General features: G+C 36.2%; 14 protein-coding genes, 1 long non-coding RNA gene and 1 pseudogene across 29 annotated transcripts in view; 9 read left to right on the forward strand and 7 right to left on the reverse strand.

Moving 5' to 3' along the window:
- Positions 1 to 4,831, forward strand: part of LOC111486644 (uncharacterized membrane protein At3g27390-like) — an 8,167-nt gene extending 3,336 nt beyond the window's left edge. For both annotated transcript variants that reach the window (XM_023133838.1, XM_023133839.1), the window contains 6 exons: positions 1,524 to 1,812; positions 2,621 to 2,727; positions 2,821 to 2,965; positions 3,109 to 3,304; positions 4,024 to 4,267; positions 4,362 to 4,831. In XM_023133838.1, coding sequence (XP_022989606.1) covers positions 1,524 to 1,812; positions 2,621 to 2,727; positions 2,821 to 2,965; positions 3,109 to 3,304; positions 4,024 to 4,267; positions 4,362 to 4,623 — 1,243 coding nt within the window. In that variant the 3' untranslated portion in view covers positions 4,624 to 4,831. The remainder of the gene's footprint in view (positions 1 to 1,523; positions 1,813 to 2,620; positions 2,728 to 2,820; positions 2,966 to 3,108; positions 3,305 to 4,023; positions 4,268 to 4,361) is intronic.
- A 4,089-nt stretch (positions 4,832 to 8,920) lies between these two features.
- On the forward strand, positions 8,921 to 11,746 carry LOC111486619 (succinate dehydrogenase [ubiquinone] iron-sulfur subunit 2, mitochondrial-like). The gene is made up of 2 exons (XM_023133791.1): positions 8,921 to 9,662; positions 11,362 to 11,746. Exons 1-2 carry the CDS (start codon positions 9,001 to 9,003, stop codon positions 11,531 to 11,533), a joined length of 834 nt encoding a protein of 277 aa, XP_022989559.1. The 5' UTR covers positions 8,921 to 9,000; the 3' UTR covers positions 11,534 to 11,746.
- Positions 11,747 to 13,177: 1,431 nt separating this feature from the next.
- Positions 13,178 to 21,070, forward strand: LOC111486620 (annotated as a pseudogene).
- A 1,204-nt stretch (positions 21,071 to 22,274) lies between these two features.
- Positions 22,275 to 29,172, forward strand: LOC111486616 (peptidyl serine alpha-galactosyltransferase-like). 2 transcript variants are annotated; one of them, XM_023133785.1, is made up of 9 exons: positions 22,275 to 22,428; positions 22,564 to 22,917; positions 24,704 to 24,874; positions 25,010 to 25,253; positions 25,330 to 25,530; positions 26,413 to 26,981; positions 27,056 to 27,220; positions 27,311 to 27,554; positions 28,351 to 29,172. In XM_023133785.1, the coding sequence occupies exons 2-9, from the start codon at positions 22,613 to 22,615 to the stop codon at positions 29,020 to 29,022; spliced, it is 2,571 nt and encodes an 856-aa protein (XP_022989553.1). In that variant the 5' UTR covers positions 22,275 to 22,428; positions 22,564 to 22,612; the 3' UTR covers positions 29,023 to 29,172. The 2 variants fall into 2 exon arrangements, with proteins under 2 accessions (XP_022989553.1, XP_022989552.1); XM_023133784.1 differs by having other exon boundaries at positions 22,275 to 22,917.
- Positions 29,173 to 30,045: 873 nt separating this feature from the next.
- LOC111486617 (protein SIEVE ELEMENT OCCLUSION B) lies at positions 30,046 to 32,919 on the reverse strand. Its single transcript, XM_023133786.1, has 7 exons — positions 32,713 to 32,919; positions 32,494 to 32,598; positions 31,939 to 32,387; positions 31,723 to 31,835; positions 31,510 to 31,652; positions 30,919 to 31,410; positions 30,046 to 30,802 (listed from the first exon to the last, which is right to left on the reverse strand). Exons 1-7 carry the CDS (start codon positions 32,917 to 32,919, stop codon positions 30,170 to 30,172), a joined length of 2,142 nt encoding a protein of 713 aa, XP_022989554.1. The 3' UTR covers positions 30,046 to 30,169.
- On the forward strand, positions 30,505 to 34,142 carry LOC111486621. Of its 3 annotated transcripts, none has more exons than XR_002718909.1 (4): positions 30,505 to 30,593; positions 32,689 to 33,008; positions 33,120 to 33,179; positions 33,651 to 34,142. It is a non-coding gene; the product is annotated as an uncharacterized LOC111486621 (long non-coding RNA). The 3 variants fall into 3 exon arrangements; XR_002718908.1 differs by lacking the exon at positions 33,651 to 34,142 and adding an exon at positions 32,522 to 32,560 and having other exon boundaries at positions 33,120 to 33,558; XR_002718907.1 differs by lacking the exon at positions 33,651 to 34,142 and having other exon boundaries at positions 33,120 to 33,558.
- Positions 34,143 to 35,410: 1,268 nt separating this feature from the next.
- LOC111486618 (bromodomain-containing protein 4A-like) lies at positions 35,411 to 40,359 on the forward strand. 3 transcript variants are annotated; one of them, XM_023133789.1, is made up of 7 exons: positions 35,411 to 35,529; positions 35,827 to 37,128; positions 37,355 to 37,543; positions 38,405 to 38,494; positions 38,914 to 38,972; positions 39,318 to 39,465; positions 40,078 to 40,357. In XM_023133789.1, exons 2-7 carry the CDS (start codon positions 36,868 to 36,870, stop codon positions 40,150 to 40,152), a joined length of 822 nt encoding a protein of 273 aa, XP_022989557.1. In that variant the 5' UTR covers positions 35,411 to 35,529; positions 35,827 to 36,867; the 3' UTR covers positions 40,153 to 40,357. The 3 variants fall into 3 exon arrangements, with proteins under 3 accessions (XP_022989557.1, XP_022989556.1, XP_022989555.1); XM_023133788.1 differs by having other exon boundaries at positions 36,839 to 37,128; positions 40,078 to 40,356; XM_023133787.1 differs by lacking the exon at positions 35,411 to 35,529 and adding an exon at positions 35,541 to 35,712 and having other exon boundaries at positions 36,839 to 37,128; positions 40,078 to 40,359.
- Positions 40,360 to 41,487: 1,128 nt separating this feature from the next.
- Positions 41,488 to 44,403, forward strand: LOC111486383 (proteasome subunit beta type-7-A). Its single transcript, XM_023133486.1, has 9 exons — positions 41,488 to 41,610; positions 42,057 to 42,219; positions 42,892 to 43,033; positions 43,123 to 43,219; positions 43,313 to 43,382; positions 43,459 to 43,563; positions 43,670 to 43,768; positions 43,854 to 43,941; positions 44,051 to 44,403. The coding sequence occupies exons 2-9, from the start codon at positions 42,076 to 42,078 to the stop codon at positions 44,125 to 44,127; spliced, it is 822 nt and encodes a 273-aa protein (XP_022989254.1). The 5' UTR covers positions 41,488 to 41,610; positions 42,057 to 42,075; the 3' UTR covers positions 44,128 to 44,403.
- Positions 44,404 to 45,685: 1,282 nt separating this feature from the next.
- LOC111486377 (ras-related protein RABB1b) lies at positions 45,686 to 50,033 on the forward strand. Its single transcript, XM_023133469.1, has 6 exons — positions 45,686 to 45,948; positions 46,035 to 46,174; positions 47,919 to 48,001; positions 48,212 to 48,416; positions 48,489 to 48,557; positions 49,722 to 50,033. The coding sequence occupies exons 1-6, from the start codon at positions 45,903 to 45,905 to the stop codon at positions 49,812 to 49,814; spliced, it is 636 nt and encodes a 211-aa protein (XP_022989237.1). The 5' UTR covers positions 45,686 to 45,902; the 3' UTR covers positions 49,815 to 50,033.
- A 637-nt stretch (positions 50,034 to 50,670) lies between these two features.
- On the reverse strand, positions 50,671 to 55,587 carry LOC111486622 (pentatricopeptide repeat-containing protein At4g35850, mitochondrial). Its single transcript, XM_023133792.1, has 13 exons — positions 55,453 to 55,587; positions 55,222 to 55,360; positions 54,954 to 55,116; positions 54,762 to 54,827; positions 54,549 to 54,646; positions 54,178 to 54,295; positions 53,882 to 54,091; positions 53,497 to 53,573; positions 52,576 to 52,669; positions 52,206 to 52,271; positions 52,046 to 52,123; positions 51,804 to 51,905; positions 50,671 to 51,153 (listed from the first exon to the last, which is right to left on the reverse strand). The coding sequence occupies exons 1-13, from the start codon at positions 55,475 to 55,477 to the stop codon at positions 51,052 to 51,054; spliced, it is 1,338 nt and encodes a 445-aa protein (XP_022989560.1). The 5' UTR covers positions 55,478 to 55,587; the 3' UTR covers positions 50,671 to 51,051.
- Positions 55,588 to 57,011: 1,424 nt separating this feature from the next.
- LOC111486624 lies at positions 57,012 to 65,132 on the reverse strand. Its single transcript, XM_023133795.1, has 9 exons — positions 64,811 to 65,132; positions 63,552 to 63,645; positions 63,311 to 63,387; positions 62,378 to 62,472; positions 62,152 to 62,237; positions 59,138 to 59,191; positions 58,895 to 59,048; positions 58,691 to 58,704; positions 57,012 to 57,330 (listed from the first exon to the last, which is right to left on the reverse strand). The coding sequence occupies exons 1-9, from the start codon at positions 64,926 to 64,928 to the stop codon at positions 57,222 to 57,224; spliced, it is 801 nt and encodes a 266-aa protein (XP_022989563.1). The 5' UTR covers positions 64,929 to 65,132; the 3' UTR covers positions 57,012 to 57,221.
- A 1,896-nt stretch (positions 65,133 to 67,028) lies between these two features.
- LOC111486625 lies at positions 67,029 to 69,207 on the forward strand. Of its 3 annotated transcripts, none has more exons than XR_002718910.1 (4): positions 67,029 to 67,569; positions 68,368 to 68,572; positions 68,971 to 69,065; positions 69,133 to 69,207. XR_002718910.1 is itself a non-coding variant. In XM_023133797.1 (2 exons), exons 1-2 carry the CDS (start codon positions 67,150 to 67,152, stop codon positions 68,524 to 68,526), a joined length of 579 nt encoding a protein of 192 aa, XP_022989565.1. In that variant the 5' UTR covers positions 67,029 to 67,149; the 3' UTR covers positions 68,527 to 68,837. The 3 variants fall into 3 exon arrangements, 1 of the variants encoding a protein (XP_022989565.1); XR_002718911.1 differs by having other exon boundaries at positions 68,980 to 69,065; XM_023133797.1 differs by lacking the exons at positions 68,971 to 69,065; positions 69,133 to 69,207 and having other exon boundaries at positions 68,368 to 68,837.
- LOC111486623 (serine/threonine-protein kinase HT1-like) lies at positions 69,073 to 73,730 on the reverse strand. Of its 2 annotated transcripts, none has more exons than XM_023133793.1 (6): positions 73,055 to 73,728; positions 72,825 to 72,957; positions 72,484 to 72,679; positions 71,365 to 71,489; positions 71,123 to 71,281; positions 69,073 to 69,655 (listed from the first exon to the last, which is right to left on the reverse strand). In XM_023133793.1, the coding sequence occupies exons 1-6, from the start codon at positions 73,183 to 73,185 to the stop codon at positions 69,344 to 69,346; spliced, it is 1,056 nt and encodes a 351-aa protein (XP_022989561.1). In that variant the 5' UTR covers positions 73,186 to 73,728; the 3' UTR covers positions 69,073 to 69,343. The 2 variants fall into 2 exon arrangements, with proteins under 2 accessions (XP_022989561.1, XP_022989562.1); XM_023133794.1 differs by having other exon boundaries at positions 69,519 to 69,824; positions 73,055 to 73,730.
- Positions 73,731 to 77,988: 4,258 nt separating this feature from the next.
- On the reverse strand, positions 77,989 to 87,934 carry LOC111486373 (altered inheritance of mitochondria protein 32-like). Of its 6 annotated transcripts, XR_002718859.1 has the most exons (7): positions 87,470 to 87,934; positions 87,213 to 87,298; positions 83,058 to 83,363; positions 82,878 to 82,961; positions 81,226 to 81,418; positions 80,203 to 80,273; positions 77,989 to 80,119 (listed from the first exon to the last, which is right to left on the reverse strand). XR_002718859.1 is itself a non-coding variant. In XM_023133465.1 (5 exons), the coding sequence occupies exons 1-5, from the start codon at positions 87,836 to 87,838 to the stop codon at positions 81,292 to 81,294; spliced, it is 972 nt and encodes a 323-aa protein (XP_022989233.1). In that variant the 5' UTR covers positions 87,839 to 87,934; the 3' UTR covers positions 80,940 to 81,291. The 6 variants fall into 6 exon arrangements, 1 of the variants encoding a protein (XP_022989233.1); XR_002718860.1 differs by lacking the exon at positions 77,989 to 80,119 and having other exon boundaries at positions 80,194 to 80,273; XR_002718858.1 differs by lacking the exon at positions 77,989 to 80,119 and having other exon boundaries at positions 80,214 to 80,273; positions 81,177 to 81,418.
- Positions 87,935 to 89,032: 1,098 nt separating this feature from the next.
- On the reverse strand, positions 89,033 to 92,789 carry LOC111486355 (protein kinase PVPK-1-like). The gene is made up of 3 exons (XM_023133447.1): positions 92,414 to 92,789; positions 90,559 to 91,855; positions 89,033 to 90,161 (listed from the first exon to the last, which is right to left on the reverse strand). Exons 2-3 carry the CDS (start codon positions 91,692 to 91,694, stop codon positions 89,291 to 89,293), a joined length of 2,007 nt encoding a protein of 668 aa, XP_022989215.1. The 5' UTR covers positions 91,695 to 91,855; positions 92,414 to 92,789; the 3' UTR covers positions 89,033 to 89,290.
- An 8,224-nt stretch (positions 92,790 to 101,013) lies between these two features.
- Positions 101,014 to 103,941, reverse strand: LOC111486284 (heterogeneous nuclear ribonucleoprotein 1-like). Its single transcript, XM_023133352.1, has 6 exons — positions 103,646 to 103,941; positions 103,454 to 103,494; positions 103,201 to 103,364; positions 103,021 to 103,120; positions 102,772 to 102,941; positions 101,014 to 101,784 (listed from the first exon to the last, which is right to left on the reverse strand). The coding sequence occupies exons 1-6, from the start codon at positions 103,780 to 103,782 to the stop codon at positions 101,245 to 101,247; spliced, it is 1,152 nt and encodes a 383-aa protein (XP_022989120.1). The 5' UTR covers positions 103,783 to 103,941; the 3' UTR covers positions 101,014 to 101,244.
- Between the last annotated feature and the right edge of the window lie 1,947 nt (positions 103,942 to 105,888).

The raw sequence follows: 105,888 nt of genomic DNA on the forward strand, positions 1-105,888 counted from the left end.
TTTTTTTTTTTTTTTTTTTTTTTTTTTTTTTTTTTTTTTTTTTTTTTTTTTTTTTTTTGGCCCTATATCTGGCTATTGTATCTTTTGAGGCAACTAGAATGAATTACACCACAACGTAATGATCTACCTGACAAAAGACATATTCATTAATATTAATTAAGGTAATAGCTCTTTTCCTAAAGCGCTTATTCTGCTAGGGCCCTGGAGGAGCTTTGTCCTGGTAGGGGCTGGCTATTGGATGGGGCCTCCCACTGAAGCCCGCTATGCCATAAGTGAGAGAAACCCCATCCCGAAGCTTGGCTGACAAGCTAATAGATAACAGGGTGACCCTTGGAAATTCTGTTTCGAGCAATATAATTGAAGGAAGCTAAAAAAATAATTGATATCTTTCATTTAGACCCTTTGCTTTAAGGGAGTCAATACTACCACAACCATGGATAAAATTTTTAAAAAGTGTTCTAGTTCTTTTGTCAACCCATCGTGGCCATCATGGTGTGTACTTAGTAAAAATTTAGAGGCGGAGGCAGAGCCAGAAATTTGTAGAGAGAGTGAGAGGCCAAATATTTGTCTTTTCTTTTTTTCAATAGAAGGTGATGGGGGTTTTTCTACAACAAAGTGTCAATCTGCAGTGGGTCTTCTTTGGATCTTCAAATTGTGTGGGCATAATTTTAAGAAAAAAAAGCCAAGATCATCTGGGTAAATGGGTGGAGACAATCCTTTGAGGTTCATGGAAAGAAAGAAATGAAGAGATTTTAATGGCAAGTTTAGGGATTGGTAGGATTCTTTAGAATTTAGAAATAGATGAATTCAATTTTTCACTTTGAACTTCTTTTGTGAGATCCCACGTCAGTTGGAGAGGGGAACAAAGTATTCCTTATAAGGGTGTGGAAACATCTCCTTACCAGACGCGTTTTAAAACTGTGAGGCTTATGGCAATACGTAACGGGTCAAAATGGATAATATGTGTTAGCGGTGAGCTTGAGCTGTTACAAATGGAATTAGAGTCAAACACCAAGCGGTGTGCCAGTAAGGACATTGGGTAAAGGGGGTGGATTGTGAAATCCCGCATTGGTTGGAGATAGAAACGAAACATTTCTTATAAAGGTGTGGAAACCTCTCCCTAATAGACGTATTTTAAAACCATGAGGCTGATGGCGATACGTACCGACCAAAGTGGACAATATCTGTTAGCGGTGGACTTGGGCTTGGGCTGTTACATCTTTAATCATTTTTTTAACTGTTCCCCAAATGTAACTAATATGAATTTGGAGGCCTTTTCTTTCTCTAAAGATTAGTGGTTGGCCTAGCTTCAGCCTAGTGGGATTCTCTTTGAGGCTTTCTTTTTTAGCTGAAAGATAACCTTATTTCAGGTCCCTTTGATGTACTTTTCTCTAAACTAATGAAACTATTCTTTTTGCCAAAAAAGTTAATAAAGCTTATGTTTGTTAATGAGAAATGGCTGCCTTGGTGATGATATTGATAACCCATTGTTGGCCATACTTTTTCTGTTAACTTTTATGCAGGTTGCTCTATCTCCCTGGAGCTTTAATAGCTGGGGTTCTCGGTATTGTCGTCGATGTATTCATCATCTCGTTTATAGCCATATGCAAAAGTCCTATTATGCTTTTCAAGGGGTGGCATCGTTTGTTTCATGATCTTATAGGTCGAGAAGGCCCCTTTTTAGAGACGATATGCGTTCCGTTTGCTGGTCTTATCATTCTACTTTGGCCATTGGCTGTTGTGGGTTCAGTTTTGGGCTCCATTGCCTCCAGTATCTTCTTAGGTGCCTACGCAGGGATTGTTGCATATCAGGTTAACTTCTTAAATGCAATTTTCTTTTATAGTATTTGATAATTCCCTGTACTTGGATAATCTGACCGTAATCGTACACATTGGGAAGTAAGACAAACTTATGTTACCGTGGAGCAAAGAATTTGGATTTTCCTTTTATTTTTTGGCTCAACATGGTGTGTGATGGGAGAATCGAACCTCTTCTCTCTTGTTGAAGATAATGTCTTAATTTGTTGAACTATGTTTAAGTTAATTGGATTTTCCTTTCGTTATAGTTAAATATGGTTTTTTTTATAGAAGTATCATGTTTTGCTTTTTCGTTTGCATTTTGGTTTTTAAGAGCTAATAAATGGATTCATTGAGATCCCACATCAGTTGGAGAGGAGAACGAAGCATTCTATAAGGGTGTGGAAACCTCTCCCTAGCAGAAGCGTTTTAAAATCGTGAGGCTAATGGTAATACGTAACGGACCAAAACGGACAATATCGACTAGCGGTGGGGTTGGGCTGTTACAAATGATATCAGAGCTAGTCACCGGATGGTGTGCCAACGAGAACGCTGGCCCCTAAGGGAGGTGGATTGTGAGATCCCACATCGGTTGGAGAAGGGACGAAGCATTCCTTATAAGGGTATGGAAACCTCCCCCTAACAGACGCGTTTTGAAACCGTGAGGCTGACGGCGATACGTAACGAGCCAAAATGGACAATATTTGCTAGTGGTAGGCTTGGGCTATTACAATGAAATTCATTTCCACAGTAGATTATGTATAATGTATGCATCTTGCCAATATCATCGGGTTATGTCAAACATTGGTGCTTTTGTTCGCAGGAGTCTTCTTTTTTATTGGGACTTCGATATATTGTTGCATCCTTGTCGATTTATGATGAATACAGCAACGACGTTCTTGACATGCAAGAGGGATCGTGCTTTCCCAGGTCTTTTACTTAAACACTTAAATAAGTCGTGTGCTATTTGTTCTCTCCCTATACTCGGTTGTTCTCATAATACAATGACTTGTCATAATGAAGGCTGACTTATCGAAGAGGGGATGGCCAATCATCAACAGCTGGTTTGCATTCATCCAACTCGATCTCGAGACCAAGCTCTTTCCACGGTCAACCTTCGCGCATGAATTCACTCAAGGAACCTATGATTGATCTGAAGCCGCTCGAGGTACTTTTGCTTGTTTTATACCTTCTTTATGAGCGTTTTCTTTGATATTTCTCTGAATGGAAGTGTGAAGTTCTGTCTTGTTTACATCCACTTATGTTCTTTTGCTGTGATAGTGAATGGATTTATATTTATCATTTCTATAGCTGCTGGATAGCTTGTTTAAGGAGTGTCAACGCCATGGGGAAGCCATGGTTTGTGAAGGAACCATAACGTCAAGTGATATTGAAGATGCAAAGTCGAGCAAAGGAAACAAAGTTATTAGCATTGGTTTACCAGCTTTTTGCATTCTTGAAACACTATTACGCTCTGCTAAAGCAAATTCAGTTGGACTTCTGTTAGGTAAGTATCTGATTTGCCATTAACCTCTCCCCTATTCCTCTTTAAGCGTGAGATCCCATATTGGTTCGAGAGGAGAACGAAACATTTCTTATAAGGGTATAGAAACCTCCCCTAACTGACGCGTTTAAAAATCTTGAGGGAAAGTCGGAAAGGAAAAATCTGAGGAGGGCAATATCTGCTAGTAGTGGGTTTAGGCTGTTACAAATGGTATCAAAGCCAAACACCATCAGGCAGTGTGCTAGCGAGAACGCTTAGCCTTCGAGAGGGGTAGATTGTGAGATCTACATTGGTTGGAGATGAGATCGAAACATTCCTTATAAAGGTGTGGAAACCTCTCCCTAGCAGATGCGTTTTAAAAACTTTGAGGGAAAGTCCGAAAGGGAAAGTCCAAAGAGGATAATATCAACTAACAGTGGGCTTTGACTGTTACAAATGGTATCAAATCCAAACACCGGGTGGTGTGCTAGCGAGGATGCCCCCTCGAGGGGGTTGGATGGTGAGATCCCACCTTGATTGGACTAGAGAATGAAACATTTATTATAAGAGTATGGAAACCTTTTCCTAATAGACGTGTTTTAAAACTGAGGCTAATGTCAATACTAACATGCCAAAGAGGTGGACTTGGACCATTACAATTAGGCATGAATCTGGATGATTTCTCTCTCTCTTAGTTCTTTCAAATGGAATTGAGAGTTCTTTCTTCGTACTGATGAGTGCAGGTGACAATATTACTGAAGTTTCGAGCACAAACAGGCCCAAAGATACCTTCTTTGATTGGTTTTTTAATCCACTTATAATCATCAAAGACCAAATTAGAGCAGAAAACCTTTCTGAATCAGAGGAGGAATACTTATATAAACTAGTTCTGTTAAGTGGTGATCCTGAAAGGTTGAAGAATCTAACCACTGTAACGCCTCCACAATCGGAACGAAGACAAGCTGAAATCGAAGCGCTAGCTCGAAGGTCTGGAGTTCAAATTTCAATAATGTTCAGTGAATCTTTATCCTGTTAGCGTTATTTAACACGGTTAGTCTGATTCGTGTTTCCTCTTCTAAAGGCTTCGAGGAATCACTAAATCCATCTCGAGGTATCCAACTTTCAGGCGACGTTTCGATTGTCTCGTAAAGAGGTTATCGGAAGAACTTTCAAAGAAGAAGGGCTCTTGCCAGTCAAGTAACGGAAGTAGGTCGTTATCAAGGTCGAGAAGTGCATTTGGCCGATTGTTCAGTCAGAAATCATCTTCAAACGGCAAAACAAGCTACAGAGGTGGTGAGAGAGAAGAATTTCAAGCAGATGAAAGAGATTTAGAGATTTCTTAGGGAGCATGGGATCAAACTTCTTCTGTAATTTTTAGTTCTAATAATAAATTAACGCTTTTGGTTTGCAATATATATGTATATCTATATAGTTTTGATGATTCTACGATAAAGGGTCTAGGAATGCAACGTTAGCTCGGATCTTTACGATTTAGTTCAGGTCGCATTGGTTTGAGTGTCTTTGTTTCAAGATTTTACATATTTACCACCACTCTACTCTACTTCACTCGTTTTCATCCCAATAAATTCTAAAAATTCCAAACAAAATAAAGTCCGAGAACACAAATCCCATTATGGTTCTAAAGAGGGAGTGTTATGTTCAACATATTGGATAGGAACGGAGAATACCAACCCCATTATGGCTCTCCCAATTCTCTCGTTTTTAAACGACCCCATTATGGCTCTAAAGAGGGAGTGTTGTGTTCAACATATTGGGCAGGAACGGAGAATACCGACCCTATTATGGCTCTCTCCAGTCTCTCTCGTTTTTAAATGAAGCTTACTCAACCAAATTTAGATGTGGCCGTTGTGGTATAGTTCAATAGTTAAAATATCTCTACTTCCCTCTCGGAAGAAGATCATAAAGGCTACAATAATGATTGTATAGTTTGTTTTTGACAGACAATATGTGCAGTTACTTTAGTTAGAAGATGAAAAATACATAATAGTTTAGAAATCTTGTGAATGGTGAAGTTGCAACCAACAACATCCATGACATGAGATGAACAAACTGAAGTTTCTATTAGAGCGAAACTTACAAAGAGAAAGGAAAGTAAACCATCACATCCCTACTTGATTCTGCATTTCCCTCACAAATCAGGAAAATCTTTACCCTTCTTTCACCATGTCTGTTGTCACCACCACCATCGCTCCCTATCAGTTTCAGAGACAGCAAAACCATTTTTTCTGCATCCAAAACAGAATTTGGAGTAAATTCGAACCAGAATATGAGAAGAAACATTTCGTTAATCATACTTTCTTAAAGTTCAAAAAGGTGGGAATGGTTTAATTTGTTGAGTTAGTTCGTGGTATTGCTTACCGTAGTAGACTACTTTCTGCATCCAAAGCACAAAAATTTGCAGTAAATTCCAACCGGAATATGAGAAGAAACATCTAGTTAACCATATTTTTTTAAAGTTCAAAGAGGTGGGGATGATTTAATTCATTGAGGTGGCTCAGATTCACAATTTAGTTTGTGATATTGCTTACTATAGGAGACTACTTTCTGCATCCAAAACACAAGTAGAATTTGCAGTAAATTTCACCCAGAATATGAGAAGAAAGATCTGATTAACGACATTTACTTCAGTTCAAAGAGGAGGCTCAGATTTGGAAAATTAGTTCATGATATTGCTTACCATGGGAGAATACTTTCTGCATCCAAAACACAAGAATTTGCAGTAAATTCCAACTAGAATATGAGAAGAAAGATCTAATTAACGATATTTCCTTAAGTTCAAAGAGGTGGGATGATTTAATTGGTTGAGTTATGCTCAGATTCACAATTTAATTCGTGATATTGCTTACCATAGGAGAAAATTTTATGCATCCTAAACACAAGAATTTGCAGTAAATTCCAACCAAAATATGAGAAGAAAGATCTGATTAACGATATTTATTTAAGTTCAAAAAGGTGGGAAGGGTTTAATTAGTTGAGCTAGGCTTAAATTAACAAATTATATTGCTTACCATGGGAGAATACTGATAATTCTCTTCTGGTTCGGGTGCATTGTTTTTAGCTGCTGTGTTCCCAGAAGCCTCATTTGACTTCTTCTCATTTCTAGCTTTGCTAAATATTACTGTGAAGCCTTCGGCTGAAGCTGGATTGTTGACATCCCACTCGCCGAACTTCGGCAAGGGGCGACCTTTATCCTGCTATAGACGTTAGAAACATATATATATCAGGGTTCAGAACTTCTTCGTTGATAACAAGATTTATGAATTCCATCACGAATCGATAGTTTTCTACGGTAGGATACAACTTACATTCATTCAATACAGGTAAATACCAATCCCAACAATTTGAAATCCCTAACGCCGATTCTTAAACGATTCAAGCAAATGCTATTTTCTAAAACCAAAACTAGTTAGCTACGCCTGAACATCGATTAGTAAATTTACCATTTCTTACCATAGCCACATTATTTTCCCTTTGGTACAGGTAAAATTATGATTTATTACAATAATTCTCAATGAAAATTGCAGAATCTCGAGAAGAAGAGGGGAGACATGTGTTCAATGGATTGGATCAAACAGGATTGCAAATATAAAAAAAAAAAAAAAAAAAAGATGCAAACAGAACATCAATACCTAAATTTACCATTTATTACCGTAGCCACATTGTTTTCCCTTCGTTACAGCTAAGATTATGATTTATATCAACAATTCCCAATGAAAATTGTAAAATCTCGAGAAGAAGAAAAGAGACATATGTTCAATGAACTAGATCAAAACACATAAAGATGCAAACAGAATATCGATATGTGAATTTACCATCTCTTACCATAACCACATTGGATTTACAATGACAATTCCAACGAAAATTGCAAAATCTCGAGAAGAAGAGGAGAGACATATGTTCAATGAACTAGATCAAACAGGATTCAAAATAAATAAAGATGCAAACAGAACATCAGTCTGTAAATTCACCATTTCTTACCATAGCCACATTGTTTTCCCTTCGTTACAGATGAAATTATGATTTACCACAACAATTCCAATGAAAATTGCAAAATCTCGAGAAGAAGAGGAGAGACATATGTTCAATGAACTAGATCAAACAGGATTCAAAATAAATAAAGATGCAAACAGAACATCAATCTGTAAATTCACCATTGCTTACCATAGCCACATTGTTTTCCCTTCGTTACAGATGAAATTATGATTTACCACAACAATTCCAATGAAAAATGAAAAATCTCGGGAAGAAGAGGCGAGGCATATGTTCAATGAACTAGATCAAACAGGATTCAAAATACATAAAGATTCCAACAGAACATCAATCTGTAAATTCACCATTTCTTACCATAGCCACATTGTTTTCCCTTCGTTACAGATGAAATTATGATTTACCACAACAATTCCAATGAAAAATGCAAAATCTCGGGAAGAAGAGGCGAGGCATATGTTCAATGAACTAGATCAAACAGGATTCAAAATACATAAAGATTCCAACAGAACATCAATCTGTAAATTCACCATTTCTTACCATAGCCCCATTGTTTTCCCTTCGTTACAGATGAAATTACGATTTACAACAACAATTCCCAATGAAAATTGCAAATTCTCAAGAAGAATAAGAGAGGCATGTGTTCAATGAATTGGATCAAACAGGATAAAAAATACAGAAAGATGCAAACAAAACAGAGACAAATCGATTACAAAAAGAGAGAAGAGTCAGAGAAAAACTTACCGATGCCATTAAAATACATTAACAAAGCTTTCTGCACAGAGAACGAAACTGAGAGAGCGAGAGAGAAGGAAGAAGGAAGAAGGAGAATTGGGCGTTGGAAGCTAAAATGGGAATAACAGAAACCGAGTATTTTGGCGACTCCAATTTAACCCGCCAATGCCTCTTATGCAAATTTTCAATTTAGTCCTCCAACTTTTACGTTTTTACTGATTTTTATTCTAAAATTTTAAAATTACAATTTTAATTTTTTAATGTTTTATTAAACAAAAATTTTAAATTTTAAAAATTTATTAAATATAATAGATTTCGGGAATTGAGTTTTCCACGTATAATTTTTTTATTTTTTCTTTTGTATATTTTACAAATGATTAATTTTAAAGAATTTTTAGAAAATAATTTTCATTTTTTCATATAGATTTTATTAAAAAATATATATATATAAAACATCTTCATAAATTCAATAATATTTTATAAATAAAAATATAATATATTGTTCTAACATAATTTAAATACTTAATTCTTTTTTTAAAAAAATTTAAAAAATACTTATACCGATAATAATATGGATGAAACTGTTAGTACTATTTTTAAAAAATAATCATAAATTTTCATAAGTAATATTAATACTTCTAAATTTAAAATAAAAAATTTTAAATCATTTTTTCAATAAATACCTTAAAATTGAAGACGAGAGGATTTCTGAGCTATAAATAGCTCATATATTGATAATAAAAAGTTTTTTTAATTTTTTTATTTATAACAAATAAAATTATAGGATAATTTTAAAAAATTAAAAGTTAAAAATTAATTATATTTAAAATTAATGATAAAAGTTTAATTGTATTTTTTTTTTACATTTTAAAAATTTATTATATTCATATTGGTAAAGCCACTCTTCCTTCTTCCTACATCTGATAGGTTCTTTGTTTCTCTCTCTGTCTCTCCATTTCTCTTTCTTCGAGGCAACAATGGCGACTGGAATCCTGAGGAGGGCAATATCTAGGGTTTCTGCAACTTCACCTTCAAGATTCCTTCGAATTCGAGCTCACGCTTCCGAAGCCGGAGCGCAGAAAGTGGAGCAAAAAGCAGCCGTCTCTTCAACGCTTAAGACGTTCGCTATCTACCGATGGAACCCCGATAGCCCTTCCAAACCAGAGCTTAAGGAGTACAAGATCGATCTAAAAGACTGTGGTCCTATGGTGCTCGATGCTCTAATCAAAATCAAGAATGAGATCGATCCGACTCTGACCTTCCGCCGCTCGTGCCGAGAGGGGATCTGCGGGTCCTGTGCGATGAACATCGATGGATGTAATGGTTTGGCTTGCTTGACGAAGATTCCATCCGATGCTTCGTCGACGATTACGCCGCTGCCTCATATGTTCGTGATCAAGGATCTGGTGGTGGATATGACGAATTTTTATAACCAGTATAAGAGTATTGAGCCGTGGTTGAAGAGGAAGAGCGAGCCGTCTGTGCCGGGGAAGGAGATTCTTCAGAGTAAGCAAGATAGGGCTAAGTTGGATGGGATGTATGAATGTATTTTGTGTGCATGCTGTAGTACATCGTGCCCCAGCTATTGGTGGAACCCGGAGTCATATCTTGGACCAGCTGCCTTGCTCCATGCCAATAGGTAATTTCCCCACTTTTGTTCTTCGTTTATTCTTTGATTCTCTGTTTGCTAGAAATGAATAGAAAACAGGGTCTGTATAGAGGAATTAAGAAGCTACTTTTGAAGGATGTATATGGGTGTTCATGCTTATTCCTGAACTTTTGGAAGATTCAGAATCGTATTTATTAAGTTTCATTTTGTTGGATTGAAAGTTGGCAGCAATAGTTTGGTAATTTAGGTACTCTATTTGAGGGCTTAAGTGCGTTTTGAGGAGCTAGAAAACGTGTAAATCCAAAGCATTAAAATGGTCTTTTATTGAAGATTTCCAAGGGAAAGAAAAGTTAACAACGAATGAAGAGAGCTTATCAAAAGAAGGGAAATTTTATATATGGAAATGAGAGGAGGAAGAACAGTCATGGGGGTATCAAAAGGAATTGAAGAAACTGGAGAACTTATTGAGGTGTGTTCAGATCCCATTTGTAGGCCTGGAGGTTGGGCACAGCATCTGTCGAGGTGTGTGTAGGTCGGGGATCGTTCTTAGTACGGTCCTACAATTATCATATTTAAAAGCCCTTACGGTACTAACAAATCAGTAGTTTCTTATTTCACACAACTCTTGCCTCATCAAGGATTAGTCTGGTTATGTCCTCTCAGTTCCTAGAAGGTGCTTTCGGTCTCCTGCTTGGAAAATAAGCCCTTGCGTGGTAGGACATTTATGATTTGATCGGGTGTCTATTGTATAGAGAATCAAGTAATTTCATTTGGTTGCTTTATCTATGTTCGACAAAGGCTTGGATGCCTTGGTAGACTTAATCTGAAACTCATTTGTTTGCCTTAGTTTCTTGGTGGGTTTGAATCTTAGTTGTGAGATCCCTCATCGGTTGGAGAGGGGAACAAAGCATTCCTTATAAGAGTGTGGAAACCTCTCTCTAGCATATGCGTTTTAAAACCTTGAGAGGAAGCCCAAAGAGGACAATATCTGCTAGCATTACATTAGTCCTTACGTTTTAGTAGTTCAATTAGTGGAGTGTGGAGGATGTCTGAAAAGTTTTGCTGATATTGCATAAAAGAGTTTTTGATCCACAACAATTACTCAAGAACATGATAGTAAGCTTTATTCGTGACGTTTGGAAGCCAAAATTTGAATATGATATTGTAACGGTCCAGATCCATCACTAGTAGATATTGTCATTTTTGGGTGTTCCCTTTCGGGCTTCCCCTCAAGGCTTTAAAACGCGTCTGCTAGGGAAAGGTTTCCACACTTATAAAGGGTGATCGTTCTCCTCCCCAACCAATGTGAGATATCAAAGATATGCTTCCTACGACAATCAAAGAGCTCAACCTTTTATAGATGACTGCTCAGGAAACTTTTCTTCATCATTTTACTGACCTCCTACATCAGGGAGAAAGTCGTACATGTTCTATGTGGTATTAGTTTGTTGAATGCATTGTAATCATATGAGAACTTAGAATCAATAACCGCCTAGAGTTGGCTTATAGTAAGGACCCATATAAATAATATAAATAATGTAGATCTTAGAGGCAATGGTTCAAACCATGATGGCCAATGGCCATTTACTTAGAATTTAATTTCTACAAATTTCATCCCTTGGAATTTACTTAGAAGCAAAGGTAATTGCATGATTTATTTGTTCCGTTCTTTCACCTCACAGTGTTCTAATTACAAAACTGTCCCTTTCATTCCCCTTTGTACATGCAGGTGGATAAGTGATAGTCGTGACGAATTCACCAAGGAGCGGCTCGAGGCAATAAATGACGAATTCAAGCTCTATCGTTGTCATACCATACTGAACTGTGCCCGTGCCTGTCCGAAGGGTTTGAATCCTGGAAAACAGATTCAACATATCAAACGCCTTCAGCTCGTGGGCTGAGCCTAAGTTTCAAGGTACACGAAACACAATAATGTTCTTTTCATTCAGTTATGGAATGAATATCTTGTGAGAACTCATGAGCAATGTGATTTTGATCTAATAACTTGTGGATCATTGACTTTCCACACTTTCTGTACTTAAGATTTGATCTTTAGTATTTATCTGTCTCCAAATAAATGTTGACAGAAACCTCCTGGCTTCTCGAGTTGTCGTTCTGCGATCATCCTTTATTCTTTTTATTTGATAAAAAAATTATGCTCCGTTTTCATTTCCCAGTTCGATCACCTTCCTGTGTCGAAACTGCCATAGTTTAAGCATCCATCTTGTAACGGCCTAGGCCCACCGCTAGCAGATATTGTTCTCTTTGGACTTTTCCTTTTAGGCTTCTCTTCTATGTTTTTAAAATGCATCTTCCAGTGAGAAGTTTCTACACCCTTATAATGAGTGTTTTGTTCTCCTTCCCAACCAATGTGGGATCTCACAATCTACCTCTCTTCAGGGCCTAACGTCTTCATTGACACTCGTTCCTTTCTCCAATCGATGTGGGACCCCCACCAAATCCACCCTCTTTGAGGTCATGCGTCCTTGCTGGCACATCGCCTCGTGTCTACTCCCCTTCGAGTGACAGCTTCCTCTCTAGCACATCGCTCAGTGTCTGACTTTGATACCAATTGTAACGGCTCAGGCCCACTGCTAGCATAGAGAAGTTTTCACACCCTTATAAAGGTCGAATAGTTCGGTTTTAAACCGAAACCTAAGAGCCCATTGGTTGTTTTTGTTCAAAACATCCGAAAGCATGATCTTGTGCACACCCTGGTTGCCATCATGAACTTCAAATTCTAGTGTAATTTTTTTTTTAACTGAATGTTCGAATTATAAATGAACACTTCGGATGCTATCGTTTTTTTACCTTAGGTGGTTTGGATGCTATCATTTTTTAACCACTCGAATTTTTTCTCTTTAAATATGAAATTATAAATGAACAATTATAAATTATAAATCTAACTTCAAAATGTTAAATTATAAATGACTCAATTTTTCTAGTTAGATTAACTCAGTCGTTAATTGGATTGTTTTAGAAATAAGAAATAAAAAATAAAAAATAAAAAATAATGAAAGGTTATTTATTTATTTTTAAACATTTAATTAAATTTTGTAAAACTTATAACTCAAATTTTAATAAAATCTTTTAAGCTAACCTTTCATTTTTATTTTTTTAAAACAATTAAATAAATGATCGATAAAGTTTAAAACAATTAAATTAACTAAAATCAATGATTATTAAATGAATATAATTTTTTAAGCGTTTAAACAAGTATTAATTTATCCTTTTGTAGCAATAATTATAATAATATTGTTATTAGTAATTTAAATATTAATGGAAAAAGGCGTAGGAGTGGAATATTACGTTAATAGAGCATTATTGATTTTGAAAGCGAATCGAGACTGCCATGTCATCACATACGTCGGCCATCATGAACGGTCCAGATTCAACGAGGTTGAAAAGACAGGAAATCCTTAAGGGGACCATGTCATCACATACGTCGGCCATCATGAACGGTCTAGATTCAACGAGGTTGAAAGGACAGGAAATCCTTAAGGGGACCTTCGCAGTCTCATTCCGCTTCATTGTTTCCGAGAGAAATGGCTTCATGAAATTCAGTTCCTATGGAGATCATCTACCCGCTATTAGGATGGAGTGCTCTCATATGCTAGGCGCTCGCCTCATATCCGCAAATCATTCTGAATTTCTGGCGAAAAAGGTACGAAATCAGGTCTTGTTTATCGTCGTTCCTGCGCCAGCATCGGAATCGTCGTCGTCGTCTTCTTTGGCGGAGAGATTATTGAGGACTGATGTTTGGATTCTGGCTTGGTAGTGTTGTAGGATTGAGCTTTGATTATGTGATGCTGAATTTCACGAAGCAATCGTCGTATTTGATTTACAACGCGAGTTTGTTCAAAGGCAGTACTTCGAGAAATACGGCTTCGATCAGGTTTTCTTCTTCTTCTTCCAGTTCTTCGAATTTTAGTTTCAATACTCTGGCAATTTATTAACTATTCTTGAACTATGAACAACCATTTTTAAGCATAAGCTCTCATAGAGATAGTATTCCTAGTTTATAAACCCACGATTTTTTTGGAGTCCTCGAACAAAATACACCCTTTGACACTTTAGTCACTTTTGACTATACGTTCAGACTCACAATTCTTTGTTCAATATTTGAGAATTCTATTGACATGGTTAATTGTAGGGCATGACTATGATACCATGTTAGCAAATCACGACCATCTACCATGATATGATATTGTCCCCTTTGAGCATAAGCGCTCATTGCTTTGCTCGGGTTTCCCCAAAAGGTGTCATGCACCCAAAATGTTTCGTACCAATAGGATAGTTACTCACTTAAAAAAACTCATAGTCTTCCACTAAATTAAAACATGTGACTCAGCCACCAATAATCCTCAACACTTTGAACTCTCAACCTTCATTAAAAGTGTTATAATTTTTAAACTAAATTAATAAAATACCCTTTTAACTTCCCATTTAATCTAAAAAATAATTTTAATTTTTTTTTAAAAAATCTAAAAAAATAATATTGATTTTTTAAATTTTTATTAATAAGCTTCAAACTTTTTTTATAAACTTAGAAAAATATATTTTTTTTAAGGGAAACTAGGAAATATATTCCATTGATATTTTTTTTTTAATTAAGGTAATAAATGTCAATCCTACTTTTAATTTTTTTAATATAATACTAATAATAATGATATTTTTAATTTTTTTTTAGATGGAAAGATAGTAATAAAATTGGTTAAAGCTTGATAATTAAAAATTAAAAGTTTAATAATATTTTATATTAAAAATATATATAATGCCCGTAGGATTTAATATCTATAAACTTTTTTAAAAATTTTAAAAAATACCTCATATAAATAATATTTTTTTTATTAATATCGTGAAATTTAATAATATTTTTAAAGTTTCTTAATTTTTTTTTTAATTTTATTATTATTATTTTTTTTTTGTTTTTTTTTTTGTTTTATGGAAGAGCTATTTTTTGCTGGCAATTTTTGCGAAGGGCAAGGTTTGTGCCACTGCTGAGTAAGGATAGGTTTGTTGATATGATAATCACTATAAGGGGAGTAAGATTCTGATTACCTTGTTGATCGAACATCTTTAGGCAAGAACATTGTTTGAGATTCGAATCACTCCACAAGTAAGATCGATCATGTCTAGCTTGAATGATTTCTTGTTGATCAAATATATCAATGCAAGAACACTTGTTTGAGATTCGAATCATTCCACAAGCAAAATTGATCATGTCGAGCTTGAATAATTCTACATGCAACCTAAACTATATAGAATTTGAAAGAAACTTAGTCATTGGCTAAAGAAGAGCACAAATGCTTCTTTTACTATATTTTCCAAGTTACTCACAAATACAACATACATGGCTTTATATAGTCTCAAAATTAAACTATTAAAGGCATTCCAAGAGTTGTAACATTCATACTTAATGGGCATACATAATTAGCCATTATGTAATTTTACACCGTAAATAAAGAGTCTCAAAATACAATAACTTTAAATTATTCTAAACTGTAACCCACCCAAAATTTATAACAATCAAACTTCATTCTCCTTCAATGTGGCATGAATTGAAACATCTTTTAATAATTTTGACAACGTTTTCTTCCCATCTTCATTTAAGTATATTGTATGATTGATGTCTTTTAGTTCATATCATTTGTTATTTAGATATGTGAAATCAAATAATAACCATCTAGTCAGCAAATATTTCTCTTCCCTTTGTTTTCCGTTATTATTTTTTTGTTCGAAGAATTTTCATAGGCCGATTTTTATTCTGTGTGAAGTTTTCCTCTCAATTGACAGAAGTCAACAATATGCTTATGGAAGCTTGAATAAACCACTTGAAAATTCATCTAGAAAAGATTAAACCTACAAAAATTCATAATTATCTTTGTTATTATCTTTGTTAGTTTATTGAATAATTCTAATAATAATTGTTAAGAATGAGAAATAGGAGTGAGATTGGTATCCGTATGAATTTCATACCTAATTATCATAATATATTATCTAAATATTATATTAAGATTGCACTTAGGTTTGAGAAATTTTGAGCTTGATGTAACAAACAGTCGTCTTGTTTAGTGCAATGCATCTTTGCTTGGATGCATTTCTTGGAGAAATGTAGCCATGGACAAGGTTCGTTTCTTGAATTCTATTTGGGTTCAGTTTTAATACTTATAGGTTATCATTATCACAGCGATTTTACTCTTTCAATCCTGAAATGAACCCATCTGAGATCGATGATTTGAATATCTAAAAGTAACACGAAGGAGAAACCCGTAGTTTATACAGATTTGCTGAAAATCGAAGGATTCGCACTCTTATTTTTACTTACATTTCTGCAAATCCGTGTTGATTTTCGAGAAATTTTAGCATGATAGCAATGTGTAATCGAAGATTAATAATCCTAATCTTATGAATGTGCTATTGAATCTGAACAGTTTTCATTGATTGCTGCAGATGATACCGGTGGCTTTGAGCGATGTGTTCTTCCCCTCGCACTCGATTTTATTGATCTTCATCGTTTCAGTTCAGATCTTTTTATTTGAAGTCAGTGGTTTATTCTCTTTGTGTTTGATCCTGTTTTGGTTTAATTTGGGTTACCATTTCGCATTCTATTGATTGAATTTTGGTGCAGTGTGGCGACCAGAAGGTCTCGAACTCAGCCGTCGCCATCTTCGCTGCAGTATGGGTTTTTGCAGCTGCTTGCTTTTTTATAGCTCTGCCTACTCATTCATGGCTTTGGCTCGTTTCCTTTCCATGTTCAAGTAACCATTTCTTCATCTCTTAAAATTTTTTTGGAGTTATATTTTGATTGATTTGCTTATAATTCAGCAAGGTTGATTGGCAATGTGTTGCAGTTCAATTCAAGTTCTTATGACAGTCATCAAATACTCCCCTCAGGTTAGGCTAAACTACACAGTTAATTCTTATTTATTCGTCTTTTTGTTCTTAGTCTTTTTTATGATTCAACTTAACATCTGAACAAATTCACAATTCACATGTGTTCATCATAGCTTTTGAATTAATTTTTTTTAATGAGTTCTTCGATTTTGGTCCATTTTCTACAATTTCAGTAACAACCAATGCACTAATATATTAAAAAGTAGTAGCACAAGGCTAAAAGTTTTATGAGATGGCTACAAAAACTTACCGCTAGTAGATATTGTCCGCTTGGCCCGTTACGTATCGTCATCAACCTTATGATTTTAAAATGTGTCTGCTAGGGAGAGGTTTCCACACCCTTATAAGGAATGCTTTGTTCCCCTCTTCCATCGATGTACGATCTCACAATCCACTCCTTGGGAGCCCAGTGTCCTCGCTAGGCAACCGCCTGGTATCTGGCTCTGATATCATTTGTAACAACCCAAACCCACTGCTAGCAAATATTGTCTATTTTGGTCCATTACATATCACTGTCAGCGTCACGGTTTTAAAATGCTTCTACTAGGAAAAGGTTCCACATCCTTATAAAAAATATTTCGTTCCACTCTCCAACCAATGTGAGATCTCACAATCCACCCCCTTTGGGAGCACTGCGTTCTTGCTGGCACACTGCTCGGTAACTGGCTCCGATACCATTTGTAACAGACCAAACCTAATAATAGCAAATATTGTCCGCTTCAACCGATGTGGGATCTCACAAGAAAAAAATTTCTCATATAGTTTGAAACCTTCGAGAATTAGTCCGACCCCAAGTGTGGTAATGTTTCCTAAAGTTATCATGGAATTGTTTAGCTACTCCAAATGTTTGCAATATGACCATGTGGCTGTTAAGAAGTGTAAATCCATTTGAGAGTAAAATAAATTTGTGCTTACGTTTGCTTCTGATATAAACTTGCAAGCAAAGAACAAGGAAGCTTGCATTTCACGAAGTCCCATTGTTTACATTCAGGCATTTTTAAACTTTACCCGAAAGAGCACGATGGGATTCAGCATTCATACTGTAGTTCAAGACTTCATTGGAGGAGTGGCCACTTTGACTCAAATGAGCGTGCAATCAATTTACCAAGGTCATCTAATGTTTTCTTAACCAAACAATTGCCTAATACTTCTGTTGTGATTTATATCTGCGGTTAGCTTGGTATTGATAGCCATATTTTATTTGAACCGTATAATTTAAGGGTCAATATGGAAAACATATGACTTTAATTTACGAGAAAAATGCACTCGTGGTCTCTGAGGTTTGAGTTTGGAAGCATTTAGGTCTCTTTCAAACCCAACAATTTAGCCCCTAAATTTTAGATTTAGTTTCATTTTGGTCCCTCGATCCAAATTTCCGTTAATTACTAATGACATGGTCACATGACATTTGTTTTCCCTTCTCCCTCCTCCTCCCATTCTTCTTCTTCCTCCATCCATGGCTGCCACTAGCTACCATGGTCGCCTCATCATTTATAATGACATAAATGAAACTAAATCCAAAACTCGGGGCTAAATTGTTAAGTTTGAAAACTCAGGGACCTAAGTGTTACCGAGCTCAAACCTGAAGGACCAAAAGTTTTTCCATAATTTGTAATGACATTGTGATGTCCCACATTGGTTGGGGAGAAGAACAAACCACCATTTATAAGGCGGAAACCTTCCTCTAGCGGACGCGTTTTAAAGCTTTGAGGGAAAACCCAAAAGGGAAAGCCCAAAAAGAACATTATCTGCCAGAGGTGGATCTGGACCGTTACAGATGGTATCAGAGCCGGACATCGGAAAATGTGTCAGCCTTCTCGTTGTTCCCCGAAGGGGGGTAGACACGAGGAGGTGTGCCAGTAAGGATGTTGGGCCCCAAAGGGGGGTGGATTTAGGGGCGGTCCCACATCAATTGGAGGAAGGAAAGAGTGCCACCGAGGATGTTGGGCCCCGAAGGGGGGTGGATTGTGATGTCTCACATTGGTTGGGGAGGAGAACAAACCACCATTTATAAGGGTGTGGAAACCTTCCCCTAGCAGACGCGTTTTAAAGCTTTGAGGGAAGACCTGAAAGGGAAAGTCCGAAGAAAGCCCAAAGAGGACAATATCTACTAGCAGTGGATCTAGGCCGTTACAGACATATGTGAAAAATACATCAAACGTATAATTTTGATATGGTTGTTCATCCTAGGGTTAGGACGAATTTACAAGAATATATTTTGAAAGTACTCTCATTATATGCAATATTCATATTTATCTATGTATTTTTTAAAATTGTATCGTGGATGCTTTTATCTAAACATCAAGTTTGATGATTGCTCTAGTTTTTGTTGTTTTTTTATGCTGAAACGGTTTTTCTTTATCCATGGGCAATGAATTTTGATGTAATGGAGGTATCTGTCTTTATAGAAGCTTTAATTTGCGTGTTTATCCTAATTGTCGGTTTAGTTTATGCATTGGGAAAAGGAGATTGGAATGGTATTAATTTTTGAATATTTAGACAATTAAAAAAATATTTGAGTTTCTGAACAACCCATACTCAGTATTATCATCCTAAATTCCATCTAAATTTTGACTTCTGATTCTTTCCAGGTTCTTGGGTGAACTTCTTTGGAAATATAGGGAAGCCATTGTTAGCTTCAATACGATATTTCTCTCTCTCTCTCTCTAACAGTACTTGTCGAAGTCAATTACCTTTTAGTCCCTGATGATTTGATTCGAGAGCCAACTATGGCTTTCAAAAGTGTTAAGAGTAATTTGAGTTAGCAATATTTGCTCACTACAGTTATATTGCGCTGCAGGTCTCTATAGTGTTTGATCTGATTTTCTTCTATCAACATTTTGTATTATATCGTGTCAAGGCATCAAAGGTTTCATCTCAACGTGACCCTGAAAGCACTGAGGCATTGCTTGAGAACTCTGATCACTTGCAAGGGATTACCACAACCAATTGATATTTGATGGTATTGTTTCCACCTCTTAGCTTGTTTTCGTGCCAAGAGGTGCAACAACCTAGCCCGGTAAATTAGGTAAATTCTAGCAAACTTTTACATTGTGAAACAAATATTGTCCTCTCTAGGCTTTCTCTTTTGGGATTCCTCTCAAGGTTTTTAAAACACGTCTACTAGAGAGAAGTTTCCACACCCTTATAAAGAATGCTTCGTTCCCCTCTCCAACCGATGTGGGATCTCATAATCCACCCCCTTTTGGGGCTCAACGTCCCCACTGGCATACCTCCTGGTGTTTGGCTTTGATACCATTTGTAACAGCCCAAGGCCACCACTAGCAAATATTGTCCTTTTTGGGTTTTCCCTTTCGAGCTTCCCCTCTAGGTTTTTAAAACGCGTTTGCTAGGGAGAGGTTTCCACACCCTTATAAAGAATACTTCGTTCCCCTCTCCAACCGATGTGGGATCTCATAATCCATCCCCTTTCGGAGCTCAGCATCCCCACTGGCACACCTCTTGGTGTCTGGCTTTGATACCATTTGTAATAGGCCAAGGCCACTGATAGCAGATATTGTCCTTTCTAGGTTTTCCCTCTCGGGCTTCCCCTCTAGGTTTTTAAAATGCATCCGCTAGGGAGAGGTTTCCACACCCCTATAAAGAATGTTTCGTTTCTCTCTTCAATCTCGTGGGATCTCACAAATATCTTCCTTTAGATTGGTGGCTAAGATTGAGCATTCTGGTGCTTGGTTTGTCGCTGACATTCTTGTGCGTGATGATTGGTGTTTATTTTAGTTGGATTCAAGTATTTTGATGTTGAATTGAGTCTTTTTTGGCTGCTGGAGTTTAAGAATGTAAAAATATATTATTCTCGACTCAAAAGCACTGTTAAGAATGTAAAAATAGATATCGACGTAATTCTTTATCGACTTTTGAAGTACTTATAATTAAAGCATTTTACATAAAAGCACTTTTTGTAGCATTATCGAACAAGTACGAAACCGACGTTCGATTTTTCACTTTGAACAACCTATCTTCACAGTCCACATGCCATTTTTTTTCGGTTCTTCAGGAAAATTATATGATTTTACTGTGGAGTTGGTAACCTCTATAATTTCTCCTTGATGATTGATGATGAAATTGTCTGTTTGTATGAAGTTCATAATACCTGCTTGTTCTTAGTTGAGATCTTGCGCCTTTGTTGACCTGTAATTGATTTTTCTTTTGTTCTTTTGTTCTTTTGTTCTTTTGTAGAGATCGTGTCTATTAGGAGTTTTTTCATTTGGTCGTTTGACTGGCTCGGGTCTTATAGAAATGATTTTGAAGATGGCTTAACTAAAGTTGGTTTCGAGACGCCATCATTTGTGCATTAGTGATGGAAGTTTTGTTGTATAGTTGTTCGATGAAATTGTCGGATTTTTACAATGGTTATTTACGACCAGGAGCGAGGCGATGTCGAGAAAGAAGCCTTCGAGATTCTTGACGATTGATATATGTTATTATGGTCATGCATATATTTAGAGATGTATTTGCTTGAAGTTTGAGCATACATGACTAACCGTGTAGTTGTGTTGTACAAAAAGTTTCTCCTATCGGTTTCCATATGTTCGAATATTTTAGTTCACGAACCCAAAAAAGAATCTTACACTCCAAGAAGACTCGAATAGTCTCTTTGGATCAGATGACAATCCTAAAAACAATCCAATGAGAACAAATCTTAATGCTATGAGTGAAATTGGATACGAGTATGTACGGGTATGTGCAACATGTCTCGAGTTATGTGATACTCATCTAGCTTTATCCAATCCTCTTCTAACCTAATCAAGTCAACAAAATACCCGAGATCATATAAATTATCTTCTTCAACTTAAAGAAGTAAGTTATTCATAATTCCAAAACTCGTGAAACACTAGAATTTGCGAAGTAAACACCAAGCTTAAAGATTAGAGTTTGTGCAACAAGCACAACATCAGTATGTTGTTGTGCAAGTCTCTCTTATTTTTTAGGTCATGAACTCTTAAATAAATTTTACGGTTATTATCATGTAAAAATCAGGTGCATTACCCCATCAAGACCACCTTCAATTAAGTCAACCAATTTAAGTATTGTTAAATATTTTATTACTATACGTAACACCATTGAATTTTTACTACGATTATAGTAAAATAATGGCATGCAATTATTACTATTTTTAATTTTATTGATTCCCTTACGTTTTGCAGATGAACTTACATTAATTATCTCTAATCATATTGCCATGAATACAATTTGTTCTTTGAGAAATGTGCCTAAATATATATCAAAAGTCGAAAAAAAAAAAAAAAATACTCTGACAATAATATTGAGTGAATTGTTGTAATTTCAAAAAACACGGTATGCTCATAACTCAAAATAAGTGACCTAATGATTGTCGTTACAACCGTCACCAGATTCATATGAGCTATTGACGAGTAAACTATGATCTTAAAATCGATATGCCTTGAAGCGATCTTTTTCTCCGGAGGAAACAAAAAAGAACGAAAGGAAAGTAAAAAGACCAATTTCTTAATGGAAGAGATTAGAGATAGACCCTCTTTTCGTTCGTTCCATGGACTTTCTTCATGCAATGGACCATCTTAAACTCGGGTGACATGCCTAGACGGTCGAAGATTTGATATTGCTTGAACATATATTTCCTCCCAAATGTTTTTTTTTTGGGAAGTTTCTATATAAAAATAGAAAGTTAATGAAAATATAAAACATATATTTAGCGTGAAATAAACAAAATTTCAACGAAAATTAACGCTTAAACTAAATTTTTATTGAAATTCGTAGTGGGTCTTGGCCATAATTACCCCGGAAGAGAAGCGCTTCCTGGAAATGGTAGTTGGATTAAAAGAACCATTCCCAAGAGCCCCCATGTTCCGATCAGAGAAGCAAATTCATAAACCAGTCGAAATTGAAGAACAAAAAACAGGTTGTATTGTATAGATTTTTGTTCTAAATTATTTTATTACATCGTTCCCTCTACTCCATGTCGAAGAAATCCAAAAAAAGAGTTAGAAAATTTTGAAGTTTGACCTGATGCTGTGATCCGCGAAATGCAATCCAGATCTCTAAAACCGATACTTAATTGAAATCCGGGATTGGATTGAGCCAAAATGAGGGAGTTCTTGGTGTTTGTGGCGATTTTTTTGGCGGGGTTTGTTGCTGGCGATGGGCGGAGTAATAGCTCCGGCGTGGCGGCGTCGTGGCGGATTCATACTCTGTTCTCGGTGGAGTGTCAGGATTACTTTGATTGGCAAACTGTTGGGTTGATGAATAGCTTCAGGAAGTCGAAGCAACCGGGGCCGATCACCCGGTTGCTTAGTTGCACAGATGAGGAGAAGAAGGATTATAAGGGGATGGATTTGGCTCCAACTTTTGAGGTTCCATCCATGAGTAGGCACCCCAAAACAGGGGATTGGTGAGAGTTTCTTCATATTTTCCCTTTGATTTTATGAACTTTTGGGCTTTTGTGTTGCTTTTTCTGTGGTTTTGGTTATTGATTTGATGGTTTTTGAATTTGATTGATATCTGTGATGGTTTTGTTTTGATTTTAGTTGTGAGATTGTTCATCTGTTGGCTGGATTAGTTTCTTGGTTTTGTAGGAGTAGAGATGATATCCCAAAAGTGGGGATGGGTTAGATTTTGTTCGTCCTTTTCTATTTTGTTTTGAGAACGTTGGAGCTGATGTGATATCGTACATCGGTTGGAGAGGGGAATGAAACATTCTTTATAAGGGTGTGGAAAACTTTCCCTAGTAGACGCGTTTTAAAAACCTTGGGGAAGCCCGAAAGGGAAAGCTTGAAGAGGACAATATTTGCTAGCGATGGGTTGGGCTGTTACAAATGATATTAGAGCCAGATATCAGGCGGTGTGCCAGCGAGGATGCTGGACCCCGAAAGGGGGTGGATTGTGAGATCCACATCGGTTGGAGAGGGGATCGAAGTATTCCTCACAAGGGTGTGGAAACCTCCCTCTAGCAGATGCGTTTTAAAAACCTTGAGGGGAAGCCTGAAAGGGAAAGCCTAAAGAGGACAATATTTGCTAGCGTTGGGCTTGGTTTGTTGCAAATGATATTAAAGTCAGACACTGGGCGGTGCGCTAGCGAGGACGCTAGGCCTCGAAGGGGGGTGGATTGTGAGATCCCACATCGGTTAGAGAAGGGAACGAAACATTCTTTATAAAAGTGTGGAAACCTCTCCCTAGGAGACGTGTTTTAAAAACTTTGAGGGGAAACTTGAAAGGGAAAGTTCAAAGAGGACAATATCTACTAGCGGTGGGCTTGGGCTGTTACAAATGATGTCAGAGCCAGATATCGGGCGGTGTGCTAGGGAGGACGCTGGATCCCGAAAGGGGGTTGATTGTGAGATCAATATCGGTTGGAGAGGGGAACGAAACACTCCTTACAAAGGTGTGAAAACCTCCCTCTAATAAACGAAAAACCTTGAGGGAAAGCCCAAAAGGAAAAGTCTGAAGATAACAGTATCTGCTTAGCAGTGGGCTTCAACGGTTACACCCGAGGACTTGGATTTTGTTTTACTTTTGGTGTGCTTATGGTTAGTCATTTAGATGTGATTTGATTGTTATCTTCCTTGGTTTTGTTTGATTTTAGCTCTACATTTGTTTATCTGTTGAATAGATCGATTGGTTTGTATATCGTTTTTTCGTCCCTGACCTGTTGGATTAGGAGCACATAATGATGATATTGTGGTCCCATTTTGTGCTCCGTTCAACTGTTTAACGATGCTAACTCAATGCTCCAAGTGTAGCTCGTTTAGCAATCGATACCGCAAACCCGGTGCGGTGAAGGAGGCTTCTTGTTTAGGAAATATATCTCAATTCTAAAGGGTAGTGGGATGATGCAATATTCTTGTTCGAAATGGCACGTAAAATTCGAACTGGAAAAGTGGGAACGAAACGGGAGAAACGGGTTCGGGAAGGGCTTGAATTTTGACCTTGTGCAAAAAGATGGCTAGTTTAGGTGCAAAGAGAAGAATATTTGTGTACGTTGCATGCTCGAGAGGCTTCACAATTCCTTAAGACTGACTATATATTACTCACTCGTGAAACTCGACCTATTTTACATCAATAAACGAAGACGTTTTCTGTCGATCTATCTTTCTTCGAACTTGAAACTCGTTTGTTTTTCGTTTCCCTCCTCTCGAAACACGCCTACAAATTAAACAAAAAATGACTTGTTTTTGCAGGTATCCTGCAATAAATAAGCCTGCAGGGGTTGTCCATTGGCTTAAACACAGTAAAGAAGCAGAGAATGTTGATTGGGTTGTGATTTTGGATGCAGACATGATCATAAGAGGCCCCATAATACCATGGCAGCTTGGTGCTGAAAAGGGCAGACCTGTTGCAGCATATTATGGGTTACGATTTTTTCTCTTCTCTCGTTTCGGTCTTTTTAAGCATCAAAGCTCATATTCTCCTTAAACGGAGACGTTATCGACGTTACTTGGATCGATGCTGTTGAGTTTAAATGATATAAACACTATTTCTTTCAGATACTTGGTTGGATGTGACAACATTCTTGCTAAATTGCACACGAAGCACCCCGAACTCTGTGACAAAGTCGGTGGCTTGTTAGCAATGCATATAGATGATCTTCGAGTGTTCGCACCGATGTGGCTTTCGAAGACGGAGGAAGTACGTGAAGATAGAGATCACTGGGCGACCAACATAACGGGGGATATTTATGGGAAAGGGTGGATAAGTGAGATGTACGGTTACTCGTTTGCAGCAGCGGAAGTAAGCTTTGTTTTTCCTCTTACCCGTTATTCTCGAGATTTATGTTTTGATTATCTGACTTCTTTGCTTAATGTAGGTTGGTCTCCGCCACAAAATTAATGATAATTTGATGATATACCCGGGTTATATTCCTCGTCCCGGTGTTGAGCCTATACTTCTTCACTATGGGTTGCCATTTAGTGTGGGAAATTGGTCGTTTAATAAATTAAATCACCATGAAGATGGTATCGTCTATGACTGTAACCGGCTTTTCCCCGAACCTCCTTATCCTCGAGAGGTATGTATCTAAATGAATGGTTCCTTTGATATTGTGAGATCCTACGTATATTGGAGAGGGGAACGAAGCATTCCTCATAAGGGTGTGGAAACCTCTCCCTAGTAGACTTGTTTTAAAATCGTGAGGCTGACGGCGATACGTAACGGGCCAAAGCGGATAATATTTGCTAACGGTGGGTCTGGGTTGTTACAAATAGTATCAGAGCCAGTCATCGAGCGGTGTGCCAGTGAAGACGCTGCCCCCCAAGGAGAGTAGATTGTGAGATCACACATCGGTTAGAGAGGGGAACGAAGCATTCCTCATAAGGTTGTGGAAACCTCTCCCTAGTAAATTGACAGCGTTACGTAATGGGTGAAAATGGACAATATTTGCTAGTGGTGGGCTTGGGCTGTTACAAATGGTATTAGAGTCAGTCGCCTTGCGTGTGCCAGTGAGGATGCTTGCCCCCAAGGAGGGTAGATTGTGAGATCCCACATCGGTTGGAGAGGTGAACGAAGCATTCCTTTTAAGGGTGTGGAAACCTCTCCCTAGTAGACGCGTTTTAAAACTGTGAGGCTGACGGCGGTACGTAACGGGCCAAAACAGACAATATCTACAAGCAGTGGGTTTGAGTTGTTACAAATAGTATCAGACACCGAGTGGTGTGTCAGTGAGGATGCTGGGCCCCCAAAGGGGATGGATTGTGAGATCCCACGTCCGTTAGAGAGGGGAACGAAGCATTCCTTATAAGGGTGTGGAAATCTCTCCCTAGCATACGCGTATTAAAACCTTGAGAGGAAGCCCAGAGACCTCTTCCTACAAAGAGGACAATATCTGTTAGCGGTGGGCTTAAATTTTAGTTTATAAGTGGTTGCTTGTTGCTAAAAAATGAACTTGGTGCAGGTACAACAAATGGAATCCGATTCAAATAAGAAGCGAGGGCTACTTATAAATATAGAGTGTATGAACGTGTTGAACGAGGGCTTGCTGTTGCAACATAAACGAAACGGATGCCCGAAGCCACAATGGTCAAAATATTTAAGCTTTTTAAAGAGTAAAATTTTTACAGATCTAACTAAACCGAAGTATCCAACCCCTGCTACCTTGGTAATGAGGGAAGATCATGTTCAGAAACAACCGGTTAAAAAAGAACATGTTCCGAAACGACGAGCGAAGAAAGAACATGTTCCAAAACCACCGGTGAAGGAAGATCTTGTTCAGAAACAACCCGAGCTCGATGAACTGCAGGAACCATATCCAAAGATCCACACCCTTTTCTCGACCGAGTGCTCTACTTATTTCGATTGGCAAACTGTAGGCCTTATGCATAGTTTCCGCATGAGTGGCCAACCTGGAAACATTACTCGACTTCTCAGCTGTACCAACGAGGACTTGAAGGAATACAAAGGTCACAATCTGGCTCCGACCCATTACGTTCCTTCCATGAGCCGACATCCATTAACAGGCGACTGGTAATCTCTTTTTATCTTCCTTCACGAGCCCGCTTTTAAGCAAAGTTATAATGTAGACACTGATGTCGTCTTAGGTATCCGGCGATAAACAAGCCAGCTGCAGTGCTTCATTGGCTCAATCATGTCGACACCGATGCCGAATTCATAGTAATTCTTGATGCTGATATGATTATGAGAGGATCTATTACGCCGTGGGAGTTCAAAGCAGCTCGGGGACGTCCTGTTTCGACTCCCTACGAGTAAGAAGTTATTTCAATGTCTCTCTCGGCATATAAACGACATAAAACTATACTTATTTCGACTCGTTTTGCATATATGCTTGCTGGTAGTTACCTCATTGGCTGTGACAATGTGCTTGCCAAACTCCATACAAGCCATCCTGAAGCTTGTGACAAGGTTGGTGGTGTTATTATCATGCACATTGATGATCTCAGGAAATTTGCCTTGCTATGGCTGCATAAAACCGAGGAGGTCCGAGCGGACCGAGCTCATTATGCAACAAATATCACGGGAGATATATACCAATCTGGCTGGATCAGTGAAATGTATGGCTACTCGTTCGGTGCTGCCGAGGTACTTATTTTGATCCATGGTGCTATTTTTGTTCCTTTACTGAGATCCTACGTCGGTTGGGGAGGAGAACGAAACACTCTTTATAAGGGTGTGGAAACCTCTCCCTAGTAGACGCATTTTAAAAACCTTGAGAGAAAGCCCGAAAGGAAAAACCTAAAAAGAACAATATCTGCTAGCGGTGGGCTTGGGCCATTACAAATAGTATTCGAGCCAGACACCGAGCGATGTGCCAACGAGAAGGCTGAGCCCTGAAGGGGGGTAGACACAAGGCGGTGTGCTAGTAAGGTCGCTGGGTCCCGAAGGGGGGTGGATTTAGTGGGGGTTCCACATCGATTGGAGAAAGAAACGAGTGCTAGCAAGGACGCTGGACCTTAAAGGGGGGTGGATTGTGAGATCCCACATTGGTTGGGGAGGAGAACGAAACACCCTTTATTAAGGGTGTGAAAACCTCTCCCTAGTAGACCCGTTTTAAAAACCTTGAGGGAAAACCCCAAAAGGACAATATTGGTTAGCGGTGGGCCTAGGCAGTTACATTTACTTTCGATTGTTTTGTTTTAGTCCTTAAATTTTGCTACGAGATTTATGAGACCTACTCCACGAGGCTTTAAATGCTCGTCTATGGAGACATAAGGCTTACCTATCTCAAAACGAAACGCTATGAAAGTTGTGGGTATTGTTCTAGGTTGCATGTTAGCGGTATACGATCATTTCAATGTCTTCATTGTAAATCAGGTTGAAACAAGCATCGAATATTCTCGAATGAAACTGAAAATATCTCTTTTTCGTGTTCAAACAGTTGCAATTACATCATATTCGGAGCTCGGAAATACTGTTATACCCGGGATACGCTCCTGATCCCGGAGTTCATTACAGAGTTTTTCACTATGGACTTGAATTTAAAGTTGGGAATTGGAGCTTTGACAAAGCAAATTGGAGGGAAACTGATATGATCAACAAATGTTGGGCCAAATTTCCATCCCCACCAGATCCTTCCACACTTGATCAAACTGACAAGGATTCATTTGCAAGGGACTTGCTCAGCATAGAGTGTATAAGAACACTCAATGAAGCTCTCAATCTGCATCACATGAAGATGAACTGCCCGGATCCTAGCTCGTCGACCAACTTGAACTCGGGAGATGAAAGCGGAGCTGTGGTTTCGAGGAAACTCGGAAAGCTTGACGATATCGGAAAAGGCGACACTTTGTCAACAGAGAATTCTCGGGAATCGTCGGAGGAGGCGAAAGAGGACGGGATGTTTAGTTCTCTGAGGATGTGGATTATTGCTCTGTGGGCGATATCTGGTTTCATGTTCATGGTAATGATCGTGTCGAGGTTTTCAGGTCGGAAAGGGAAGGGGGTGAAGGAAAAACATCATAAGAACAAGAGGAGAACTGCTTCCTATATGAGTTTCGTGGATCGGAACAGGCAGCAGAAGTATGCTCGAGATCTCGATGCCTCCTTGTAACATTTTCTTACAAAGTGAATTCAGAAGTTCGTTGTAAACATAAACCACAGTGGCAGTAGAACACAACTCCTCTCGAGCTGGACGTCGCGGGTTCTTGATTTCGGATGTTCGTGTCCAGTTAAGTTCCATTGATTTTTCAAGAGTTGAACGGGAAACGGAGTTTCCTCCAATTTTCTGCAACTGATAGAGATCTTCCGACATTAGATGAGAAAAGTATTTTAAAGATTAAATCTTTTGACATTTCTCCCTTTGAAATTGTATTTTTTTATTTATTATTTGCTTAAGCTCGATAATTTTAGGGATCGAACCATTCCCGTCTGAGATAGTAACGTAATTAAGAACTGAGTTATTATATTTAAGTTATTAAACAATACACTTTACATTAAATATAATAATGAAATTAAACAAGGTCGAGATGCGAGAGTTACCTTCAATACTCCAAAAGCTAACCTAAGCGGCCTAATCGTGGGGCAAAAGAAAGGTGCTAGATGGGCATGATAAGCTAGATGTCGAGTGTGTAGTTAATAGTTCAGTCGAACAATGTAACGAGTCTAGGGGCATAATCAAACTTGAAAGGAATGAGCGTTGGCTTAATAGTGATTACATAATGCTTCTCGATATGAAATCAATGACTTAAAACAGATATTGAGAAAAAAAAAATGTTGACTTTTATGTTGTGTTGTGAATAGAGATCGAAGACGAAGATTTTCTGATGCAACGTTGACACTGAATGAAAAAGACAAAGAAGAGAACGATCTACGTGAAAGGGAGACCTCAGGAGCACTCCCAAGCAAATATCGAGATGCCTGTGAGAACCCACATCGGTTGGAGAAGGGAATGAAACATTTCTTAATAGTGTGAGATCCCACATCGATTGGAGAAGAGAACGAAACATTCCTTATTAATGGTGTGGAAATATCTCTCTAGTAGATGCATTTTAAAACCGTTATACTAGCGATGATAAGTAACCGGTTAAAACGAATCATATCAATGGTGAAAAATAAATTATAAATATTTATCATGAGAATTTAAATTCATGATTCTTGAATATTCATCGATCAACGAAAGAATCTTCTTAGAATTCGAGATTCAGAGCCATGGTTGAAGAATTTCAGTTTGTTTTACGTCAATAAGGTATTCCCTTGGTTCATTCATCTAGTTTTTCGTCATGGCAGCAGAGGAAAGTGGTGAGTTTCTCCATGTGCCGATCGCATTCAGGGCACTTGAAATTCTCCGGAATTCTCCCAGTGGTGTGTGGAAATTCGAAGCGGCAACAAGGATGAGTAATGCCTTGAAGTTCGTCGTGATGATTCTTGAAGGCTACGTCGAAACCCTCATCGGCGGCCTGTTGCTTCCATGAATCGAAGTTTACGAGGGTGGGCAAGACGGTGGTGCTATGGCCATTGACAATCACGGTTGATCCTTTGCTCAGAACCGCCCATCCTCCTTCTTTGTCGTAGCTGAGGAGCTTTTTGATTTCTTGCATCAGGGGATCGCGATCGTCGGCTTTTCCTAATTGGATCTTGGAGAACAGCATGCTCTCGATTCGAGTCCAGAAGAACCAAATCATGGTAAGATCTGACCAGCAATAGCCTAGTTTATCTGTTGTGATTGTTGTAATGATTTGCCTTACGCGTTCTCTTTTGCTGCTCTTTCCTACATACACCATTTCTAAAGGTATGCGTGCTGCTTGTGCCACCATTTTTGCTGTGATTGTGAATTTTCTTATCCATTCTATGTCGTCTCCTCCATATAAGAACACGTACTTCTCTTCCTTAATCTGTGTTTTGAAAACAGAATAAGAAGATCATTGATGGTTTCTAAGAAAGATTTAAGATTAGAATATGGAGATTTTAGTAATGAATCATAGCATTAGCTTTATGATGGCTGAATTACCCAGTTCAGAACGGCGGGGTCGATGCCATCCACGAGCAGCTCGGGCCGCCAGGTCTCTTCCCTCCATAGAGCTTCCTCTTTCAAGCTGGTGAATGGGAAGGCAAGACTTCCCCAAATCCACATCATGTGGATTGCATTTGGGCTTACTACTTTACCTTGAGGGTCTAAAACCACAAGGATAGGCTTGTTTCTGAATTGCCATACTTCCCTGATGAATCTAGCAACTGCCTTAGAGATCAATGTAGGATGGTGCACTATGTGCCATGGCATTATGGATAGGAGATACTCGAACCGTTTTTGCATCAAATCATCCCACTTGATGGAATGGTCCACAATCGGGATCCAAACTACCTCGAACTGGCTCTCGACCTGCATTCCTTGGGCCCTTGACTCATTATAAAGCTGATCGAGAATTGAAAGTTCGTCATGGGAGATATTCAAGTCTGAGATGAGCAGTAGCACATTTCTCCTTTTTAGAACGTCGAGGTTAACCTGTTTTAATAGAGAATCAAGAGATAGTTAGAAGAATGTTGAGAGGTAAGAATTGGAAATGTTAACTGAGTTTTGTTAGCAGTAGTGAGATGTCCAGACCCTTTTCCCTGTAGAGCCATCAACTATAGGCTGCAGATCATCTTTAGCATAAATCAGAGCCTTGAGAACCTTCATGTTATCCAGGTGGGTCATTTCAAAAAGACGAACGAGCATTTGAAATGATTCAACGTCTCTCTTTTCCTCTGCATTGAAGGATGGCGACTTATCAGTATTGTGGAGAGAGGGCGAAAAGAAACTATCTATGTAATCTACCTATATATTGGTGGCAGAGAACCAGCTGCTTTTTGAGATGATCATGAATGTTTTTAAGCTTGTGGGCTAGAGTAGATAGCTCCCACGATTCGGTACTGGTTGATAAGGCTAACCTGAATCGAGACAACCACAATGGTTATCGGCTCATGGTACGATATGGCTGTGAAAAGAAAAAAATCGAAGATGGATGACTAGAAAGAGAGGAGGAGAACATACTCATATCCCATGCTAGTTAAGCTCGTAGTCTGAGTTGCGCAGGTAACAATACTTCTAATTGTCCAGTAGACCGCAGTCGGGATATGGGCTACTGCTGTGGACATTGCTGGAACCTCTTGTGAGATATATTCTGATGGAAGTTCCTTCAAGTCAATGATGCACCAAGTTACCTCCAATATAGCTGTCACAAGATCTTTTAGCGCATCGAACTTAGGCTTTAATGCAGTCGAATGTTCGAGGATTCCTGGAAGTTGCTTAAAAATTGCCATTGCTTTCGCTAGTTGGTTTTGGGAGTGAATCTGGGCAAGAAGCCAGAATTCTCCATAGTTCATAGCAAAAGCAGCTAATGTTAGAACCAGCTTAGCATCCCATTGGTAGTTTGCCAACATGTTAAAGATTGCCAATGATGTTGCATGTGGATCTATCCCTTCCAAAGCCTTGTATGATATCTGATAATGTTCATCACAATAACATGTCAATATTCAATATCATATATCACTCATGTGTAGGGCTAGTTGAAACTTGAGTAGTTAAAAATAATCAATTTTCAATCACCTCACTCGAAATCCTATCAATTGTGTAGGACAACGCTTCCAATATGGTCGTGAAGCCTGCTTGATTGGTGTCTGTTTTCTCCAAACTCTCTAGTTCGTGTGAACCCTGTTCTACCATTCATAATTAGTTGAGCAACCATTTTCAACAATTTACTCTATCGTCTGCATTAAGTGTTTGATAATTTTATACGTGCAGAAGCAGAATGGACTAGTTTCATACCATGGGATCTGCAGCTAATGTAGCACGTTTCAGAATGTTTTCGACAAGATGTAGAAGGGATCTTGTATCGACATCTCGATCGTCAGGATCATGGGTGGCTGTTATTTGCTTCATCATCGCATTGTCGTCAGAAATGGCGAACATGAACTTGTTACCCTTGGCCAATTGATGTCTAGAGGCTAGTGAGAACTTATTACTGCCCGCCATTGTTGTACAATGCAAAGGTAGAGAAGAAGAAGCTTATGGAATGTCTGCAAGATGGGTCGCCAAATTTATAGGCTTGAGAAAGAGTAAAGGTTCTGTTGAATCAACTTCTTTTCTTCCTCTTTAGTAAATGCCTTCCATGTCACAACGCTTTTTGTTGTGGACCCTTCACTTATCATTAACGTTTCATTGTGATTCTGCAGGATCAGAATATTTGTCTGCGGATCACTTGCTCTGTTTGGTTTATCACAAATGAAGAAACGGTAAGATTCAAAGCAAAAATTCTATGGAACATTCAGAATTTCAAATTCTTATGCCTAATAGTTTCGATATTGATATTTATAATGTGCTGATATAGAAAGTAAATCGAGTCGATATTATTAATATTCATCTTTGTTGAGGTTTTGTGAGGTAAAGAAGATTGATTGATAATCTTTGTTTTGAATAAGGATGTATGCATGGTTTGCTTACATTAACTCCCGGTTTTGAGCTAAACTGGATTGTTCGGGTTGTAAATATCTTTGATGATTATCGGGATTTGATATTTAGGTTGGGGTTAATATTTTAGGATCTATCGTGATATGTGTAATTGAAAACAATATTCTCAATATTTGTTTGGTTCTCTTTAGGATGAAAGTTTTAGAAATGTCTTATTTATTACTAGTTTTTAGATTCTACATGCGATTTAGAGTTTGGAGGTTCATATCCTTTGTTTCATTTATTGTTGACGTCAGAGGTTGTTGCCTCGTGGCCAACTCTTAGGGGCTGAAGTTCGACGCAGTGCTTTTTGGTTCTTCAGTTAGGCGGCCACTTCGCGATATTGTGTCAATTCCAGTTTTGAACTACCTTCACATCGTTATTTTCAATCAAGTTGGTTGTCATCACACCACTCGCTGATGCTCGCGGTCATAAAGGGACGTTAAACGTAATTAGTTACTCAAAGGAAAAAAGGATATCGGGTGTCATTTACTCAAAATAAGCCCGTGTGTCATCGTACATTAGTGTCATTATGATACTAATTTTGGTGGTAGCTTGTTGATTGAATGCAACTCTTTACCGTTGCTTTTCTTGACTTGCAAATATAGGTGAGAATTTTGGTACATTTTATTGCATAAACCTTCGAACAGCAAAGTTTCTTCCTTTCTTTACTTGCAAATGTTGCTCAGAATGTTCATATTTTATGTTAAATTAGCAATCTGTTGAAGGGGATGCATGAGGAAAAGCTTTGATCCCTTGCTTTTGTGTATGCTTTACAAGTTATTATGTTTTTAAACTCGAAAATAGTATCGAGCTCTACCTTGCTTAATTGTTTGGAACTTTATGACATCGACCAGTATCGAAAAGTTTGAATGAAAAAATGATCAAAAGTTTGGATATGAAGTTAAAAAACATTTTTTATCTTTTTAAAAGCGTCAAATGAGATATGTACTTTTGCCGGCTTTAATTGTGAGGGTTGGTTCTTTCTAAGCCGGAGTTTTTTTTGTAAAGTTATGACGACTTATTACAATCGCACTTTGATGGCAGCGGACTTACGATTGTACGACATTCACTTCTAAGTAACAAATGAGTTAAGCTTATTCGTTCTTGCGTCGCCTACGGCCAAGCGACATATGCTCGAGCCTTTGGCCTCAGTTCAAGAAGAAAGTTTTAGAAAACAGGGTAGAGAGATTTCAAAAGAGAATTTTGAAAATAAAATTTGAGAAATTGAAATTTGTGCTACATGAAAATGTATGCAAAAGACAACGACTACTTATTGCATATAACTATCACGAAAGGAGACCAATAAATTTTTGAATCTTATTTGGATCTTATTTATTTTAAATATTTAAGAGCGTTAAAATTGCAACATTTAATTAATTTTAGTCCAAAATAAATATAAATTTGAAAAGAATGAATTCATTTAAAAACATAATTACAATTCATGTTTTTCAATATTTTCATAATCTAAAAAACATGAATTCAATGTATTTTCATATTTAAGGATTTTTAAATTATAATTTGGTAGCATATTTAGAATCTTGATTTTTATTCATAAAACAATACTAATAATTTTGTAGTTAAAATGTTATTTTAATTTTTGTTTTTTACCCTTTTTTTTTAATGTTGAATTTTAATTTATATACTTTTAAATTGATTATTCTAAAATTAAATTGGGTTGAATTGAATTAATCTAAATTTATTATTAATTTTAAAATATATATTTTTGTTATGAATTAATTATAAGTCCATATTTTTTTTAATTTTATTATTTATTCACCCTTAAAAATAAATTTTATTTATTTTGTTACATGAGTTTTCAAAATATATTAAAATTAAGTTATAAATTTTAATTAAATAGATATTTTATGAATTAATATTTTATTTTTATTATAAATAAAATTTTAAATTAAAAAAAATACAATTATAAAAAATTATGGATTAAATTAGATTGATTTCATTATTTAATAAATCTTATATTCTTCAACATAAAAAAACCAATCCAATCCAACTCAAATCGGAACACCTTAAACATTCGAAATTCATAAATCATTAGAATTAAGTTGCGAGATATTCATTTCCACTCCCACTGAATCATTAGAAGTTTCAATCTCTACGATCATCTCGCGTTTCTCTGTAACGTTATCTTCTCTATACTCTCCCTCCCTCTTGTTTTTTCTTTTCCCATTTTTCGAATCATTTTTTAACTGGTTGATTGAATTTACTTGTACTGTATTGTTTGGTTCCCGAGAATGGAAATTTTCCTCTTCGTTTATGAGTTTAAGTTGGTTTGTATCGTTCTATTTCTGCGAAGCAATGGTTTGGAGAGATTTGCTTCAGTTTTCTGTTTCTGTTTCTGTGTTATTTGGGGAATTTATGTTGATATTTATTAGCTGCCTGTTTCTGGTTAACTTCCTGAAGAAATTATTGCAGATTAAGTACTCGATAGATTGTTTTGCTGGAGATTTTTGCTCAATGAGTAGTAGTTTTCGTTTCTGAAATGTTTCTATGATTGTACGTATTAATGCTCGGGGATGGCGATGACGCACTTAGAGATACGGGATTTTATTGCCTTTAATCGAACACTTTTTACTAGTTTTGGCTTTTGATACTAAGATCATCGCGATGCTGATTTTCCATTATGTGAGATTTTGATGATTATTTGCATTTTCTTGTACTTGGTGAGAATGTGGATTGAAAAGTGCATTTACTTCTTTATCCCCTTGGGGGTTTTCAAAGAAGGGGAGCGCTGAGACTCCTCTGTGTTCTATTTTCTTCCCAGTTATCACGGGAAGAGATGCAAGTTATCCGTTGTACCCTAATGCCATGACCAAAAATGTTCTAATACCCTATTGTTATAGCGGAAATGGAAGCAAGATCAATCGTACTCACACACTCACAAACAGAAATTAAACTAAGAGACACAAAGATTTATGTGGTTCGGAGAGAAGAAATTCCCTATAATCAAAGTGTTTACGGGTGGTAGCCAATCACTATAACCAAAGTGTTTATAAATGTATCTCTCACACTCTCCCACTACAAAATTTCTCAACAAAATTCCTCCCAATTGCCAATAACTCAACCTCTCAAAACAATGTTAGACAGACCTTTATATAGGCCTAGCAATACTAATTCTCATACATGAACCAAAAGGGTTATGAATAAATGAGAATTAATAACCAAAATAAACGAGAATATGAACCAAAATGGTTATGAACTAAATGAGAGTTGATAACCAAAATAAATGAAAATATGAATGAAAGGTTACGAGAGTTATGAAAATACAACTTCATCACAACTTACAACATTATCTTCATGTTATGCTCTTGGGCTGTCAAGATATATTTACCGATCCTTCTTGGAATTTAATATGCTTGTGGATTCCTTCCATGACGGAAGGCTAGTTCAGTTCTCTGATTTTAACTCTTTAGCAAATTTAACGCAGTGTGCGGTCTTCTCTGGTTTTGCTTTGTTATGTCAAAGCATCAATCTGATGCAGCTGGCCAAGATAAACTCGGTCCTGATTACTTCAGTTACTTCAGACGGGAAGTTATAGATTTGTTATCTCAAGAGGATAATCTGCTTTCTACTTCTTCTTCACATGATTCACGGATATCTGAAGCTTCATCTTCATTTGGTAATAGCATGGGACCTAAGCTCTCTCATTTTAAGAAAGAAAAACTGAAGGCATTGCTCAGGCAGAGTGCTGTTATTCTTTCAGAAGAAGTAAATGAGGTATTTAGTGGCAAAGAAATTGGGTTACTACATTTCAGGCTGTTGAGCTTAACCTGACATGGGGCTTGTTGTTTGCTTAATAATTTAATAACTATGTTTTCTTTCTTTCTTTCTTTCTCTGTTTTTCTTTGTTTCTTCTCTTAAATTCAGTTCAATCTCAAGATGACAATTAGTTGATTGAATTTATGGTTTTCCACTTACAATTCTAAATATCGTGCTGCTGCAGATGCTCGGGCCTGCTCTATCTATCCAACAATTGAAGTCAGATTTGAGATCCAAAAAGAATTTGGAAAATGTAGACAAAATAGTTATGAATGATGCAGAGCAAGCTCCTTGTAAGAAACTCAAATCCTCATCCTCTTCAACCAGCCTATCTGCGCACAAGAATTGTGGTGGTCTTGGAAGTAGTAGAGTGGTAAAGTTCTATTTTAATTCCCATCCTCTCTCTCTCTCTGAATGGTCGTTATGCTCACTTGCATTTTGATTTACAGTAGAAGTTAATAGTATGGTGGAAAGTTAACTGATGTATTTCCCTCAACAGCTTCTGATTTGTACTACTTGGGTGAATAGAATCTTTCTGGATGACCCTAAATAGCTTTTCACTCAATAAGCGAAATCTAGATTCAGGTTGAAACCTGTACAATTTGTTTGAGTTTGAGTCATATGCTGATCATGATATTTTGAGCTTTACGGCATAAATATTCTTATTTACGAGCATTGAGCTGTTTGTTTGGGAGAAGCCAAGAGATAGTTGTTCATTGGGCATGCAATTGATTAATGCTTAACTTGTTTTTTTCTCCCTCAAATGCCGATTTCGTAGTTCCTCTCTAACCTCTTCAGCTCCTTAATTTAAGAGATGAAATCTCGGGGGTGGGAGGTTTCATGCTTCTAACGTCCTAGTTAAATGATCTTTGGGAAGCCCTTTGTGTGCTGCTCAATACCTTGTTACATAGACTACACCCCATGATTCCATATTATGATCCTCCATTAGCAGGGGAAAAAGGATTTTGAACCGCTTATCACCCTTCCCGTAATTAGTTGTCAATAGAAAAGACTCTGGCTTTTAGCAAGTTTGACAAACATTTATGTGCTTTGTGCCCTAAGAAGGAAGAAAATAATGGATCTAGAATTTTGTTATACGTTGATGTGGTTTGTCAATTTTCTTTGTCAGGTAGTCAAAATGTATTTTGTTGGCATAACAATGCATGGTGATGATCTAGTTTTGCGCAGACTTCAAACTCTATATTTTTGCTTATCTTTCATTCCTTCATGCCAGATAGATGATGAATTGCAGTTCTTTATAGAGAACAATAGTGAGCAGATCGAAGCAATAGTGACAAATCTTTCAAACGAACTGTCTGGAAAAGTAACATTCTATTATCCATGTTCCCTTTTGCTTTGATTTATATTGCACGCTCATTCAATTGCTTTGGGTAATATGTTGTGCCAATGGATCATGTCGAGTTTTAATACTTCTATTACACCACCGTAAAAGATGAGATCAGTAAATGGAAATTAACTAAAATTTTATCTTTGTAAGATCGTGAACATTATACCAAGGGTGTTTTTAGAGTATACCAAATCAGTATAGCTATCTTTCTTCTGACGCAACAACGCAATTTCACAATTAATATCGAAATGAAGCACTAAATAATTTATTTCTTCTTTTCTTGGTGCTTGTCGATGTAGAATCACAAAATTCCTATATAATCAGTTTTAATACTTCTATTACACCACCGTCTTATACTTAAAACTGCTAATTAACATTGAATAGTGGTTTTTCAGCTAGGACACATGGAGCAACAGCTTGAGGAAGTTCTTGATTCTGTAACATCAAATTGCAGGTACTGCATCAAATTATAGAGAGACTGATAGAGAGAGAGGGTGGGAGGAAAAAACAAAAGATGTAGGCTAGCATGGCGATGGCAGATCATGTTATAACTTCGAAGCCTATCTCTTCCTCTTGCGAATATGTGTCGTGCTCGATTAATGGAGTCGATCACTATGATGCCTTTCTCGTTTAGTTTATTATGTACAAACTTAAATATTTCGTATAAGTATCAACTTCTTTGATGGGTTTTTTACACCAACGAGTTCCATGAACAAACTGCTTACAGCATCTACAACCCAAATGAGTCATTAAACTTCCCTTTCAATCTGTCTGGTTATTAATCATCTTTCTTTTTCAGGCCTATGACCTTCAAGGAAAAGGAACAGCTTCAGAAAATGATTCAGGTGCTTCCACCCCAAAATCTTGGCCGTATTGCAGACATCATCCAACATATGACAGACGAAACGGATTCCTCTTATGAAATCCATATTGATTTGGATAAAGTGGTAAGTGAAACATGTTAAAATATCATCACTAGTTCAATAAGGTTAAGCTCAATAATCGTATGAGACAATTGTGTATGTATTTTAGGAAAATGATTTAGGTATTTTAGGAATAAAGATACCTAATTATTTTAGGAAAATTATTTAGGTCTTTTATGAATAAATTGTCTAGCTTCTATGGTAAATACCTCTCCACCCTACCAATACTTTAATCCCAAGAAATCTAAACCACAGGGTGCAGTAGTGTTAGGAATCACGACTCTCCACAATGGTATGATATTGTCCACTTTGAACCTAAGCTCTCATGACTTTGCTTTGGGCTTTCCCAAAAGACTTCATACCAATGGAGATGTATTTCTGTACTTATAAACCTATGATCATTTCTTAAATTAGTCAATGTGGGTTCACTCCCACCAATCCTCAACAAGTAGTTTCTACAAAGTGTCTTGTAATTTCTTCTCGATTAGTGATAATAAAGAGTGCGAGTATTTCCACAAAGAGATGTATTTAATAAAACCATACCTATTAATGCATATTAATGCAGGCAACCGTGACCATGGATTGAATATTAGTGTGTAGTATATTTGTTTATCTTTATTTCTTTTTCTTGTGTAGAATAACACCACTCTCTGGAGATTATATTACTATGTAGAAGCAGTTGAGAAAGCAAAGAAGCTAGCATCCGAATGAATAACTTTGTCTCTTGTTTTTGCGGCTCCAAGAATCATTTTTTAAGAAGTTTAGAAGCCCCTCCTCTCTTTGTTTCTAGGATTTTGGAGGTGGCTGGTCATATCTTAACTTGAAGTGTGGTTGATTTTGAGGCTAAGAACACATTCTTTTTGTTTGAACGACTTGCAATCCCAAGTATTTGGAGAGAATAAATTCTCTGTTCACTCAATTTGATTTCATATTCTCCATAATTCAATTGAGATTGAGATTGTAAAATCATTCTTAGCTTTATTAGATTTATTAAATACGACTCGACTTCTAAAACCCGACCAGATTGGAATTGCTATTGTATGCATACTATGATCGTCACTGTGGTAGAACTTAAATTTTGACATTGGTTTCATACTTATTTTATTTTTCTCGAGATATGCATAACTTTCATATAGGTGGTTCATGTACATAAAACTCAAGGCAATGCATCTGTCCCTTGGGCCTCATTACGTATGCATCAATTTTATACACATTGACTCTGTATGCATCAATTTCATACACATTGACTCTGTATGCATCACTTTCATACCCATTGACTCTGTATGCATCACTTTCATACCCATTGACTCTGTATGCATCACTTTCATACACATCGACTCTGTATGCATCACTTTCATGCACATCGACTCTATATACATCACTTTCATACACATTGGACTCTATGTACATCACTTTCATGTAGTAAAAAAAAAAAAAAAAGAAAAAAAAAAGAAACACGCTTAACAAAAGGTCTCACAGACAAAAATACATGTTTGTTCATATTATGCAACTTAGAAGATCTTTCGTACATAACGATGTCATATATACATTCACTTCTATCCCATAATATTTGTGACTCATTATTTCTAAATAACCACATAAACGTTCAAGCAATAGTGATACCCAATCTAGCCCGTGCAAAAAATACAATAGAATTATGCAGGGCACCCAACTGGTGTGCTTCCTGCCCGCGAGGAAAGAAAGAAGAGTGAAAGGGATTGAGTTTAAATTTGACTCAACATGGGAGCAGATTACCCACAAAATCCTTGGGAACAATAAAAAAAAGATATCTCGGTAACGAAAACTATGGGAGCTGTATTGGCGAGATCCAACGGTGAACACCTGCCCAAAAGTTCCATACCTTTAGTGTTCATGAGCGTAATTAAAAAAATAATAATCAATTATCAAAATACACCGTTTGGGCCCAATTTTAATTTTGCACAAGTTTGTGGCCCAATTTTAATTTTGCACAAGTTTGTGGCCCATATTTCAATTTTCATCTTCTCTTTCTTTTTTTTTTTTTTTTATTTATTTAAAGAAAGTCTTTTCCTTCTCTGCAAGCTATTTGCTTTTTAGACAGAGAAACGAGAAGGGGAGGTAACTCGCTAAAACCTCACTCGAACTTTCGCTGCTCCGCCAACTTGGATCTTCCACGTTCCTCATTTTCAGGTTCGTTTTCTTTCTGCAAATCTGAATCTTCCAGTTCTTTTGTTCTTCGTATCAAAGAATTTGACGCTGGCATTTTAATCTGTTGGCTCCTGGTTATGGATTGCAGCGAATTAGGAATTTGAGATACAGCTTTGTAGAAGAAATTTCTTAGGTTTTGATTAGATCATCCAATGAAGGAATCACAACGCTTAGCGTGTAAATTCTTTGATATTGTATTGCTTGAAGGATTCGGTGTGGGATTGTGTTAGCATTAGGGATTTGTTTTTCTTTCTTTCTTCTTTTTCATGTTAGATTTCTGGATATTTTGTAATAATAAGTTGGGAATGTATCGCGACCTTATAGTCTTGGTTTGAGGTTTCGAGATTTTGCTTGTGAAATTTGTTTCGTTTATGCCATCTTTAATTTTAAGTTAGCATATCATTTCATTTGTAATTATAACTTTGCAGGTTTACTTGAAATTTAGCTATGTCTAGCTCTGCGATTGATGTTCCTCCCAAGGGTGGGTTTAGTTTTGATCTCTGCAGAAGAAATGATATGCTTTCGAAGAAGGGTCTTAAATCTCCGACTTACCTCAAGACTGGAACTACCATTGTGGGTTTAATATTCAAGGTAATTTGCTACATTTAGGGTGTTACATAATTCAATCGTATTGTTTTTCAATTTTTTTTTTCGGAGTTAAATGATGTCCTAAAGCTCATTAATTGTGTAGAAATCCATAAACACCTTAATGGACATATGGAAAAATCCTTTTCCTTTCTATCATTTGAGTTCTCTTTTATTTATCAGTTTCAGCAAATTGACCTTTTTTAGCTTGCTTTAATTGATCTTTCTGCTATTAAGCCTGAAGGATGGTTACAAAAAGCCTTAAATACCTAAGCAAAGCCCATAGGGAGTCATGAAATCTAACAAGGAACATGACATTATCCAAATGACCTCTCAATCCTTCTAAAGATTCTATTGTTCCTCTCACCTCAAAGACCCAACAAAATTGCACAAACACTAGCTAGCTACAAAATTATCGGGGGAGAAGTCTTAGTGGTACTAAAATAGGTTGTTTTGTATGAAAAATTGATGCGTTTAATTGTTCTCCTTGTCAACATGTGCGTCGTTTTTTAAAAGATAACTGGATTGAATAGCCTGGTCCATATAGTTAGTAAATGTAATACTTGTCACTGCATGGTTTCTTGTTTTCAATTTAATTATTATGCACCAAAGTTTCTTCTATATATTCAAATTAATGTTTTTTTTTTTTTTTTTTCAAATCTTCCTGATTTGCTTCAGGATGGTGTTGTTCTTGGAGCAGATACACGGGCTACTGAAGGCCCTATTGTTGCTGACAAAAACTGTGAGAAAATTCATTACATGGCACCAAACATATATTGTTGTGGTGCAGGAACTGCTGCTGACACTGAGGCAGTAACAGGTAATTGGTGATATCTAGCTTCTACAAGTTAAGTTCCATTAATATTGTTTCTCGAACTGAACATATTCTATTATTCTCGAATTCTGTAGACATGGTTAGCTCCCAATTGCAGTTGCATCGCTACCACACTGGTCGAGAATCTAGGGTTATTACTGCACTAACCCTTCTCAAGAAACACCTTTTTGGGTAGTCTTTTCTGTCTTCTAGGTTTTCCTTTTTTGTGTCTCTCATCTATCTGTTGCATGAAATTTAAATCTTCTCATCCATTGTGTTCTCCAGCTATCGAGGTTACGTATCAGCTGCTTTGGTACTCGGTGGAGTCGATGTTACTGGACCTCATCTACACACTGTGAGTTTTGATCTGGAAAACAAATGATTTTAGGTTATATAACTTGCCATCTCTTAATGCTATACTTCATCTGCAGATATATCCTCATGGATCAACTGACACCTTGCCATTTGCTACAATGGGATCAGGTTCTCTAGCTGCAATGTCTGTATTTGAATCAAAGTACAAAGAAGGCATGACTGTAAGATAACAGATGAATTTGAATCACATGGTGTATCTTAGTTGTGGCACTGTTTTTTTCTTTCTATACGCCATATTGATTGGAGGCATTTATTTCTTTGTTGCAGAGGGAAGAAGGGATTCAACTTGTTACTGAGGCGATATGTTCTGGAATATTTAATGATCTGGGAAGTGGAAGTAACGTTGATGTTTGTGTTATCACCAAGGTTTGTGATCTTTAGGAAATAGAGAAAAAACTGAATCTAAAAAGTACGTTTAATTTTGATGTGTTCCTTTCTTTTGGTGTTGCAGGGCCAGAAGGAATATTTACGAAACCACCTCTCGCCAAATCCCCGAACCTACGTCAGTTCGAAAGGCTATTCCTTCTCCAAGAAAACGGGTTAGTCGCTTGTATACTCGATTCTCTTCTGCATCTTTCATGTTTTGCTTCTCTTTCCCCATTCCTTAACACCCCACCCCCAACCGACTCGTGCTTTGTTTGATTACAGAGGTTCTGCTGACAAAGATTACGCCATTGAAGGAAAAGGTTGAGATAACTGAAGGAGGGGATGCTATGGAGGAGTGAGAGGATTTCGGTTCTTGGGGAATTTCAAAGTACGGTTCTTTTTCCTTTTCTCAAGTTGGACATTACTGGAAAATTTAGTTTGGCCTTGCGTTCATGTTGTCAATGACCTTATTTAAACTCATCAATATTTCCAACCTAAGAGGGCTGTTAGATAGAGCCAGTTTGTTCAAATCACTTGACTTCTTTAGAATTCGATAAACTTTGCTTTGTGTGATCTTATGCATCCTTTACATTTAAACGTATACAAGGATCCATCATTGATACCGGTGTCGTTTACAAAACGTTGCTCGGAATCTTGAATTTGATGGATAGATGTGTTAGCTTCTTTTGGGAGGGCACAGCTCCCAGTCCTGTCCAAATCATCTGTGAAAAATAAGGGACTCTCTTTAGCTAGAAAATAGCTCACAACCACATTGTTAGCCATTTTTGTGAGATCGGGAGGAGAACGAATCATTTTTTATAAGGGTGTGGAAACCTCTATTGAGGGGAAGCTCGAAAGGGAAAGTCCAAAAAGGACAATATTTGCTAGCGGTGAGCTTTTTGCATCAAACATGCACTTTTTTAATCTATTGAACCAAATTAATTAATAAAAATGTTAGAAAATGAGATGATGAAAAGATAATTAGGTTTCCTTTTCTTAATTTAATTAATGATTTTGTCTCGAGAACTTAATGGATAAGTTTCTAAATCTTTGTTAAAGTATTAGGGGATAAGTTAATAGATAATTCAGCATTTTATCTTGGTCTATGATATTATATATTCAAAGGCTAATCCAATTCAATACATTATTATTATGCTACAGGTGACCTGTCAATTACAAGTATTTAGTTCAAGAATAACTCAATAAGAAGGGACGAACATTTTTTAAAAATACGAGACAAAGACCCGGTTAAATTTAAGAAGGTACTTAGGGTGCTAGATCGGAATCAAGAATTCTTAGGCGTTTGAAATCATGGGAATCCTTGGATCGAACCATAAATTCTCAAATATCGTAAGCTTATATTTGAGGTTGGAGTGAAGCAATTGGCTCGATAATGTTCAAATATCAAGCAATTGACCTCGTACTAGTATCAAGTTATGCAAACAAATAATAGTGCTTTTACGTTTCAACTCTTTTTCTTTTCTCTTCTCTTGGATATGCATCCCTTACGTTCACATAGTTTTATGTACATCACTTTTACGAACATCAAACCTTCTATGAATGTACCACTTTCAAGCCCACTATGTCTCTCTAAGTATGCATCACTTTCAGATACACGACTCTACGTACATCACTTTCATCTACTTAGAGTCCTGGACATGTCTCACGTTCATGCAATCTGAGAAAAATTGTACCAACAATTGGTAATATCAATTGAATCTAATAAAATGATTCGAGATATGGATTGAAATTAAAGGGTATAATAGCAATAACCCAATTAAATTAGCGGTTTTTTTTGCAAATTTTCCATTAGAATACGAAGAATTAAAGCACCAATCATGGTGGCCACGAAATGAACAAAAATGGGCATCACCATATCCAGAAGTTTCCCTTCACGCTGCAATATAAAAATCCAAATTCTCACAACTAAAACCTCACTTTTAAACCAAATTTCCCTCAGCCTTCGGCGCTGGCGGGGCCATTTTCACATTGCGTGTCGGTCATTTTCACGTCAAAAACCTTCTTCCCTTCGCTAAATTCCCTCTCCAAATCACATTCTTTTTGAATCTTTCCGTTTCCATATCAATTTCCGATCTCATATCGCCGCTGATCTGATTTTCATCTCTGTTTAGTTATGTCGTACGATTACCTCTTCAAGTACATCATCATCGGCGATACTGGTTTGTTCAGAATCTTTGTTTTGATTGTTTATCTTCTGGGTTTATGAGGATTTGCTTTGAATTTGGGGTTTTTGTTTGGATTACAGGTGTGGGGAAATCTTGCTTGTTGTTGCAGTTCACGGACAAGAGGTTTCAACCTGTGCACGATCTCACTATTGGCGTTGAGTTTGGTGCTCGTATGGTCACTATCGATGGCCGACCTGTTAAGCTTCAGATATGGGATACTGTGAGTTTTGATTCTTTGTACTCTTTATCTTTGCATAGTTTAGTTTCTTTTTATGTGTAACGAGAGGAATTGTATAAGGGAATTAAAGAAATTCAGGAAGTTACATGAACTGGAAGATTCTATTGTAAGTGAGGAATTGTACCAAGAACTTTAAGCTGATAGGATTAGATCCTGAGAAACCCCTCCAGAAACTCATGATATCGATCGATTTCAAGATGGTTCATGTTTGGATCAGTAGGGGAAAGTCAGTTTGCTAAGGCTATTTGTGACAGATTCTTGGAGGCTTTTAGTGACTGATTCTTGGAGGCTTGTGGAGAGTTCTTGGGAGTAGGTTTGGGCTCTGGCTAGTTCATCTTTTTGTTATTTGTTCTTTGCTCCTCTTGCCTTGGTTTCTTCTTTTTATCTCTATGGAAGTTGTTTTCTAGAAGAAAATGATTTGACAATGGATTATGAGATATTTTCTTATTAAGAATCTTTTTTGTCATCCTGTGGTCTATGCTAACCCATATCGGTTACAAATTATGGGGGACAAGTTATGTTACGAGTGACCTGTGTTTCTTGAAAATCAAAGAATGTCCCCCACTGGTTATGACATAAGGGCAAGAAGGGAACTGTTTTCAGCAGAATGATTCGTCGTCTAGTATGTACTGTGCCCCCTACTGGACGAGTTAATTTTTGTTGGTATGAATGCCCTGAAAGAAGGCGAAGAGACCAAATGAAAGACCTTAGATTTATGTCTATATGTGTAGTGTGATGGTTGGACCCACCCTCACTATTTGTCACCTTATCTAATGGTCTATTTTGACCAAATACGAAACTACTAGTGCCCATTCTTAGGGACCTTAGTCTTCCAAAGTCAAAACAGCCAAATTCTGAAAGCTTGCTTCGTAGTCACCAGCATGTTAAAGAAGGGTCCAAGCATGGAAGAAACCCAACCCTCGAATTCCAGAATCTTGGTTGTTAGAGCAGTGAAAGCCTTCGATTTTCTGGCTATGAATAGGTCACTATCTTCTAAGTTATAGCAATTTTTTTTTTTTTCTTTCTAAACCTTTCTTACCATGTAATTTTGACTGTTAGCCAAGTTATACAACCAGGGAGGAACCTTGCGGTATTTTCGAGCCACTCTTTATTACTTCCTAATGTAGGTTGAGATTGGCAAATTGACTGCCAGGCGGTCGCTAGAGCCAACATATAATTATACCTCTCAGATAACTAATTGCAATCCTTATTATGTTCGAATAATTATTTTCTAGAAGTTGTGTTCTTATGGATGTTATGTTTTCAACATTACAATTAATAGAGTTCTTTAGGTATCTGTGGATTAATGTTCTCGTATAAATTATTTAATCCGTTCTTTAAAATAATCTTGGAAACAGAAATGGCAAGCCATTAGCAGTTTTTAAACAAATTTCAGGAATTTTGATTGCATAATTTATGAGAATTTAAGTTGTTCAATGGAAATCATTATTCACAACAAACGATTGATTTTTGTTCTAGAAAATAAGGAAGTTGTTTTTTTAAAACAACAGATCCTTATGTTAGATTCTTTTATGGTAATGGTCGAAACAGATGATGTTTCTCTTTCTTGAAAATCTTTTTTCTTTTGGGTAGATGTGAGATCCCACATTGGTTGGAGACGGGAACGAAGCATTCCTTATAAGGGTGTGAAAACCTCTCTCTAGTAGATGTGTCTTAAAACTCTGAGGCTGACGGTGATCCGTAATGACATTTTACTTTATTGCAGGCTGGGCAAGAATCATTCAGATCAATCACAAGATCTTACTACAGAGGAGCAGCTGGTGCTCTCTTAGTTTATGACATTACCAGGTGAGTTTGTGAATGGATGAATGGATAGATGGAGGAACTTTTACTTCTTTTATCATCTTAAAACTTTCCCTTCTTTCTAATTGCTGACTATATTTTATTGCACTTGGGATTTTTGCATCACAACCTTCTGATCTTGAGAAATCTGCTAGAACGGATTTGATTTATTTTCTTTTTGAGAAATGTGAGATGAGCCCGTGATTCTGTTGCCAGGAGGGAGACATTCAATCATTTGGCAAGCTGGTTGGAGGACGCTCGGCAACATGCAAATCCCAACATGTCAATTATGCTTGTAGGGAACAAGGCTGATCTTGCTCATCGAAGAGCTGTAAGCAAGGAAGAGGGAGAACAATTTGCAAAAGAAAATGGGCTCTTATTCTTAGAGGCATCTGCTAGAACGGCTCAAAATGTTGAGGAGGTCAGTTTTGTTTATTTGACATGTGCCTCTCTTAGATTCTCTCTCAGTTCATCTTGGTGTTTGATTCTACAGGCATTCATAAAGACTGCAGCTAAAATACTTCAAAATATTCAAGAAGGTGTCTTTGATGTATCCAATGAGGTAAGTTGGGCCTATCTTTTGTGGTAAAGAAATATTCAAGAATGCTACCTACCCATTCTGGTTGCGATATAGAACCTCTAACAAAAGAAAAAGATAGCTCTACCGGTTTTTTTTTAATATAAGAAAATTTTTTATTGACGTATGAAATTACAAAAGGGATGAAATGTCGAGAGTAATACAAGAAGCTTGCCCAGTTAGATAAAAGGGTAGCATAACTATAAGAAGAAAAATGAAAGCGGTAGGGAGCACGATATATAATCGAGTCGAGGAGTTTATCCAAATGAAGCACCTTATCCAAAAAGACTCTTTGGTTCCTGTGAGATACTTGAGAATGAAACATTTTTTATAAGGGTGTGAAAACCTCTCCCTAGCAGACGCGTTTTAAAAACTTTGAGGGGAAGCCCTAAAGGGAAATCCCAAAAATGATAATATTTGCTAGTGGTGGGCTTAGGTTATTACAATTTCTTTCTTTCCAAAGATTCCAAAGAAAAATCCGTGATGATAGGAGTCCATAGCATAGCCTTTTCATTACTAAAAGGTTGGCCTGATAAGGCTCCCATCAAAGGAATTTGAGCTTTTTTGGGTATTTATCTTCCTAAATTCCCTTGACTAAGGTTGTCTCCAATAATTTCCTAGTATCTCCCAAATCATTTCAGAGCGTTCGGTCGAGAAAATGCCATTATTGCTAGGTAGCCATCTTTACTTTCTAAGTCAGAGAACTAATCGGATCAAGGATATTGATGCTGCTAATGAGATTACTTGTGGGATAGTACTGTATTCTTGTGAGATCCCACACCGGTTGGAGGGAAGAGCGAAACATTTTTTATAAAGGTGTGGAAACCTCTTCTTAGGAGACGATTTTTAAAAACCTCAAGGGGAAGACCGTAAGGGAAAGTCCAAAGAGAACAATATCGATTAGTGGTGGGCTTGAGCTTGGGCTTGGGCTGTTATAATTCGTGTTTGTTCATTTATGAAAGTATATTTTTGCATAAAATAATATCTCCAATTCTTGTGTTTGTTCATTTATGAAAGTATATTTTTCCATAAAATAATATCTCCGTTTCTTTGAGCTTAAAAAGTAGCATAGCTTCTATTTTAAAAACCTATTGCATTGCGACCATGAAGAACAGAAGAATTTTTACGATATTCTGTGATTTCTTGCAGTCGTCTGGGATCAAGGTCGGTTACGGGCGCCCTCAAGGGCCATCAGGGGCAAGGGATGGAACAGTTGCACAGAGAGGTGGATGCTGTAGCTAATTGTGAACCAAAGAAGTAGTAGTATTGTATATGATGAAGAAGTGAACCCTTTTGTGCAAGTCGTTTTACTCTTTGTGCAAACTGCCATGATTAAGTTTCGTCTTTGTTGTGTATCCTTTTTAAAGAACATTGAATGTACAGTGCCTCAGAACCCTTGGCAAAACTATTACTTTGCTGACTCAAAGCAATTGCTTGACAATATTTTGCTCAGATTCTGTATTTCTTGTCTTCAATTGGGAGATTCGGTAGATATTGCATGTTACGGCTCGTTACACATTGCCGTTAGCCTCACGATTTTAAAATGCATTTGTTATGTGGTAGTTTTGTCAGGAGGTAGTTTCTACACCATTGTAAAAAATGTTTCGTTATGTCTCAACCGAGTGAGATTTGAACCCTCCTTAAGATCTTAGCATCTTTACTGGCACACAATTTGATGTTTGATTCTAATATCATTGTAACCGCTCAAACCAAAAGAGTCCTACGTCCTCGTCCTCATTGTCACACTGCCTAATGTCGGACAATGATATCATTAGTAACCGTCCTAACCTATCGTTAACAAATATTGTTCGTTTTGAGCCTTTACTTATTGCTGTCAATCTCACGATTTAAAAACGTCGGCTGAGAAGAAGTTTTTATACCCTTATAAAAAATGTTTTATTCTCCTCTCTAACCAATGTAAGATCTCACATTTGTAATCTAAATTTGTAATATTTCATGAAGTATATAATATTTTTCTTTAGTAAAACTTTGATATCATAAAAAAGAATATATATTAATTACCATGAATACTCATGAACTAATGGAATTGCACAAACACAATAAGATGTAAATAAACATCCAAACTAAAGCCAAAACAAATCCTCAAAACTTAGCTATCAAATCTCCACTTCCACTTGAAGAAAATCGGGTAACACATCATAATGCACAATAATTTCAACTGACAAAGAAGAATCCATTGAAATCATAGCTGGTATTATTCTGAAAGAATTTGGATTTGGCAATTTCAAATGTAAGAGACAATCTAGCTATTCCTAACCCAGCATGATTCTATGTCAACCAGTAACATACATAAAATCTTTTTGGCAAACCTCTCTCCATCTAACAGGTACATCAATATAAGGTCCCTGCAAAACTTTCTCAATATGGTTAGCTAAAAGGTCACTGCAAAAGCTCACCAATATCGATACTGGCAATGAGAAACCGATGGCAACTGCGCCCCGCATCGTTTTGATTTGAATTATGATCGGCCAGGTCCACTGCCACCAGATCTAACCCGAAGATTGTTGTAGGTTCGAGAAACTAATAAAAGCCTAGGATCATCTTCAGGAATCTCACGTTCCTACAAATCAAAAGCTTTCCATTAGCAAAGGAACTTTTAACTTACAAAAACAGAGACAAAAAAAGCATATCCCGTGTTTGGCCTCTCTTTTTAATTTTTCCCAACAGGGAAGCAAAAATGGCCACATACATGGAGCTCAATGAATTAGTAAACGTAACCAAGTATATGTAGATAGTAAAATAAAGCACAGTTTATCATAGGCTTAGGTAATATCTTTCAAGCAGGGACACATATCAAACTTGATTATCAAACTTTCGGTTCGATTCAAACTACCAAATCATTTAAAGTCAAATGTGGGGATTACACTTACGATATATGACGTACAGTTGAAATACATTCTTTCATAGTTTTCCAGGTATACAGTTACAGTTATTTTTAGTTTACTTCAGATCTTAAAGCATTAAAGGTAGTAAACTTTCACTCAATTTGATTTAGTGCAAGAATACACGAGAATAAGATGCCTTCAAAAGAGAAACTATCAAATATCACAGAAATGAATGCCAGTAATTGGGTAAACCTCTGATGAATGTCAACTCGACCAGACTCTAACTACTACTAGAATGGAGTTGTATGTATTAATTATCAAATATCAATGCCGAGGATAACAAATACCATAATAAAAGGATTAAAGTGAAAGCCAAGAGAATCACCTTCAATCCATTGTAATAAGCTTCCACTGCTGGAGATGAAGGAGTTATCTTTCGAGCTTGCAAGAGATCCCATATATAATTTGCAGTCGTGTACCCACCAGTCTGCATAGTAATACAGAAAAAAAAAATTAACTCATTTTTTAATCACATGAACCTACAGTGATAAATTTCAGAATTTTGAGCAGTTAACTGTTACCCACAAGAGTCTTGTTAGCTAAAAATGGGATAAACCATAAACCTACCTTCTCACCCGCTGCTGCAAGGAGGAGGTCACTCCCTAATTTGGGGTTCAAGAAGAAGCCCCTGGAATTCATATTTACCTGCAATAAGCATTAAAATCAAAATAACATTATTTAGATCAAGTCAATTTCTATTGTAATTTTAGTAGAAATTGGAAGTTACCAGTGTTTCTTGAGCCAATTGCATTCCCTTTGGCGTATAACCAATCATGGCTCCCTCAACAAGCGTCTACAACCAAATGAAAACAATAGCTAAATCTCTGCAATAGTTATCTTGAATTCCTAAAAGGAAAAATCTTTTATCACTCGTTTGATGTGTCTAGACTACAGCAATCTCATTTGGAAGGGAGATAAAATACACAAATATTAGAAACAGTTAACTCACACTCTCTCTCAGGATTCTGAGAAATCTCTGACAGACACTCAAACATAAAGGCCAAGATAACAAGGACTATAGATTTTTTTTTGCCTTTTTTTGGATAAGAAACAGTTAATATGCAGTAAAAGCAGAAACATAGTTGGGCCAAACTCACTGCATAGAGTTCTGCTGCTGGAGGACCCCCAGAATTCAAGTGCTCCTCAAAAGCTTTAAGACCACGATCAATATCTCCAGAATGTAGATAGCATCTGTGAGAAGTTAGTTATAAACAATACTTATGTCCTGTATAATCAATATTTATAAAAATGACTCTAACTCCATACAAATATTTAGCAGAAGAACTGTATTAGCAGTCCTAGCCAGACACGTGTCCTACAAATGAGATGAGATGCCAAAATAACAAAACAGGTATCCTACAAATGACTCGATAGGAAATTTGACCACAAAGTATTCTACAAATGAGATGCCAAAAATAACAAAACAAGACAAAAGTAACTTTTGCATACTACTGATATGTGATCATCACCACTTTCATTCAAACTACATGTCAAGTATAAACGATATGAAAATATGAAAAAATAAATAAAAAAATAAAAAATAAAACCACCAATACAAAAGCCACTAAGCAGAGTACGTTAAAAACAGAAACAGAATTATGAAAAGAGCTGCTAAAATGAGTTCAATCAAGCCAATTCATGCTTCCACTACTGGCCTAATAGTAAACTAAAGTACACTCAACTGGCAACCACATTAGATCAAGCTTGGTGGATCAATGCAGAAACAAGGGCAAGCTGTAGTTTCATTAGATCTATACAAACTTCCTAGTTATAATAACATCACAGTTTGATCTTTAGAATTTATGGCTGCAGTCATTCCCATCAAAACAAGAAGTGATCTGATGAACACCTAACCAATTCAATCTAAACAAATTGCAGAATTGAGGTAATTGTGAGCCAAAAAATATTCTCATGCAATTAGTGCAATAATGCAAACCCAGTTGATCCATGCTTTGATATTTAATTATAAACTGCGTGGATTAGAGAACACAAATTAGATTTTGGAAAGAGCCTTTCACCTCATGACTTGTATTACTATGAAAACATCGGGAGTTTTTCCATCCTTCTTTAACATGTCCATTATGGTCTCCATCACCTACTTTGATGAAAAAAAAAAAAAAAAAAAGCTGATAAGAAACAGAAGTATTTTGTACAGAAATTCATAACGTGGACATTTAGACACATTGCATGATAGAAATTAGGTTATAACATGATTATAAAGAGAATAGATGACATCTACTTTGTAAGAAATGATGATATTACACATTAGAAGACCTAAATATAGCAGAATGGATCGGATAATCATGTATGCAATTGCACGTGAATGAAATAAAGAGGGACTGATCTGAATAAGTTTATCCAACAATATATATCCAGATGTTGCTGGAATTATGAATCAGATACCTCTACATTCTTGAGATTCGCACAGGCATGCAAAGCAACATGATAAATAGTCAATTGTCTGTTCAAAAAACCTCCACGCCTATGAACATATTCAGCAGTTGGAATATTGTACAGTTCCTCTTCTGAAACACCCATCATCACATTTTCAGCCGTTGCACTTGATGCATCAACTGATAACCATTCCTTTGACCGTTCAACAAATTCAACAACCTTGTCATAGAAAAGTAAAAAATTATGTTCATAAATCACCAACCAAACATTACAAGGACAAGAAAAACAGCTAAGGTGATTGTTACTTTAGTAGCAAAATCATCAGCCACAGGTTTTTTGTTCATATGTGCAGCTATAAGTCCTGTATAGCAGAACTTGTTTAAGCCAAGGCCAGCAGCAGTCATATCTCTGACAATTGTATACCTAAAATATCAATGAAAAACCTTGTCAATTATTATACCGAGTCTCCAAGGTATACTTCATTGCTTGGAAGAAACTAAGAGCATGGTGAATATGAATCTAAGGCCATTAATCTTATGAAGTAGAAAGTTACTGAATTTAGTGGTGATGATTTTTCTTCCATCGATTCGTAATCAGATACATCATCAAGGATACAGGATTATAATACTTGCAAGCAAAAGGATAAGAGGGTAGGTAGTAAAAGAAGGTAGCATACACGCGATCCAATCTACCAGCAACTGCACAGGCATTAAGTAGGCAGATGTATGTCTGTGAATGTGGCTTCACTTCATATCTCCTCATCTCATCTAAGATCTTCAATCAAACAGAAAATAGTTGAAAATCAACAGATAGTTCTGAATTTTACTTCGATAACTTCAAAAAAAAAAAAAAACATAAAGTTGGGCTTTAAAAACAAACAGAGACCTACCCGGACAGCCTCTTCAGAGTTGTTGCATTTGCCACATAATGAGATCAGCATGTTATACAGAGTAACCTACAAAACATATATGCACATACAGAAACAAAGGTTGCCAAAAATAAGAAAATGAAGAATCGAAAGATTTAGAGCAAAACGTGAGAGAGAGACAAAAGACTCAATTCATTTCCAAAAAGTACCTACATCAGGAATCAACCCCATTGCCTTCATTTCATCTCTGAAGAAAAATGCATCTTGGAAACGAGCGCCTTTCATGGATCCAGTAATCAGCGAATGGAAAACGTCCATTGTAGGCTGCACTCCATCCAACATCAAATCATCATACACATCCCTCAACAAGAAATACCTGAACCAGATACACATAACACAACACACCATTTAAAATACACACGAACGAAAAAAAAAAACAAACAATAAAAAAGGCGAGCAAAGAAGGAAACAGAAACAATACCTTCTCTGAGCAGTGATGGAGCCAATTACAGTGTTGTACTCGGAGACGTTGTCGGCGTAATTCCTTTTACTGTACTCTTCAGTAGAAACAGCAAAGGATCGACGCTGTCCAAGAAGACGAACAAGCGAGCGGCTGTGACCTGAACAGAAATGGAAAAAAACGAGAAGCGTATAAGCTAAAACAATGGATCGAAATTGAGGAATGAACAAATTCAGAGTGAAGAAGCAGTACCGGTGACAGATTGAAGGAGCTTCATTGGTACTGAAATCGATCGACGGAGTGGAGAGAAATGGAGCCTAGTCTGTTTCTCCGGCGAGGTTTTTCTCTCCAAAACCCTCCCGTTTTTGCGCGGGGTTCGACGGTATTGGGCTTTTATATACTATGGGCCGAGTTCATAGGCCTGGCCCAAATTTATCGAGACGAAGGACTTTTTTGGTGGGCCTAAAAGTCAAAAGCCCAATTGAATGGGCCCACTGAACTTTAAAAGGCTATGGGTTGCATTAGGAAAATTGTTATGAAATTTAAATTTCCCTAATTTTTTAACAAATTAAGCTCTTAAATATTGGAAAATGTACAAATTAGTTATAGTTTTTTAAAATTAAACTCTCAAAAATTGAAAAGTAAAATATTAATTATTAAAAAAATATTTTCAAACTACTGTATAATTGTCAACTCAATTTTTTTTAGTTCGTAGGGATAGAGTTATTTGAACCTCTAACTTCTAGATCGATGATATTGTCTCGTCTTATTAATCGATAATTTTAGAATATCATTTATAAAAGAGGGGAATGAAACATTCCTAATAAGAGTGCGAAAACTTCTACCTAGTAGAGCCATTTTAAAATCGAGACCGAAGAGTGTGAAAACCTCTCACTGGTAGAAGCATTTTAAAACCGAGACTGACGACAATATCTGCTAACAGTGGGGTTGAGCTGTTGCATGTGTCTTTGTGTTGTAATTTGGACGATGAAATAAAATCTAAAGAAATCGAGGACTACTAATTGTTGGATGATGAAAGTCCTACATCTGCTAATTTAGGGAATGATCGATTATAATCAAAGAATACTCTCTCATTGGAGTGGGGCCTTTTGGGATAGCCCAAAGCAAAGCCATGAAAGTTTATGCTCAAAGTGGACAATATCATACCATTGTGAAGCGTAGTGTTCATCTAACATGACATCAGAGTCATGCCCTAAAGTTAGTCGTGCCAATAGATTGGTAAATTCTCAAATGTCGAACAAAAGACTCCAAAAGAAAAAAGAGTCGAGCCTCCTCGAAGGCATAGTAAAAAATGACCAAGACTCGAAAAAAAAAAGGAGTCGAGCCTCGATTAAGGAGATGCGTGCTTTGTTCGAGGAAAGGTATTGGATGATGAAAGTCCCACATCAGCTAATTTAGGAAATGATTATGGGCTTAGGATCAAAGAATACTCTCTCCATTGGAGTGAGGCCTTTTCGGGAAGCCCAAAGCAAAGTCACGAGAGTTTATACTCAAAGTGGACAATATCATATCATTGTGGAGAGTCGTGTTCATCTAACACTAACTACAAAACCAAGATTATACACAATCGAAAACCCTAAACCCTAAACCATTGGGCCAAAGGTCCAAAAGCCCACCTTGAGCCGAGCCAAGATATGCTGAAATGCACACCCATGACCCGACGAAGCTTAAGAGATGTCGGGTTCAACCTTTTCTTGGGTTTCGTTTACGTTGGTTGTCGATCGATTGAAATTTTCTTCACCTATGAAGTGTTTAAATAAAGACCAATACTCATTTTTAATACACAAAACTTGGATAACATTCACCCATGAGAAGGCATATTATTGGCAATCCTCCAACCATTGAAAAAGGATCACTAATAACTCATCATCGTGAGAAGTGTGAAGATATTGCATACATTGTCATCTCTCAAATTTAAACACAAATGTGAAGTAGAGAATGCAGAATTTTCAGTCTACGATTTACAACATATTTTATTCACAAATATAAATACAGGCAGCTTACTGGCGAAGTCCTTCAGGCAAGGCCACCACCTTATGAAAGGGTACTGTTCTCTGGGGCAACGTCGACGACCCGTCTTCCTCGTCGTCGTCAAATTCCAACAAGTAACTGTCCAGAAAAAAACACGAGGATGAATTTGTAATGCACGACAGATCATGTAGTTTCGTGTTGTTTCTACATAGTGATGAGTTACAAAAGTTGGTAAGGACGGTAAAAATCATGAACACATCATTTGACATGAAAAATAATCAAGAATTGAAGGGGAGAAACTTTTTCAGTTGAAAATTGGTACAAGACAATAGGTCAGAATCGGAACCGATGGCAACACCCAAAGCAAATGAAACAGGAAAATCAAACCACATCGAACCATCCCAAGGCAACGTAATTGACCGTGCCGAAAAGTGGTACTAGAGAGATCAAAAGTGGTGGCAATATATATCATAAATGGGAAAAAATAAACTCAAAACAGAAACAACACACGAATACCTTAAAAGTACTTCTTTTCCTAAGCACTTTTGATGTCATGACAAATTTTAAAAGATAATTTGAAAGGACTAAAAGCTCTTTCCACCCTTCTGAAAGTCATCCTAAGTTCCCCCTAAACCCTTTAAGATCAAGTCAAAATAGCATTTGGGTGACCGAGTTCGAACATGAGGAAGCCCCCATTGAACCCATCTATACTTCGAAAGAGATCAAAATGGACAGCAGAAAAGGTAACGTTTTCCCCTATATTTCATTGCCAATTAAGAGATGTTATTTCACATGAGAAATTAAAGCAAAATAGCATTTGGGTGACCGAGTTCGAACACGAGGAAACCCTCATTGAACCCATCTATACTTCGTAAGAGATCAAAACGGACGGCAGAAAAGGTAACGTTTTCCCCAATATTTCATAGCTAATCAGGGTCTAGAGATGTTATTTCACATGAGAAATTAAAGGAATCAAAACACCAATCAAAGAGTGAAAATCAGAGATCAAAATGGACGGCAGAAAAGGTAACGTTTTTCCCTATATTTCATTGCCAATCAAGAGATGTTATTTCACATGAGAAATGAAAGCAAAATAGCATTTGGGTGACCGAGTTCGAACACGAGGAAACCCTCATTGAACCCATCTATACTTCGTAAGAGATCAAAACGGATGGCAGAAAAGGTAACGTTCTCCCCTATATTTCATTGCCAATCAAGAGATGTTATTTCACATGAGAAATTAAAGCAAAATAGCATTTGGGTGACTGAGTTCGAGCACGAGGAAACCCTCATTGAACCCATCTATACTTCGTAAGAGATCAAAACGGACGGCAGAAAAGGTAACGTTTTCCCCTATATTTCATAGCCAATCAGGGTCTAGAGATGTCATTTCACATGAGAAATTAAAGGAATCAAAACATCAATCAAAGAGTGAAAATCAGAGTAGAAATGAAGTGATGAACTTTAAAATATTTATGAAAAAAAAAGTGTTACTTACTCATCTGTCTTCCTCTGGAAGCATGCGGAGTTATCAACAGGATGCCATCCATTTCAAAAGAAATTTACTTGTCAGTCGGTTGTACATAAAATAAATAAGTATAATGTATGTTAACGCAGCCTTAGAGGTTAGAAGCAAGAGAGATGAGACAGGTTTGTGTTGCTATAAATATAATAAAAGGTGTGTGAATGAGATGATAATGACCTTGCGATGACCGTTGACAACTGTTGCCCTATAAAGAGCGGTTGTCCCTGGATAAACAGCTAAAACGCGTCTTCCAGGTAGGAATTCAGGGACAGTAGAAGGATCATTTCGTTTTGGAAAAGGAATGATGGCTGACATTGGTAACTTGTATTTTCTGAAATTCAATTGAATTAAACAATGGATGATTAGGTATCGAACTGCATAAAGAACTTTAAATGCAAGGATATAATCACATAGCTTTACCTCTGCCCTCCACCTTCATCTTCATCGCCTGGCTCTTCATCTAGTACTTCAAATCTGTGCATATGCATATTACATAATACACAACGAAATATCTATCGTAAAGGAGATTTGATGTCTAAAATCGGAACATCTTTAAGGTCGTCTTTTTTTTTTTTTTTCATGGGAAAAATCACCCATGAGATTGCATCAAGATTAGTGTCAAACTTACAGCATGATGCAACTCAATCTTAGACCAACAACTATGAATGTGGAAAGAAAGTACGATTTTCAATCAAGATGTAAAACAATAATGAATGTCATGTTTTAAATGATCTGATTAGTTGTAAAAATTCATAACGTAAGCTCTAAATGATGTCAGACAGTGCACGCAATCAAACATGTAAAACAATAATGAATGAGAAAGCAAGAAGCACAGTTGAACAGTTGAAATGAAGAAGTTGTCAGATTTTAAATGGTTGCAAGTATAAATTAGATTGTTGTTTTTTTATTTATTTTCAGAGAATTATGTCCCTTTAATAAGAAAAGACCTACTAAATCTAAATCGATGAATAATCTAAATTCACTAGATATTAGGTAATCTAATTAAATCCCTAGATAATAGTTGATAAGATAGCAACAGATCTCTAGTTACTAGGTCCCAATCAATATAAATTAGGGAGGTCAACTGCTTTCCTCATTTAATGGGATTACACAAATATTCTTAGACCCTCCATTTCAAGCTGATCAACACTCCCCCTCATGCTGAATAATAAATATCATTCATTCTCAACTTGGACACTAACTCATGAATTACACAAATATCTCCTAACTTAAGGCTAGTCCTTTGACACCTCCTCAACCTGGGAATGAATAGATCTATTACTCAGCTTGGACTAATTAGGTTTGTGGCAATATTGATCACACAACTTTGACGATACAACTTCAACGTCAAGGCACGACTTCAACGGTAGCTATGAAAGCTCCGAATACATTTGGTCCAGGTGGATGATTGATAGCTATGAAGGCTCCAAATAAATTTGTCAATGGTAGCTATGAAGAGTCTGAATAAATTTGTCAAGGGAAGCTATGAAGGCCCTGAATAAATAGGCCCTGAATAAATATGTAAGCAGTAACTATGAAGACTCTAAACAAATTTTTCAATGGAAGCTATGAAGGCCCTGAATAAATATGTAAACAGTAACTATGAAGACTCTGAACAAATTTTTCAATGGTAGCTATGAAGACTCCAAATAAATTCGTCCATGGTAGCTAATAAGGCTCCAAATAAATTTGTCCACAGTAGATATGAAAGCTTCGAATAAGTTTTGTCCATAGAAGCTATAAAGGCATCTCGCCTTGGTAAGCCAATTACAAAAAATGTTTTTTTATTAGGTACCCTGGGTTTCCCCCAAATCAAAAGCAAAATGGTCTGCCTCCCAAGTCTCGTCAAGCAATTCGATTTAGCAAGAAACTTTGGCGTCACCAAACGAGTGGCAGATTCAGAGAGATAACTGGGGCTTTAGACACTCGCCCTACTTCTAAATCTCGGTCTTTTCGGATGATCAACCACATTGGGACTGAGACACAGCTTCCAAAGGGGATTGCTCTAAAATGTCGTTCATTCTCTCTGGCTAAAAAGAAAGGCTTTGAATAAATTTGTGTTAGCTATGAATTTCTTCTGTTAGCACATCCGTCAGCTGAAGCCGTGAGAGCATATAACTCATGCATACTATCCCCTTGGAGCACATCCATGGGCGTTGCTCACCTCTCTCGTGCTCACTCCTCATGGAGTGTGTGGTTCAGTTGGTAACTCTACTGCAATAGGGTTGGACTCATGATCTACAAAGTAGACTTTCTATAGTGGCCTTTCTTAAGGTACCGTCTGATTCTTCCATACGGGAATTGGAATCCAGACTTGATGGATTTGGAGATCTTAGTTTTGTCGCCTCATTTTCTTCCTACAACGCCTTTGGTTCCCTCCATTACTAAATACTTCAAACCCAAATCTCAGAATTTGTTGCTGTATGATGACAATTGGAAGAATGACTTGAGATTTTTCTGACATAATGAATTGGTGGGTCTTGGTCTGGAGGAAAATATAGTATGGAGAAAAATTTACCCAAGTCATGACGAAAAAATCCTACCTTGAACGTGGTGGGTTTGCAGAACAGTGGATATACTTATTTGTTGAATTTGAAAAACAATGGGTTTGGATTTGAAAATGGGCTTGCATTTGTTTAATATGGGGATAGAATTTGAAACAGTGGGAGGCTTGCCGAATAGAATTTTCTGGGCAGTGCTTGCCGAATGGATATGGGCTTGCAGAAACAGAATTTTATTTAGAATTTTGCCGAATGGAACATATTTGCGGTAGCCATGAAGGCTCCAAATAAAACTTGACAACAGCTATAAAAGCTCTGAATAAAACTTTATATGATGGATGATCGGCAGCTATGAAGGCTTCACCAATTGAATTAGGGTTTGGTTTTGGTCAGCTTTTCTAGAATAGAAAAGCTCTGATACTATGTTGCAAATCTAAATTAGCTTCTGGTTTTTCTTATTTATTTTTAGAAAACTAAATGCCCCTTTAGAGAGGTCAACTACTTCCCCTATTTAATGGGATTACATAATTATCCTTCGTCACTCCTTAAGTTGAGTAATAAATATCATTCATTCTTAACTTGGGCTATTAACTCATGAATTGCTAATCCTTCGACATAAATCATAAGAGCCCTGTAATCTCATTCTTTCAATAATATTTTGCATATACCTCCATATTAACTATTACCTATAGTTATCTCCAAAAGGGGAAACTGACACAAAGTCACAAGTCATTGATTACTAATATTGAGTAGCCTGTGAGAAGGCAATGTTGAAATTTGGTCTCCTCGAAAAGAGGGGCACGATAAGTTATGAGTTGTTTATGAAAGATAATTCCTACTAATTAGTTGCTTTTCTTTTCAAATAAAAAAATAATTCAACTCAACTTCCATTAGACCTTTCTCTTAAGGAATTGCTAGTATAATTGAACTTACAGTTTTGTCTCCTTATCGAAGTGCATCACTTTTACAATAAACCATTCGTCCTTCTCAGCCCCATCTGGTGTCACCCTGGCTGCCACCTGAATATAAGAGTAGATGATAACAAAATAACTTCCTTTAGTTCAAATTAATCAAAGCAAAGCAGTTGAATTATTTTTAGCAAAAAAAATAATAATAAAAAATAAAAACAGAGAAACAAACTGGCAGATGACATTCAGACCTGTTCATCCTTCAGATTAGCACAAGCCTCAAGGTTTCTCATGGCAGGTGAAAGCCGAGCATTATCTGGATCTGCCTTCATTCTTTTCGCTTTCTCTGCCATATACATTCAAATGAGAAAATCTACAGATAACTGCTTCATAATATATCTTCATCTAACAAGAGAAGCAGCAATATACTAATGGCTATTTGCTAATAAGGGAAACAATGGTAAGGAATTAATGATTGCTTTGCAGTTGATAGTCATAAGTAGCTATATAACTAAATCAAAGATGCCATTCTAGGCGATCCTTTCCCATGGTTGATGGTGAGAAAAATATCGAGCAAACAAATACAAAAGCCAATTTCCTTTCCCCTATCATCCATTTGCAGCAATCGTAAGGGGAGATATATTCATACCTACACAGATGCGTGCATTCGGAAATCAGAATAGGTAGAACAGATGGACATAAAGCTGTCTCCTCAAGAATAGAAACTCAAATTTTTTATTTCAGCACCATCAGTATGTCCACAAGTATTAGACAACATTATATACAGTAATAAAGCAACTCAATTCATGGCTCAAATTAATCGCATCCATAAAGAAAGCTTCAAATTCAGGAGCAACAAAGGAAAGAAAACACATTTAGTATTCAAGCTTCCAATAAAATCAAAAGGAGTCCAGTTGTCTCGACTGTGACATCTATTAATACTACCTTTCTGTTAATTATGATTAGTTCTTATTTGAACACAAATGAGTCTCGTCCTGTGGTTAACCAAGTGTGTAATAATTGGACAGGAGTAAATGGAACAGAAGAATGGAAAACATGATTGCATCTCTGTTCAAGATAATGTTAACATATCTTAAGAATTGTCATTTATCAAAAGCCTGAATTAAAAATCTTTTTGAAGTTATTATTAAAACACAGTATAGTTGAATAATTGTTGCAAACACCTATCCTTCTCCTTGGTTGCCCAGGAGGTCCAGCGGGCAGCAAAGTTTCAAGTTGGCCCAATAAGGTTGTGGAAACGCTGCAATAAAAAATATGGACTTCAATGCCAGGTGCAATAGTTTATGATACAGATACACTGAGGGTAGATAAATGATTTTTACTTGTACGTATCTACGCAAAATGTAAAACACGATTAAACAGACTCTGAAGTATGAATTTCAAGGAAAACTAGAGTAAACCTACCTCACTTCATCCTCTGAAAGTTGTTTTGCTTGAGTATATAAATGCTTCAGTTTTGACAATGAATTATCCCCAGGCTTCTCAACCACCTTAGGAGCTGCAAACAACCAAATACGAAACATTAGTAAAAATAGAACTCTTTAGAAGCACCGGACAGAAAGTGAGGTGATTAACTCCTGAACATTTTGTACTCTTCTGTTTTAGTTAACAATCGAAAAACAATTAAAATTATTGAGGTTATCATCCTCGCCTTCCAAATTCATATAAACATTGAAGCTCTATAACAAAATTTTGGATTTAACATTTGCCTTATTACATCTTACCTCATTGTCCTCATTTAGTAAACACAAGAATCAAATGTAAGATGTAATGATACATTTCAAATTTCCATCATAAAAGAATATGGTAGAGGCTGGCCTTTGCACGACATACATGAAAAGATTCATCAAACTATGATCCAACAATACTACAATGCACCTTTTTCATGAACTTGCTATATAACCTCACTGCCTTGACATCTCTAACAAGTATCTCGCCAAGCGGCATAACTATCTGCACACCCATAATAATGACTGTATATATCCACCCTCCCAGAAAACTGAGAAAAAAAAACAAAAAAAAACAAAAAACAAAGTAGCATTTGATCCTCTTAACACAGTAGAAAATTAATAGAACAATAAATTGGTTTGGTTTAGTTAATTAAGATAGTTTAGACTGATAGCTTTTAAGTTATTCTTATTGCCTTTGTTATTTAGTATTGTCTTTTCTTATCATTGTATTATTATAAATAAAATGCTTTGAATGCTACTGATTTGTTTTCAGAAAGTTTCCTCTTATTTCAGGTTGAACCATTGAAGCTCATTGAATCCGTCTCTTTGTCAAGAAACACTTAAAATTGAGCCTATAGCGTACAAGAATCCGGCATAAAATTTTACAGGAACCCCAAATTTTTCATCGATCACTGAATATCAGCTCCTTAACAAACTCAATTATTGTTCCCAAAAAGAAAAAAGAAACAGACTCAAGTAATTTCCAGCAAAATTCCAAAATGCAACAACTCTCAGATTATCGTAACCTCGCCCAAATTTCAACCGTCAGTTCATCAACTATCAAAACTAATTAAAACCAGCAGCAGAGAAACAATCGACGATTTTGGTCAATTCCTACCAGCTTGATCTCAAAAAATAATAACAAAACACCAAACTCATAAAAGAAAACAACTATGATTCGACGAAAAGCTTTAAGAACGAAAGAATACTCACTGGCGAGGAGTTTCTTGTGCATCTTGTTAATCTCAAGAACAACAACCTCCTGCTCCTTCCGGAGCCGATCGAGCTCCTTCGTGTTAACCAAAATCCCGTCAATGTCGAGCGACGACATTGCTCAGTGGTCCGAGTTGGAACTTTTTGCGCTAATCAAATCAAACTGTTGAAGAAGAACAACAAAAAATCTAAATTCTACCTAAAAATTTGGGCTTCTGGGTTCCTCATTCAATGCCCCTCTTCCAACTGAAAATTTATATATAATTTTGTTTTTCCCCTCTAAAAATTTCTAGAGAGAGATGGGGGAGCTGAGAGAATTGCATGGTTGTGAAGAAGCGTTAATTATATACATTCTTTATTTATTTATTTATTTATTTATTATATATAAAATCAGAAAAAAATTAAGTATTATTAGAAATCCTTAAAATTTTACAAATTTTGAACAATTTTTATAGTTTATTATATATATATAATATATATACACTCCAATTTTTAATTTAGGTATATTAAAAAATATTAATACGTTTGTAAACTATGAAAATAATTCTCAAATTTTTATTTTATATATAATAAATATTTTTTAATTTTGTGATATTTTTTCTTAATTTACAAAATTATTATAAATTTGAACATATTAAAGAAAACAGAAAAAATGTTTTTATTATAAATCATTTATTTAAATCTGATTTATTAAATTTTATTTTCATTGAAATATATATATATATTTATATTTAAACAAATTTTGAATAATTAAATACATGTTCGGGAGTTATTTAATCACATGAAGTGGTTTCTTTTTTTTAAGGAATATGCACCAAACATCTGTAAACTATATAGATTATTACAATGTAACGTTAAAACTAAATAATTGTTACTATTCAATGGGGTATTCATATGACCTACTAACCTAACCAACCTGTACAACATAACGTGAACCATACAAGTTTGGTCGGGTTGGATTTTTTTTTTTTTTTTTTTCTGACCATTTTAGAAAAGCGTATACTTTCTCCTCAAAAATTGATCTCTCCCGTTAGGGAGCCCAGTAGATATTTACCTAAACTGGTAGGTAGGTTGAGCATATCCCACGTTAGCCCCAAGACGAGTAAGTGCTTGAGCTTAAGTGAGAAGGGTCTCCTCCCCCTGCAGGTATTTTGCCTGTATCGTGTTTACCGGGGGGAACCCTCGATCCGGAAGGTATGCCACGGCTACTATCGAGATATACATGTCTGCCTCCCTTGAAAGCTCCTGGTGCTGCGACTATCACCGGTAAGTTGCCTCGGATCAACATCGGGATTAGAATCCCCTGCAAAAGCAACTAAGTCAACGCCTATTTGCTCTGGATCTACTGGCCCGGACGCTTGTTGAATCTATTCCACCGCAAACAACCGAATATACTACTGTTGGATCTTCTGTTGCTTCTCTTGTTATTCTTCTCACCTCTCACTATGCCACCTCAGCAGCTGAGACTGGAACTGATTCCGCATTGGGCACTCCCCAACACAATCCTACCCTGTTTTTTTTTAAAGATTAAGAATATTTAACGCTTGTAACCGATACCAGAGATATATCCAAATCTTACCTAAGATCCATCATATCTATCGAAAGACCAAAATCTCCATGAAAATTGATGATCCAAAAAGATCAATAAACAATATATGGATCCAAACAAATCTACAAGATAGAGCCCAATCATGGGTAAAATCACGTACAAAGATATTAAGGCCCATCCCGAACAAATCAAATAATGATCATGCACAAGTCGAGTAGATCGAATTGGCTCGAGCCCATCTATTCCAGGAGTGCACCCTCAAAACCCTCGTGTTTTTCAGTAAATATGGAAGAAGGACATGCGTCCAATATGTACTCACTAAATCTTTACTCGTACCATGTCTCTAAAAAAAACCTACTCGAGTCAGACATTACAATGTATAAGGCTGAGCACTAGACTAGTCGACTTATTTGGTTAACAAGTAAACTCATATATATATATATGTGTGTGTGTGTTGTGTACGTGCGTGTGTGTATGAGTGTACGTACGTATGTATATGTATAGGTATATTTCCTTTCTTGAGGCAAGTGTTGGGCCTAATATATGGGCTTTTAATTTTGGGCCCAATATATGGGCTTTAACATTGAGTTGGGCCGAAGAAATTCGAGGCCCAATGGACGACACTTATTATTATTTATTTATTTATTTATTATTATTATTTTGCCTATCTCGCGCGCTCTGAGGCGCCCACAAATGTCGTCGTATTTCGAAAATTTGAGGGAATTGAAAGCTGATTGAGAGCGCCTGTTCTACTCTTCCCTCTGGTTCTTTTCCCGCTCGGTTTCCTTTCATGGAGTCGATTGCTGCAGCCATATCTATGTCTATAGAAGAGGAAGGGGATTGGGAGCTCTGCAACGACGATGGCTTTGTCTACAAGCGGAAGAGGCGCCGGCTGGACCCGACGGAAGCCGTTGCAGCTCGCTCGTCGGTGGCTCAGGCGGCGGACCTTGAGGCAGAGGAGAATCGGCGGCGAGAGCGCAGGAGGAAGACGTTGTTGAAGGTTAGAGCCAAGTACCAGAGAGAGATTGAACAGTGGGAGGTTTTGTCGAACAACTTGCGGGCAATGGAGGAGAGGACTCGGAAGCTGCAGGAACAGTACCGGCGGGAAGGGGAAGAAGGAACGGCGTCGTTTCTGGAGGCTTCCTCGTTGAACTTGATTCCAGAGAAGGAGCTGTCTTGCTCGTCAATGGTGGAAGATCTTCTCTCTCAGGTATGTTGCCCTCGGTCTTGTATCATAATTTGGGGAAAAGACGCAATGTATTGAAATTTATGGCTTCATGCGTTAATTCATCCAGGAATTTCCTCAAATTTCTCGCAATTCATCATTCGTTGGCAAAATGTTATGTCTAGATAGAACGAATTTCCAGTTCAGTTTGCGTTTTTTTCTTCAAATTGGCTGAAATTGTGTTTGAACTGATTATTCCTCTGCTCGCTTAACAAATTATGAGACCAAACATGTTCCTCTTTCAATGGTATGAGGGTTAGATTTAAGAAATCCACTATCAACACCATATTCAAGCAACCATTTGATTACGAGGATGCGGAATTTTGAAATCCCGGCCATTGGAATGCCAATTTTTCCCTAACTGCTGGCTACTTCAACTCCAATTTGCTATCCCGACTGAGATCAGGAGAGAAACTCATCATTTTTCGCTAACCAGGGCTGGAATTTCTCGATCACATTACTCCAAAAGCTAGCCAATATTTAGTTAAAACTCTCGATCACTTGAATAAAATTGAGGTAACAAAAGCCAACCCATGTTGGAGATACCCTCCAATGGGTCGAAGCTTCGAGTAGAAACTTCAATTATATAATTTTGTTATCTCCTAGAGTTGGCCTTAGAGTAGGCAAAATTGGGGCGACTTCTTCAGAATTATTAGGGTGGGTTGGAGCATAATGCAAAGAACGGGCCCCTCCCAAAGCATCTTTTCCTCTGGCCACCATAGTGTTTAAAAAAGAAATAGTTTCTCAATTAGGTGATCCATCCTAATTATAATATCTGTGCAGGTGGAAGGTCAGGAAGCCATCATTCGTAATGTTTCAAAGCTTTGTGATATCGCTGAAGCATTGTGCAAAACGGAAGCAGACCAAGTGAAACAGTGTCTAATCGATCTTCCAATTTGGGCATCACCTCGTGAACTCATGGCCTCACTATGTGACGAATAAAAAACTTGGGCCATGAAGATAAACAGAAGCTGGGGACCTTCCATTTGTAAGCTCTTACTATGTAAAAACTAATCTGTAGCATACTTGTGGAGACCCCATTCTTTGTTACAATAGATTGTGAACCCTTAAGTTTGTGCCTCTCCCTCATCATGCTATTCTACTTAGTTAATTGTTGATACTGAAAGAAATTTAATGGTCGAACGGTCGAATTATTATGAATGTCGTGAAAATATCAACATAGTAATGATGTTCTTATTTTTGTGAGTTGTTGTACCCTTTGTGCTTCTTTAATGAATGTTCTATTCTACTTAGTTTATTGTCAATATTGAAAGAAATTTAATGGTCGAATTATTATAGAATGTCGATGAAAATATGTATCATTTTTGCGAGTTGTTGGACCCCTTTGTGCTTCTTTTTTCTGATTCCTGATGTTGCTTTAAGTAGGAAATGTAGGGTTTTAGTGCACAGGTTTGCTCTTGCACAACTATTGCAAGGAAGGCAGACATTTATAGAAAAGCAGTGATATCAGTTAAAAAGAGGTAAAGATTTCTTTACAACCATTATGATCAGTGAATTTCTCATTATCTAATTCCCAAAAGAATTCAGAAACATTACATGCCAAGATTCTTGATTGTTGGAAAGATGGGTGTGCCAGCACTCAATGATCCTACACATCTCTTGAGATTCTCGAACTTTTTCTTGAGTTGACAGTAATCTCAAACTTTCTTACATTTTACTGTTTGGCTTATTGGGCATTCTGAGGGAACTAAATCTACACAAGTCGAACTGTGCCTTTTAGGGTTTTCTTCCTTTTGGATCAGTAACACTTGTTAAAGCAGAAGAAGGAGCTTGTTGGGTTTTCTTCGATCATGCTGTGTGATGCTTCCCCCGAGCCGTGCCTTACAGCCATCAAGGAATTTGTACCAGGAGATTCGGGTGGCATCACAACATCTTCAGCACATATCCGAGGCGGGATCGCAGGTGCTCGTGGTGATATTTTAGAGAGGGACTGCAATAGCATCTGTATAATCTGGCTGAAGTTTGGCCTTGTATTTGGATCCTCTCTCCAACATGATGTCACTATTAAAGCCAAGTCTTCTGGAAGATTTTCAGCACTAGGCCTCATGTTCTGAAAGCATCAAAGCCAAGAGTTAAAACAGGCCATTTTAAAGGCTACAATATAGAACTGATTATTGAACTTGTTTAGTAGTGCAGTTCCTCTAAACTGCCATTTGATGTCTTCAAGTTTGTTTTTAAGTCATTTTTCTTCACTGGAAATAAAAACATTCTTCATGTACCTTGACATTTGTTATCCACTTTCAGGCAAATTGTGCATGAAAGATCATATAATCAAGGGTTAATAAGAGAAGGGCTGCAGTTTCATATACTTTCAGGTGTTACATGAAATATATATATTTTTTTCGTATCATTATTATTATTTTAGGTTTGTGTAATAGCCAAAGCTCACCGCTGACAAATATTGTTTTCTTTGACTTTCCTTTTTGGGCTTTCCTTCAAGGTTTTAAAATGTTGTTTGTTAGGGAGAAAGTTTCCACACCTTTATAAGGAATGTTTCTTTTCCCTCTCCAACCAATATTCATAATTCATCCTCTTTAGGAGCCCAACGTTCTTGCTAGCATACCGTCCGAAACCTAACTTTGTTACCATTTGTAACAACTCAAGTCCACACCAGTAGATATTGTCTTCTTTGGGCTTTCCCATTTGGGCTTCCCCGGTAGGTTTTAAAACACGTCTGCTAGGGAGAGGTTTCTACACCCTTATAAGGAGTACTTCGTTCCCTCTCCAACCAATGTGGGATCTCTTTAAACTATGAGTATGAGTAAGAAAAAGTTATGTTAATCATGCAAGGACATTTAATCATTAAGATAAAATAGAAAATTGTCACGGAACAGCTGTTTACACAAACAAAAGTTCACTTACAAATATAATTAGTGAACTTTCACGATTGTATTTATTCCATTACTTCTGTGAACTTTCAATTTCAATTTCTTTATTCAAACGTTAAATATGACAGAGGTTAGGCTAATGAGTAATAATTTGATACTATGATGCAAGGAGAAGCAGAAGAGAGTAGGTCCACTAGATTAAGCTAAAGGTAGGTAAGATTTGATGAGTCAGGCAATCAGATACAATTTAAACTTGTCAGCCCACTTTATTGTTATTATTTTTAACTCACCTACTACTCCCTTATACCACTCATACCCCCATTACCTCAAATCATCACTGGTTAGTATCAGCAACAAAGACGTTCGTTCTTATAATTCAAATTAAAGATGTAATTGAAACCTTTGGAAGTTAAAAGAGTCCTAGAGAAACTAGTTGGGATTCTGACAGAAGATCTCATAGGATATCAAGTGACCATCTAAAACTGCCCGAGAATAGCGAAACATTTCTTATAAGGGTGTGGATTCTCTCCCTAACATATGCGTTTTAAAACCGTCAGGCTGATGACAATACGTAACGAGTCAAAGTCTCACGGCGATACGTAATTGGCCAAAGGAGACAATATCTACTAGTGGTGAGCTTACACTGTTATAGGATAATTGTAAGACAGTACATTACAATATATGCTTACCTTAAAAGCAGCTGCGTATGCCGCCTGTAAATTCGACATGCCTTCAAACGGCAACCTGTTAAGAATGAGCTCCCACAATACAATGGCAAAGCTGTAAGCATCAACTTTATGATTGTAATGCTTTTTATCTCCATGTTTTAAAGTTACTGTGCTATAGAGCTGCCAACAAATGAAAATAAAATTTGTTAAGAGCCAGCAGGGAATTGCATAAGAACCATATCAAAGAGGGGAAAAAAAAGCACCTCTGGAGCCATCCATCTATATGTTCCTGTTTCTGCAGTCATCATCTCTGTGACTGATTCTTCTCTTGCCAAACCAAAATCAGCAAGCTTAACTGTTTTATGGTCTGCAGTCAATATCAAGTTCTCTGCAATGAAGGGGTCTCATTAGAGCTACTTATGAACCAGAAATTTGTATGAATATACTTCACTTGAATGTTTTCAAGTCAATTTTAACATGGCTACATGGTTGGAGTTTGCATTCGGTATTATGAACTATCCAACCAACTTCTTTGAAATCAGTCCAGAAACCAAATTGATTTATGTTTTGAAGCAATCACATCATGAGACGTAAACATTGATTTGAAAAGGTTTTGGACCTTTGTAGTTTGAACCATGTATCATATTACGATATTGGTATGATCATGTTGAAACTGAATCCACACACAAAATATGTGAGATCCCACATCGGTTGGAGAGGAAAACAAAACATTTTTTATAAGGGTGTGGAACTCTCCCTCACAAACACATTTTAAAAACCTTGAGGGAAAGCCCGAAAAGAAAAGCTCAAAGAAGACAATATAAGCTAGTGGTGTGCTTGGGCCGTTACAAATGGTATTAGAGTCAAACACTGGGCGATGTACCAGCGAGCAGGTTGAGCCCTGAAAGGGGGTGGCATGAGGCGGTGTGCCAGCAAGGACACTGGACCCGAATGTGGGGGTGGATTTTGAGATCCCACATTGGTTGGAGAGGAGAACAAAACATTTTTTATAAGGGTGTAGAAACCTCGCATTTTAAAAACCTTGAGGGAAGCCCGAAAGCGCAAAGAAGACTTTTAAGATATAATTGGTTGTGTAAAAAAAACAGTTGAAGCTTAAGAAGACATCATTTCAAACAGCAGAAATCCATTGTAACTGCTATATCAGAAGGCCATCAAACGTGATTCATAATCAAATTCGGTAAAGAAAAACCTCCACATTTTTTCCTTCTCTCTTCCAAATTCAGTAGCTCTATTAGAAGGCAGTTTTCAGGGCATCAGGAAATGATGAATCCATCAAAAGTATTCTATGTCATACACAAATCAGTAAATGGCATCAGAGTGCCATCTGCTAAGCTCCAAAAGATTAGTGTAAATATCTGTACCTGGTTTAAGGTCACGGTGAATGATTCCATGGGAGTGTAAACACTCCACTGCACGAGCAATATCTAGCGCAAACCCGATCGCAACGTCAAGTTCCAGGCTCCTTGGCCTCAAATTCAAGAGGTATTTGCGCAATGTTCCACCTGTGAGTAATTCGGTCACTATAACCATCATAGGTTCCTTGCAAGCGCCAATAAACTGAAGAAAATAAAAGTTCATCAATAGAGCAGCACAGTTAGAACATGAGAAACAATAGAAAAGCATCACAACAGCAATCACCAGAACCAAGTATGAAGTTCAGACAAAGAAAAAAAGAACTTCCAAAAGTAGAATTGATCATTGCCTTCACTAAGTTCTTGTGTTGCACTTTGGACAACATTGCAACCTCTCTAGCAAACCGAGCTTCTCTTCTAGCTATCCTCTCAGGAGTATCTCCTTTACCCACCATTTTAATAGCCACAATCTGATTTTTGTACCTGAGAGAAGAGACAGAAACAGAGGTTTTTAATATATCAGATTTCAGACAAACAAAAGAACAGGCAGAAAAACCAATTAAGATCAGTAAAAACGTACTTTCCCTCATACACCTTGGCATGGGCACCTTCCCCAATCTTCGGCCCAACAAAAAGATGCTTAGGATCAATCAACCATTTGGCATCCAAATTGAATTCACCAGTTGAATAAAACCCATTACCAGAATCCATATCTTCACTCAGGACTTTTATCAAACACCTCGACTACACTCTCTAACTTCCTCCTCGTTTCAGTCCCCTCTCACAAACCTTTCCCATAAAAGACCCATCAGAAATTCAAAGGGTACGGAGGCAGTACTAAACCAAAGACAAAAGAAGTGAAATAACCCATCCCTAAAATCCCGCAGACGGATCGAGAAATTGAGCGGATTCTTGTGCTTGGTGGGGAAAGCATATACTACTCCACATGTAGGAAGCGGCAAATCCAGCAGCCCCAGAATATAAAAATGGGGAAATTGGGGGAAAACAAAAAAGATTAGTGTCAGAAGCAGGGAAGAAGGCAATAAATTATGATATCGCAATCGGTGAAGGGAAAAGGAGCAGAGCAATGAAAAAGGAAGGGAGCGGCTGAAATTGAGCAGTGAAATTGATGCTTCTCCGCGTATGGAAGTGAATGCAGTTGCCATCGGCAATTTAAAGCTGCAAAAGAGTTGAGTTACTGTGCACTGAAGAGCGGCTCGTGATTTGACTTTGAATGCAAAAAATTGAAGAAGAAAAAAACTGGATTTTGAAGGGAAAGCCCGAATGCACGGATAAGGCCAAGATCTGTCGTCCTGAAAAATCCTAAAAGGAAAACAATAAATAAATAATTAAAAATTAAAAAAATCCCTTTGTTCATTCATTAAATTTTATACAAATTAGTTAAATAATTTTTTTTTTTTTTTTTTTTTTTTTTTTTTGGGTAACAAAGAGATGTAACGTGTAATTAAAGTACTTAAGTTTTTTCATCTCCGTTCCGTTCTATAACTGTTTTAATTTTCATCGAAACTTTTTGCTTATTTGAATTGAGGTATAGAATTCGGTCGTGAAAATTTTGTGAGGATCAAGTTCTCGAGTAAATTTTCTGTTTTGTTTGTATTTTTTAAGTTTATTTTTAAAATTATTTAAATAAAAAAATGTTACCTTTGTAAACAAAAATATTAGATTCACTAGAATAATTTTTAAAAATTTAAAATTTATTATTACATCATGCTTTTCAACATTTTATTACTGTAATAAATATAAATAAGAGTTTTCTTCCGGATCTCTCTATCTCTCTTTAAACGTAAAATTTTCTCTTTGAAATGGGTCTCGGGTCCTAAGAGTTAAGTGGGCATCAAAGAGTTTTCTCTAAGTTCCCTCTCTATAAGCGAATTCTCCGTCTTCAAAATGGGTCTCGAGAGCTTTAAATATTTTTTTCATGCTCCATCTCTATTCTCTGTTTAAACGTGAATTTTTCCTCTTTGAAATGGATCCCAAGTCCTTCGGTTAAATGGGCACTACGTATATTTGAAAGTGTAGGAACTAAAATAGAATGAAACACGAGGTATGTAGAGATAGATAGATTTTAATGCTTATTTTTTTTAATAAGTCCTTTTATATTATTGGAGAGTAATTTGAAATTGGAGTGATTTTACATTTTCCTTTTATATTAAATAAAATAAATCATATTAAGTTTAAAGGGCTTTTCTAAAATATGGATTTGGTAAAAATATTTATTTTTAATAATTTTTTTAAATGGCATTAAAAAAATTAAAAAATTAAAACACCCTTTTATAACCATTTAATTTTTAGTACTTTTTTAAAATTTAAAAATTATAATTATTTCATAATAAAAAATGAAAATGGTATTTATATGCTTTAATTTTAAAAAATAAAAAATAAAAAATAAAAAATAATCTTCCTCTCACTTTCTTCTCTTTCTCTTTCTAACCTTCTCTCTCCAATCATTTCATTTTCTACCTTTTTTTTAAATAAAATTTGGTCCACAAAACACTATTTATTTGAATAATATTATAATGTGAAACTACCAATTCACATAAATTACTTTAATAAAATTAAAACATTAATTAATTAAATGTAGTAGGTTCTATCTATTTCTGTAATATTTATATAATACACTCTCTTTCTCAATCAATTTTATATAATTAGAAATATAGTTTTTTAAATACTATAATATATAATTTTAACTTTTTCTTTTTTATGTTACTTCTATAAAATTAGACAAATATTAATAATTGCAATAACAAAAAAAAAAAAAAAAAAACTTTTATTGTCAGTGTTTGTATGATTCAAGTATCCGACCAATTCATATCACCCAACTTAAACCTTCAAAATTGAACATTCGGATTGATGTGAGTTATGCATTCAAGTTAAAAAAACCCGAAGAAGCAAAACCTTGGATAAAAATAGTACTTGGTGAAGTTATTCCTAAGCAAATGAATAATGGAGAAAACCCATGAAAGAAATAGTAATGATTCATATAAATTAAGTAACTAATAATCCTGATATACAATCATGCTATGCCATTTTCTGACGAAGCATCATAGCCTACCTGAAAATATAGTTATGACTCAATCCTAACCTACTTCTGAAATCATTATGAAAATTAAAAATTGACGTTTCGATATTTGAAATTTTAATTATTAATGTAACATGTATTGTGAATAAATAAGATTTTTTAAATAATTAAAAAAAAAAAACAACCCGCTAATTCAAATTATGAACTCTATTCAAATTGCTGAAATCACCAAGTCAACCAACTTAAAATTTTGGTTCGGTTCAAAACATTTTTCCAACCCACAAAATTCAAATTACACAATATATTCTTAAACTAAATTACAAATTACCCACAAAATATATAACAAATTACACAAAATGAAACAAACAATTCAAAATAAATTCTTAAAAATGTCGAAATCTATCTAAGTACATAAATCAAATCACAACCCAACATTCAAGCTTAGCAACAAATACCCAAAATGACAATGAAACTTTTAATTTATCATTTAAAAATTACACACATTCTTTTAAAAAATGGTAATAATATCAATAATTGTATTCAAAGTAAAAACCTATTTGAATATTAGATGGTTGACCAATGATCTAAAATAATATGGCAATAACTAAAATATTTGTTCAGAGCAATATTCAGACACGTTGACTTTTTAAATATTTTATCATTTATAAAATATTAACGATAATATTATATAACTTTTAAAAGAATAAGAGCTTTTTTTTTTTCAAGTTTGTTTAATTATGAAAGATGAAACTCAATCTAAATATGGAAATCAATCATCAAAGATGGGTCAATAAGTTGATTGAAAAGGAAAATGATGTATTCTCCAAATATAATTCAATCAAACAACTTTAATTACAAGTTTAGTCTGTAAATTTTTATGTTTATATCTAATAAGCCCTTGTACTTTAAAAAATAGAAATAAAAATAAAAATAAATCGATGTATACAAACACAAAAGTTCAGAAACCGAACTTTTCATACTACCTCAAGTCATCATATGTATAACAAAAACATTTAAAAATAGCGTAAAGCACATAAATTAAAATAATATACCATAAAACAACGTATCAATTAGAATGAAAAGAGAATATTGTTACGAATAATAACCCTCGTACCAATGGAGATATTTCTTACTTATAAACCTATGATCATTCCTTAAATTAGTCAATGTGGGGCACCCTCTATAATGTCCCACATTGGTTGGGGAGAACAAAACACCCTTTATAAGGGTGTGGAAACGTTCCCCTAGCGGACATGTTTTAAAGCCTTGAGGGGAAGCTTGAAAGGGAAAGCACAAAGAGTACAATATCTGTTAGCAATGGATCTGGATCGTTACACCCTCTCAACAATCATCCATATATATTATTAAAGGGCTAGAAACTTTCTCGAAAAAGTAAATGCAACCAATTAAATGGATGGAAGAGGAGCACTTTGGAAGATCTTTTGAGTGGAATATTGAGAAATTCTGTTGAGTCCAATAATAATGGGGCTGACAAAGGGGATGAAATGGGACCATGGAAATGTTGAGTTTGTAGACTATGGGAGATTGTGCTTGTGTAAAGTTGTGTAAAGTTGTGTAAAGTTGGTCATGAGAATGAAAATGAAAGGGAAAAGGGGAAAGAAAAAGGCAGAAAGAGTCTTCATTCTTGTTTTGTTTGTCAGAGAGTATCTTTTTGGTTGGTAAGTGAAAATGAAGTGTCGGTGAATACGTGATTTGACAATTACCTCCATACTCTAGTGCTGAAACTTGTTTTTCAATCTAGGGAGAATGCCTCTGTACACTCCCCGACTTGGAGTGAAAATATGACTACCTACGAAGCATAGTCTTAACTGATAGAAGTCACCAACAGAAATACAGATTTGTTAAATCAGAGATGCAAATCTGTCGAGTAATAATAAAGAACCATAAATCTCATATGCAAATACACAATTCTATCATAACTTTGCTTGACATTATATCGATCTAAGAATTGATATGAATATCAAAATGAGACGAACAAGGCATAACACTCTATATGAGTTCTTTATTGGAAGTAAGACTCACTCTTAGCCATCTACTCACAAAGATCCAGGATCAAATTATCACACATGTTGCTCTTGTAGATACAAGAGAAACCTTAAGTTTGAAGTCACCATGAATCCCTTGTTTCATTAGAATAAAACTTCAATAAGAAATAATTCATTCATAATAATTCTATTCTAATCAAATTCCAAATTTGATCAATTAGTTTTTATAGTTTGATAATGGTCTTTTTAATTGTAAAAACTATTTAGGATGTTAAATATTGCAGTTTCTACCTTGTATTCACTTTCACCAATTTGCTTACTAAGTTTATCAAAATATATATATATATATATATATATATATATATATATATATACATACCTACGTACGTATATATATTTCATATCATTGAATAACTATGCCAAGACTTATAATTTTAACAAAAAATTAACTATGAAGCTATTTTTTTTTTTTAAATCTTATAAATTTCACACCATGCATATTTTTTACAATCATGACAAAACTTTTTAAACTAAATTTTCACATAACAAAATTTATCAAAGGGCAATAGTTACAAGCACTTATTCAAGTTTAACCTCAAGTTTAAGGTTAAGATTAAGACAACTATCCAAATTTAGGGTGTACCTTGGTTACAATTTCACAAATTTTGGGGATAAAAATCAATTGTTTTTTTTTTTTTCTTTTTTCTCCTTTTTCAACTAAGTGAAAAGTTGGGCCAACGAGTGCCTGTCAAATATGACCGATATTTGGGCAAAGCCCTAGGCTAGTAAATTGGATCTTACTTCTAATAAATAAGAACCCATTCCAATATATCATTTTTCCTCACTTTCATTTTTATTATTTGTAATGCTAATTTAAAAATGACATCCAAAGTACCAAAGGGAAGAGAGAAGGCAAAATGAAAGAGATTTTAAGATGACAAAAATACAAAATAGAAAGGTTAAAGTTGTTTTCATATGGTTCATAGAGACAACTCATACTTTTGAAACAATTCAAGTCACGTATAACGAGGAGTCCAAATTGTAGGCTGCTTGAGACATTACATTAATTCGTCTCACAACTTTTTTTTTTTTTTTTTTTTTTTATCTTTTACGTCTCAAGTATTATGACGATGGATCCCACATGTAATTAAAATTAATTTATTTTTATTCCCCTTTTGGAAATAACTCAACACCATTATTTTCCCCCTTTGCTCAAATATGGAATTGCGTTAGTATATTAGGTGGTGTCTGATTAATTTGGGCATGCTTGATAAAGCTGGTCTTTTGAGTTTTCTATGTTAAAAGGTATACTTGTTTCGAAAGGCGTAGTTTTTTGTTTTTGCTTTTGATCCAAATACGGCTGAGGTGCTTTTGACTCGAGTACTCCTCCTTAGAGACACTTTCTCAAGTCGTAGAACTAAATAAACCAACATTTGTTGCTAATCCATCACTAGCTACTTTTTTCCAAACACAGTGGAAGGCTGAAGGATGATTTCCTTAGACCATCCATGGAAAAGAGAGAAAGTGGATTGTGGTGTTTTGAAGTTATGAAATGACCCAAAATGATAAAGTATAACAAAAGCTGATGAATGGAAGGTCACAGCAGGGAGGGAGAGAGTAACTCCCATAGTAATTATATATATATAGAGAGTATTCGGGTCAAGTTGTGCATCTCACGACTATCCTTATAGGATAAGGATTTGACATGATTATAAAAAAAACTCGTAGGATACTAAATCTTAAGCAAGTAGCCAGCGTGACTTCATCTCATTTCCTCTAAATCTCTACTATTTAGATTGGTCTTTATTTTATTAGACCAACTTGGCGTCCTATCTCATTTGACCGAGGTTAAATTTTATTCACAACTGAATACACAATACCTATAAAGTCAGAATACTTATAAAAAGTTCTACTTTAACCAGAATGATAATGTTTCAGTCTGTGATGGTATTTCCAGGCCTCCACATGGGGCATGTTGAAAAGAAAAATGAAAGGAAGTTTATGACTATCCACAAAAGGTCAAATTGGGGGTAAGAGGAATGAGATGGGAACACCCCTAAATAGCCTTGACGGGTCCAAGAAGAATGATCTATTTTGGTAATATATTTGTAATCACTCAAACTTCTGCAGAAAGAAAGTGAGGATTGGCAAATTCAAAGATAGAAAATCAGGAACTTCCAACTTTGCTCATACTATTCCATGGTTGCCTGCTGATACCATTCCAGAATTACTTCAAGATTTTCACGTGGTCGGTGGGAAGGTTTTGATTAGGTGAGTATTGTGGTGGTGGGACAAGGAAACTTGAGGAGAAACAAGACATGTAGTCTAACAAAATTCAATCTCCTTCCCTATGTGTATGCTTTATTTTCTCATAATTTTATGTCGATGCCATGGAATAATATTTTGCATGACATTTAAGAATAGAATTAAGAAAGAAGCTGGTACCTTTGTGTGAATAGAGTCATTTGCGGCTTGTTCCTGGAAACTTCAGAAATTTGGAGTCAGAAAGGATTATACTAGCCAATCAACCAGCTCGTAAATGGAGCCCAAATTCGCTGTAGGCGGCGTCTTTCTGTAAGCTCTACAGCTTTCGAATCATCTACATAAAATGCAGGGAGCAGTTGGTGAATCTGTTTGAGAAATGCAACAATAAAAAATTCTAGCACAATTTCAATGTCATACGCTCATATTTGGCCTTGAGTGCAATCATTGCAGATTATGGAATCCAAGGACAATGAAGTGAAGCTTTGAAACTGCATGACAAAAAGACAGAGAAATCAGAAGTTATACCCAATGAATTAACATTTCTTTCATTGTTTTCTGCTTGTAGCCATGCCGGTTTGATTGAAGAAGGGATCATGATGTTGCCTGAATACAGAATAAGAACCCAACAGCGAGCATTATGGCATTATTATCGATCTTCTTGGTCAAATAGGAGAGGTTGCAGCAAAGAGTCTCTTCTAGTTAGATCCTACTGGGTACTAGATACTGCTATCTAACATTTATGCTGTGGAGAAGAATTGGAACAATGAAGCAAAACTAAGGAAAAGGGTTTGAAGAAGATGCTTAGGCAAAGTGCGATTAAAGCAGGAAGTGAGAGATGAATAGTTTTGTAGCTGATTATACACTTCATCCAGAATCTGACCAAAGTTATAGGTTGCTAGGGAATTCGAATATTGATATGAGAAACGAAGATTATAGCTCTAATTCAAGATCTTATTTACAAGGCATTGAGTAAATTCTATAGTTAACATTCGATTGTGAGTCTCATACAAGTCAAGTAAACTACTCAAATTGAGTGTTCAACACCTTTAGCCAGTGATTTGATTATGAACCATTTACCAAAAAATAATCCATCAGTTCACACAGGATTTCTGCTTTGCTTAGATAATGTAAAAACCACAACTAACAATCAGTGGTGGAGCAGAAAAAGAATTCAATTTATTTGCTATTTTTTGATAATTCATAATCTCCTCCTGGTAAAAGGAAAATATAACCAACATTTCTCTACGGTCACATCGTTTTTTTTACTCCCAAGTGTCGATATGCATGCCTACAGAATATCAGGGCACAGATTAGGCAGGCACATGGAAAAATAAACATAATCTAAGAATATATTTTAGCTCAATCGAGTAGAATTTGTAAGCCATAGCAACCTGTTGCCAGAGCTCATACAAGTACAGGAGAAATAAGAAATAAGAATACCACTCTGTTCCAAAGTTCTGATTCAGCAGGAGGGTGCGCCCTGCCCACTTGCTTGCGGCTTCTTTTCTAATTGTTGCCCTGGATGTCATTCTCCCAAGGTTTGTTCTTAGTTTCCTTGGAGACTTCAGCACTAGGAATTTTGTCTTCATCAACTTTTTTACCTTCCTCATCATTGATTCTCCCCATTCGACCCCTGAAATTTTCAATCTCAATCACATATTTCTCTATTCATAGGTTAATTAAAAAAGAGAGACTCTACTGCCATAAAACTAGATATTTTTACCTCTTTCATATTACTGGATTTTTAAGCCTCTATATCCACCCTTAAGCTTAACTACCAAGCGATCCCAAAAAATTTAGATCTCATAGAAGCTTCTTTTTTAGTCTAGTTATAAGTTGCGTTTATCATTCTATGCTTAAGACTGTCAATTCTTAGATCGTCAATTACATGATTAGAGACCCAATTTGAGAATTAAGCGATTAAAGTTCAGACTTGCTAATGAAGGATTAACCATACTAAATTCATAGTGTCAAAACATTTATGAATGTTTATGCAGTAGTTCTGAATTTTTCTTTCTGGACTACTTTTCCGTAGGCTCAGGCTGACACATGCATGTAGCGAACATTGCTGAGTAAAAAGGTTTTAGTACTGCACGAGAAAAATTTGCAAAAACGAATGCTTGTAAAACAGGAACTAAACAGAGGTAAATAAATAGAAAAGCTAGGTTAAATTGGACTCCTCGACCTTTCCATATAAGATTTAGTTGGTTGCTTTCTTTTAATCATTCCTCTTTTAAAAAAATTGATCAAAGATATCTAGGTTAAATAGATTTAGCACACAGTAGATACTTTACTGATTTGCACCTTACCCGTATCTTGCTAAGGATCAAATAATCATTACAATATGAAATCAAACCAAAAGAAAAAGGATATTGATGAAGATTATAAACTGCATGGTCCAACTGATAAGAAAAATAGGTGCAGAATACTAATAAGAAGATAAACTGCTAACAGCCGCTACTAATATACAATAGTTTCTTGAGGATTATTGGGAGTGAGTCCAACATTGGTTAATTTAGTGGAAGATTATGGGTTTATAAGTGAGGAATACTATCTCCATTGGCATGAGGCCTTTTGGGGAAACTCAAAGTAAAGCCATAAGAGCTTATGCTCAAAGTGGACAATATCATACCATTTTGGAGAGTCGTGATTCCTAACATGGTATCAGAGTCATGCCCTAAACTTAGCCATGTTGATAAAATCCTTAAATGTCGAACAAAGAATTGTGGGCCTCGAAGGTGTAGTCAAAAGTGACTAAAGTGTCGAACAAAGGGAGTACTTTGTTCGAGGGCTCCAGAGAAAGGAGTCGAGCCTCGATTAAGGAGGAGGCTTATAGTGTACTTTGTTCGAGGGAGGATTGTTGAGGATTATTGGGAGTGAGTCCCACATTGGTTAATTTAGTGGAAGATCATGGGTTTATAAGTGAGAAATACTATCTCCATTGGCATGAGGCCTTTTGGGGAAGCCCAAAACAAAGCCATGAGAGCTTATGCTCAAAGTGGACAATATCATAGCATTGTGGAGAGTCGTGATTCCTAATGGGGCTAAAAATGAGCTATCAGAAAAAACATGAAAGCCAGAAAAACGCAAACCTCCAAAGCCTTTCTATTAACTCGCCTTTTCCAATATGTTTATCCAGCAATTCAGGCACATCATCAGGAGTAACATAGCCATACCTAAATTTAAAATTAATGTATATAATTAACCAATGAAGCAACAGAAAATATCTCAAAAAGTTTGTGAAATAATTCTTCATTTGAAACTTGTCTTACCAATGGCCCATGATTCTCCCATCTAGATCTGGACTAAAAACAATCACGTTTCCAGCATACTTGTGTCCACCAATATGTGAACACGCATGTACACAAATCTGATCCTCTAGTCCTCTTAGTTCAATCTCCTCTGTAAGTTTTGTAATGAGAGCTGTTCCACAAACACCACATCTTTTATCTCGACTACGATGTGCACATACAAAAATATAAGAGCCAGCCAAAACATCATGTGCCCCATAAGCCTCCAGTTTACCATCCAAAAACACCTTCTCAACAAAGCTCTCCACGTCTTCGTCTTTCAGACCCCTGCATCATGAGTGAGTGTGAGGGGGAGATGGGACATTGTTCATCTTTTTGTTGTGCGCCGGAAGCGGAACAAAGGTACTTACAACACCAATGAACGAATTTACACAAAGAGGCACCAAGATATTTACGTGGTTCGGAGAGAAGAAGTTCCTCTACATCCACGAACCAATCACTAATAAACCAAAGTGTTTACAAGTGAATATCTCACTATCACACTACAAAGACTCTCACCAATATGTCACTCAACAAATACAATGTGACTCCCAAAGCTCTCCCAAATCTCGATACCAAATTCTGATATCAAATCCCGATATATAACTAAACCCTGGTGTGACTAAATCTAATTCAAATAACCAAATCAAATCTAATTCAAATAACCAAATCAAATATAATCCAAAGACCAAATCAAATCAAAACTTATGACAATTTACAACAATCTCCACCTTGTCATAAGATCTCCAAATCAAATCAAAACTTAATGACAATTTACAACAATCTCCACCTTGTCATAAGATCTCCAAGTTGATAACTGAGTTGGTTGCTACCACCTCAAGCCTCAATACGTAAGTTGGGAACTCCATCAATTATAGAGAAAGCATATGCTATCGTATCATCAAACCTTGCAGATTTTCGAATTACCCTTTGTGGTCTATTCTTGGCGATAGACTCAGGTTCCTCCACTCTTTCATTTACAAGGCTTTGCTCCTCCTGTTCTAAGACATCAGAGTTATTATCTACCTAATCAATAGGTTATTCAGTAGGAGCAACCATATCAGGAGAGAATACCACCTACTCCACCTGCTTCAATGCTTCGTCATTATTTTCAATTTTCTGCAAAAATATTCTAGACTCATCGAATGTCACATCTCGACTATTAACGATCTTACTTGTTTCTGGACACCATAACCTATAGCCCTTCACGCCTTTGCTAAAGCCCATAAACTTGGCTTTTATTGCTCTAGGATCCAGCTTTGAGTTTGTCACATGATAATAAGCAGGACACCCAAACACATGCAATTTATCATAATCACTAACAGGAGTACCTGACCATACCTCAAGCGGAATTTTCACACCATTTCCAGAAATAGGTAAACGATTCACCAAGTGAACTGCATAACTAAGAGCCTCAGCCCAAAAAACCTTACTCAATCCTGCTTGAGACAATATGCATCAAACCTTCTCTATTAATGTCTGGTTCATTCTCTCGGCAACTCCATTTTGTTGTGGCTTGCCAGGAACAGTGAAGTGTCGAACGATCCCTTCATCTCGGCATACTTTAAGTAATGGATCATAAGTATATTCTCTACCGTTGTCTAATCTCAGCTTTTTTATTTTCTTGTCCGTCTGATTCTCTACCATTTTCTTCCACTCTAGGAAGATTTGGAGAACCTCATTTTTGTGCCTCATGGGAAACATCCAAACTCTCCTCGAGTAGTCATCAATAAAGGTGACAAATCACCTCTTTCCTCCCAATGAGACATTCTTCGTGGGGCCCCATACATCAGTGTGAACATAATCTAAAATGCCCTTTGTTTGGTGTAAAGTTGTACCAAACTTCACATTTTTTAGTTTACCAAATATACAATGTTCACATAAATCAATTTCACCAGTTGTGGCACCCTTAAGGACTCCTTGGTTCACCAATGTCTTAAGCGCCTTCTCACCATCATGCCCAAGTCTCATGTGCCATAATTTCGATATGTCTTGTTCTTTCGAACTTGCCACAGCAGCATGCTCAATTATTGTGGTTCCGTTGAGGTAGTATATGTTACCTCTTCTAGTTCCTTTAATTGTCACCAAAGCTCCACGAGCTACTTTCAAATTCCCTCCCAAAATGATGCGATAACCACTCGCATCCAAAACGCCAAGGGAAATCAAATTTTTCTTCAAGTCAGGACATACCTCACATCATTGAGTTTTCGTATAACTCCATCAAACATCTTGATTTGTACTGAGCCGATTCCCGTCATCTTGCAAGTACTATCATTGCTCATATAGACAACTCCACCATTGAACTCCTCTCTGTTGGAACACATATTATAGGAGCACCCAGAATCAAGAATCCATTCACTGGTTTGGCTGACTGATAGGGAGATTGTCAAGGCATCATTTGTATCAGTATCGTCATCTCTAACCACATTGGACTTCGACTCCTTCTCTTTTAAGATCAGACAATCTTTCTTCCAATGGCCTTTCTGTCGACAATATGCACACTCATTTTTATCAAGTTTTCTCTAATTATCAGATCTACCTCTCGACTTTGATCGGGACTCTCCACATTCGCTCCTTTTCCAAGTAGAAGTCCTTCCACGAGCATTTGAGCGAGAATCTTTATATGCCTCCTTTTCCTTCTTTCGCACCTCATTATTCATCCAGACATTTGAAACATCTTCAAAATCAATATCAGTGACTCCATGTAGTAGGGTGGTTACTAAAAACTCGTAGGACTCCGGCAAAGAATTTAATAACAACAACGCCTTGTCTTCGTCATCAATCTTAACATCAAGATTGAGCAAATCAGTGATGATTTTGTTAAAATCATCCAAATGCTCAACCATTGAGATACCTTTCTTGTAGTCAAAACGGAAGAGTTTCTTCTTCAAATAGAGTTTATTTTTCACGCTCTTTTGCATATATTTCGCCTCAAGCTTGTCCCATAGCTCTTTCGCCATGGTCACCTTCATAAATGGATATTTCTGATCCTTGCCAAGACAGGATCGAATAATTCCGCAAGCTTGCCGATTTAATTTCGTCCATTCTGCTTCTGTCATGTCTTCGGGCATCACCTCTTGGAGAAAGCATCAAGATCTTGCATGACCAGCAAATCACTAACTTCGCCTCGCCAAACACCAAAATTATTGGTTCCATCAAATTTCTCTACTTCGAGATGAGAACTTAAAAATCTTGATCCACGCCGTGATTTAATTCCAGATGATTCTTCGCTAACTTCGCCTCGCCAAACACCAAAATTATTGGTTCCATCAAATTTCTCTACTTCGAGATGAGAACTCAAAAATCTTGATCCACGTCGTGATTTAATTCCCGATGATTCTGCCATTTTCAAGAAAATAAGCACGATTGTGAGCATGTCTAGTGGTCGATGAGGCCAAAACTTTCACAATTCCCCAAATACCACAATCAGGCTCTGATACCAATTGTTGTGCGCTGGAAGCGGAACAAAGGTACTCACAACACCAATGAACGAATTTACACAAAGAGGCACTAAGATATTTACGTGGTTCGGAGAGAAGTTCCCCTACATCCACGAACCAATCACTAATAAACCAAAGCGTTACAAGTGAATATCTCACTATCACACTACAAAGACACACCAATATGTCACTCAACAAATACAATGTGACTCCGAAAGCTCTCCCAAATTCCGATACCAAATTTTGATATCAAATCCCGATATATAACTAAACCCTAGTATGACTAAATCTAATTCAAATAACCAAATCTAATCTAATTCAAATAACCAAATCAAATCTAATTCAAACAACCAAACCAAATCAAATCTAATCCAAAAACCAAATCAAATCAAAATTTAAATAAAAGTGATAATATGTAGGACAGAACAAAAGAATCCATGATCATAAGTTAACGATAATAGCTCAAGAAGTACACATGAGGAAAAAGTAATATAAGAACAACATTAATAACCTTCAGAGGCCCTAAAGATTAGCCAGATAATTGGAATTGTATTATAATCTACCGTGATTACAGCTCAATTACCTTTTGGAATACAGATTTTAGTTTACATGTAACAGCAACAAGTTTAATGCAAATTTCTTTTAGTTTATGAGAAAATTAGCCCGTCTACAATGAAAACTAAACCAAATCTCCAACCTGTATTTGAGCATATCCGGAAAAACCAATACATCTCCATCTGAATGCTCAGCTCCCTCCCCTGCCTCGCATATCGTCAGCTTTGTCTAGCAAGCCAAAACAAGAAAGAGAAATATAAAGTATGATGGCAGAGTCCTCAAATTCCATGAACTATAAACAGAATTTTAAATGACAATAATAACAAAACCATCTCATGAACAAAATACACCGTCGTTCTAATTCAATCATTAAAAAAAAAAAAAAAATGTGTTGCTGACCTTAACAGAAATTTCGTTTTCACGAGTTTTTATGGCTGAGGAAAGGAGTTTAGGTAGCAGATCAGCGTCCGAGCCTTCAACACGGGACGGCCAGACCTCATGGCTTCGATAGCAGAGGAACACGTGGCGCTCGTAAGCACCAACGGTTCCGGAAAGGCTTCTCCCATACATCTCCGGCCGACGGAAGCCATACTTCTCGTCTTCGGCAGTTGAAAATGTGGAGACACGGTGAGATTCCGAGGAGTGGAGTAAGATCGGCGACGAGATTAGGTACGAAGAGGATAGCTTCGGAGAACGGAAGAAAAAGAGAGATTCACGCAGATTTTCGCCAACGGATGAAAGGGAACGATTGGGACGCCATAATCGCATATCTTCACTTCTTAGGTGGCGCCGCCGTGTCACCGCCGTGTCGCCGGGGAGAAAATGGAAAATAAATGCGCGCCTTCGCGGGAGGGAAAATGAAACAAAGAAAATAATATGCGCGGTTGTTTTATCATGCGATTCCACGTTACCAAGTGGACTTTGCCACAGGAGACCATCTAATTATGATGTCAAAATTTTAAATTTTTTAATTTAAATAATATATATATATATATAAAGTATTTGTGTGTATTATTTATTTATTTAAATTAATAAATAGGCATTTCATCTATTTGAATTAATTAAAAATGTTTTTATTAATATTAATTTTAAAAAAAAAAAAAAAAAAAAAAAAAACTTTGAATTTTACCCTATCCATTTCAAAAATTGTATAGTAACTTTATCGTCCATATACATTTCAAAGCTATTTTTTTCTTTTACAAATTCATTTATGTAAAAATTCATCAAACAACATTTAATCAATTTTTTATTTCAATTGTAATTTTGAAACATTTATGAAAGGTTAAAAGTAATTTTATAATTTCTTAAATAATAAAAGTATTTTTTAAAAACAAGGTATCGTTCCTTCTAGAACAACGTCGTAATAGCATCTTAAATAATAAAAGTATTTTTGTAAACACTTCTAGTTCAAGAATTAATGAGAATTAAGAGGCTAAGCTTATAATTTAGCATCCGAAAAATTAAATCAAAGTAACAGCCTAAACCCACTGTTAACAAATATTGTCCACTTTGGCCCATAACGAATCACCGTCAATCTCATAATTTTAAAACATGTCTATTAGGTAGAGATTTCCACATGCTTATAAGAAATGATTAGTTCCTCTCAATCGATATGGGATCTCACAGTCCACTTCCCTTAAAGGCTCAACGTCTTTGTTGACACACCGCTCAATGTCTGGCTCTATACCATTTGTAACAGCCCAAGTCCATCACTAGCAAATATTGTCTACTTTGGCCTGTTACCCGTTACGTATTACTATCAACCTCACAATTTTAAAACACATCTATTAAAGAGAGAGGTTCTCACATCCTTATAAATAATGTTTCGTTCCACTCTACAACCCACATGGGATCTCACAACGTCCGGAAATTAAACTTTTTCTACCAACGGACTGTCTCTCCATACTGTCAACAGAAAAGCATCAGAATATTTTCCTATGCAGACTGTCTGAAAGAATTATGTCAGTTTAGGAAATCCAACAATTCCATTCCCCAATTTTGATGAATCTTCTGCACATTTTCTCAGACAGGTTTATTATGCAGCAGGAGACACACCACAGTACACAGTTACTAAGCGAGTTAAAAATAATGAAACCATAGCAGGACACTTCTGTAATCCCCATTGTAATGGGAAAACGAAGCATTGAATTGAAGCACAAAGGGAGAAGGGAGAAGGGAGATTGGTTGAAAGACCCGAAAAAGAAAAAACGACAATAAGATTCAAAAGAAGTCGATCTCTAAATAATTACCTGAAGGTTTCACATCGACTCCCGGCGTTTTTTCGCCTGCCGGTGCGTGTGGTGTCTCCATTCTTGAAGAGAAATCAATGGCATCTACTCTTGGCACTTCTGGAGGATTGGCACAGCGGATGAGTGCCCAATTCACGCTCTGGAAGAACGGATGTTGTTTGATCTCGGTAGCACCACGCCTATAAGCGAGACGGTGCTGTGGTTCTTTTACGAGCAAGCCTCTGATCAAGTCCCTTGCTGCAAAGCTCACAGAAGGAGACTCTGGAAATCTCAATGGCTGACCAACTACATTAAACAAAGTAGCTCGGTTCCCAGCTCCCTTGAATGGCGTTCTACCGAACAAAAGCTCGTAGAGAAAGATCCCGAAAGTCCACCAATCCACAGCACTGCCATGACCCTCACCTTTTATGATTTCAGGTGCGAGGTACTCATGTGTACCGACAAAGGACATCGATCTCGCACTTGTGGGCTCAGCAATGAGCTCAGGTAGAGGGCTCACTTGATGATATACTTCACTCTTTGGTTTCGACTTTTTTTCTTTCCTGTGCCTGCTTAGGAAGCGAGGCGTAAAACACGCTGGCTGGATACAATCTGGCTGCATTATGCAAGTTGGCTCAATGCAAGCAGGCTGAGCGCAGTAGCCCGAGCTTTTAGATTCTAAACCCGTGTTTGATGACTTAACAAGGGTAGGGGAAACCGCGCATCTAAGAGACAGGTCAAAATCAGATAGCATTATGTGCCCATCATCTCTAACCAACACATTTTCAGGTTTTAGGTCCCTATAGATTATCCCAAGCATGTGCAGATACTCCAATGCAAGAAGAACTTCAGCCACATAGAATCTGAAAAAGTACAGAAAATATAAAGTGAAAATGAAGGTGAAAAGTCCAAGAATATTGTAGCTTGAATGAGAGATGCTTGACTCAAAAGCATATAGATAAACAACCATAAACGTTAACATCTAAATATTCTACCGTGGTAGCCGAGTTAGGAGGACGATGAGAGCAGAAGGAAATACATCGATGTGATTTTACGTTAATGGAGTTCAAATCTATATCAGAAAGAAGCTAGAAGCCCTATTCGTACGTAAAAGTCGAGCATATATGTCCGTTGGTCCTATCAAGATATTCATGTTTTAGTCGAGCATATAAAACGGCAATTCATACTTGATTCATTAAAGGAGCAGTATGCTCTCGGAAAAGCAATATAGAGCTAAAGAAAAGGACAGCAATTTCAGACCTTGCAGCATGCTCCGGGAAAAAATTTCCGGGTTGCCTCTGCCTAAGCGCGTGCAAGTCGCCTCCTGGGCAAAACTCCATTACCAAGCAAGAGAACTTCTCTGTCTCGAAGTGTGTATACAAAGTAGGAAGGAAAGGATGATCCAGAGATTGCAATATCTCGCGCTCGGTCTGAGCCCTCAGAAGCTTCTTCCTACTTGCCAAAGCAGCTTTATCCATAACCTTCATTGCAAAATAAGTTTTGGTACCAGTTAACTCCGAAAGATAGACACTACCGATATCGCCACATCCCAGTCTCCGCAGCAACCTGAAATGATTCAGTCCTAACATCCCATCATGAGACCTCACAACTTGCATTGCTTCCCATCTTGTATCATTTGCCTTATGGGGCTTATACATGGCATTGCTTAAACTACTCGAGTTGCTCTCATCACTGATATCACTGCCGGTACTGCCTCGGTAAACACTTGTTTTCCTGCTTTTGTCGAGATCGTAGGAACTTGTGATGTCGATGCTTTCACAAGACTTTTTAATACTGCTTGCACATTCACTGACTTCCGTGTTTGAGAAACTTTGTTTGGCCTCGGCATATAACGTCGTGGAATATAAGCTGTTCTGAGGACTTGGACAAGAAATTTCATCTGGCTGAGACTTTTGTTGATCATTTGTTTTTGTGGAATCTCCTTTCGATGCGTTTAATACTCGATTTCCAGATTCTTCCAAACCACTTGAACAACAATCCTTAGAATCTTCAATAATATGCTTCACAAGAGGTTTTGCTCCACCTCCCTCCAAAGGAACCTTCTTCTGAAAAGAAGTTTCAGTCGACTTATACGAAACATCCATCGGGTTTACAAGCTCAGATTTCCCCTTATTGGAAACATGTGTATGATTTTTCACATCAGTTGAACCTTCAAGCTGCGAATCGGGTTGTTTTTTAATACTTACAGAAGAACCATTTGGATGACGAACAGGTTTCTTGGCACAATTCTGAGATGTAACGTAGGATGTCGAAGAACTGGCTTCATCCCTTGATTGTTTAGCAGAAAGGTGGCGTGACGAATCGAGAATCCTCACTGTAGATGTCGGGTTCTGAGTTTTAAGTAAAGAACTCATACCATCAACGAGTGACTCCATCAGCAGCTCGGCTCAAGCACTCCCAGGCTAGATCTTAGGGTGTGGTGAATGGGATGCAGCAATTGATCGCAACCATTGTGGTAATTTCTAAAGCCATTGATTACAAAATCTTCAACTTATTAATGTCTTTCTTGCAAACGCCAAATGAATATCTATCTGTCCTGGAAGTTGCAAAGGTCAAATTGATTCAGATACACTTTGAGAAAGATTGAAGATACCATAACCAGCAATCCAAGCAATAAAAGAAAATCCCCAAGATTATGAACAGATTCACAATCAAAGCAATATCAAAACCTACAAAGTCCGAAGAAAAAGAAAATCAAGTGAAGTAAATTCTAAATATCTTTGTAATCACACAACAATAACAGATTATTCAATCCGCCGTCCAACAATTTCTACGTTTTCTTCTTCAGAAACTCAAACACCTCATCTAATTTGCTCCAAAAATCAAAACAAACTCAACTCCAACACTGAACTCGTTTCAAAAGATTTACAAGATGAAAACCAAAATTTCCACTGGCTTCGGCAACTGATTTTGATTCTACGGAAGTGAAAACCAAAATCAACCACAAAACTCAACAATACAACCCCCAAATCTTTAACAATAGTAATCAAAAACAAAAAACACACAACCAGAGATCCCTGAACATCAACTACACAATGCAGCGGGAAGCAAATCTTTCAAAGCAGGGAGTAAAAAGAACGCGAGAGAGACTCACCTAAAAACGCAACCAAATAGAGGAAAAGCGAAGCAACTTTGCGAGTTCCTTGCTCTTTTTTCCGATTTTCTGAAGCACTTTCAGATCCGATCCAACACAAGAAAGAAAGAGTTCGGATTAGAGGAAGAATATAATAATTGCAAACAGAATAATCTGCAACTTTTGGGTGTGTTCTTGCTGCTGCTTTGAATCTTCCCGTCGATTGAAGAACAAGAAGAAGAGGAGAGGAAAGATTCAGAGATGAAAAAAGGAACAGAAAAAAAAAAAAAAATGAAGCAAAGTTGAGAAGCAAAAGTTACAAATGGCAGTCTTTATCTCTGTGATGTTCCCTCCATGAAAATCTCTTCCTCTTGTTCTTAAGCTCTTGTTTTTGTTTAATAATTTTTTTTTCATCTGATTAAAATTGTTACGGGCACTCCTTAATTTTTTGTTATGGCCACCTCCTCCCACTTTTTAATTAATAAAATATTGAATTAATTTAAAAAAACATTTATCTCACCACTAAAGTGTTAAATGTTTGAATTTTCTCGCACTACACTTTAAAAACTGTAGATTCAAGTTCGACTAGGTCGAGCCAAGTGAGTTTAAAGTATAATTTAGACATGAGTCGAGTTAGCTCAACATTTAATAGTCGAGTCCATTACCCAACCGTTAAGTTTGACTCATGGGTCGAGTTAGTTTCACTCGTCAAACATGTTTTAAGTTAGTGATGAGTCTATTAGGCTAGCTCAATAGGTCGTTCAAACAGGCTAGCTCACTCTTCAAATGTGACCCATATCAAATCCAATGAATGAATGGTATGGATCGAGTCAAATCAGTCAAACTTTGACTTTGGGGTCGAGCCATACTAGACCTGAGCAAACATTTTGACCGCAAGTCGGTTATCGAAACTAACTAATCTGTATTGAAGGATCATTAAAGGTAGATATGTTTTGAACCTATGTTCGATAGTCAACGATAGGTAACAACCACGCACGGACTAAGTCTAGCTTTTAAAGTATAACCTTTAGTTGGTATTAATCTTTATTTCGCTACTAATGTTTTGCCCCACCCAATAAACTCATTATTGAATGTGCTCGATTTCCAGTAAAAATTGTTTAATCAGAATAGCTAAACAAATATTTTAATTTTTGAATTATGCTCGTGTTGACAATATTGGCACGTTAATTTAAATATTTCAAAGTCTCGAGTTATTTATTTGTTGAATAATTATTGATTGAATAATTATAATAATTAAAATGACAACTCGAACATACATAATTCAAAATTAACTTGTTGTATAGGATCGAATTTAAATTTTCACCCTCTCAAAATAAATACAATAATAACAAAAAAAAAAAATTGAAATAAATATTTTAATAAATTTTTATATGATTTATGATTTTCAAAAAAAATAGAATTATTTAGCATTTTAACTAGAGTTATTCATTTCCTCTACGAGGTCGGGGTTGTAGGTACCTGTCTTAAACGGTGTGAGGAATCCCTGTTTAAATAGGGAACGAGAGAGAAAGCAAAGAGAGATTTTTATCCGCTAATTTAACGGGGACGGAAATGAAGATTATATTCCCTATCCTCGACAACGTCCGTCTCGCTCACTCTAAGACACAAAAATAACTTTTTAATAAAAAAAAATATATTAAAAATAAGAATTATCCATTTATATATATATATATATCTATTATGTTTGTACACCTGTCAACACGTCCCTTTTTAGATCCACCTAATTAAATATTTCACCTAATTTAACGAATAAAAAAGGAAAAAAAAAAACACTGAGATTCCACCGAATTAACAGACTATAATTATTAATTAAATATTATTATTTTTATAATAATTTATCCTTATTATAGTATTAACCAAAAATTAATAAAAAATTGTTTTTAAAATTAATACACCTTTTTACGAAAATAAAAAATAAAACAAAGCTTTAAAAATGTGGTTATAAAGGGACATTTGTTTTGTAGTAATAATAGATTTTCATTTAATAATATTTTTTAATTTCAATATTTTTCTTAAAAGAAAAATAGGAGACACGTGTCATGAGAGGCCGAGATAAAAGGTATTTAAACATTTAATTATTTTTTATTAGTTTAAGAATAAAATATTTAAAAATTAAATGAAATTAATATCGATTGAGTTTAGGATTTAGGATTTAGAGTAATCTTATGAATCTCGTAAAAATTCATTACATTAAAATAAATTATGTAAAATAGTGAAAATTTATTTAGAAATTTTGGGTATATAAATTCTCGAGCATATTTTAGTGGATAAGATATGAAGTATCGTTAGGATCCGGGTCAATCTAATCATACCTTAGTGGATAATATGTGAATTATTATTAGGATTGGGATCAGTTCGATCGTAGCTTAGTGGATAAGATGTGAACTATCGTTGAGGTTAGGATCAACCGAACATAGCTCAGTGGATAAGATATGAACTACCTCGATTACAATAATGTATCACGTGGGTCTTAAATGATTTACTTAGTGTATCTCGTTATTGTTCACGTTTTTTAAAACATTTCTCTCAAACGTAACTCGAGACTCGAGCATACACCAACGTTGGTCTGCTAGTCTGAATTTTTCATGGTTGACTTGTTCGTTGGGTTAGAACAAGTATCACACAATCGTTGTCTCCCCACTATAAGAGTACAATTGCGACAATCCACCTAGGTTATATGCTATCAAAGTCGTTGTTGCTTACTCACTTTTAGCTTATAACGTTGATTTCTTTATTGTTTTCAACGTATTTCCTCGCTCACATTTTCTAAAATATTTTTCTTAAACGTGACTCAAGGCTCAAGCATACGCCAACGATGTTCATTTCTCGCAGATGATTTGTTCCTTAGGTTAGAACAAGTGTCGTACAATCAATGTTCCGCTACTGCAAGAGTGCGATTGTGATGTGTGGGTGTATATATATATTTTAATAATTTTTCAATTTTATTTATATTAAAAACAACCAAAACTCACAAATTAATTTAATGTTAATGTTAATCACATGGGGATGTGGAATAGAAAGTAATTAAAATTAATAATAATCATTAAGTTCTTGGCGGGAAACCACATGCTCGCACGTGAACAGAACGACCAAGCACGTGGTCGGCTGTAATCCCGTACGGCGCATTTCATTGTAACAAATCCGCTTAATAAATATATTATTTACTTATATTTGTTTTTCAAGGAGACCCTAATAAGTATTTTACCTTTATAACCTTTTAGTATTAACAAATCTATAAAAGGGCCCACATCCTAAGGGCAAACTCGTCTTTTCATATTGGAGGGAAAATTTTAGTTATTTATTTATATTTTATTTTAAGGTCAGAGTTTCAAATCTTTATTTTACTTCTATTTTACTAAAAAAAAATTATCCTGACCTAATAATTGGGATAAAAAAGCACCATTGTCAATTAAACACAACTAAAGCGATTGAGAGTCGAGAGGTGCACTTAAAGCAACAATATAGTCAATAATTGAGGATGTTGCTAACAATGAAACTCTGAACCAACAATCATATAGCCCTCGAGCTGATAATGGAGTTGGAAGGGGTCGGGATAAACTTCTAGGTCTCTTATTGTGGGTATGACGTCCATGCCACAAAACCTTCCTTCTAGTTTGACATACAATTACACTCACAACCACAGTCTTAGCTCGAGCCCACCTTCACAAACCTACAATTCTTCTTTACACAAGCCATTGAGTAGGTGACTTTAAAAATCGAACTCAACATTTCCAGAACGATTAGGTAGCTCAACATCTCAATTGCTTATTTCGAGATTCGAAAGAAAGGTGATAAAGAATCGATCATTCAAGGTAAGTATCATCCTCGATCAATTTGATTTAGATAATATGAAAGACAAACACAAAGATGAACGACTCATACCATGGGGACAAGAAAAAAAAACATAAAGAAGGTCTTACGTGTAATGGCTCAGATCCACCGCTAGTAGATATTGTGTCCCTTTTGGGCTTTCCCTTTCGGGCTTCCCTTTGGGCTTTAAAACGCGTCTACTAGGGAAAAGTATCCACACACTTATAAATGGTGATTTATTCTTCTCCCCGACTAGTGTAGGACATAGAAACTACATGTCAGGGGTAAAATGGTCTATTCACAGGAGGCGCCCCCATAGCAATAATTTTGTTGATAAAGCCGCCCTAAGAGGAAGGAAGTGGGGCCCAGAGTGTCACGCTGGCAGTGTAAAAGCACGAAGGTCATAGGTGGTTGCGGAGTCCTTATGATGGCTGTATTTTTATTATTTTTAATATTTTTAAAATTTTAAAAAATTAAAATTAAGTTCATAGTATCTATTAATTTGTGAGTTGGAATTTATTGTTTTTTTAGGTTTTTATGTCCGTCGAAATTTTGAAATTGTTTTTTTTTAAATGTGTTTTAAAATAATTTTTTAGAATGTATTTTTTTATTATTATAATAAATTCCTTGGAAATATATTAAATGAGTTGGATAATGCTTTTGTTTTTCAATAAAAATTTAAAAAAATATATATATATATATATATATATTTTTTTTTTTTTTTTTGTAATTTTTAAAATTTTCCGTATAAATTTTTAAAAAAAGAAAAAAAAATCCCAAAATACCCTTAAAAAAGTTATAAAAAAAACTTACCCTTCCTTCGTCTTAAAAATAAAATTTAATGAATTTGATCGACTTAAAAATAAAGTTTAATGAATTTATTGTAAAAGTTCGAGAGGGAATAGAAACAAAATAAAGAGAAAAAAGAAAAATAAATAAGTTCAGGGTCGAGAGGTTCTAACAATGATAATTGTCTCTACTAGATGGGTCGCTCTTCGCCACTTGAACACTATGCAAAGTAATCGCACGTGTTTAAACTCTTTAAATTTCAATAATACCCTTACCTCGTTTTTATTGGTATAGCTCCCAATAATACCGAGGTCGAGCAAAAAAAAAAGAAAATATATATATAATTAGGAATTGATAAGAAAATGGAAAAGATAAGATAAAGGGTTGAAAGAAAAGGGTATGGATGGAGACCATACAAAGACATGCTTTCCTGTAAAATGGAAGATCGTAACGTGGGGCCCACTAAATGCCCCAACTTTGACTATATAAAAATAATTTATGTTTTATTCGTTTTTTCTTTTTCTTTTCTTTTTTTTTTTTTCATTTTAATACTTGCTATTTTATTTTATTTTTCATAATTAATTTATTATTTGTTTTTTCTTTTTTTCATTATTTTCTTGCAATTTTATTAGGAATGATTTTTTTAAAAATATTTATTAATATAGCAAAATTATTCCCTAAATTTGATAAACAAAAATAAGTTGAGAAACTATAATTTTTATTTTTTAAAATTTTTACTTTAATTTTAAATATAGATTAAAAAATAAAATAACTTTGAAAGTAAAAATAGTAGTTAATAAACTAATAATGAGAAAATGATATTAACCCGTTTAATTTCTTTATAAAAAAAAAGTGAAGAAATCTATGTAACAGTAAGCGTAAGCTCATCCCTAGGAGATATTGTCAATTTTGATTCATTACGCATTGTCGTCAACCTCATAATTTTAAAACACATCTATTAAAGAAAAGTTTTCACCCTTAAAAAACTGTTTTGTTCCCTTTCCAACACATCTATTAAAGAAAAGTTTTCACCCTTAAAAAACTGTTTTGTTCCCTTTCCATCAACAGAGATCTCGCATCTACATCTAATCTTTAGCAATGTTCTGCTAACTCAATATCCTACCATCAATGTTAACGTCATTAAATGCATGCAACTAAATTAAATTGTCTAAATCATGAAAGACTAAAACATCCATTCAATCTGATATTGATCGACATCATATGTCGTCGACTCTAAAGGTAGTGGTTGATCGAGAATTTTCGAGGAGAGCTAAAACATGGACCAAAGTGCCCCCAATGATTGAAACAATAATTTTTTATTTTTCATTCTCTTAAGGGTGGGGATGATGAGAGAGAAAGAGAGCATCTCAACAAATCTGTGTAAATTTAACATCAATCAAAATTGTTTTGATTTTTGTTGCTTATTTTTAATTAATAGATTTGAAACGACAAGGTTTGGTCGTGTTCAAATCAACTTGAATGAACCATAAATAATAATACATTTTCAATCATGGGTTTTGAACATGGGGTCGATTGAGAAACCATCCCATGGACCCGGGAACATTTGAAACATTTTTTTGTTAGATAAATGGGACTGAAATTATATATATATTTGTTATTAAATATGTTGATTAATTAAAAAATATTAAAATTATATTGAAAAATGAAAACTTTAAAATTATTATTACTTTCTAAATAATAAACGAAAAAAATTGTACGTTAACCTCCATTTGTACGTCACGTATATCTTATAATTCAAGAAGAATAGATGGCGTTCGATCTTTCTAAATTTCTGAAGGATTAAAATTGCAATGCTCGTCAACGTTTATCGTCAAGATAACAACAGTTACTTAAACTAGATAGCCTTTGGCTATATATCTTTCAAGACAAAAGGAAGCAAAATAATTGCAATATTCTTGTGCGTAACTAGATGTTCGTGTCATATGCATGCATGTACCCATACACAAACTTACAAACATGTCTAATAATCCTATGTGTGTCCATATATTCACGAAGTTCAATGATTCGGATTTTAAAATGTCTAATAAACCTCTTTATATATCCATAAATATATGCAAAGTTCAATGAGTCAACTAACCTGCAACAACGGGTTAAGATATGTATTCGACTATTCTCGATCGAGTAGTCAAAGATTTGAATCCTGCACTCTCCCACCCACGTCTTCTAGAACTTGAAAAAAAAAACTTCCAATGATTCAAAGCTATCGAGATGTCTAAATTTGTCGTTCTACTTTTACTTCGACCTATGGTTAAGATAGGTATTAAACATATTCTTGATTGAGTTGTGAGAGATTTGAATCTTGTAGGCTCCCCACCCACATCTTCTAGAACTTTTAAAAAAAAAAAAAAAAAAAACTTTCAATGATTCGAAGATATCGAGAGATCTAAACAAGTCGTTCGACTTTTACTTCGACCTATTCTAGAAAAAGAACTCGTAGCAGCAAGAAACAAGTAAAGATTCAGAATGGATAGTTCCAGAACTGACCTCTATCTGATGTGGTGTTTTTACAGGTGGATTCTGCACAAAAAGCAACAAAGAAACACGAACAAAAATAAAGAAATCAAGAACAGGGAAAAGGATCAAGAAGAATGAACACAACAGAGGTACAGTATTATAGGCCAGGAAGATAATGTTAGGCCGAAATCTCGAACAGCCTGCAAAACAAAGGCCTACCATCCATCTTCAGCAGTGATAAAGAGAAGAAACAAAAAAAATATGGCAAAAATATGATGGGAACAAGTCATGTGCATACGGTATGGTCTTGATTCATGGAATTTGAGGAGGGGGTATTACCACAAACAGTATACTATCAAAAGATGTCGGGACCATGCGAAATCGACTCCTCATACCAACAGACATCTGAAAAAGAACAATGATTGAAATTTAGTTCCAGGTAGAGATCATCAATCAAGCTTTGCCTATTCATTACATTCTAGAATTGAAAATGCAATGTCCAAACTCCTTGTTCATAACCTGATAAGACAGTTCGAGTGAATACGTGGTATCATTGAAAAAGTCGAACCACCAACCGATGAATTATTGGGGGTCGTCACTCACACTGTCGTTGATCTCCGTTCGGGTATGAGCATTATGATGAGTAGTCTTGAAACGCATCCCTCCACTTTGATTCTTGGCTTTATAAAAGAAGTGACAAAGGTCAGTCGCTAAAAATGGAGAGAACAGCCACAAACACAAGAACCATACTCATTGAAACATTACCTGTGCCTTCCGCATTTGATCTTAGGCAACTTTCATATGACTATCACATGATGAAGCTTAAAGAACCATCCCTGTTTTAACTCAAGAATCTAATCACAATGGGGGGGGCTCATTTCATCAAACTTAATAATGGCCTATCAATGACGACTAATACATTATACTTGCATCTAAGCTTGGAATTTATTAGAATTCAACTGCCCCAACTATACTAATATTAGAGAAGGATACAGTCACATCTTAGGGGGCGGTGCATAGAGCATAGCCATACGATGGGTTCGGCTTCCTACATTGGAAGTACCCTAAAACATTTTTTGTTTTAAAAAAGTTTGCACCGATCCAAGCCCGAACTTTGGAGAGGTAACCTACAACAAAATTTTCAAAACTCGCATTTTAGTTACTATCCACATAATTGACGAGCCGATTCACATCAATTACATCAAAGAAAAAGAAATCAATCCTGTTCACAACATTGTAGAAGGAGCAGCAATCAATGAGTAAGAAATTCAGTGGCCAAGAAGAGAAACTTACAAGGATGATGGCAGACTTTAGAGAGCAATTATCATGACATCTCTCTACTGAGAGTTGCGAATGCAGGCATAACCTTCTTGTACTCTCTGCTGAGTCCTTATCTTAATTTCATAACCACGATTTGCCCTTTTTTGTGGCATTTGTGGTGTCAAAAAGAAAATTTCGATCCACATGTCATGGAACGAAACCAAAATATTCCAATTCATTAAACATGCTTAAAAATAGACAGGTCAATAAAACAACTAAAACATTGATAGCCAAATGGAAAAATTGATGATACATAATCTTGGCACAATCTCCAGCAAGTTAGTCAATCAATTGTACAGTCATATTCTAAATCCTTTGATAATTGTGGTCCTGGTGAACATGGCAGGAATTTTGAGATGGTAAGAGGCACACATATTTCATCATTATTTTGACAACCGTCCTTATAGAACATCAACAAAAGCTCCCACTGCTACCTACTACCGTCCATAAGGATGATAACGACCACTTGGAGTACTCCCTGCACCATCGTATCCTCCTCCTCCTCCTCTACTTCCATAGATTGAGCCTCTACCACCAGCCGGGTATCCAGCGCCAATGCCCATATCGTAGCTACCTGCATACCCACCAGTATTAGGAGCACCACCGGTGTTATACGCGCTATAGCTCTCGTCAGGTCCACCATAACCACCTCTCAAATCATAACCTCTGCTAAAGCCAGATCCATAACGAGCTGAATACCCCATAGAAGGGTCTTCCCTGTATGCTCCAATGCTACTAGTACCATACATTCCATAGCCACTAAAATCACTTCCACCATATCCACCATATCCACCATAGCTACCACCTCTAGCACCGTATGGTCCACCTGCCCTAAAACCACCACCATACCCGGCACCTCCAAACTCCCCATATGCATCACCATAGCCACCACTGTAACTTGGCCTTGAATCATGGTATCTCTTTGAAGGGGCGGGAGGTGGATTTGCCTTTTTCGGCTCTGCCTTCTTGATCTCCACCTTTAAAACAAAGAATCATGAATCTTAACTGATAAAATGACTTCAACTGATGAATATATTTAGTAAAGAATTTCTATTCTTATGTTGTACTTGTACATATGACCAATACAATGAAAAAATCATACAGGAATAGATATAAAACCTCATTGCAATTAACTTTTTCTTTTCACCATGTATCTTAATTTGATAAGCTTGTGATTAAAAAAATGGCTTTCTGTAAGAGACAACGGGTAGCAACCGAATGAGCTTTGGTTATGAAAATGTTGAAAATTTGATTCCATCCACTTTTATTTTCTTGGTTTAAAATGTTTTAGTATTAGAGTCAAAAAACTGGAAAAAGTACTCAAACAAACAAAGCACTGCTTCAATATATATATATATATATATATATATATATAAATGTAAACTAGTAGAAAATGGATATATGTGGTATATATACCATTTTCTACTAGTTTACATCTACCTTGCTTACCAATGTTTTCCAAAATCATTTTGCAAAATGGATTTCAAGATCTAAAATTTTTTAACCTTCACTCCAAATGAACACTGAACAACTCTCGCAAGAAATAAATTTGAGGCTTCATATAGACATTTCAATTGAATAATTTAGTGCCTAGGGGTAACATAGCCTTAGTTCAATAAATTGTATTCATGTACATATAGATAGATTAAGAAATTTATAACTTGAGTGAATGACAGGTTCAAAGTGGAACTAATAAGAAATACTAACTACTTTGACAGGACTTTTGGACTTTTCAAATCAAATATCTCTTTAGAATCATATTTGTTTGAAAAAGGTTCAGATTCCAAAATCCAATAAATACAAAATAAATACGAAGGCCATGCAACCACAAGAGCATTCGTTGCTCAAACAGAATTGAAAAAATGATAATTCCTCAAAAACAACTAGCCCATCAAAATTATTTTCTATAGAAGACAGAAAGTGAGAATGTGAGATTAGTTCAGCTAGGAAAGAACTCTGCTGACCTGACTGCCGGCAAACTCAAGCCTGTTTCCGTTTGCCAAGAGTTCATCAACTGCTTGCTCTGTCTCAAATGTAATGAAACCAAACCCACGAGACCGACTAGTGGAGTGGTCACGCATAATCTGGTGTTCCTGAACCTCGCCGTATTGCATAAAAAAATCCCTGAACTCATCTGCTTGACACTTAAAAAAGTGAGCACGCTATACCTCATAGTACCATCTAAACATTAATTCATGTAAACAATAAGTTACCTTCGTCTACAGATGTCGGAATTCCACCAACAAAAATCTTCTTGGTCTTGAAATCTCGAGAACTGGAAGAACCTTTGGGTATTGTTCGCTTGATTTCCACCTAAAGTTAAGTCAAAGTTTGAGCTTGAAATCATTGAAACCTAACAGCTAACTCAAAATCAACACTAAATGCAGGCCTACATGTTTCCCATTAATAATATGTGAGTCCTCAATGACTTTATCTACCACAGAGGGATCGGCATAAGTCACAAACCCGAATCCGCGGGGATGACCAGTCTTCCGGTCCTTCATTATAACGGAGTCCGTAATTTCTCCATATTCACCGAAATGGTTAACAAATTGTGCTGCAAAATAATCAATTGAAACCTCCACTATTACAATAACAACAAAACAACAATTCGTAGGAAACGCACAACCGTAAGAAAAAACTAACCGGAAGTTGTTTCCCTCGGTAAACCTCCCACGAAGATTTTCCTGCAGCAGCAATCAAATAACCAAAAAACAGGGATCAAAAAACATAAAACCAAACGTCACAACCCTATCTCCGCGATTTCATCACGAACCCCATTCCCGCACCACAAAATACTCTAAAAACAAAAAAATAACCCCGACAAGGATAACTTACCCAGCACTGGCCCCGTCGCCATGAGAGGGACGGTCATGTCTACTCCCATCGTCTTCATGGTTCGAGGTCTTGGGGTCGTCGTGTTCGCCATTAGTAACACCATCATTTACCTTGAAATCCATGGAGTTTTCCGACATTAATGGAACAGAGGAGCTTGAAGAGAGGGAGGATTAAGAGAAGTGAACAAGGAAAATGACTAAGCCCTAGAAGACATGTGTTGATGCTCGCTGGTTTCGCAGCGCCGAGTACGGAAAAATGGCGCCCTTAAACCCTAGAATTCGCAATGCGCCACAACCTCGTGCCAGGCCCGCCAATTCACCGTGCTATAAATATACTGGTTTCTTATCTGCTGCGCTCCGGCCTATTTTAATTGCGTATAACCGGAATTTTCTACTTAAATTACAAATTTAACCCTACCATTTAAAAAAAAAAATTAAATTGAAACTAATTTAAATGCATTTTATTTTAAAATTTATGTAAATAAGTAAACAAAAGGCTAAATTATAAGAAATATTCCTAAATTTCGTCACTTTTTTAAAAAATACACTATTTCTTTTTTAAAAATGAATATTACCATTACTTCGAGAATGAGCGCTCGTGTGTTCGTTCTCGAGCTAATGTGGGTTTACAAGAAGAGTGGATCTTCAGTGATGCAACTATCAGCCATTAGATCGTTCTTTTAGTTTGATAAAAGGTCGAAGACCTAGAAACTATGAACTTTTTTCTCGGAGTCCACAAACTATGACACCCTGTTAACTTATCGGTCTAAAGAGTAAACCATTTGAAGCAATCATCGCCCTTACAGGCCATAATCCACTGGATTAGTCATCGGGTCGCTAATGTGCAGACTCGATGTGAAACGAGCTGTCACTTGGTGCAACTTCCGTCGATCACCAAGAGAAGAACGAGCAGCATAAGAGCGAAATACAACATTTTTAGTTAAACTCGATCTAACGTCAACCATGAAGTTAACGACGTAACTCATAAAAACAATAGATAAAAAGGGGGCAAGATTTTAATCTTAAAATGAATGACGAGATTGAATACTGAGAACGAACATGGTTAACTAATCACAGTTGAGGAGTTTCACAGAGAAAGATAATAAGGCTGTAGTAAAATCTATGTGCAGTTGGTCATAAAGGTATTCAAAAAACTCGATAATCCGAAGGAAAAAAAAACTTGTTAAACTCTACTCGACCTGTATGATTCGTGTTGAGTTGTGACATACCACATCGGTTTGAGATGGGAACGAAGTATTGTTTATAAAAGTGTAAAAACGTACCACGAACAAACACGTTTAAAAACCACATTCTAACGGTAAGATGTAATTGACCAAAACGGATAAATCTGTTAGCAGTGAACTTGAGCTAACAAACTTCTTCCTAATAGAGGCGTTTTAAAACCGCGAACCTAATGGCGAGACTAATGGACTAAAGTGGAGAAACATCTCTCTAATATACGCCTTTTAAGACTATGAGGCTGACTGCGAGACTAATCGAACAATTATATATATATATATAATTGATTTTATTTTATTTATTTATTTTACAAATGCCGTCAGCGGAGTATTCAAGCCAGATGCAACCGACAGCTGTCGGGAATAACGAAACTGTATAATAAAAACGACGGCGTTTCAAGGATTGAGATTGCTTTACCTTGCTTTTAGGTAAATTGCAAGTCTTTAATTGAGTGAAGCCAAGAATAGAACGTTAACTTAGACTATTATTTATTTATTATTATTTGTTCGAATTAAAATTAAAACGAGTTTTTTAATTTTTAAATTTATGTCGAATAATTTTTAAAAATAATGTTTATTTAATTTTTTTTGACCCACTTTTGATATTTTTCATTATTATTTTTTTTTAATAAGTCCATAAAACTAATTAATCCGTTTTAAAAAATGTTTAAAAATGAGTTTTTGTGTTATTTTATTATAATTTAATATTTTTTTTTTTTTGGAAGTCAAATTAAAACTCGAATTTTTAAAATTTTAATTTTGTATTGAATATTTAAAAAAAAATTAAAATTTTCGATCTTTCAACTTTAAATAAAAAATTAATGATTTAAAATTTAGTAAAATAATTCAATAAAAGACCGAACATGAATATAGCTCTAAATTAACTATATAGACTAATTTTACAATATGTTAAAGTACGAGGACCAAATTTAAATATTTAAAAGATTAATTATTGGTGTTTTTTTTTTTTTTTTTTTTTTTTTTTTTTTTTTTTTTTTTTTTTTTT

Source organism: Cucurbita maxima, unplaced genomic scaffold, assembly GCF_002738345.1.
Source record: "Cucurbita maxima cultivar Rimu unplaced genomic scaffold, Cmax_1.0 Cma_Scf00011, whole genome shotgun sequence".
Taxonomy (NCBI): Eukaryota; Viridiplantae; Streptophyta; class Magnoliopsida; order Cucurbitales; family Cucurbitaceae; genus Cucurbita; species Cucurbita maxima.

Bases quoted from the DNA above. Each gene is read 5' to 3' on its own strand.
- LOC111486619 (XM_023133791.1), top strand. From the start codon at position 9,001: ATGGCGACTGGAATCCTGAGGAGGGCAATATCTAGGGTTTCTGCAACT. The intron at 9,663-11,361 runs GTAATTTCCCCA...TTGTACATGCAG, and splicing joins GCCTTGCTCCATGCCAATAG to GTGGATAAGTGATAGTCGTG.
- LOC111486616 (XM_023133784.1), top strand. From the start codon at position 22,613: ATGAGGGAGTTCTTGGTGTTTGTGGCGATTTTTTTGGCGGGGTTTGTT. The intron at 24,875-25,009 runs GTTACGATTTTT...TATTTCTTTCAG, and splicing joins CCTGTTGCAGCATATTATGG to ATACTTGGTTGGATGTGACA. The intron at 27,221-27,310 runs GTAAGAAGTTAT...GCTTGCTGGTAG, and splicing joins CCTGTTTCGACTCCCTACGA to TTACCTCATTGGCTGTGACA.
- LOC111486617 (XM_023133786.1), bottom strand. From the start codon at position 32,919: ATGGCGGGCAGTAATAAGTTCTCACTAGCCTCTAGACATCAATTGGCC. The intron at 32,599-32,712 runs GTATGAAACTAG...ATGGTAGAACAG, and splicing joins CATTAGCTGCAGATCCCATG to GGTTCACACGAACTAGAGAG. The intron at 31,836-31,938 runs GTATGTTCTCCT...GTCTCGATTCAG, and splicing joins TTAACTAGCATGGGATATGA to GTTAGCCTTATCAACCAGTA.
- LOC111486618 (XM_023133787.1), top strand. From the start codon at position 35,646: ATGGAAATTTTCCTCTTCGTTTATGAGTTTAAGTTGGTTTGTATCGTT. The intron at 35,713-36,838 runs GTTTGGAGAGAT...AATTTAACGCAG, and splicing joins TCTATTTCTGCGAAGCAATG to TGTGCGGTCTTCTCTGGTTT. The intron at 38,495-38,913 runs GTAACATTCTAT...GTGGTTTTTCAG, and splicing joins CAAACGAACTGTCTGGAAAA to CTAGGACACATGGAGCAACA.
- LOC111486383 (XM_023133486.1), top strand. From the start codon at position 42,076: ATGTCTAGCTCTGCGATTGATGTTCCTCCCAAGGGTGGGTTTAGTTTT. The intron at 43,769-43,853 runs GTTTGTGATCTT...TTGGTGTTGCAG, and splicing joins ATGTTTGTGTTATCACCAAG to GGCCAGAAGGAATATTTACG. The intron at 43,942-44,050 runs GTTAGTCGCTTG...GTTTGATTACAG, and splicing joins TTCCTTCTCCAAGAAAACGG to AGGTTCTGCTGACAAAGATT.
- LOC111486377 (XM_023133469.1), top strand. From the start codon at position 45,903: ATGTCGTACGATTACCTCTTCAAGTACATCATCATCGGCGATACTG. The intron at 46,175-47,918 runs GTGAGTTTTGAT...ACTTTATTGCAG, and splicing joins AGCTTCAGATATGGGATACT to GCTGGGCAAGAATCATTCAG. The intron at 48,417-48,488 runs GTCAGTTTTGTT...TTGATTCTACAG, and splicing joins CGGCTCAAAATGTTGAGGAG to GCATTCATAAAGACTGCAGC.
- LOC111486622 (XM_023133792.1), bottom strand. From the start codon at position 55,477: ATGAAGCTCCTTCAATCTGTCACCG. The intron at 55,117-55,221 runs GTATTGTTTCTG...TATCTGGTTCAG, and splicing joins TCCATCACTGCTCAGAGAAG to GTATTTCTTGTTGAGGGATG. The intron at 54,647-54,761 runs GTAGGTCTCTGT...GTTTGATTGAAG, and splicing joins ACTCTGAAGAGGCTGTCCGG to ATCTTAGATGAGATGAGGAG.
- LOC111486624 (XM_023133795.1), bottom strand. From the start codon at position 64,928: ATGTCGTCGCTCGACATTGACGGGATTTTGGTTAACACGAAGGAGCTC. The intron at 62,238-62,377 runs GTCTGAATGTCA...TCTTATATTCAG, and splicing joins CTAATCTGAAGGATGAACAG to GTGGCAGCCAGGGTGACACC. The intron at 59,049-59,137 runs GTAAAGCTATGT...ATTGAATTTCAG, and splicing joins GATGAAGGTGGAGGGCAGAG to AAAATACAAGTTACCAATGT.
- LOC111486625 (XM_023133797.1), top strand. From the start codon at position 67,150: ATGGAGTCGATTGCTGCAGCCATATCTATGTCTATAGAAGAGGAAGGG. The intron at 67,570-68,367 runs GTATGTTGCCCT...ATATCTGTGCAG, and splicing joins TGGAAGATCTTCTCTCTCAG to GTGGAAGGTCAGGAAGCCAT.
- LOC111486623 (XM_023133793.1), bottom strand. From the start codon at position 73,185: ATGGATTCTGGTAATGGGTTTTATTCAACTGGTGAATTCAATTTGGAT. The intron at 72,958-73,054 runs GTACGTTTTTAC...CTCTTCTCTCAG, and splicing joins GCCAAGGTGTATGAGGGAAA to GTACAAAAATCAGATTGTGG. The intron at 71,490-72,483 runs GTACAGATATTT...CCTTCATTGCAG, and splicing joins TCACCGTGACCTTAAACCAG to AGAACTTGATATTGACTGCA.
- LOC111486373 (XM_023133465.1), bottom strand. From the start codon at position 87,838: ATGCGATTATGGCGTCCCAATCGTTCCCTTTCATCCGTTGGCGAAAAT. The intron at 87,299-87,469 runs GTCAGCAACACA...TTGGCTTGCTAG, and splicing joins AAAACGAAATTTCTGTTAAG to ACAAAGCTGACGATATGCGA. The intron at 83,364-87,212 runs GTTGGAGATTTG...CTCATGATGCAG, and splicing joins CCGGATATGCTCAAATACAG to GGGTCTGAAAGACGAAGACG.
- LOC111486355 (XM_023133447.1), bottom strand. From the start codon at position 91,694: ATGGAGTCACTCGTTGATGGTATGAGTTCTTTACTTAAAACTCAGAAC. The intron at 90,162-90,558 runs GTCTGAAATTGC...GTACTTTTTCAG, and splicing joins TTCCCGGAGCATGCTGCAAG to ATTCTATGTGGCTGAAGTTC.
- LOC111486284 (XM_023133352.1), bottom strand. From the start codon at position 103,782: ATGTCGGAAAACTCCATGGATTTCAAGGTAAATGATGGTGTTACTAAT. The intron at 102,942-103,020 runs GTAACTTATTGT...AGTGTCAAGCAG, and splicing joins TCCGACATCTGTAGACGAAG to ATGAGTTCAGGGATTTTTTT. The intron at 101,785-102,771 runs GTCAGCAGAGTT...TTTGTTTTAAAG, and splicing joins TTGAGTTTGCCGGCAGTCAG to GTGGAGATCAAGAAGGCAGA.